The 144,179-nt window shown below is 43.0% G+C and overlaps 1 protein-coding gene across 1 annotated transcript; it reads right to left on the minus strand.

The window, feature by feature from the left end:
- Positions 1–15,398: 15,398 nt before the first annotated feature.
- On the minus strand, positions 15,399–113,634 carry Susd6 (sushi domain containing 6). The gene is made up of 6 exons (XM_041658123.1): positions 113,360–113,634; positions 69,231–69,454; positions 27,942–28,139; positions 26,786–26,924; positions 22,201–22,628; positions 15,399–19,498 (listed from the first exon to the last, which is right to left on the minus strand). The coding sequence occupies exons 2-6, from the start codon at positions 69,349–69,351 to the stop codon at positions 19,473–19,475; spliced, it is 912 nt and encodes a 303-aa protein (XP_041514057.1). The 5' UTR covers positions 69,352–69,454; positions 113,360–113,634; the 3' UTR covers positions 15,399–19,472.
- Positions 113,635–144,179: the final 30,545 nt, after the last annotated feature.

The raw sequence follows: 144,179 nt of genomic DNA on the forward strand, positions 1-144,179 counted from the left end.
TCATCTCTTTGAAAATAAAAGTAGAAAAGATAGTATCTTTTTGGCACCTGGTTTCTCTCAGACCACAGCATGTTCTGTACATGCTGTTTAAGCAATTTGCTTTTGTTTCTTTCTTTTTTTTTTAATTTTGCTTTGTTTTTCAAGATAAGGTTTCTCTATGTAGTTTTGGCTGGCCTGAAACTCGCTCTGTATAGATCAGGTTGCCTTGAACTCAGAGATCCACCTGCATCTGCCTCCAGAGGGCTGGGATTGGAGGCATGCGCCACCATCGCCCAGCATTTTTTTTTTTAATTTTAGGACTTTTACCTGATGTTGATTGTATATTTGGATGTGTCAGATGTATTTAACCAGCCAAGGTTGATAACTATTTGACTTAGATTCACATTTTTACTTTATTAAACAGTTGCAATAAATAACTTAGACACAAATTAGCAAGAATAGTTGCAAAAAAAAAAAAACCAACTCTACTAAGGGAAACCATTTAAGTACATTCCTCCAAAATTCATATGTTGGAACTTAACCCTTAAGGTGGCAATAAAAAGTGTGGTCTGTTGTGGGGTGTGTGTGTGTATAAATAGATCTTGGGATAGTGTAATGCCCTGTAAAAGGGTTGGAGAGAGTAGCCAGGGCCCTGTGGGCCCTTTCATCTCTTCATCTTCCATCTCTTTTGCTATTGAGGATGTATTCGTCTCTTTTACAATGTCCATCATTCTATGAGAAAGCAGCAAGTGGTGTCGAGACCAGGGCTCCAGCAGACACTGACAAGTCGGGGGCCTTGACCCTCCCGTTCTCTGGACACTGAGAAGTAACGTTCTGTACTTTATAAATTATACAGTCTAAAGGACTATGTTATAGCAACCAGAATGGGCTACAGCGTAGAATTTCAAGGTCAAACAGTATGGGATAATTGTTTCCTGTCCTTCTTTTTTTTTTTTTTTTAAAGATTTATTTATTTGTTATACACACAACTTTCTGCCTCCATTTACCCATACGCCAGAGGAGGGCACCAGATCTCATCACAGATGGTTTGGAGCCACCATGTGGTTGCTGGGAATTGAACTCAGGACCTCTGGAAGAGCAGACAGTGCTCTTAACCACTGAGCCATCTCTCCAGCCCTTCCTGTCCTTCTTAAAAATTAATCAATTAACATGTGTATGAGTGTTTTGCCTTATTATGTGTACCACACGTGTGCCTGATGCCTGGGAGCCAGAGAAGGGCACTGGAATCCCCTGGAACCAGAGTTATAAGATGGCTGTGAGCGAACATGTGGGTGCTGGGAATCTAACCTGGATCCTCTGTAAGAGCAGCCAGTGATCTTAACCACTGAACCATGTCTCCAGCCCCCATGGTAATTATTTTCAATTAAAGTAAATGCTTTTATTTAGAAACAATCACACACTTTCATAAAGCTTCCTGAACCATATGTGTTTCCTACAGGCTAGGACAAAAAAACAACACACACACACATACATCACACACACACATACACACAGACACACACAGCAGTGACAGCATCACCACCTAACCTTCACCCCATCCTATTTTTAACCAGATAACAAATGCTTTTTTTGCAAAAAACAAACAAACAAACAAACAAATAAAAAGACTCGGTTGAGAATCACAGGACGTACTCTATGGCTTCATGTCTCTTTGGGCTTCCTTAGTCTGAAGCTGTTCCTTGGTCTCACCTTGATCTTCATCATCTTACAGTTTGGAGACTACCAGCCAGTCCGTCTGTAAAATATGACCCAATTTTGGGTTTTGCCTCAATTTTTAAAGCAGTCTTAGCTATTTTACTTTCTCTGCTGTGTCCATATGTAGATGCTGATTGCATTTAGTCTGTCTTGATAATTATCCTCAGTTTTGCTTGACTTAGTTGCAGTGAGTAAGTTAGATGTCACAAGGAAAACCGTCTGTGGCTGGGTGGATCTGGGCATTTCCTGACGAAATCCAGAGACCGGTGCTATCATCTCTCCATGCATCCTGTCAGGTGGTGGATAATTTTGATTTATCTCCTTGGTCAAAGTCTGTCAGGCTTTTTCACCGTGAGGTTTTTCTATGTGTTTTTTTTTCCTTATCTTTTTCAGGGGGGGCAGAGGAAAAATGCCCATCTACCTCAGAGGCAGCACTGATAACAGAATAAAGGGACGATTGTGGCCAAGACCAGGTTGGGGAAAATGATGAATGGATTATAGTTACTTAGGGAGCGTGGGTGACTCAGAGGCAGCTCTGTCACCTGAAGTCCCACCCCAGCATGGGTGAGGACTCAAGGAAGTTGCGTTATAAGAACTATTTACTGCTTTCATAACCCCTGGGAAGGGCCAGTGAGCTTCGGGAGCTCCTTAGGTTCCTGTGAGTTCCAGGGCTTTCCTGTTCCCTGTAGAAGGGGATGTGTCGATCCAGAGGGATTGGCTACACAATGCATGGACACCTTAGATTTTACTTTTTAAAATTATCGTTAAGCATTATTTTGATGATCTAATCACCTCCGACTTTGAGGGACTGGAGAGGTGGCTCAGCGATTAAGAGCCTATGATGGGCTTACAGAGGACTTGGTTTGGTTCCCAGCACCCACATGGCAGTTCACAATCATCTGTAACTCCAGCTCCAGGTGATTGGACACCCTCTTCTGGCCTTAGCAGGCACCAGGGACACATGAGATGCACATACATGCACACAGGCAAACACACACAAAAGATAAATCTTTAAAGGAGTTACTTGTAGTGAGAGTCCTTTGGGTACATATCTACCATTCTTTGAAACTTTTGCTGTTTAACATAAACAGTCCAGGCTCCTTCTGTAGGCTTTCTTGGAGTCCGCCATTTTTCTCCAGGGAGCTCTGGCGTGAATCACATGTATCTATCTATCTATCTATCTATCTATCTATCTATCTATCTATCTATTATATTTATGTGTATGCATGTGCCTACACACATTTATGAGCCCCAAGTGCATGCAGGAGCCCAAGGAAACCAGAAAAGATGCCCTATCTCAGCTGGGCTATGGTGGCGCACGCCTTTAATCCCAGCACTCGGGAGGCAGAGGCAGGCGGATCTCTGTGAGTTCGAGACCAGCCTGGTCTACAGAGCTAGTTCCAGTACAGGCTCCAAAGCCACAGAGAAACCCTGTCTTGAAAAACAAAAATCAAACAAACAAAAAAAGATACCCTATCTCCTGGAACTGGAGTTAAAGGTAGTTGTGAGCCGCCACGTGAGTTCTGGGGACTGAGCCCAGGTCCTCTGCAAGGGCTGTAAGCATTCTTAACCACTTAGCTCCTCCCTAGCCCTGGAAATGGGTTTTAAAAACAATAAACAGGCTGGAGAGATGGTTCAGTGGCTAAGAGACTTGCCTGTCCTTCCAAGATGACCCCATTTCAGCCCTCTGCATTGGAGGCCCACAACCTTCTGTAATTTCAGTACAAAGGGATTTCATGCCCTCTTCTGGCCACTGATGGCATTGCACACACATAGTGCACAGACATGCAGACAAAACACCGTACACATACAATAAATTAAAAAAAATAAAGAAAAGCACGGGTGGTGGTGTTGCACACCTTTAATCTCAGTACCTGGGAGACAGAGGGAGGTGGGTCTCAGTGAGTCTGAGTACAGCCTGGTCTACAGAGTGAGTTCTAGGACAGTCAGAACTGTTACACAGAGAAACCTTGTATTGAAGAACCACACACACACACACACACACACACACACACACGCACGCACGCACTCACACACAAATAAATAGCAGCAGCAGCAGCAGTAGTAGTAATAAAATAACAACAACAACAATAATAAAAGCAATGATTTCTTTTTTTTTTTTAAAAGCAATGATTTCTAATGCCAGTGCATTTTCCTCACTGTCCTTGGGGTGTCAGTATATGCACACCCACATTATTTATGCACTACTTTGTCCATCAAGAGGGGCTATGTCAATTTTTGTATATTGAAAACCATGAGTTTAAATGGGTATAATGATACACATCTTTAGTCCCATCACTCAGGAGGCAAAGGCAGGCAGACCTATGTGAATTAGAGGCCAGCTTACAGGCAGCCAGAGATACCCTGTCTAAGAAAAAGGAAAGAAAGGAAAAGAAGAAAGAAAAGAAAAAGAAAACCATGAGATCATGCTCCCTCCCATTGTAATCTGACACAGCAAGGCTTGGGGATTTTTTTATTGTTGTTTTATTCTCTTTTTGTTTGTGTTTGGTCTTGGCTTTTCTGTTGTTTGTTTCCTGGAGGGGCCTGGTGTGGGAATCTTTCTTCCTAACTTTCAAGCTTTGTGATTCTCATCTCTGTGCTGTAGGATGCTTTGTTTTGTTTGGAGACTTACTTAGTAGACAAGCTAGCCTTAAATTTGCTATGTACCAGAGAATGGGCATGAATTCCTCTTTATTTTAATTTTTTAGACAGAGTCTTATTATGTAGCCTGGCTGGCCTGGAACTCACTATTTGGACCAGGCTGACCTGGAACTCATAGATTCACCTGTCTCTAGCTCCAGAGGGCTGGAATTAAAAGTGTGATTACCCAGCACAATTCAATATCGTGTTTTCTCGGATTTTTAAAACATGTGTATGAGTGTTTTGCCTACATGTATGTATGTGTACCACCTGTATGCTTGAAGCCCATAGATATCAGAAGAAGGCATTGGAACTGGAGTTATGGACAGTTATGGCCACCATGGGTGCTGGGAACTGAAACCAGGTCCTCTATAAGAACAACAAATACTTCTAACTGCTAGCCATGTCTCCAATCCCAGATTAACAAAAGCAAACAAACAAAAAAAGGAAGATTCTGATTTTCTGATTTTGTTGTTTTTGTTTTTCAAGACAGGGTTTCTCTGTGTAGCCCTAACTGTCTGGAACTTTCCTTGTAGACCAGGCTGGCCTTAAACTCATAGAAATCTACCTGCTTCTGTCTCCGAAGTGCTGGGATTGAAGGCGTGGGTCGCCATGTTTGGGGAATGTTCCAATTTTTACTACTATTGCTTTTGTTTCTTCTGTCAACCTGGCAGGCCAGATAAATTGTTTCTGATGCTTTAATGGCCACTATTATTAAATAAATCACTTAATCATTTCTGAATGCCTCTAGTGACAAATGGAAACTGATGGGGAAAGAATGTAGCTGGGTGGAAGTACTGTCCCTCCAGGTCCAGCACTATCCCTCCAGATTCAGTTCTGTTCCTCCATGTCCAGCACTGTCCCTCCAGGTTCAGCTCTGTCCCATACAGGTTCAGCACTGTCCCTCCAGGTCCAGCTCTGTCCCTCCGGGTTCAGCTCTGTCTCTCCAGGTCCATCACTGTCCCTCCAGGTCCAGCTCTGTCCCTCCAGGTTCAGCTCTGTCCCTCCAGGTTCAGCTCTGTCCCATACAGGTTCAGCTCTGTCCCTCCAGGTCCAACACTGTCCCCTCCAGGTCCAGCTCTGTCCCTCCAGGTCCAGCACTGTCCCTCCAGGTCCAGCACTGTCCCCCCAGGTTCAGCTCTGTCCCTCCTGATTCAGCTCTGTCCCTCCAGGTTCAGCATTGTCTCTTCAGGTTCAGCAGTGTCCCTCCTGATTCAGCTCTGTCCCTCCAGGTCCAGCTCTGCCCCTCCAGGTTCAGCTCTTTCTCTCCAGGTCCATCACTGTCCCTCCAGGTCCAGCTCTGTCCCTCTAGGTCAGTTCTGTCCCTCCAGGTTCAGCTCTCTCCCTCCAGGTCCAGCTCTGTCCCTCCAGGTTCAGCACTGTCTCTCCAGGTTCAGCAGTGTCCCTCCTGATTCAGCTCTGTCCCTCCAGGTTCAGCATTGTCTCTTCAGGTTCAGCACTGTCTCTCCAGGTTCAGCAGTGTCCCTCTGGGTTCAGTACTTGATTTTGAACCTGGGGCCTCATGCAGACCTCATGCACTTTAGGTAAGCACTCTACCACTGCTATATATCTCTAAATCTTTTTAAAAATATTTATTTATTTATTATGTATACAATATTTCTGTCTGTGTGTATGCCTGCAGGCCAGAAGAGGGCATCAGACCTCATTATAGATGGTTGTGAGCCACCATGTGGTTGCTGGGAATTGAACTCAGGACCTTTGGAAGAGCAGGCAATGCTCTTAACCTCTGAGCCATCTCTCCAGCCCCCTATATCTCTAAATCTTATTTTATTTATTTATTTTTTAATATTTATTTATTATGTATACAATATTCTGTCTGTGTGTATGCCCGAAGGCCAGAAGAGGGCACCAGACCCCATTACAGATGGTTGTGAGCCACCATGTGGTTGCTGGGAATTGAACTCAAAGGACCTTTGGAAGAGCAGGCAATGCTCTTAACCTCTGAGCCATCTCTCCAGCCCTTTTATTTATTTTTTATTTTGAGACAGGGTCTTGGTAAGTTACCCAGGTTGGACTTGAACCAAGTCAGTAGCTCAGTCAGGCCTTGAATTTCCAGTCCCTTTGCCTCAGCTTCCTGAGTAGATAGGGTTACTGACCTGAGCTGTGGGGCTTGGCTTTCCCCCTCGTTTCTGGAGGGCACTAAGGAAACCGTAAAAAGATTGATTTGTCACTTGGAGTAGCTAGCCCTCTGGCTGTTGCTGAAAAAAACTTCATTATAAACAGTGGGTACTCCTTGTGTTGTCCCAGCCAAAGAGAAAGCAGTATGGGCTGTACTTGTCACATCTGATGCCTCCATCTGCAGAGGCAGTGCTGGCTAGTCCCAGGAAGTTCCATTCAGCTGTTGGTGAACCATAGTCTTCAGGAAGAAAGTGTCTCCGTTCCTGCATCTTGGATTAAAAATTAGCGAAATCTAACCCTGAGAAGGCACTCAGTTTGATCAGGTTTTAAGATAATCATAGGTTTGGTTGAAACTGCCTCATATCTGACCTTATGTTTTTAAATCTCAAAAACATAAGTAAAATAAAGGAAGGGGCAATTCCTTGTGGTTCCTCACTCAGATGTTGATATATATATATATACATACATACATATATATATGTATATATATATATATTCTTGTGGATGTCTGTAGCCTAAAAGGCCCCCTTCTTCCTGTTTCATCCAACACCCCCTTGCTTACTTACTTCTCTGCAGAGTATTAAGACATAATTTATTCTTTAAGACACAAAGCAAGAGGCAGCTTCTTCCCTGGGGACTCCTTGCTCCTCCCCCAAAGCCCTGAGTGTCATCCTGTCCTCTTTACTCCCCAGACACTTTGCAGATCTATCCTTACAGCTTTTTCTGCTTTTTAAAAACTTGTAGGTTTCAGGTGGCTGTTAAACCCCTCTGCCCCACAGTACACACACTTTGAGGGTATAGACTGAGTCTCACTCACCACTGTGTTCTGAGAAGCTAGTACCAGGCTTTGCAAAAAGCCAGACACTAGTTTACTGAACACATTCGAAACCGAATGAACAATGCAATGACTGGAAGAGGTGGGGGAGCAGCCAACCTGTAGAGTGCTGGCAGCACAAAGTCCCACGGAGTCTCTGAGCCCAGCTGCTCAAGGGCTTCAGGAAACCAGTAGTTTCTAGAAAGGAGGCCGCGCATGTCTGCTGTGGTTGTGCTGGGCCAAAGTCTGATTCACAGGCCCTCAGTCTCTCCAGATGTTGAACTCAGCTGGCAAGCTTCATCATCGCCAGACTGCTGCTCCCCCAGGAAGTTCTCCTCAGGGGATGTCCACACTTGCTAAACCTTCTGCCCTGCCGGGCTAAGTTGAGAACATGAGAACAACCATTACAAAAGCTGCCCATGCAGACTGCAGGGGACCATGTCTATGTTGCGAAATTTCCTTTTCTGAGGTATCAGGGGAAGTCCAGAAAACCAGGCAGCTGTTCCCCTCCTGGGTGTGGGATGTCACTTTCTTGTGCTTTTATAATGTTCTTCTATCACCAGCAGCTTGCAAGAGAGCCAACCAAGGTCGGCTCAGTAATGTGTCCTGCCTCAAACAGGTTCACAGTCCAATGAGATCTCATTTAATAGTAAAAGGTAAAACCCTGACCAAGGCGGCAGCACTAGGTCCTGAAAGTCAGACATTCCTCTGGGCCAGGGCAGACAGGAGCTGCAGGGTGGCTCATGGCTTGACCTGACCATAGGACCAGGAACCATACTGACTGCTGGGGCAAAGCCTTGCCCCAGAGACTGAAGGTCTGGCTTTAAAGGGGCTGGTACCCTGGCTTTGGGAATTCTGGAGAGGAATTTGTGATCAGGATAATAGGTGAACTAGGACCAGGTGCTGGGGAAGATGCCCAGAGAGTAGTGATCAGGAAATGAGGGGGAGGGGGGAAACAATGTGGAGGTGACTAGTGATTCCTGAGGGGGTCCAGTTCAGGGCGGCATGCCTGGATTCAAATCTTAGCTCAGTTACTTATGTTACTTATGTCTGAGTTTTGCGTTTTTTTTTTTTTTTTCACTTGTGAAATGGGTAAACAGTGTCTGCCTTGTACAAGTGGCTTCTTCACAGGGGCACAACAGGGTCCCTGTTGGGGCACACGTGTTTTAGCAATAACATTTGTTGTGCTGAAGACAGACCTGTGGGTAGAAGGCTGGGCTTTGTGACTGCATGGGCAGACCGGACAGTATGTTTCTTATCCTGGGATACTGCTGAGAAGGCAGAACACCAACTCCTGCCATGGGGTGCACTGTTCAGATTTCCTTCTGGCTCCTGGCTCTGTGTTCAAGGCCTTTGGGAGCAAAGAGTCTGTCCTTCTAGCTGGGCCTTGGCATTTGGAATGGAGGTTCCCCAGTACCCTCTAACCAATCAGAGCAGAAGAGGCAAGTCTCAGCTCTCCGATTCTCTTAAAGCAGTAGAACCTGACACTTCCAGGGCAGGGGACAAGGGCTAGCTGTGCCTGGCAGGAGGTTTCTTCTGTCTCAGCACCTTTGTTCTAGTCCAGGTTGAAGATCAGCCTGAGGTCTAATCTAGAAGAGAGGTGGGGTTTGAAGTGAAGGCATTGCCTTGGTTTAGGACTCTGGCACGTGTTCCCAGTTCACGCTGGGCTCTTCTTTCTCTGTGCCTCATCTGAAGAGGCCAGGGAGGGAGTGAAGACAACTTGAGTCTTTGCTGAGGAACTTTCTTTGAACTTGCCTGAAGTAGCTCTGACTCCCTGAAGCAAGCAGCAGCAGTGGGCACTCTGCAGAGGGAAGCCGAGTTGGAGAGGAGGATGAAGGGCTGGCTCCAAAAGCCAAGCAGATCAAGGCTACTGGTTACTCTCCACAACATGAAGGTCCTATTGCTGAAGAGCAAACTTACACATATCATCAAACACAGAGAAGCTGAACTCGCATCTGACTAGAGGCATCACCCACTGACTAACATTCAAGGTATCGGAAGGTGCTCTGCATGCTACCGGAGGCCAAAGATAATCAGAATCTCCCAGCTACAATCCCGCAATGGACTACCATGGCCTGCCTGTAAGATATTCTGGTGTGAGTGGACAAACGTTACAGGACTAAATGACCACTTTCTGATTAGCTTTAAGGTCCACTCCATGAGATAGAACCCATATCTAACACTGATAAAGTGGCCAAGATCCCAAGACTAACTAGGCCATAGGTCTGGGGAAAACCCAAGACTGTTATTCTTAAAGGAACATAGCAGAAAAGTGGTTCCTAATAACAAACTGCAATACCCATAGATCAGTGCCTCTCATTGGTGAAGCTTCTCGCAGTAGATGGGAACTCACACAGATAGCCACAACTGAACAGTGTGCAAAGTGAGAACCTTAGGAGAACTTCCTCCTAAATGGGATGTCTTCATCAACCCCACCCAACCCTCCACGGGGCTCAAGGACCTATGTGGAAGAGGAGGCAGAAAGACCGATCGGAAGAGCCAGAGGTGGTGGATGACTCCAAGGAAACAGCATCTTCCAGACACAACAGGACTGAGGCAAATAAGAACTCAAAGAGTCCTAGACAGGCACAGGGTCAAGTCAGACAGGGTCCCAGCAATAAGGGGGAGAAGCAGACATGAGCTCCGACCCCTGATCAAGAAGCTATCTGCAATTAAAACTGCTGGCAAAGGAAAAATCCCGTTTTTTTCTTCACGTAGAGTATTTTTTTTTTATTTAGAACCACTGGAGTCTTTTGGAAAGACACAGCTTATTCCAGAACTGTGTAAGGTAATATATTTCATTTGAAAACTCCGTTTTCTACATTGAAGTCTCACTGGGTATATTAACCATGCACCCCAGTGCAGGCCCCATTCCCAGAACTTGGCCAACATAAAGTTAACTTCAGTGGTATTTTTTGTAGAATTTTTGGTCTAATCTTACTTTCCTTGGACTTTTTTTTATTTTTTTTTTTTGGTCTTATTGGCCTTTTGCTTATTTTGATTTTGATTTTGTGGTTTTATGAGTATGTGCTGGATTTTTTTTTTCTTTTTTGAGAGAGAGAGAACATAAAGTTGAATGGGTAGGGAAGTGAAAATGATCTGGGAGGAATTGGGGGAGGGAAAAACGATCAAAATATATCATCTAATTTTTTTTTCCTCAAAAAAAAAAAAAAAGCCAAGCAGAACATAGACTTGCCGAGGGTGGGGACAAAGACACACATTGGTGCTCAGCTCCATCCCTGCTCGGCTAACTGGCCAGTCAGCACACAGCTGGATATGTCAGAACCCTCATCTGCAAAGCTGGGAAGTGCATGACCACTGTGCGGGGTCAGTGGTTTGGCAGTCTTTCTCTGAACACTGAAGCAAGTTCCGGGTGCAAGGGATAACAACCTTCAAGCTGTGTTGGTAGAGCTAGTTTTGAGTGGTTTTCTGTTCTTGCATCATGAGGCAGTCTGGGATTATGAGCCAAGTTCTCTGAGGCTTATATCAAGAGTGTGGGCTGGAAGACAGTCATGTTTGAATCCATTACTTCATAGCAGTGTGACCTTATGATAAAGCATTCCTCAATTTTATTATTAATCATTATTGCAGTACGGGGACAGAACACAAAACTGTGCTTGCCAGGCCAATCACCATCCCTACTTTGGGTTTTGTTGTTTGAGATAGACTCTTGCTATATAGCTCAAGCAAGACTTAAATCAGGGGCAGATCTCCGTGAATCCAAGGCCAGCCTGGTCTACAGCGCGAGGTTAAGGACAGCCAAGCTTAGTCAGTGAAAGACTGAAAACTGGTGAGGATGGAATTAAACAAGGGGACCATATTTCAGCCCCACTGTCGGCCGGGTGGTTCTGGCTTTAGTATTAAGGGTACAAGAAAGGAGTTAAGATTCTGTGGTTCTGGTTAGCTGGGGATGAAAAATCAGCTGTGATTAATAAGACACCAGAACTATTAAAGCAAAATTTTGCTTTACTGGGATTCTTGATGCTGTTGGCTGGAGCTGAGAAATTAAGAAGAGACTAGCCTCCCTGAGATGAAATCTTCTGGGAAGAGTTTTCTGAGAGCACAGAGAAGTTGTCTTCCAGGGACAGCCAAGGTTGTACCTTGTGCTGGCAGCCGGACTTGGTAATGTGCAAACACCACCAGGTGGTACTGGTTTTGAAGGCATGAAGGGGTCATGGAAAACAGCTGAGGCTTGACACTGAGAAAGGCCAGGAGAGGCCATGGGTGAAGGTGCAGCCTCAATGGCAGTTGAAGGACCAGGACTGAAGCAATCATGCAAAGAAGTGAGGCTTGACACCGTGAGATCCTATGAGAGGCTATTGGTGGAAATGCAGCCCAGTTGCAGCAGAGGATCCCAGTGTTTTGGAGATGTCAGTACCATGGGAGGACCACCAGGGACAGAAGTAGTAGTGGAATGGAGTCAGCTGGAACCTAGAAGGTGAGCTTTATGTACTGCAGAGGACAGAGCCAGAAAATTACCCAAGCCCTTTGGAGGAGTTCAGAAGATTTCGAGAGGATTCCAGCCATTGGACAGTTGGAATTTCGTAATTAAAAACTACCCAAGATGTTAGAGATGCCAGAGTCAGGGGATACCTGTCGAGGAGAGTGCTAACAGGGAGTGGAACCAGCCACTCCCTGGTTAGAAAAATATATGTGTTCCAGTCAACAAAGCTGAATGGAATTGGAGATATGGATAACATTTCTACATCAGACGTGGAGATGCAGTTTGGAGTTTGCCCAGCTGGTTTTGGTCTTGCTTTGGTGGAGTATTTCCTCACTATGTTCTCTTCCCTATGTTTTGAAATGGTAATGTATATGTTGGAAGTATGTGATCTGATTTTTGATTTGACTTTACAGAGGATTATAGTTGAGAGATTACATGAATCTCAGAAGGTACTTTGAGCTTTTTTTTTGTTTGTCTTTTGTTTTTTCGAGACAGGGTTTCTCTGTACCTTTGGAGCCTGTCCTGGAACTCCCTCTGTAGATCAGGCTGACCTCAAACTCACAGAGATCTGCCTGCCTCTGCCTCCCGAGTGCTGGGATTAAAGGCGCCACCACCGCCCGGCGGTACTTTGAACTTTTAAACATTGTTGAGATATGTGCATTTTGCATTATGATATCATTAAAGGTTTGTGGAGGTCAGAAAGTGGAAAGATAGTTTGAATGTATTTGGCCCCCATAAACAGAGAGTAAGTAGCATTACTAGATGTGGCCTCGTTGAAGGAAGTATGGTCTTGATGGAGGCTGGATGACACATACTTTAATCCAGGCGTCGAGGTTGGAGGGCACACCTTTAATCTGGGCCATACCTTCTGTTGGAAGTGTGCCATTGGTGTGGTCTTTGAGGTCTTTTCCTCAAGCTTCACTCAGTGTGACAACCAGTTGACCTTCTGCTGCCTGCCTATGAAAATGTTAAGAACTCTCAGCTCCAGCACCATATCTGCCTGCATGCCACCATGCTCCCTGCCAGGATGGACTGAACCTCTGAACTGTAACAAACCCTCAGTTAAATGTTTTCTTTATAAGAGTTGCCATGTTCATGTTGTCTCCTCACAGCAATAGAAACCTAACTATGACAAAAAAGTTTCTTTGTCTAATAAGAGCAATAAATTACCAAGAATTGGTTTATAAAAAAAAAAAGACTTAAATCAGTACCTATCATTTACAATTTTGAGCCCATTTCATCACTGGAAAGCTTAGGGTGTCCATCATGCCACTATCCTCACTTCCCCATCTCTGCCTCAACCCTATACTAGAGGGGTGAGTGTAGACTGAGCCTCGACTAACTTCATAGATACTTTGTTACTATCTTTTGTTTGACTCTCCCAATGCTTCTCCACCACACCTAAGTTCCTGTTTTGTTCCTGTGTGTGCTCAGTGACCTGACCTCCATTAATTATTACTTCTATAGCTTCTTGGGCAACAGAAATGGACCTTTATCATCCATCCATCCATCCATCCATCCATCCATCCATCCGTGTTTCACTATGTATCCCTGGCTGCCCTGAATTCGCTACATAGGCCAGGATGGCCTCAAACTCCAAGAGCTGTGTGCACAACCACTCCCAGCTGTCTTCATTTTAATTCAGTTCTCACTGCTTCTTCTCTAAACCACAATTTTTTCTTGTGGTGCCAGGACTCAAACTCCTGGGGCTTTGATGGTACCAGGCAAGCAAACTGTTGTTCTACCGAATTACATAACCCTTGTTTTTTTTTTTTTTAAATAAAAATGGCAAGATCTCACTGCATAAGTCTGTCTGTCTGGCCTTCAACCTCCGATCTTGCCTCTGAAGGGCAGCATTTAAGGTGTACAACATATAATAGGAGACTGCACTTTTGTTTCCAGGCCGCCCAGACCCAAATAATCACACAGAAACTATATTAATTACAACACTGTTTGGCTGATGCCTCAGGTGTATTTCTAGCTAGCTCTTACACCTTAAATTAACCCATTTCTATTAGTCGTCTATGTATTACCACATAGCTGAGGTGTTACCTCATTTTCTACATCCTCGGCAGTTGGTTTGCATCTCTCTGACTCTGCCTATTCTATCTATGTTCTGATTTCCTGCCTGGCTTTACTCTGCTAGCCATTGGCCAAAACAGCTTTATTCATTAATCAATAAAAGCAATGCAAATATAGGACATCCCCATCACAATACACTCCTGATCTTCCTAGTTAATTCCTTCTAGCTTTCTTCGGCACCACCAGCAAGTCTGTGCACCCTTGAGATGTCTATTTTCCTCCACTTGTAGTCACCACTGTTTTGTGTTCTCTGTAACAAGCGCCTCACGAATTTGCCAATCTCTCTATCCCAATAATCATCATCCCAGAGGAACCACTGTCATCTCCCCAGCTCAGCAGCGTCTTAAACCTCTAAAATCCATTCTTTATATGCAGTTAGACTTGGCTCCCAACCCCTTCCACTCTAGATCTTGCTAAGAGCTACCAAAGGGGATTTCTATGCCTGAAGGGTACTCAAACATCCTTAGTGGGCCGCTGAGGCTCCATTCTCCATATTACATCCTTGAGCCCGAAAGGGACAACTTCTTGCATGGCTCCCTCTGTGCCCACACATAAGATGTATCACTCATCTGGCCTATCTAGGATCCTTCATACAGTTTAGCTGTATTTCAGGTTGAAGGCTTGGAGTACTCCATCCCACCTTCTTGTAGATTCTAGTTTATATCACATTTTTTTTTTAAAAAGAGATTTGTTTACTTATTATGTATACAGTGTTCTGTCAGCTTGTATGCCAGAATAGGGCACCAGATCTGATTATAGATGGCTGTGAGTCACCATATAGTTGCCAGGAACTGAACTCAGGACCTCTGAAAGAGTAGCCAGTGGTCTTAACCGCTGAGCCATCTCTCCAGCTCCTACAACACTTTTTCATTGTCTACTCTCCTGGCCCAAATGACATTCTATGCTGGCTCCAACCATATCAGGCTCAAATATTTAATCCCAGCTTAAGCACAGCGGTTGATATCGAGAGGAAAGATACTTTATCAAGAGACAATGGGTTTCTACTGAAGATAGCTGGTGCTTCTTCTCCCAGGGCCACCCTCCTCTGCACTGCCAGCAGTGGTCTGTGCACGCCCAAGAAGTCCCCTCATCCAGTCACCAAACCGTTGGTTCTCTGTCCTTAAGTTTCCTTAACCCAGCGCCAGGTAGTCTCTTCACAGTGCAACATCTCTTCATGAACTCTCGCCCACATCTACTGTGTGTGTGCAGTGTATGTGTGTGGGTACACATGCAGAGGTCAAAGGATGATATCAAGTGTTTTCCTCTACTGCTGTCCAACTTACTATTCCGGGACAGTCTCTCACTGAACCTGGACTGGCAGGCCAACAAGCTCGTGATTCCAGAAACACACCATCATGCACAGCTTTTATGTGAGTGCGGGGGATCTGAACTCAGGCCCCCATGCTTACACTTTAGAATTGATCTCTCTTCTCCTCCCTTTTGTGGTACTGGAGATTGAAAACTTCACACATGCCAGGCAAGAGCTCTAACACTAAGCTAGGGCTTTATCCCCTATACCTATTCTTTTCAATCATCTAGAATTCTGTAGATTTTTTTTTGTGGAAAAAACTACATCTTCCAAAATTGCCTTCATAAGAATTTTTATTATTATTTAGAAATGCAGTTATATACATAGAACAATTAAAATTAAATTAAACTTTGTACAAATATTAAAATACTATCTTCATACCCACTGCAATGTACAGGATACCAAAAAATATATATATAAAATAAAATAAAGCAAACCCAGACTGATTGACATCCTGCACAGTCAATTATGCACGTGTTGTTTTAAACCATTATATGAGTACCATTCTGCAAAGGATCCCAAAGTGGTGCACAACCTTAAGAAGCCAGGCCAGTGTGCATACAGCCATGCAGCCCATAGCCATTTCCTCTCCCTACTTGGCAATCTAAGTGGCACCCCCACATCCTCCCAGTAAGCTCTGCTACTAGAAGAGGGTATGGGGGGAGGGGGCTTTGTTCAAAACCTCTACTAGGTTTTCAGCTGGAAACTAAGTCACATCTCAGAAAAACTGGCCTTGCCACCTTCGGCTTTCCAGGGAACCAGCTACCACATCACTTAGTCTAAACATCTGCCAAGGAATTTAATTCTCTAAGGCTGCAGAAGACCCAGCAGGCCCCACAAGAGGCTCCAGCCACACTGTCAGGCATAAGCGCACCTGGAATTGAGCTGTGTAGTAGGCATGCTATGTGTCCCTTCTAGCCCCTTTGTTCTTGTTTGTTTTTTGAGACAGGGTTTCTCTGTAGCTTTGGAGCCTGTCCTGGAACTAGCTCTTGTAGACCAGACTGTCCTCAAACTCACAGAGATCCACCTGCTTCTGTCTCCTGAGTGCTGGGATTAAAGGCGTGCGCCACTACTGCCCCTTTGTTCTTTAAGGAGGTGGAAGGGAGCAAGGATCCAGAAATGTTTGCAGAATATTCCATTTTCTATTCTAGAATGTTCCCCAGGAACAGAGGAAACACTGCTATGTAGGAAGCCAAGTACTTCAAGAGCTCTGATGGGATTGGGAGGAAAAAGGCCAACTGCTCTCTGTCCCTATTCAGCCACTCACAAAGCAGGAAAAGTATACCTTTGTCTTTTAGTCTGGCTTCTCTGCAGAACTATAAAGCTGGAGCTGGGGGAGAAGGGCAAGATGAATGGGGAAGATGGTATTACTTTAAGTTCTCTTTGCTAATGGAGTGCTTATAGAATGTACATTGAAATGCCTTATAAAAGCAAACAAATCCAAAGTGGTCAGGACTCCGCCCATTTCACAGTTCTCACCCAGTGAAACACAGAATACAGAACTGGGCAGATAGAGCCTAACTATTAAACTAAGGCATGGAGGGACGGACTTTTCTATTTATGTATTTCACCATTCTGGCCCTTGAAAATTGATAGACTGTGACAGCAAGTCACCAGGATATAAAACCTGCATTGAGTCAGCACAAGTATGAAAAAAAGCAAAAACGTCTCCCAAAACAAAAACAAAACAAAAAAATCTCAGGCAAACAAAAACAAACAAAACCCCAAAACCAAACCAAACCAAACCAACAAACAAAACAAAACAGAAAAACGGTTTAAAAGTCCTTTGGTGCTGACTTTCTCTTGGACAAGTCTGCAGGATGCCCCTGGAGGTGAGCCCAGCAAAGTAGGCCGCCTCACTTCTTCCCACTTGCTCCAAGCTCCTTCCTGCCCAACAGCCTGACATCTGCCACTGACCCTGTTTCTAGCCAGGCTCTACCTCAAGGCAATTAAGTCCTCCAGTCCCTCTGCAAGGGACCAAGTCCAGATGCAAAAACCACAGCGCATGGCCGATGGCTAAGAAATTGCTTTAGAAGAAAGAGAAACAACATGGGGAGAAGTAGCAGGTGCCAGCAGCAGCAGGTGGGAAACTTCAAGAACAGACCTTCTCAAAACTAGTGACAGGAGGATGGGGAACATGGCCCTTTTACCCTCCAGTTAGAGAGCCTGGGCTTGTGAGCCCCAGAGAGCAGGTTAATGGATGGGGAGAAGGAAGGAGGCACCAGATTCTTTTACCCAAGGGTCAAGCCAGTCACCTATGTGGCTAAATAAATCCAAAACAAAAAGTGCAATCTGTTAAGGGGTAAAAACCCAGAGTAACGACAAAGAAAAGGGAAGGATCTTCCATTTTTCTTTAAAAAACCCTTAGAGCAGAATCCAGACTTTTAGAAGAGCAGTAAACAGAAGAGGAAGGCTCCTTCAGAAGACTCCTCCCCTCTGCACCACTTCTCTCTTGAGGAGGGTTGGCATCACTGAGGGTGAAGGAGCGCCATGGTGAGGTGGCTTATGACAGCCACTGCTAAGAGGTGTGCAATATCTCCATTGAGCTTTTGTCTTCTAGTTTTAGCACCTTCTCCAGTCCATTCCTAGCCACCACATTCGCCTGGATACCTGCACAAGAGACTGGCCTCCTGGGTGGGGGTGGGGGAGTAGCCAGCAGGCACTGCCTTTACCCTGAGAGGAAAGGAGATGAGGGTGGTAGGAAGCCTGGCATGACAGGGACTAAAGTGCATTGTAAGTGGAGGCAGTGGCAGTGGGCTAGGGGACGTCATTGCCACTGATGCCTGGAGCTAACCCTGTTAGGTCAGGAACTAGAAATACACTGGGCTTTTTATTATTTTTACCACCCCAGATAGGCTCGGGGAGAAACATCATAAGTACTGTCCAGGATTGGCTCTGACGTTTCCCAGCCTTGAGGCTTGAGGGGAGAGACAGAGAAACAAGAAGAGAGAGAGAGGAAGAGAGAGAAAAAGAGAGAAGAGAGCGAGCAAGCAAAAGAGAGAGAGAGCTCATTAACACCACATCTATCTTCTCAAGATGGCAGAAGCCTGGTGGGGCTCAGCTACCCAGGCATTCAGTGCTGTGGGAGGAGCCAGCACAGTGACTGGAGCACTCCTTCAGTGATAGCGCTTTCTCACTCCCAGGTCTGTATCTCAGGCTTCTGAGTACCCACCAACCCACACCAGCTTTGCAAAGCCGGGGGGTGCCAGGCATCATTTCTTAGCCCTGCAGGAAAGACAGTGACTTGTCAGCAATGACATGTGGACGAGCATGGAGAAGAGAGTAGAAGCAGTGACACAGCAGGCCACTTCCTGGGCAGAGTTACTAAGGCACATGACTGTGGTGAGGAGGATCCTCGGGACCTGGCCGGAGCTGCCAGCAGCCACGGGGGACTTGGTCTGTACCTCTCAACCTCCCCTCCATCACCACAAACCTAGAATTGGGCAACTTGCCCAGAATGCCAAAACCCAGATGAGCTTTTGTTGGCATCTCACAAATCTCAGGGTTCTGTGGACTGCAAGGAAGCCAGAGCTACCTAGGACAAAGTCCAGGAGACAGCATGCAACTTCCCCTTAACCAGGAACAGAATCCAAGGCCAAGGCAGCCAGTGCTGGAAGCAGGAAGTGAGAACTTGCATATTAGGAAGACAATCATTATCTGACAACCTCCTTCCCTCCCACAGGTCTTCTGGGTGCTTCTTGGAAACTCAAAGAGCCAGGGGGCTGCACCTGGGCTGGACAGCTGAGTGCTGAGTAGGTTTGGCATGGCTTCCCAAACCTATCCTCAGTCAAGGAAGATGCCGTCAGTGTCAACACACAGGGCAAACTCAAGGACCCATATTCTGGCCCTGAAAAGAGTCACTCCTGCTCTGAGGGCCTTACTGTTCAATCTGTTTCTGCAGCCCCAGGCCCAGCCCCTATGTACAGATGGTAATAGCCACTAAGGCCTGTGAACAGCAACCCACCTGCACAACAGGGAACCTGGACAGGGTGGGGGAAGGCACAAGTAAACAGCAGTGCTCAGGCCCTCATGGCTGTGGGGCGGCCACCAGAGAGCTGGCTGGAAGGGACCCAGTGGCTCGGGGAAAGGAAGGGTTCAATCCAGCACATTCAGACATGTCCCTGACAGATGGGAAGGCTGGGCCAGGCAAAGCGCCAGGTCCTCCAGCTGTGGGCAGATGGTGAAAATCTTCTTTGAGTATCCAGTAGGGTGGCCTGCAGGCCCTCAGATACACACAGATTCACAGGTGGCAGCTCAGGTATCCAGGTGGGGCAACTGGAGAGGACATGGTACTCAAACCCACGGGAGGAGAGAGGACGGGCAGAGAGGAGAGAGGCCAGTGGCAGTCCTCATGCTTCTTTCAACAGTGGGATATCTGCAGAAAGACGGGGAGGGAAGAACTGTAGTTACCTAAGGTGTCCTTCAGTATTACTCCACCTTAGGGACCCCACACAGCCCCATTTAAAGAAGTAAGTGTTCTGCTGCACACATCTAAGCAAGTAAGAATTTCCTGCTTTCTGTCTCATCTCTCCTGCTGCCTGTATGATAAAATCACAATGCTGAGCCTGGCATTCATACACTTTCTGGTCCCACCTACATGACTCTGCCTCCCTTCTCTGCTGGTCTAGTTACTCTCAATTCTCCAATCTTGCTCTAAGAAGCCACAAAGTCCCATCATTTCTTTAAAGCTATCTGCCATCTGTGTGAACCTGGACAAATCACTTTGTTTCTCTGGGATTTGATCTTCTCATAGGTCACCAGAGGGGAGAAGGTTAGACTCCTGTGTCAAGCTCCTGACTTCCTAGGATATCAGTTTTAGGTAGGTGTCTTATTTTCTGAATACTTCGTTATGACATCAGCTCTTCAATTTTATTTCATTATTGCATTTTTTTTTGCTTAAAAAAATTTTAATTTTATGTGCACTAGTGTGCATGTATGTCTGTGTGAGGGTGTCAGATTCTTGGAGTTACAGACAGTTGTGAGCTGCCATGTGGGTGCTGGGGAATTAAACTTGGGTCCTCTAGGAGAACAGCTAGTTCTCTTAACTGCTGAGTCAGCCCTCATTATTGTATATTAAACTTTATTTCTGTTTATTTTTATTATTATTATTTTTTTTTTTTTTTTGGTTTTTCGAGACAGGGTTTCTCTGTAGCTTTGGTGCCTGTCCTGGAACTAGCTCTTGTAGACCAGGCTGGCCTCGAACTCCCAGAGATCCGTCCTGTTTATTTTTAAATGTATGTGTGTGTATACATCTGCACACTATAGGAAGTATGTGATACTGTGCATGTCAGATAACAACTTTTCAGAGTTAGTTCTCATTCTACCATGTGGGGCCCGAGGATCAAATTCAGATCATCAGGTTTGGTATCAAGAGCCTTTACCTGCTGAGTCATCATGTTGACCCTATTTTAGAGAAAGGGTCTACGCAGTTCAAACTAACCTGGACTTGTGTGTGGTTCTTTTGCCCCAGTCTCTGAAATGCTAGGATTGTAGGCCTGAGACACCATATCTGGATAGCACTACAATTACTGGCTCCATAATTTCTCCAATGCAGACCCCACTATCTTCCAACTGATACTCCATGCAACAGAGAGCATGTTTCCTGCTTGAGTCAGATCTGAAACCTCATTTGGAACTAAACAGAAAATGGGGCTTCAAAAAGGTTCGCTCAAGCCAGATGTGATGATACATTACTGTTAATGCCAGCAGAATACTTTTAACTGGAGGCAGAGGCAGGCTAATCTCTGTGGGTTTGAGGCCAGCCTGGTCTACATAGTGAGTTTCAGGCCAGCCAAGGCTACATTGTGAGACCCTGTCTTTAATTAAAAGAAAAAAAAAGCTTGCTTAAGCTAGCACATGGGAGACAGCTGTGATTAGCCACTTGGGAGGTTGAGGCTGAAGGACAATGGTTTCTGAGGCAGCCTGGGCTTATGCAGAGAGACCTTGTCTCCGAAAACAACAACAAAATAACAAACAAAAGTGCCTGAACCAAAAACACAAACAAGGAACCTCCTTGGCTCCTGAGGAAAGATAAAGGATGCCATGCGTCCTTAGCCAAGGCTAGTAGTAGATGTACCCAAGGGTCCAGAGGTAACTGTCACATCCAAACTGGATCAGTTATTACAGGGCCCTTGCCATCTCTTTCCAACAAAGAGCAACTAAGGCAAGCTACTGATAGACACATTTCTAAATGTCTGACATGGCCTCTCTCTAGCACACAGGGTCTGTGAAGTTTCTTCTGGCTCTTTCAGAAAGGCACAAAATGTTACTATCTACAGGGAGCTTCTAAGCTTTGTCTGAATCCTGAATTATACTGAGATTCGTCTATAGATATTCTTTAAAGTGACAGATTCAAATGTTAGTTAAATTCCCCAGGCTCCAGCAAAGGTAGATTGTGAGTAGACAACCACTGCACTCTATGGCCAGTCTGACACAAAGGAGCTAGAGTTACCTGGGAGCCCTCACAGACTGAGGTTAAAAATCTTGGTTGGTAATAATAAATAAATAAGTATTAAAAAAAAATCTTGGTTGGTCACAGTCATTTAGCTTTAACTCTCAGCTGTCAGTTACCAGTGGATAAATGACAAGTGAAACTGGTTCCAATTTCTCCATCTCTAACGTGGGGACAGTCATAAATACCTACACTCAAGCCTAAATGATTTGGACAGCACAAGGAAACCAGCAATATACTCCTGTGTAAAGTGAAGCAGCAATCTTCTCTACAAGACAAGTAGACTACAATTTTCTCAGCAGTACAGCCCAAGGTCTCCTTGTTATTTTCTGCCTTCCATGAACACAAAACTTTTAACAGCTCTATATCCTGAACTCCATCTAGCTGGGTTAGCGAAGACTATGGCTGTGGACAGCATTAGACTCTAGAGCCATCGAAATTCAATGAAGTCTCCCTAGGAGAGCCCAAAGCTTTACCTGGCATTCTGAGGACCAAATTCTACTTTGTACTCTGGCTATTATCTTTTTTAGGGAGGTGTGTGTGTGTGAAAATATACCAATTATCATAGTGGCCCACAGGGCTTCCCCATTCCCAGCAATAATCCATGTTTAGCAAAGACCACTTACCATCTGTGTACTCCTCTGATGTGAGGGATAAAAGGCTTTGTATGTCACTGTTCTCTGAATCTGCAGTGTCTTTGTGTGTCAGCTGGCTGCTCCCTGAGCCGGCCACCCAGGATGATGTAGTTGCCTGGTGCACCATCACAGTCTCTGAGCCCTGGGAACCCCAGGCTTCACACAGCCCAGAATGGCCAGGGGCCTCATCCTCTCCACCTGCAGAGGAGCAGGCACCCTGGCCCTGCAGCTGCTGCTCCCTTGGCACATTCCTCCCACTAGGTGCAGACTCTTCCGACAGAACGATCTGTACTCTAGGGTCAGCCGGTGGCATGCAGTGACCAGAACTGCCATACACAGCTTCCTCATATGAAGGTAGTGCAACCTGGACCCCATCCACCATGATGGAGACTTGGTCACCAGAAACTCCCTGGTCACGCCTGCATTAGAAAAGAACAAGACAAAATAAGAATCTGAGTAACAAAGAGGTGACTCAATAACATTGTATCAATAAAATCCATCATTTTCCAGCACTTATTATATGCCATCAAGTAGGAAGTGCTTTAAACACTTTAGAACACTGACTGGAACTTCACCTGAGCCCTTTCATGTAGGGATTCACCAAGAATGTAGGCTTGGCTCAGGGAAGTTAAGTAACTGCTAGGCAGTCTGAGAGCTGGTAAGGGATGGACTTGAGATTGAATCCAGTTTTACATACTTTTAAAGAATGTTCTTAGGGTTGGAGAGGATGGTTCAATGGTTAAGAGCACTGGCTACTCTTCCAAAGGACCTGGGATTTGATTCCAGCATCCACATATCATACACAGACAAGTAAAATACTCAGACATCTTGCCGGGCATGGTAGTGCATGCCTTTAATCCCAATAATTGGGAGGCTGTTGCAGGAAGATCTCTATAAATTTGAGGCCAGATCGTCTACAGAATACAAACAAACAAACAAAAAACCAAAAAACAAAAACCATAGCCAGGCGGTAGTGGTGCACACCTTTAATTCCAGCACTTGGGAGGCAGAAGCAGGCATATCTCTGTGAGTTTTAAGGCCAGCCTGGTCTACAGAGCAAGTTCCAGGACAAGCACCTAAGCTACAGTGAAACCCTGTCTCAGGAAAAATAAATAAATAAATAAATATCACATATAAAATTGTGAATTTTAACCCAAATGCAGGTCCCTGCATGATCCAAAGGTGACACTGGTGTAGACTCCTACTGAGGTCAGAACTGAAGCCCAGATCCTCTGCACCCATCCCAGTACTCCCACTTCCTCACTACCACAAGGATCTTACCACCACTATCCTGACTTGCATGGAAACCACTTGTCTGATTTCTATTTTTTTGAACAGAGTATATACCACCATGTCTAGCTGATTTTGTTTTAAAAGAGACATGTCTTGCTACTATTTAAGTTCAGACTAACTTTGAGGGTCCTTTTACCTCAGGTTCCCAAGTGCTGAGATTACAGGGCCTAGCTTACTTTTTATTTACTTATTTATCTTTGGCTTTTCAAGACAGGATTTCTCTGTGTAAACATGGCTGTCCTGAAGTTTGCTCTGTAGGCCAGGTTGGCCTCAAACTCTCAGAGATCTGCCTGTCTCTGCCTCCTGAGTGCTGGGATGAAAGGCATTTGTAACCCATCGCCTGGCTCTTTTTATTTTAATATTTTGACTATAACATAAACTCTTTAACACTGATTTAGCTCTAAATTTCTGTGTTTAGGCATACAACCCCTTTGGCTTCTTTTCAGTGAACACTGTGAGAGATTTATACAGCCACCTTTTCTGGGGATCATGCTTGCTATACACACTTCTCTCCCTTCTGAATCGTTTGAAAGCATGCTGAAGACATAATCTGTATAAGCGGATAAGCCTCAGGACTTCTTTCCCCATAGAACTTACAGTGTTGTTACATTCCAGAAACTTAACAATGGTTTAGGTGCACTATAATACAAATTTCCCAAACTGTCCGCAAAATCATCCATTGCCGCTTTGTTCTTTGATTTTATTCAGAATCAAACATACTGTGCTGGCTAATTTTATGTCAAGTTGACATAGGCTAGAATAGTGGTTCTCAATCTTCTTAATGCTGTGACCCTTTAGTACAGTTCCTCATGTGGTAACCCCATCCTCCAACCATAAAATTATTTGTTGCTACTTCATAACTGTCATTTTGCTACTGTTATGAACTGTAATGTTGTGTCTAACATGTGATCCCTATGAAAGGGTCATTTGACCCCCAAGGGGGATGCAATCCACAGATTGAGTCACTAGAGGAGAGTCATCTGAGAGGAGGGAATTCCAATTGAGAAAAGGACTCCATAGACTGAGCTGTAAGCAAGCCTGCGGAGCATTTCCTTAATCAGTAATTGATGTGGGAAGGTCCAGGCCATTGTGGGTGGAGTCATCCCTGGGCTAGAGGTCCTGGGTTCCATAAGAAAACAGGCAAAGCAAGCCATGAGGAGCAAGCCAGTAAGCAGTATTTCTCCATGGCCGTAACATGAGTTCCTTCCTTCAGGTTCCTGCTCTGTTTAAATTTCTGTCCAGGCATCCTTCAGTGAAGGATTATGGATGTGAAAGTGTAAACCCTTTCTCTCTAACTTGTTTATGGTCTTGGTGTTTTGTCACAGCATCAGCAACCCTAAGACGCATACTCTCTGTGTTTAGTTGTCCTGTCCCTTTCATTTCCATCAGTCTAGAGTATCCACTAGAGTTTTAAGACATGATATTTTTAAAAACTTTAATTCTTTTATTTTATGTATATGACTGTTTTGTTTGCATGTGTCTGTGTACCATGTGGGGCACCATGTGGAGCAACACCCTGAGAGGCCAGAATAAGGTGTCAGATGCCCTGGAACTAAATTTACAGATAGTTGTAAGCCATCATGTGAATGCTAGGAATTGAACTCAGGTCCTCTAGAAGAGTAGCCAGTGCTCATAACTGCTGGGTCATCTCTCTAGCCTCAAGACCCTGACAATTTTTTAAGTGCCCAGGCCAGCTTTCTAGGAGGATGTATACCTAGATGTGTGTAATTATTTTTCATTATAATTGAACTTAAGTTAAATTTTACCGAGAACTCTACCTAGATGAGGGAGTTCTTTCGTTTTCCACACTGAGAGGCACAGAACAGATGTCAGCCTATACCGACATTACCATTGCTCACAAGTGATTAGCTCCTGATTTCCTTACTTGTACTTGGCAGACACAATCTACGCTGCCTAATTCAAACATGTATACACCGAGGACAATTAGCATCTCTAAAAGTACCCAGAGATTTCTGAATGAGAAACTGCAAAAGAATTATTTTTTTTCTGGGCATGGTTACACATGCCTTTAATCCCAATACTCAGGAGGCATCTGTGAGTTCTAGGTCAGTCTGCTCTATAGAATGAGTTCCAGGTCAGCCTGTTCTACAGAGTGAGTTCCAGGACACCAATGGCTACAAAGGAAAACTCTGCCTTAAAAAACAAAACAAAACAAAACCCAAAAAATTATATTCATTTATTTAGTGGATATTGTCCTCTGATCTCCACATGTATACCATGGTATGGCACATGCCCACTTACATAGTAAATATAATTAAATAGTTCCCTTCAAAATACCTCTTTAAAAATAATTGCTATTCCTCCTTCCTTCTAAACAAAACAAGAGGAAGAAAGAAGAATCACATTCCCATACCGAAATTCACTTCAGGGTAGTCTGTATTTGTAAGTTCCAAATCTGGAGCATTTTATAGAATGTGGTTTTGTCTAGACTGTTCTGCCTGAGAGCTAAAACATGACTAATGTAGGACCGTGAATGAATATAAATGGCCTATTCTTCAAAGCATGAGGTACCCTCAAGCACTGAGCAACTATAGACACCAAGGTAGTGCAGGAGAAAAGTCCCCCATTCCCACTGGGGCACTACTCCCACCTGTCACTCCCATCTCCTGAGTCTAGGATAATTAATTATAATACACTATAAGAGGGAAAGGAGAATCTGCAGAGAAGAAAACCCACTTCTTATGATTTCAGAATGGTACCATGGTCCTGGATTTTTGTTACATATTAAAATTATCTGAGAAGCTTTCTAGAAAATAATAAGGTCACAATCCCACTCCGAACTGAATAAATTAGAACTTGGGGGAAACCAAGGTGCACTAAGGATTAGAAGCCAGGAGCAGGAAGAGGTAGCTTGTAAATGCAATCATGTATCAACATCATACAGAGAACAATAAATCCTAGCACTGTGCTCCAAGTATTTCAGAAGTGATGCTAATGCTGCTAGAACCACACTCCAGAGACAAGTGGAAATGCCATGGCCTTGAGGTAGAACAGATTTAGATTCAAATCTCAGTTCTGCAATCAACCTGAGATATAATGTGAATGCCTCAGTTTCTTTGTCTGTAATGTTCCCATTAGGTTCAAAATTAGTAATGTATGTGAACGAAACTACAGTGCCAGGCATATCCAGGAGTTTAACATACAGCCAGACCCTCTTCTCCACTTCCCTAAGATACAGACTAGTAGAGGCTGTAGGCCAACAACTACCTGTAAGTAGTCCAAGGTCAGTCTCACGAAGATGGTTGACTAACACTGTGCTCACCTGCTATGATGGAAAGACTTCAGCTTTGGCTGCAGCAGTACAAACAGCACCACGAGGAGAAGAATGAGTGCCACAGAGCTGGCAGTGGAAGCCACTATGGACAGCGCAGGGACCCCAAGGGACGTGTGCGTTTCTTTGTCTAAGGAAACAAGTCATCACAAACATTTGGTACCCAGAAACATAACAGATGAGCTCTATGGATGATGTAGCCAAATATTCCCTACATGATAATATACAGAAACATTTATTTTACAGCTGGGTCCTTTCAGGAAAAAAATCTTATAAAGTGGCCTATGTATGTATGGTGTTTATGGAAACATTTCCTTTTCCTGTTTCCTGAGTAAGATCCGCCCCAACTCCCCCCACCCACCCACCCACTCAGTTCAACTGGTACCTAAACTCACTTAACTCTGGAGTTCTTAAAATACCAATAGCAAGCTGGTGAACACAAACCATTAAAAGGGCCACATTTTTCTACCACCTTGAATTCCACTATATTTTCCCCATACAGCAGGATAATTAAGAAGTGGGCAAATAATAAGGTCTTGTCCTAAGTCCCTCAGCCTTCATTGTAAACCCCATTTTGTTTTCCATCCTCTTCTGAGGTGTTATGGGTTAGGCATGTTCTGGTCTCGAAGCCCAAGTGTGAAGCAAGAGAAAAGACCATACAACATACAACACACATTTTCCTCTAAGAATCTGTATTTTTATGTCATCCAAGACAAGATAGGGCAGTAAATAAAAAGGAGTCTATACAGCAAGGCCAGAGCTCCATAACAAAACCATCACTTTCAAGGGAAAAATGAAATGGAAGAGATACTGGAAAATGTGTTAGCGCTGTGCTCGCTGCTTGCTGTTAGTGGACAGAATACAGCCCAAGGTCATCAACATCTGACTAGACAGACAGAGATCCTGACATCAAAAGAATTTTACATAGTCAGGCAGATGCCTCATTAAAGACACAGAACTCCTCAATGGTCCAGTGGAATGCGACGGTGACACGCACCAGCAACTCCAATGACATCCACAAAGACATGGAATACCAAAGAAAGAGGAGACATAGCCAAGGGAGGGCTCAAGAAAGCATGCACCATTCCCCCAGAAACTAGGAGAAAAGCAGGATCCAGGCACTACCCCATTTCACTTGTAGACTGACCTTCACTGAGGTGACAGCTAACCTCCATGGCCGGCTTCCACTCGCCATCCTTGCAGGTCAGATATTTGTAGTCGCCCTTCAACATGTAGCCTTCTGCACATAGGTACTCGATGACACTGCCTGCTGTCAAGGGGTCTTTACAGGGCCGGGGGTGGCAAATGTAGCCACCATTCTCTGGCTCTGGGGGCAGAGGACACACTGCAAAGAAAGAGGGAGATGGAATCACAATGAGGCTTTCAATGGGCATGTGCTTTCAGTAGCATGGTCCTGAAATACTAAGAGCATAGAACCATCCTTGGAAAAGCCTGTTGAACTAGTATGGAATTCAAGTTGTCACCGACAGAGAGGGAAGTGCATCTGGCAGTCTGGGTTCTTACAGCATTTCTCTACTCCCCACTGGCCAGCAGACTCCAGAAAAGTTCTGTACCTGCTGTAATTTGGACGTGATTCTAACAGTGCCTACTAACAGTGAGTCAGGCTGAGTGAGGATAAAGCATGGGCAAACTCATTATGGCAAGTGTTAGGTTGTTTACAACAATTCCAGGAAGGACTCCCTGATGTAATTGAAACATGAGTTTGGCTTCTGAGAAGATTCCAGAAAGCTTTCCTGGGAGGTTTCCCAAGCTTTGTACACCTTCTCTTGTCTGTCAGGCTCACTTCCCACAATAAACCCCACATTTCTCCTCTAGGTATGACAATCTAGTTTTAAAGTCATCATCATCTCTTAAAGTTCTGTGCAATAATTATCATTTCTTCCCTCTGACAATGAGACTATTAAATCCCACAAAGGGAAGCAACTTTTAGCCAAGATTAGGGCAGGGTGAATGTCAACTTGGGGACCAGAGTCAGGTCTTCTGATTCTAACCCTGAGCTCTTCTTCCCATGAGCTGACTGATTTATAAAGTTATGTGTACCAAGATCACATCCTTTCACTCCCTCAGTCTGGTCAACTAAGATGGCAAACAAGGTGTAGGTGTTGTGGGACTGTGGTTTAGAGAAGCTGTCACAGCGTCTTAGGATCTGGAAGGTCTCAGCAGCTCTTAGGAGAAGGGAATTATTTCTATTTCAGACAGATTACAGAACTGAATTCCAAGACACGTAATGCAAGGGGGGTGTTTCTAGCTATACTTGAGGAGTCCAGGCGTAACATGAAGGAATCCGTGAACGGCTAGCCTGGGAGAAGGCAGTATGACCAGGCACTCATGACCTCCAACTTTCTAAATGTTTTACAAACACAAGATACAACACAGATTTTTCCAAAGGAAATTCAGTTTTGCTGACTACATGCCAGCCTATCCCTTGTATCACAGAGACATCTGTGTGGGAATCAGAATGATCTTTCCTTTTCTCACTTCCTCCAAAAGGCCCAGAGTGACTGGGAATTGCACAAGAGTGTCTGACTATCAAGATAAAGCCCTGGCTCACTTCCATGTGAAAACCCCAGACTACATTCAGTAGACATAACCTTGTAGCCTCCCACTAACTCTGACCCAGAATGCTATTATGCAGATTGACTCAAGTCTGGCAGGAGGAAGATATTAGATGCAAAAAAGACCCTCACCCTCAGGCTGCACATCCTTAGAGGTAGGAATATGCCATTTTCTCTTGTTTTGTCATTTAAGTACATTTATAGTTTTCCTTGGGTTTTACTTGGAACTGAACCAGGGACTTGTACATGCTAGATAAGCATCTATCACTCAGACACTCCCATTCACTTTTCCATTTATTTGTTCCATTGGTAATACTTTGATTTCAGGGCCTTACACATACTAGTATATACTCTACCACTGAGCTAGTTTCAGCTCAACAATTTTTTAAAAGTTGCTAATTTGCCGGGCTGTGGTGGCGCATGCCTTTAATCCCAGCACTTGGGAGGCAGAGGCAGGCGGATTTCTGTGAGTTCGAGACCAGCCTGGTCTACAAGAGCTAGTTCCAGGACAGGCTCCAAAACCACAGAGAAACCCTGTCTCGAAAAACCAAAAAAAAAAAGAAAAAGAAAAAAAAAGTTGCTAATTTAAAAAGTTGCCAAAGGATCAATAAGTCTGACAGCAACTATGGAATTAGAAGATGAATCCAAATATGAGGCCCTATCCCCTTAAAGGACACACCTCTGATATCCCTACCACCTACACAGCTCAAAGTACTGAACAGGAAGGAAGTGAATGTATGTATTTCCGTAGTATTCAAAGTGGTGGCCAAGTCATTCAGAGAGCTGGCCAACAAACCAGCTGCTTTACTATTTCATTTTCTATCTTTTGTTCAGAGCAGTAAACCCCCCTCAGACCTTCTGACTGACTCTTGTTTCTCTATAGACTGTACATAATTGTTTCATTTCCTGGGCATAATTAATGTTGAACATTCAGGGCAGTTCCTGAAAGCAGGCAGAACCCACAGGCTTTTCCAGCGAGCTTGGAAAAGGCTCTCAGAGGAAAGGCTAGGATTCTAAGGCCATGCCTATTCTGCTACATATTTTTTCCTCTATAAATCCCATAAATAGACAGGATCTCAGCATATATGTGGCTTAAAGTTAAAAAAAATAAGGTGTACAGTAAAAGCCAGGCTTCCCCTTGTGCTCTGGCCAATCAGTTCCTTCCAAAGACACTCAGCATGTAGTTTCCCCTTATGCTTTTAAGAAAATCTCCGCATGCAGACTTATTCTAATATGTCCCAAAGAATGGGATTCTTACTTCAAGAGAGAGAGCATAGAGCAGCAAAAATAACAGCTTGTATGGGGGCTCAGAACAACTCTGGGAGAAGTGGCGCTTCTTTTCATCAGGAGAGGAGGGGTAATTTGAAACAAATGCAATGAGAATAGAGAATATAAGTTAAACCTAGAGAATTCAAAGTATCCCAATTTACCTAAACTGATTAACAAAAACCTTAGCAAGGACCTTGACTCACAATAAGAGAAGCTTGCTATATGTTTAAGGTTCTTAACAAAAACAGATCAGTCTAATTTAAGATGGATCAGATTATTTCAGCAATATAACAAAAATAAACTTGGTTTAAAAATTATTTTGTGTTTATCTATGAAAGTCATTCAAAGGTAGCAAGCTGGAATACAGCAACTTCAGCATCAAAACAGACCCGGGTTCAAGAAAATAAAGAAGCTTTAGACTAAAGGGTCAGAAAACAACAGGCAAAGCCACTTTGAGGTATCAATGGTACACATGCAAAATGTTCTTTAGTCCAAAGAGGGAATGTGGCCACAGGAAAGATAAAATATAGGCCTTCAGTGAAGCCTGAAGTTCACAGGAAAGGGAAGACCATCCAGGGAAACCAAAGCCCACAAAGCAGATGAAATACTCAGCAACTTTGGGAAGCCGTGGTCCTGGCCAGGAGGCTGACAAACTATCCTTCAGATTTTCTTGGGAAATTCCTCACACAAAGAGGGAATTTCAAGCTTTGTTCTTAACCCTGGGAATACAATGAACTCATCTGATTTGGCAATATTAGTTAATTTTTAAGAGGGCTAGAAAGCCAGACGACTTACAGGGGAAAAGATTCATTCTCCTAGCTGCTGTCTCTGAACTCTATCATCTCCCACACATACTTAGGGCCCTAGTGTTAAATGGCTTGTCTCCTCTGAAACTTTCTCAAAAGGAACACTCAGCTCCATAAATTTCAAGTAAAGCAATATCTGAAACTGTCTTGTCCTATGCTAAGTACATGACAGATATTGATAATTCTTTGTATACTTTCACATAGCAAAGTAAACCCTCAGGGGAAGGGGTTGACCTATCAGAAGGCAGTGTCTCCAGGGGAAGCTAACATAATACGCTGTGAGCATTCAGTGACCTTCTAGCCAGGCAGCACTGGGAACATAAGTTAGAGAGAACTGATCCAGCCAAGTTTCTGCTTCAGGTTCACCTTGGCCTCACACATGCCTCAAAAGCCAACAAGAACCCAAAAGCCCTTCTAAATGTCCTGCTTTTGTTGTTCTGGTGCCCAGTCTTTCAGGAAAGAGACAAATTACAGCAAATTTTTATAACAGCTCAACAAGCAAAATTAAAACTCCAGGAAGGGCCTCGGGGTAAACAGAACAAATACTTGAACCCTTTCAGACAAGTAGGAAGCTATAGAAAGTAGGGGTATGTAGCCAGCCCCCAGACTCTAAGGGATTAGAGGTGAGAAGGGCTGGCAAACATTTAAAGTAAAATATCCAGCGTGTTTTCAAAAGACTAAACAAAAGAGGTTTCTGGCTAACAGCCACCAAGAAAATATTACACTATCAAACACAGGAGCCTCAGGTTTAACAAACTGCGTTGTGTTTAAGTGTTCACTGGAGGTCTGCAGTAACACAGTTTCACACTAAAATGTGTTATCATTCGGGATACAAATGAGCACAAAGAAACAGGTGTTTAGAGGACTGGAGAAATGGCTCAGCAGTTAAGAGCAATGACTGATCTTCCAGAAAATCAGGGTTCCTTTCCTAGCAGCGCATGGGGTATCTCACAATCCTTTATAACTCCAATTCCAAGGGATTCAATGCCTTCTTCTGGCCTCTACAGATGTTTTATGCATGTGATGTACAGACTACAAGCAGGCAGAACACTCATACACATAAAATAAAAAATAAATCTTAAAAAAAAAAGTGTTTAATTTGAAGGAAGATTGCCAGAGAGAAGCTCTTCTGGGGATGACAGTCGGGGAGGGGAAGAGAAAGAGGTCCCAGGCCCAAGTCTCAGTAATCACTGGAGCAGGGCTGGGGTAGTACTGTAAATGCCCTATTGAGCTATAGTTACAGAAAACAATTAGAAGTAACAAGAAAGAACATAACAGTATGAATAGAACCTAGGGTCTAAATTCCTTGGCCTGTTAGCAGCATGACCTCCTTCCTCCCCTTCCACTTTACACCTGTCTCTCTTTTTCCTGGCTACCCCCAGGAGAAAAGAGCTGTTTCATCATGTTTTCCCTTCCTTGCTACAGGCTCAAATGACTGTGGGCTGGAATGGTGAGCCATTGTCTCCTTTTAAGTTGCTTTTCTCAAGGACTTTGTCACAATAACTGAAAGCTAACAACAGGGCTAGGAAAGGCTTAAGTTAATGGTCAGCAGAGTCTTAGTGAAAGGAGTTCTTGGCTAAATATTGGAAGATAGGTTTGTGGACCCCCCCCCCAAAATAAACCAGCAAAGATCTATATGATGAGTATGAGACATGATCATGTGTGGTGGCCACACTCCTATAATTCGACCATCAGGAGGCTGAAGCAGGAGGATTCTGAGTTCAAGAGGACACAGCCTAGACTATACAGTGAGATACAGTGAGTGCCTCCCCCACTCCTGAAAAAAAAAAGCAGTCATGCAAAAACTCAGCATTTCACACAGAGGACCCTTTAAGGTTATTTAGAAGAGGACTATCTATTCACTTGTAAAACTCTTTCTTCATGTGTAAAGGTTCAATTTCTACTTCCAGTTTACTAGCAGTAGAGCCAGAGAAAAGACAAGGGGATTATGGAAAGTAAAGCTGTTCAAATATGTTGTGTAGCACGAATAATAAAAACCCAGAGACAGATATTGTGGCTCAAGCTGAAGATCAGAAAAGCAAAGCAACCAGCCACTCTAACTCAGATAGAAATGAGCAATCCTGTCTCCACAAATCCTCAGACCGAGACCGAGACTTGTCTCCTTCCTCCCATCTTACACTCCTCTCTAGTGCTGGGATTAAAGGTGTGCACCACAACTGCCCACCCCCTAGGGCTAACTAGTATGACTGCTGGGTTGAAAGGTGTGTGCCAACAATGCCTGGTCTGTATAGTTGACTAGTGTGGCTGCTTTGCACTCTGATCTTCAGGCAACCTTTATTTATTAAAATACAAACATTATACCACTACAATGTTGTTTTGTGCAGGAAACAGTAGTTACAGTACACAGCTGTCTAGGAGCACTAAGCCACTTTCCTGAGTTCCTTTTCCATGATGCATTTTACATATGAGGACAAAGAGACTCTTCTGAGTTGAAATACTTTCCCCAAGGCTGACCTGCACATGCTTGTTCAAAGAGAAGGCAAAAAGCATCCCAGACAAGTTGAAATTAGAGCATTATAAATACAGAAAGAAGACCATCTAGTGATGGTCAAAAGTTTCTGTGATATCCTTCACAAGTTGAGTCTTAACAGCTCATGCTTACTGATACATGCCAGGCACTATTTTAAGCAGTTTACAAGTGGAATTCCTTTATCTTTCACAATACACACACACACGCACTCACGTGCGTGTGCATATACAAATTTATCTTAAATATACTCATAGCACAATACAGATGTGGAAAGTAAGGAAGAGAGGTTAGGATACTTGTTCAGTGCTAACGAGCAGGTAAGGCTGGTGCAACGTATCAGAGGGTCTCACTGACTAGCTTCTCCTCCAAACCTCAACCTGTCAAAGGTGCCTCAGGGAGAAGTTCAGCAACAAGGTCAATCTGGACGTTGTAAGCATACACTTAAGTCACTTCTAGGCCTGTTTCAGCACACAAAGGCACTAAACTAAAACACCTCTGATCAGGGTCACTGAAAATCTGTCTGAAGTTGACGATGTGGTTAACCTCACACCTCTGAGAGGTTCATTTATAAAACTTCTACAGTGGTTTTAAGCTGACCCGAGTATGAAGGGCTGGCAGCACCTTGTTTCTATACAGGAAAGAGCTCCTTCAATGGAGCAGATTTTTGCCACAGGCTTGATGTGGGAGCCAGAAAACAGAACCCTCATTACTTAGAAGACACCCAAGGACTGCTTCTGAATGGCTTTCCTGGCCTTCTGCATTGTGATCAACACTTGAGAAGTCAAAAACCTAAAACAGGCTGCAGAGAAAGGGAATCAGGATGATTTCTCAAGCCATTGCAACCTTTTCATATAAAACAAACCTTCCTAGCAGTCAGACAGGAAGGCCATTGTCCAGTCCGAATCTCTTTTCTTAGAGAACTCCACTGATGGAGGAAGGTCATTGGCCAATAAAGAAACTGCTTGGCCCTGTGGGTGGAGTAAACAGAACAAAATGCTGGGAGGAAGAGGAAGTGAGGTCAGAGTCTCCACATCTTTCCTCTCCAGAGCAGACTCCTGAGAGAGACGCCATGCCCCGCTCCGGGGATGAGCCATGCCCCGCTCCCGGGCAGACACACGGCATGAAGCTCCAACCCAGGATGGACTAGGCTAGAATCTTCCCGGTAAGACCGGTTCTCACAGACTATTAGAGATGGGTTGATCAGGATGTGAGAATTAGCCTGTAAGTGCTAGAGCTAAAGGGCCAAGCAGTGCTTAAAAGAATACAGTGTCTGTGTAATTATTTTGGGGCATAAGCTAGCCGAGCAGGTGGCCAGGGTGCTGGGAATGCAGCCCCGCCGCCCCAATTACTACACTCCACATACACTGTGGGTAGGGTCCGCCTGTCGTAGCCCAAGCCTTTCTGAGGGTGTGACACTTGCTGGGTTGAAGGACACAGGGAAGAACCACAGAAACCTAGGCTGTCTCACTATAGCCCATCTCAGGCCCCATCATCTTCCTAAGAAAGGCCTAGCTCAAGCCTTGCTCTGGGACATCGGCAACTGGCAGACAAGTCTAGCTGAGAGACTGTCCTTGTTTTAGGACCAGACTCCCCCCTCCTTCCTTCCCTCTCTTTTATAACCAGTAGCCTCAGAAGGAGAAGTATTTTCTTTTACTGTCTCAAACATGGAAACTCCTATTACTTGGAGAAAGTCACAAAAACTCCTTAGTCACTCAGAATAAAGTGTTGTTCTCCTTGGCCAAGGATCGTAACCTTAAAGCACACACAGCCAGCTGAAATTCCTACTTTTATGCTTTGGGGTTCCAAGGCTGTAGCTCTTTGAACACCTCTCTAGCCACTGCCAGAGAGCACAGGCTAGAATTTGTTAGTGTGGGTACAAAATTAGATGTCTAATTTGTTTGTTGCCTTCAAAAGTTACCCATTACAGTCTTGGAAAGATCTATTCCTTAGTTTCCTCATCTGAAACAGGGATACAAAGATGTCTACTTCATATGGTTGCTGTGAAGATTAATTCAAATATATAGGACAAGCACAGGGTCTGTTACATACTAAGTGTTCAGTAAGCAGAAACTTTTATTATTTTCCCTCTGTTTCTGTAACAACTCCATTCCTCTTAATAAACTACTACTATATCATTTTTTTAATTTATTTTTCCACAAATCACCCTTTCTCCATTTCTTCACTAAGAGCCACCACCCATCTGTCCACACTATAGGACAGGGATTTGGTTTGGTCCCGAGTGACAGATAGTAAATACTTAATAGAAAATGGTATAGAGCTTGCAAAAGCTTACTCACTGCAAACACTGTCTTGCTTCTAACTAGAATGGGCCACATAACCGAATCTCTCTGCAAGTAAATAAATCTCTTATTCTCTAAATCAGCCCCTAGCTAATCATGAAAACACACTGCCTGCCTAACAGGATCAGACCAGAAAGGGTCAGAGTATGGTCTTAGGTGTCAAACAAATAAATCTGAGTTTGACCCAAGGATCCACTCTGTGACCTATCAACCGCCCCGTCTTTCTCTGAGCCTTATTCGACAGCAATATCTAGTTCTACCAGTGTAATGAGCCAATTAATAAAAACAACATTCATGAAAATGATGCACATATAATAGGCACTAAAACATTTTTACATTTACTTTACAGAGTAAGTAAGCTAAACCCCATATTTTTGAGTTTTGAATGGGGCAGGACAAAGACTTACATAAAAAAGGGACTATTTCAGAGCCGGGTGGTGGTGCGCGCCTTTAATCCCAGCACTGGAGAGGAGGCAGAGGCAGGTGGAGCTCTGTGAGTTCAAGGCCAGCCTGGTCTACAGGAGCTAGTTCCAGAACAGGCTCTGAAGCTACATAGAGCGGACTGGCAGAAAACAGCAGGATGGAAACTCCTTTGCTCGTCCTTTGCACCATCTCAGCAGATGAGCCAGCCCCCTTTCCCCTTCCCCTTTCAGCTGCAGAGCTTAGATTGCACTTGGCTGACAAATGGCCTCCATATGTTCTGTTAGCCTTTCACCTCTTGTTTTCACAGCCCAGGAAGGATGGGAGAACAGATTGACAGCTGGGTTGGGTCCTTTTCCCTTCCCAGTGTTATGATTGCTAGAAGAAGGGTCAGGCATGAGGGTATTCTCCTTTATCCTGCTACTCCAGGCCAGGCCACCAATCTAGTCAGCCAACACTGCTAGCCACCCGTCTCTCCCCGCTCAGTTAGCTATGGAGCACAGCTCACAGCTGTTCTCTATGCCCAGGATGGAAAGATGATCACAAAGCTAAGGAGTCAGGATATTCTGGGCGTGCTAACATATTATTGTACTACCTTTGGGTGGTAGAGAAAGGTCAAGAGAAATCAAAGGAGTTTATTTTTTTCTCAGTAGCAATGGCTACCCGGTCTCATCTCCTCATCCTAGCTCCTACCTAAGCTGTCTGATGGAGGAGGATGCCATAGACAGCTGCTCACTGTCAGAGGGTAACTATGATAATAAACTGAGGGATTCCAGGAAAAATAGAGTTAGAGGCATCATATAAAGGTCAAAGTTGTAGCTTCATTTCCTCTACCATCTAAAAGTAATGTCTAGGTATATCCATTTAAGAAGCATACATTTAAATGTAAAACAAACTTAGTCTCTCTTGTGCAAATGAGGAAGAGAATAGCATTTATCAACATGAATCACCTTGTCTCACATATACATCACCATAAAATCATGGTCTGCATGTCCCACAAGAAGAATTTATGTCAGCTGATCGTGAACAGTGAGAGTATTTGTACTGTTATTGGGGGTTGTGGGGTCTTTTGTTTCTTTGTTGTTTTGTGCTGCTGAGGATTGACCAAGGGCCTCACAATACTATGGAAACACTACCACTGAGCAGTGCCAGTCGTGTCTGACGGTTTGTTTGCTCTTCCCTTCTGCCATCCAGTGATGACCATCAGGCTGCTCTGTACGGGCTCAGCAATGCCTTTACTCTTCTTATCTCTTTCCTGGTACTCCTCCTTCCATGTATTGTTCTCTGAGGAAGCCACACTTAGTTTTCATTTAAAATTGTATGTATACGTCTGTCTCTGTATGTGCAGGTGCCAGTAGAAGTGGTTGTGGGCAGCCACATGTGGGTCCTAAGAACCAAACACAGGTCCTTTGCAAAATCAGGAGGTACTCTTTAATTACTGAGCCATCTCTTCAGGACTAGTTTAAATTTCTCTCTTTTCTTTTTTTGAGACAGCAGTAGCTGCCTGGAACTCACTATGAAGATCAGACTGGGCTTGAATTATAGTCAATCTAGTCTAAACTCATGCAAAGTCCAAAGCAAGTGCCTGATCATTACTAAAGGTCTAGGATTTGCCTGTTCTATGAGCCTGTACTTAATCAGTCTGGCTCTGGCATGTGTCCCTTGACCATCACATAAAGCAACCTCAAAACAGCAATTTGTGAGCTTGGCATGGTGGCATAGATCTGTAATCTTAGTGTTTGAGGAAGTTGATACAAAGTTCAAAGTTGGCCTAGGCTACACAGTAAGATTTTTGTCTTAAAACAGAACAAAACAAATATATACATACATACATACTACAAAAATCAATCTGTAATTAATCTGTAAAACCTTGGGTCTAGACAAATTACACAGTCTGAATTCAATGTTTTATTTAGTATTATGGTTTTTTGAGATAGGGTCTATGTCTCCCTGGCTGACCTGGAACTCACAGAGATCTGCCCACCTCTGCCTCCTGAGTGCTGGGATTAAAGGTGTGTACCACAACACTTGGCTTATTTATTATTTTTAAGACAGGGTCTCACCATAGAGCCATTGCTGGCCTAGAACTCTCTATGCAACCAGGTAGGCTTTAAATCAGGCTGAAGTTCATGACCCTATTCCCTTTGGTGACTATTAAATTCTGGAAAGCAGAGGAAAGCCTTTGCTGTTGTTTTAAGATGAGGCCTTGTTATACAGTCAAAATTGAGATCCTCCTGCCTCAACCTTCCAAGTAGCTACATTATAGTATATCCCACTGTACCCAGCTTCTAGCAAGCCTTTTTTTGATTGGCCAGTCTAACAATCCTGGTCAGGAGATATTATCTGACAGAGCCTCACCTACTTGTGCCTACAGATAAGCCTTACCCTACTCTGTATGTCTACAGACAGCAACATACAAATGCAACATTTAGTAAATGGAAATATCCCTTAATCTTATCTAAAGAGTAGATTTAACAACCTTTACCTAGAAGACAATAAAAAAATGAAAACTCTTCATCCTATTGTTACTTCATTAACTTAGAAATCATCTATCGAATACTTACTATGTCCCTGGTGCTACAAATTCAAGAGCATCTGTCCTTGATGAGAATCCAGTCTCTCTAGTGTTATAGACAAAGAGCCCAAGTAGCCTATAATAAATAGTAACATCTCATCTACTCTCTGTTTAAGCTTCAGAGTTCACATAAGGATCATATTTATCCATCCATTCCCTTGAGAAAGTTTTCCTAAGTACCAAGCACTGTGCCAGGCAATGGAGGAAGGCAGGTAGAAATGATGAAAAAGAGAGAGGCCCTACTCTCTTTGGGACTCTTGGTTAGGAAGTGACCACAGCATAAATCAATAAGGGATACGAGAGGTTTTTGAAAAAGGATTAACCCAATGGAGAAATGAGGAGAGAAGGAGAAATTAGAGTTCCAATTAGACGGTAAATAGGACCTGTCACCACAGGATAAAAGACTGTGACAGAGATAAGCAGAACAGGAAGAACATACTGGGGATGGAAATACGGCAAAGACAGAAAAGCAAAAGGAGGTGGCTTGTGTATAAGAAATAACAAATAAAGTGGGGGTGGTGGCACATGCCTTTAATCCCAGCACTCAGGGAGGCAAAGGCAGGTGGATCTCCATGAGTTCGAGGCCAGTCTGTTCTACAGAGTGAGTTCCAGGAAGAAACCTTTTCTCAAACCAAATCAAACAAACCAATCAAACAAACAAAAAAGTAGCAAATATGTCCAGTATTAGCAGGAGACAGAGACAGACTGGTAAACTAGGTGTTGCAGCCAGTTCTAATCTCAGCACTGCAAGTTCAAGCCAGCCAGGCCGACATAGTCAGCTCCTATTTTAGGGGAATGCAGAGGGAGAGATGTCAGCCTGGTGTCTGGTTCAGATAATTAGAGAAGGCCCTAAATGCAAGACTAGGAATGTGAACTTTTGGGTTCTTCTCCAAAGAAATGAGCATTCTAAGGGTCCTTCCAGTCCTAAAATGTAGAAGTGCACAGCTCATAATAAAATGAAAGTCTGCTTTACGGTACTAACTCTTCTCCTGAAGAAGCCAGGCATATAAATCTGCTTACATACTTCTGAAATAAGTGTTTCCCAATGGAACTGGATGTGCAGTGAGGTAGAATCAGGAAAAGGGGAAGAAAATCATGGAAGTTTTCCAGGACAGTCATCTTGCTTCTCAGGTTTGCAAGAGGAGAGGGAAAAAAACTGGAGGGTAATGAAAAAAGGAATAAAAGATGACTTGGGGTCAATTTCTTTCCCAGGCTGCCACATGGCAGCAGATGGAAGTGCATCCCTAGAGGACTGGATCCAAGAAAGCAGCTGCTCCTAGGTTCTAGTTCTAACAGCTGGGGTCACAGGTCCTCGCTGCACAAACTCAATGCCAGAAATCAATGGGTCCCATTGTGCCTGCATGTCAGATTCTCCTATGCCAGGTTTATGCCCCTACATGTGCTTGGAACAAAGAGTTGGGAAAAATGACGTAACTTAAAGGCTCCATCTGTAAATTAATAGAAGATAAGTTTTATAAAAATCTAATTTTACATAAATTGCCTGGCATTTGCTAGGAAAATGAGATGTTAATTATTTCAGCCATTAAAGAACATGACCATAAAGTAGGGAGACAGAAGGATAGAGCATAACCAGATGAAAAAAAAAAATCACTAAACGTCTCTGGTCCTCCTTTTCTTGCTCAATGCATTGTCTGCCTCCAACTAAAAAGCAGACTAGACATTTCAGTATTAGAAGAGGAATTAAAGAATCCATAAAATGCGTGTATGTACACAGCGGAGTATAACTGTGTGATTACATAATTAAGCACATTAAAGTATTTATACTGCTGAGACTAAAAGCTCCTTCTCAAAGGCACACCACAAAAGTTGAAAGGGGAAAAAGAAGATAGAATATATAGCATCTAATTGCAATCCTCCACAACGCCAGACATCCCCAGCTGGTGCCACAGCTGAATTCTCTTAATTAAAATCTTGTAGCAGCAATTATGAAAGACACTGTAGCTTATCAACTCTACTCAGTGACAAGCCAGGCATTGAAGAGGCTCCCCATACTTCCACATCTAGAGATTTTTCTACGACAATGGTAACCCAGTGTAGGATATTAATTAGTTTTTCCTAAAAACCTTATTATTTAAAGCACATACTTAACAACTCAATACTCACAAAGTTGGGGACAAGGGCTAGAAAACAGAAAAGGCACAGCTTAGGAGTTGGTTTATTGTTTGATGGTTCTCTTTTAACTCCTCACACTTGAGGATTTGCAAGTTAGAGAAAGCTAACAATATTGGAACAGGGCAGCTTTTATTTTACAGACTTAAAACCATGGGTTAAAATATCTAGGTGGAATTAAGACAACAGAAATGAGTATATATGAGTGAGCACAATGTGTAGTTGTTACTACAGGAAGAGGCTAGGGACCCACACAATATATTCCAGAAAACACGCTCCCAGTTTTAGAAAAGCCTTTTAAAGAAATTTTATTTCTGTATGACTTAAAGTTATAGTAGAACCTGTCCCCCTACTTCCTGAATGGCCCCTCAATGTCACACAATGGGCTTACATACTAAAAGGAAGCCATGTTCTCAGCCAGAAAAGGACACTAACAATGCTTAATTATACCCTGCCTTTTAACTATAACTGGGGACAGTACAATCTGGGTATTTCAAACAACAGTCCATAGCTGTACATGTGTTCTCTTCTTCACTGCTGAGCAGGGCTGCTGACTCACACTCAAGTAAATATTACGTCATTGTTGTCGTGTCGTCCCCCCACCTCTGACACATTCACTGACTAAACTGCAAATTCTTCAAGTACATAAACTTCATAAGACCTACACTTCTTATAACTGGAATCAGCAATTTCATTTCCCATTTTTAGTTTAACCTTACAAAATGAAGATTAAATTCTAAAAGTTCTCCTGCAGAGTATAGGGAACAGGCAACACAGCTTAGAGTATGAGTCTGTTTTCACAGTATGATGTCGAGTTCTTTATCAGCTGCTGCACAACTGTCCAAATTTATTACTCTGAGGTATTAGGATGTTATTTACAACAGACCAGAAAGCAGGTTGCTCCTAAATGTCCAGAAGTAAACTGCTCCATTTTGCTTTGGAGGCTCCTACTTCCAAGGGCTCAGAGTCATTGTAATACAACTTGAGAAAATATATTTTTAGGCACCCTCACCTGCAAATGAGGAATGTGGCTACGACCACGGGTCTCTGGCACTCAACATATACACCTGCATTTTCCAGAAAGCATGCCTGCAATCCAGAGTCAGATGTTTGCTGTGCCTCATTAGGAAAGCCAAGTTAGTCAGCACCTATACAAGCCTGCAACTCACATGATAGCTCATCCTGGGCTTCTCCAGCTCCTACACTGTTGAAAAGACTTGTCAACTATGCAGACAGAGCCCTGAAGATGCTTCCAGCACGGCCTCCTGGTGGAACAGTATTGATAGCACAAGAGTTTCTTCAGCTGGGAGCAGCTCAGTTATGGCAAACATAATCAATGTGTTCACTTCTCCAACACAACTGGACAATGTCCTCTAAGGTCAGTCCTTTGCCTGCGAAACCAAACAAAACCACTCAGCCGAAAGGGCAGAAACTAAAATATGCTTTAGGGCTGATTCTGAACTCTAGCCCTGGTGCTTTCTCCTTCCTGGGTACCCTCAATCTTCTCAACAGTAGACAGAAAAAGACAAACTGCAAAGTTCTGTAACTCTGGCAGAAGAGGGCTATTTTAGAGGACTGTTACTCAACCATAGTGAGATACTTCACAACACAAACCCAAATACAAGCTTTCAAGAAAAGAGGAAGATTTTGCTGTTTAAGGGCAGAAAATGGGGCTTATGTTGAAAACTCAGGACTCCTCCTTAGCACTTTTTCTGCCTTATGAGCCCCAAATTCCTTGGTGGAGTCTCATCACGGCCTGGCAACAAATGAGGTTGATTCGAAAAGAAATGCTCACTTTCTAGGGTCTCTGCCAAGTACCTGAGCCAGGTCTGTGGGGAGTGGCAGCTCCACCAAGGACCAGCAGATAGAAGGGAAATGCATTCACTTTCTGTAGGAAATCATCTTACTTTCCCCATGTCTATGAGGAGTTAATAGAATTTTGAGATGAGTGTTGAGTGTGTTTATGCTTGTTCATTCCCACAGGATCTCTCAATAAATATTAATTTCCCCCAATTTCCATTTCTTAACGAGAGCAACAATTATATTCTCTCTATTAAAAAAACCTTTTTGCTAAGTCAAACAGTTTTATTAGCCAGGCAGAATGGAACACTCCTTTAATCCCAGCACATTTCTGAGTTCAAGGCCAGTCTGTTCCAGGACAGCCAGGGCTACAGAGAAATCCTGTCTTGAGTAAACAAACAAACAACAAAAAACACCTTTGACTTATTTTGACTTATCTCTTTTAATTTAGGAAAATCCCAAAGCTTCCCAAGGTTTTTTTGTTTTGTTTTGTTTTTTTGAAAAATTGTAAAGCGGACAGATACAAGTGAAGACTATTTCACTCAACGTTGGCTAGGGTTTTTAGAAACACTTTCACTGCCAAATACGTATGAGGTGACTGATGTCCCCAAGACTTGAGCAATAATCTTCAATCTCATTTTAAAATGATCACGTTATGCTAGACTCCACTGGGATCCCTGGTGTTGTTCTTTTTTAAAAAATGCTACAAGATCCCCCGCAGCAGTAGGCAGCAGAAATGCTGTAAGTCCCAAATGGTGGCGGCGGGCCATGTGGTGGCAGGCAGCGGGCCCTGGGAGCAGCCAGTCCCAGGCAGAAATGGCTGCTGGTCCCCGAGCAATGGCTGGTTCCAGCCAGGGAGACACATGGCGGGCGGGCAGAAGACAGAAACATGGATAGACACGACATGCAGGGTGAGGTTGAATGTTTATTCAGGGGGTTATGGAGGAGGAAGGGTGAAGGGGGGGACAGAGAGAGAGGGAGGGGGGGGAAGCAGAGAAGTGGGGAGAGAGGCAGAAGCGAAGCTGCCTCTCCGAGAGGAAGATGGAAAAGAGAACGAGCTCAGGCTGGAAGCTGAAGATCAGCCTGCCTCAGTGGATGGGGAGGGGAATGGGTGTGGCTTGTCTCTTAAAGGGACCAAAACCATGAAAGGAGACAGACAGAGACCCACATGGGAGCACCAGGCAGAAATCTCAAGGTCCAAATCAGGAGCAGAAGGAGACGGAGCACGAGCAAGGAACTCAGGACCACAAGGGGTGCACCCACACACTAAGACAATGGGGATGTTCTATCGGGAACTCACCAAGGCCAGCTGGCCTGGGTCTGAAAAAGCATGGGATAAATCCGGACTAGCTGAACATAGCGGACAATGAGGAATACTGAGAATTCAAGAACAATCGCAGTGGGTTTTTGATCCTACTGCACGTACTGGCTTTGTGGGAGCCTAGGCAGTTTGGATGCTCACCTTACGAGACCTGGATAGAGGTGGGCAGTCCTTGGGCTTCCCACAGGTCAGGGAACCCTGATTGCTCTTCGAGCAGATGAGGGAGGGGGACTTGATCGGGGGAGGGGGAGGGAAATGGGAAGCGGTTGCGGGGACGAGGCAGAAATCCTTAATAAATAAATAAATTTAAAATAAAAAAAAAAGGGACCAAAACCATAACACCTGGAAACTTCACCTCCACCTGGAACAGGATCTGGTTAAAGCTTTATTCAGGTTAAAGCTATTTATTCCAATAGCTGATCATAGAGCCAGCAACAGCTTAGGGCTTTAGCTGCTAGGTCCCATGAGAGAAACTGGTACCACCACTGCATGATCAAGCAAGACAAAGATAAAAATGGCAAACTTTCTGTCAGCCACCCCTCTTTCCCAATGCCTACCTTCATGGTTTCCTTCTCAACTATGGGCAGCTGGCTTCTTTCTACTGCCTATCTAGGGGCATACTCCATTTTGCTCTCATAGGTTAACCTTTTCTAAGCAGATTTTCCATCATGATGTTTCTTCAAGAATCTTTCAAATGGTGCCAACTTCTATCGGTATCAGGGTTTCTGCCAAATAAGTGCCTTTCCACAGCTGAACTCAAACTCAAATCAAAGACTAGCTGTATCTTAGCATCTCCTTCAGAAATTTCCTTTTCTGAACTCAAGTCTCTGATACCAACAATCAAGCACACAATTCTACAATAATATGTTCACTATTTTAGCCGTCCATTGCCTTAACCACTCGGCCACCTCATCAATGTTCACTATTTTAAAATGTGTGTGTCCTCCTTGTTCAGCAGCCACGAGTTACTCATGACAAAACTTTCTACTTTCACCACCTGGAGCACATTTAAGTTACTGGACAAACACGAGACAGAGCCTGTGTCCAGAAGGTTGATATCATAGACAAGCCAAATGCTCAAAAACACTCAAGGTTCTTGTTTTCCATGGAGTCCCTGTTTTTCACAGGCCACTCCTGACTCAGTCCTAGCCAATCTGAGACTTCTGCCTACAGACAGCCCACATTCCAACTTGCATCAAGCATCAAACAAAAGATTTCACAACCCCACCCTTGCTGCAGGCTCCAAAGCTCTTAAAAGGCACCCTGTTTAAACAAGAGGTGCTGTGTATTTTTGGGAAATGATGAAGCAACTTCCCATAAGAGAAAGGAAAAAAAGCCCCCAAGTGCAAAAATGGTTTCTTGGAAACCAGATCAGTTTCCCTGCCAAGGCAGAGAGAGAAAAGGATTTGACATCTAGGCCCTTTATCCTTGGCAAAGCTGCAACACAGAAACAGGAGAGATGGGGGCATGCAGGGGAAAAACAGGAACAGGAACTCAGTGTAATTTCCAGAATCCTAGCATTATCAGATGATGCACCTGATCCTGCATGGTCCCTGAAGTCTAGACTCTTCTTTTCCTCTTTACATATCCTCTCTCTCTCTCTCTCTCTCTCTCTCTCTCTCTCTCTCTCTCTTTTTCGGTTTTTCGAGACAAGGTTTCTCTGTAGCCTTGGAGCCTGTCCTGGAACTAGCTCTTGTAGACCAGGCTGGTCTCGAACTCAGAGATCCGCTTGCCTCTGCCTCCCGAGTGCTGGGATTAAAGGCATGTGCCATCACTACCCAGCTCTCTTTACAAATCTTAAACAATGGATGTGCCCCAAAAACTTGAGTGCAAATCCAATCACGTTGCAGTTACATTACAGCACTTGTTACATAAAAATAACTGCACAATGACTCTTTTGGATGGTGATAAAATCTTTTTGCTATAGTCACACTATTATTTAAAAAAAAAAAAAGAGGCAAAAAGCGGGGAGGGTACATTTTGCATCCGTACACCTGGCTAGATTATAAGGTGGTTTTCTCTTTTATTTTTTATGTGCATTGGTATTTTGCTTGCATGTTTGTCTATGTGAGGATGTCAGATCCTGGAATTGGAGTTACAGACAGTTGGGAACTGCCATGTGGTTGCTAGGAATTAAACCTAGATCCTTAAGAGCAGCCGGTGCTTTTAACCTCTGAGCCATCTCTCCAGCTCTGGTTTTCTACCTTATATTAGAGTGACTGGTTTCAGGACAGTGAAGTGGGAAGTCCTTCTGTATATGTGTTGCTTTTATTGGTTAATGAATAAAGCTACTTTGACCTACGGCAGGGGAGAATATAGCCAGGCTGGAAGAGAGAGTAGAAGGAGTCAGGGAGATACCGTGTAGGTACCGAAGAAGACAGACGCCCCAGAACCTAACCAGTAGGCCACAGCCTCATGGTGATACACAGATTAATAGAAAAGGATTAATTTAAGATGTAAGAGTTAGTTAATAAGAAGCCTGAGCTAATAAGCCAAACAGTGTTGTAATTAATATACTTTCTGTGTGATTATTTGGGTCTGAGTGGCCAGGAAACGAAAGAACCGTCTCTGTTTACAGAGCAGGAAACATGTAAAAACCTAGGAAAAACAGAAAATTCCTATCAATCTGCCTGGTATGCAAGGTTTATCAATCTCCCAGATTAAAACTACTATATTACTATGACACTGGAGGTACTCATCAGTCATGGAAGAAGAAAGAAAAACATCAGCCACAAAGGAAATTTCCCTCAGGTTTCTGTCTGCACCCACCCCCCCATGTCTTGATAACATCTTATATATTCATACAGCATTTGTGAGGGTTCCAATCCCATTTCTTTGGCATAAAACCCCTACCAAACCTGAGAATTCATTCCTATTTAGCCTGTTTGCCTGGGCTAGATGGCAGCTTGTAATACATCAACCCCCAGCATTTTCCTGATGACTAGAATATATAATATTTTCTCTCCCCCTTTTATTGTCCTACTTAGCCTCGTCTTTATAGTAGCTATTCTCAAGAATAATGAAAAGGCCATAAACAAGTTGCTAAAGAAAGCTCAACTCTATTGGATGTAGAAAATTCCCACAAAGTGTCTCTGTAGGGCCCTCCTCTTTTCCAGTCTATCCTCCGCTATTGTTGCTGTTTTGACCCTAGACCATAAATTAGGAGTTTCCTTTCTGGGTAACCACATGGATTCCTGCTACAAAACAATTTCGGAAAACAAAAATTAATCTGCCTTAATTTTATTATCCAAGTTTATTAAATTTTACTTTGAATCTGCTGTACTACCCAAAATTCTTTCTCTGATTAGAACCTTCCTTTAGGCAGCAGTAATAACTCACACATCACTTTCAAAATATACCAGGATAGCAATTTATTACTTTTTAAAATGAGCAGCATGAAAATCAAAGGTGGGGAAAGGGAGAACTTAAGTGTTTCTATGAGTCTGTTCAATGTGCCCCCTTACTGCAGGCAAGCTACGCTGAAAGACAATTTATTAGGATGTCTCCATCAGCTGCTTAAACCACAAGAAATCCTCTTTTCTTGAAGTTACTAAACAATTGGCTGCAAAATGACAGGGGCTAACCCTATAAATAGAATTTATGGGAAGGAACTTGAGGGAAGGACTAGAGATACATCATCTTTCTTCCTCCTACAAAGTTAAAACAAAGACAGAAAATAACTTAGAGAGTGAGGGATTTAGGTCAGTGATAGAGTGCTTGCTTAGCAAGCACAAGTGCCACCCTGTCCCCCACCCCTAGTAGGAGGGCTAACTTGAAAGCTTCATTTTAATTGAGTTAACAGAGAGGCTAAGGGAACCATCCTCTCACTATGACAGAGTTGAGGTCTGAGAGACAACTGGAGTGCAACATTTGAATTAGAAAAAAACAGCATAAGTAAGGCAAGGAGGCACATGCCATGATGTATGATAGGGATGTAAGTTTTGGACAAAAGCTAAAAGAAAAGATGAGGGTTAAAACTGTTTGTGTGTAATCACTCCAAGTCTGAGATTTTAAGAGTTATTTTGGCAGCACGATAGAAGGGAGATTTGTGGAGAGAGCAACAGAGATGATACTGGAGATAGGAAAACCAATAAGAGATATAAGACATTGGATGTCAGCTATTTTTTTCCATGGAGTGGGCTATCATTTCTGCCCTTGACTACTGTTAACCGACTGGCTATGTGCCCACCTATCCACCCCCACAGATACCACCAGAAATAAGAACACCAGTGCTTCCTGGGGATGCTTCTAGAATTTCTGTCACTGGCAGATTCTGGCCTCTGGACAGCAAGCTACAAAACTAGGGATTCAAAGAATATGCACCACATCAGGGAATCAATCACTGCTGTAGTCTGCAAAATGCCAGATGCCTCTCTTTAAAAGACAGTCTGGAGAAAGTGGTAGAACCTCTGCATCCCTGCTCCCATTCCCACCCACATCCCATCCCCAGACCAATTTTATGTCTTGAGGGAAGACATAAAGCTAAACATTATTTCTAGTAGTTGAAAGTCCTGGGAAATGGGAGGTGCCAGTCATAAAATACACCCTAAAACTTCTAGATGAAAATATTAGAATCTATCTTTATAAAATTAGGATAAGAGAATATATTTTCTAAATTAAAAAACTGGTTATTGTGTGTGTACACATGCTGTGTGGGGGCACATGCGCTACAGTGTGTCTGTGGAGGTTAGGGTCGGTTCTCTCCTCCCACCAGGCTTGCATGAAAGCACTTTTTACCTGCTAATCCATCTCATACATCCTGAAAGAATATCTGAAGCAGGACAAAGAAACCATATCCCAGAGAGAAAAAAAAAATACTAATAAAAATAACAGTTGAAACAGCGTTGGTTCTTAAACTACTCTCAGGTCCCTTTACTGTTATTACAGACATTAGCAGTAGGGGAGAAAGTACCATACACTTGGTATAGGCCATGTCAAGGCTGAAATTCTCTTTCAAGAATCTCAGTTATTAAAAAAAGCTAAAACAACCTACAAACTAAGAAATAACAAAGGAAATAAAAATGAAAGCCTTATGAAGATTTCACTTATTTATTAGATGGACAAACTCACAATATAAGCTGTAACAAACAAGTCAAGAAATTGTTAAGAAAAAATAATTCTCTTATACTTCAGCAGAAGCATAAACTGGCACAATTATTTTGGAGAGCTAACTGGCAAGATGTACAATGTAGGAATCATAAATGTCCCACAATCCAACAGCCCTGCTGCTAGGGGTATATGCCACAAGTCCTGTATACATATTTTTTTTTTTTGTCTTTGTTTGTTTCGAGACAGGATGTAGAAATTCAGAGCCTTGACCTTTCATGCTTTCTGAAATCATAGAAGGCACCAGAATGTTTTTGGATTGGTATCTTGGTGTGGTCTACCTTCACCAACTGCCACAGAATAAGGGGGGCATGGGGTGAAAGGAAAAAAAAAATCAGTTTCCTCTCTTCAGCGAGGAGAACTGATAATCTGAGAAACTGTTTCACATTTTTATTTATTTATTGTTTTTTAAAGAATGTGGGTTGCTGGTCTGCTCCTCAGGTCGGTACAGGGATGTGAATCTGATTTTAAAAGCACAGCAAACAAAGGGCGCTGGGGCAGATGAAAAAGACCCACCAATCCCTGGGGCACTGGGCAAGTGTTAAGCACTGCTAAAGTCACGGTTAATGGTTAAGTTTTTTGAGTTCTTGCTATTAAAATCTCTTTCTGCCTGTCTACCTTAAAAGAACGGTTGGTCAAACAGCCAGACCAGCTACCATCTACCAGCTCTGGCTATCTACAATGTTCCAGCCTTGAGAAAACTGCAGCTGGGATCCTAAAGGCAGGGCCTAGGCAAGGGCTGTTTAAAATAGTTTTCACCAGACTTTTTGTTATTACGGCCTCAGTGAACTCTGGATGGCCTTGCAACCCTAGGCCAGAAAGGAAGTACGGCTGGTGGCCCAGCAGAGGCTGACTACTGGTGCTAAGAAAGCAGGCTGCTTTAGGGTCACTTGGTGAGTCAGTTGGAATACCTCTCCTAGGCTGCTTCCTATTATTTTTGCAGCACCAGGGTTAGGTTTCTCTCAAGTAGTCTTTTCTTGCCTACTTTTACTAGCGCAGACTGAGAAGAACAATTGTATGGAGAGATAGCCAAACAGTTGGCGGGACTGGCTGTGAAAACAGCTGAAGCAGCAGCAGCTGAACAGTTCAAGGGAAACCAGGGCAGGAAGAAGGGACATAGAAGGACAGAGATGACAAGTGAGGGCAGACAGATGAGGCAGAAGGATAAAAGCAGGAAGGAGCCAAAGAGAAACTGCAGGCTCTACTTGCCAGGAGTTCAGAGAGCTGTCAATGGGCTAAAGGTCTAGACCTTGGAACAAGAACTGTAACACAGGCCAGTGTGAAGGGCTAAGGAATCCTGATGCCACAGCCTTCCTGGAAGCTGCAATTGCAGCCACAGCCAAAAACTGTGTGAGCATATTGTATGTATATCCACATGGTGAACATACATGCATGCAGACTAGATACCTGTATAGATGAGAGGATCTGGATTTAAATTCCAGTTTCCCAACTTCCCAGGACCACACAAGGTAACACTTGTAGAGCTGAGAGTCCTAACACCAGAGGCCCACAGGAAGACTGCAACAATACAAAGTGTCACTTGTTCCTGCCTGTCTATTGGTAGGGCCTGCTGCCAAGCAATGCTGCTCAGAGACTAACACTTGAACTTCTCATTGTCTACCACAATTTCTATTCAGGTAGAGTTAAAGGATTCCTACCATCACTACAGCCCAGCAGACTGGTAAAAGCATCACCTCAAATGACACAGTTTTTCATAAGTCTAATGAAGAAATCAAACAAACCTCAGCCTCTTTCCTACACCCCAGAGTGCCAAGAAGTCAACTAACAACCAAAACTCCCCTTCTCTGAAACCTGATTTGGATCCTGCCTTTCTACTAGCCCCAGTTAAGTTTCAGCTCTTCTCAAAGCTTTGCTAGAAGTCATTCAGTGTGTGAATTACTCAAGAGAAACTAAGATTCCCTCTCTTTTCCCGCCCCCACGTAGACTGTAGGACCCTCTATCCTGTGAGAGGAACTATTACATGAACACAAATGGCCCATAATACTCAAGAGGCTGAGCAGGGGTGCATGCCTTCAATCATAGCACTTAGGAGGCTGAGACAAGTTTTAGAAAATACTGTGTCTCAAAATAGCAAAACATTTTAAGTTATTAAAACAATACTAGACAGTGATATGAGAGGTCAGTGTTAAAACAAAACAGACAAAATTATGTAGCACAAAAATATTAGAGGGGCTGGAGAAATGGCTTGGTGGTTAAGAATACTTACTGCTCTTGTAGAGAACTAAGGTTGGGTCCTCAGCACTCACATGTCAGCTCACAACCACCTTTAATTCTAGTTCCACATCCTCTTGTGGCCTCTATAGGCACCAGGAATGTGTATGGTGTACATCCATACATGCAAGCAAAACATTCACATAAATAAAATAAAAACAAATCTCTTTTTTAAAAAAGTATTTGATTTACAATGAAAGGATCTGGGTTCTAATCCCAGCTTCATCCTTTATGAATTGCATCATGCTTACAAGGATAACAACATAATAAAATACGCACAAATCTGCTCTACATCTAGCTGTACAACTATCATCAGGCAGCTACAACTATCTGCTTTGACTCTGGCCTCCTGAGGTGGTTTGTATTATTTATTTTTCTTAGAGTCAAGAATGGAGAAGCACAAGAAATAGAATTACAACTGTGAAAATGTTTACAGGTGTTACTGCAGGCCGGGAGATCCCTGGGGAGCCAGCACCCTGCTGGAATCTGAACTGCTGAAGCTTCTGCATTCCCACATGGGATTCCCACTGTTGGGAACCTCAACAGTGCATGTCACATTCCAGGAAGTCTACAAATGCTGAGTACTAAAAATGAGCAATGAAAAACTTGCAGACATCCTTCCTGGGAGAAAAGAGCACTCTGTGGTAGGATTCTTCTCCTCTACCTGTCCCACCTAGGCTCTAGGTAGGTGTGAAGTTAATCACAGCAACAGCCTCAGCTTTTGGAAAATCCAGCCAAAGCCAGTCATTAAAACCATCTTCAAACCACACTTCCAGCAGATTAAAAAGCAGAATACGGTACCAAGCTGCCTAGATTAAAGCAGTGTGGTCAGGGAAATGAGAAACAGTCAGGATTTCCAATTACTGCTAACAAGAGGGAGTTCAGAAGGGAGGAAATTAATGAAATCATCAAAAGACTAATCATTTTACTTAAAAATGAATGAAATCAACCTCAGTCTTGGCCTGTTTCAAGAGAGATCTTGGGCTAGTCAGTGCTTGAGTTCCCTGGAAACTGCCCCAGCTGGATCAGAGAGGATAGAAACAATTAACAAGGCTGGGAAATCTTTAGCTCCCTTGTCACAGGGTAGAAAGACAGGACCAGACAATGGTTCTGAGGCAGTATGTTAATTCCTTTCAAGTCAGAAGGCCTTTAGCTTGCCAATACAAACATCACCAGGCTCCAGCAGGAAATAAAGGCAGAAAACAGGGTCAAACTCAGCTTGCAGAACAGCAAACTCCTTTCGGACAAAACCTTCTCTAACTCATAGCTACCCAGAATAACATGGACAGAAAAGAGAAGGGGACTGAGAGCCCTGAAGAGACGCTTCACACACTTATACAGGGTATGCAGCCCTAATGGAATGGAAGGAATTACACTGAGTACAGGTGTAAGGAGGGAAGGATGGAAGTGAGCAGAGAGGAAGACAACTGTACCAAGGGAGAAACTGGGCTGGAGAGATGGCTCAGAGGTTAAGAGCACTGACTACTCTTCCAGAGGTCCTGAGTTCAATTCCCAGCAACCACATGGTGGCTCACAACCATCTGTAATGAGATCTGGTGCCCTCTTCTGGTTTGCAACATATATGTAGGGAAAACGCTGTATACATAATAAATAAATCTTTAAAAAAAATAAAGGGAGAAACTACAGGGAAGAAAAGGGAGGACAGATACAATTTCCTGTTGCTACAACCCATAACACAGGCCACACTGTGCCAGATAGTAGAGAAAGTTGGCTAACAATCCCATGCACCCTGGAAATAAAGACAGATCAACAGCCTGTGAAGTCTTGTAATGAAGTGTGGAGGGTAACCCTGAGTATAGGGGTGGGGATATGACAAACACATTAAGTCATTCTTCTCTGGAAGCAGGCATTAGGAAAGCAACACAGACAACTTGTTTTCACTTTGGCCAGCCAGTCTTTGAACACCATTCTGACTCAGTGCTGCTTATCAAAAGTCTTCACAGGAAAATTCAAACCAAGTAACAATCATTCTTAGGTTTCTGATATAGGGAAAGATATTAAATATATCTTAGCATTACATGGCCCCTGGGCAAGTGCTGCTAGAAATGGGACTGATGGCAAGTACCCCAGCTCAGGTTCTTGTTCCTTCATACCACGGAGCCCAAGCTTAGGAAAGGCTCCCTGTAATGTAAGCAATGTAGCCTTTAGAGCCCAATTTGCCAGAAAGGGCAGAATAGTACTGGGAGGAAATGGCCAAAGTAACCCAGGTCAGGGATTTACCAAGTCCCACTCCTTTCTGTCGGATAGTTTGCAAAAGCAAGACCAATCTGGAGGAGACAAGACAAAGGCCTGCGGACCCTCCCTTAATATTTAGATTTTCCTAGTTTTAAAATTAAGTTAGTTGGTGGGTGAATTCAGAATCTTTATACCCGTCTCTCCCCACTTCACCAAAAGTTGCTCTGAAAAGGGTAAGATAGCTTTATTCATCCCATTTGTAATTGGTAGTTCTTAACATATGATTCTCAGACCAGCGGAACTCAGGAAAATGTAAAAATTTCAAACTTTACCCCAGATCTACTGAATCAGAAGCTCTGTGCAGGCCAGCAGCACACATTTAATAAACCCTGCAGAGGATATGAGCAATCAAATCTGAGAGTTACAGGTTATTTACTGGGATAGATAACCTGTAAGGTCAGTCCATCGGTGCCCTCACACGTAAACCTCTTTACACTAGTGACATCTAGAATTTCTAGCCCGGAGCCCATATAACTGTCACAAAAGTAAGACTAGCTTCTCAGCATATTCTTCTGCTCTGTAGGTACAAGACCACACAAAAGAGCACACAAATGGCTAAGTGTGGTAGCACACACCTTTAATCTCAGCACTCAGGAGACAGATCTCTTTCAGTTTGAAGTCAACTTGGCAGACAAACCGAGTTTTAGGCCATTGAGGGCTCAAAGTATGCAAGGTGATGATGGAGGGTAGAAGCATGGATTTAAGAAAGAAATCTGATGCCCGACCTCCAACCCCACTTAAGGGCTTCACCTAGTTATTGATGAAGCAGTATTTTCCACACCAACTTTTAGTTGGAGAGACCAGTTTCCAGATAGGTAACAGGCAGGCCAATGGATCTAAGCTTCTCTATGACTAGAGATCTGGTATGAGGCCATTCTGCCCAAATCCTATTCACAGTAGCTAAGTACTTGTACTTCAGTAAAACTGACATAGACATTCACTTAGGGAGAATCCTACTCCTATCCATGGAAAGTGTTATGGGTCCTCTGATACACCCTGACACACACCAGAGGAGAGAGTGGGTTTCCACTGGTGTGTCCCAGGAAGTCAGTATTGTAGTATACAATCCAGCATCTCAGATACTGTTAACCAGAGCCTTAGAGAATAGTTAAGAACTCTGCTGGCACCTTTACTCCATGCACACTTTTCTTGGCCTTTTGTTTCTCTAGTCCACAACAGGATTCATTCACAACAAGAAAACAAATACCAGACTCAATGTCCTAACTATAATACCCTTGTCTGATATGACCATTGTCTCTTGAAAAAAAATTATTTGGGGAGTTGAAAAGATGTCTCAATAGTAAAGGACATGCATTAATCTTCTAGAGTACCTGAATTTAGTTCCCAGCACCCAAACCAGACAGCTTACAACGGCTTTTCACTCCAGTTCCAGGAGGATCTGACTCTGGCTTCTGCAGGCACCTGTATTCATATCTACTTACCCATACATGGACTCATACTGAAAAATAATTTTAAAATGTTTAAAACTCCTTTTCAACAATCTTTCCTTTTCTTCTCTTACCTTCTTTACTCTCAGAAACAAATTATTTATTACATTCGGAAGTTCTAGATATACTCAACGGATTAAGTCTACAAACTAGTTCAAGATTAATTCTGAAAAGAGATGCTTACTGGAGGAAAAAAAACATAATAGTTCCCTGTAATTTTAATTCCATAATAATCCCATTGGATTATACTTTCATATATACTTTCATAGTTCAGCCACCACTTAAGACACATACACTATAAATCTCCTTATTCAGAATCTCACAATCTTTACTATTCCTACATTTACTTGCAACCAACTTTTTTGTTGTTGTTGTTGTTGTTGGTTTCTTGTGACAGGGTTTCTTTGGGTAGCCCTGGCTGTCCTGAACTCACTCTAGTTCAGGCTTGAACTCACTCTAGTTCAGGCTGGCCTCATACTCACAGAGAGCTGCTTGTCTCTGCCTCCCCAATGCTAGGATTAAAAGCTAGTGCCACTACTACCCAGCTCAACTTGCTTTTTAACATTAAAGATTATAAACTGTTGGAGCTGGAGAGATGGCTCAGGGGTTAAGAGCATTGCCTGCTCTTCTGAAGGTCCTGAGTTCAATTCCCAGGGACCACATGGTGGCTTACAACCATCTGTAATGAGGTCTTCTGCCTACAGGCATATACACAGACAAAATATTGTTTATATAATAAATATTTAAATAAAAAAGATTATAAACTGTTACAGACATTAATATCATCTAAATTTTAAAAAAGCAACTTTAAAAACAATTACCAGCATCTGGATGGAGGCAGAGGCAGAAGAGTTCAAGGTCTACAGAGTGAGGTCCAGGATAGCCAAGGCTAGACAGAAAAATCCTGTCTTGAAAACCAAACCAAAACACAGTCCCCCCCCTCCCCCCCAAATTACCAGCAAAGGCCATTCTTGTGACCTAGGGCATAAAAAGTCAACATTATATTTGTTAAAATAGATTAGTAATCAATTTTCTGAGTGCAAGAAGGGACAATTGAACCGCAAAGCCTCAAAACTTCCTAGCAGGGTACTAAGAATGAAAGCCATTCTAAAGAAACTGGTGCCACATCTCTGCAATCTAGAAAACATCAAATAGAGCAGTCCTCACCCTACTTCCCCAATTACCCCAGCAGAGCAGATCTCAAATGATGAATCCTGGAATACATCCACATGAGCCAGATGGCACCTTCAGTATTTTTCCTTCCCTAATCAAGTAAGAACCTCCCACATCCTTTGGTGTCCCCAAGGAATCCATGACGCTAGCCAAGACCCACAGGGGACCCTTCACAGTGCATCAGAGAAATAAGAAGCCCTTGTCAAGCATGTCTTTACAGGTTGTCTGAGCTGTGGTACGAAAGGGTCTGGATGGAGGGCCTATTTGGACTCTTCCCCCAGAAGCAAGCTGGGAAGGCAGCATAAAAGAGTCTGTTGATTCCTGTCCCAAAACTGGGAGTGGGGGTGGGGAGAAGAGGGGGGTGTTGAAGCCCAACTACCAATCTTATCATCCTCAATCTTCTCCCACAACTCACACTTAAACTTATCTTTCTCTAACCCTCCTACTTCCTCACTTAGAGTCAATCCCTTGGTGTTTGTTTTTCTCGCACATTTTAACCCCTTTGTTCCTCTTTGGCTCTGAAATGCACTGGGAAGCTGTCTACCTCAACCAGCAGCAACCTGACTCTGCCCAAGGACACTAAACTGTTTTCTTGGTGCTATGCAGTTTAAACTCTTTGAACTTTTAGGCTGTGGTCAGTACCAGCCTTCTTTTTGGAAATTTCAGTTTCTGAACATATTCCACCAAAGTGAAGGAGATCATACACTGACCACCCACAGCAATGGGAACACCAGTTTAGAGATCCAGTATCTTGATTCCAGTTGGGGTTTTGTTTTTGTTTTTCTGAGTTCCAGTTTTAAAAGAAGTGAAATGGGGTACTGAGGAGATGTCTCAATTGATAAAGTGCTTGGTAAGGGCCTGAGTTCAGATTCTAGCAACGAATTGAAAATCCAGATACAGTAGTGTGTGCCTGTAAACCCAGTGCTGAGGAAACGGAAACAGGTAGATCCCTGGATCCTCATAGCTGAATTAGGAAGTTACAGGTTCAGTGAGAGACCCGATTTTAAAAAAGAAAACCAAGAGCAATAAAGGAAGATACCCAAAGTTAATCAACTTCTGGCCTCCACAAACACATATGCACACAAACAAACACATACACCACCCTACACTCTATCATGTCCCAAAGCCTTAAACACAAAGTAACCTGAGAGGAGGACACACAGCAGGTGTTACACTACTTTCTTCCCTTCCAAGGTCCCCACCAGGTGACTACGGTCTGCCACCTTAAGGTGACATCCTGAAACAGAGATGATATTTGGAACATTTTATCTTTGCCACCACCGCACCTGGTGTGCTCAGCAGCATTTCAACATTACGGACTCAACCACTAAGGACAGACTTTAAGAATCTAGTTCAAAATCACAGACCAAGTTCATGGTTGATCTAGGCTTTATACCAGCCAGTCTGGAAGAAGAAACAGCATCATCAACCTCCTGCGCCATCTTGCCTCTTTTGTCTACTCCGTCCCGTTTGCCTTCAGGTCTCTGACTTCTCTCCCCCAGCAAAGTCTCACAATGACCATCCCAATCTTTGTCAGGTATCCCTTCTACGTGTATTGCAGCGCACTGCTCAATTCCCTCATGAGAGCAGATGTCACATGGAACTACCACAGCACACAGTAGTGCAATGGTCTCCCTCATGAGAGCAGATGTCACATGGAACCATCATAGCACACAGTAGTGCCATGGCCTAGCCATGTACTCACCATGGATCACAGCCTTCATTCCAGGTCAGAGTACTGCTCCTGGCTACCACTGATGATCTCACAGGCTAACAAGTGACAGCTTCCATTACAAACCAGTTCAGTATCTGGCTCCCAGGAAGCCTTCCATGCCATTACATATCTCTTGCTGTGTCCCTCCCTGTCCACCTTCTGCCAACGTGCACTTGCTAAATAAAGAGCTCAATGCTGATTATGAAAATACTAAACCTAACTATTTTCATAGCAAATCTGGGTCTCTACTAGTTACTTGTATTGTTGCTATGACAAAATACCTGTCAAAGCAACATAAAGAAGAAAGGATTTATTTTGGCTCACAGTTTTAGGGAATAGTTCATTCTGGCTGTTAGCAAGAATGTGATGTAGCTGTTTATAATGCAACCAGTCAGTTGCAGAAGCAGCCCTGTCAAGCAACCAGTCAGAGGAAGAACGCCAGGGGCACTGCTGCTCATTTCCATTTCTCCTTTTTATTCAGTTTGGGAACTCTGGGCTACAGAACAGTGTCACTCACATCTAGGGTGAGTCTTCCCACCTCCATCAGAAACTGATGTAGAAAATGTAACACAGAAACCTCACAAACATGCTCAGACATTTTCATGCTGATTCTAAATCCCATCAAGTTGATAATCAAAATTAATAATTACTTGGTCATTAGAGCTTGGAGCAAGTTTCTAAGAAACTTTAATTTTAATATAATATATTATAATACATCTTCCATATAAAGAGTTCAGGTTTTCCAGGGTCACAGTTTTCTAAGTCTTATCAAACTGGCTGATCCTTTCAAATCAAAGACAGCCAGGCATTATAATTCTATTCTTAAGAAAATGCTGGCATTCTCTGAAAATGGAGGACCAGAACTAAAGACTCTCGTTGATTCCACTTAAGCATAGACATACAGCACAGCCCATTTTCCTTCCTTAGATGCTATTAAGTCTCATTTCTGTTGCTGTGATAAAATACTAAGACCACAAACAAGAAAGAATTTACTCTAGCTTAAGGTTCCTTTGTAAGGATATAAAGCAGAGAGCTAAACGCCTAAGAAAGTCTCTAGCTAACTTCACAGAGCAGAAATTGGCAAGTATGAGTGACTGTGCATAGCTATCACTGGGCCTAAGTGAGCTATAGTGGCTCAAAACACCACAGGATCCTTTGCAACCCAGCCTCCATAAGTAGTGAGCAACTTGAAAGACAGAGGCTTTTCTCCCATTTGTCCCTAAACCTCTCTGCACTGACAGGCTGTCATCATGGCCATTCAGTACTTCCTGCAGGCAGTTATCTCAGCTACACTCTTCTGTCCCAGGCCTTTCCTAAGTCAACAAGGCTGAACTGTCAGAACTCAAGCCAGTGACAACACAAGTCCCATCCCCCTGGAGGAGACATGTGTCTACTACACATGTGGAGCTGACCTCACCTTCTACATTTCATAGTGTTCCTTGTTACTCAGAATAATAAAAGCTAGAGCAGATTTTGTAATCCTGCTGTATTCAGCCCTGACTTCCTGAAACCCATTTGTGCCACCCTCCATAGTTGCAATGTCAAAAATACTTTCTACATTCAAAAGAGTTTTGTGAAAAAGAAAAACTGAAGAAAATTTATCGTCCTTGTATGGCTGCCCAGAACTTTGAATCGTTAAACAACTGTACCTCAATATGTGGCTACTGGCAAAGCTAAAAAGTTAAGTCAAATGAAGGGAAATCTCCAATCCTGGAAATGTCAAAGAATCTAGATAGAAAAGGAAAGATTCTTAAAATTAGAAGTTCTGTATTGGAAAGATGGCTCAGTGGTTTTAGTGCTTGCTGTCTGTATGTGAAGACTGGCATTGGATATCTAGAACCCTTGTTAATGCCGGGTGGGCATGAAGGCCCACCTGTTAACTCCAGAGCTGGGAGGGTAGAGATGGAGCATCCCCAGCTCAAGCTGGGTAGCCAGACAGGCAAGACTGGTACACTATTGCTCAAGTGAGAAGAGACCCTGGCCCAATGAATAAAATGAACAGTAATCAAGGGCGACTCCAACATCAACTTCAGGCCTCCATGTGCATGTGCACACACGGGTAAAATTCTAAAAAGGAATGCCAATAAACACAGGAAATACAGGTATTACAGGTCTATTCTGTGACTGCAGCTTTCAAGCTCTACAGCAGGAAGACTGTGGATATGAGGCCAGCCAACAAAGACCCTGTATCAAAAAAGAAAGACAAAAACCCACCAAGCAGAGAACATAGAGATTATTTCTTTTAATTCCAATTCTTCTAAGTGTATGTTGGATTACATCTTTAAAAATGTAATTTTTAAAAAATTTTTATCACTGTGCTTAGAGACATAAACTGTCTTTAAATGAACATATCCTTGGCATTTTGAAACTCACATATAAGGTTTCAAAAATGACTCCCAAGCTCCTAACAAACCTAAAATGCCAATAAGGTACAATCTCATTGAAGGGCAGGCTTACTGCTCATGAAAAGGCACCAACATCTCAAAGAGGATGGCATCACCCGCTCTTTCACAGTCATGTTAATCTTACACAAGATGCCAGCCAGCATGCAGCATTTGATAATTTAGACAGCTGAGGAAACTATAAGGGGTATAACTCTACTCACAGTCGCATTTAATGGAATCAAACAGAATGTTAGAGATACAGAAGGAACAAGAAACATCTCACCTTATATATGATTAGTCTGAACTAATCAGCTAAGGCATCATAGAAGCTGAACTGAACAAAGGCATCAACTGGCGCTTGAATTTGAATTCCCGATAAGGAATTACTTCTCTGTGTGCCAGACAATGCCATTTTATTTAATCCTTACAATGAATGTGTGAAGTCTGGTACTATTATACACCATTCTGGGGGAATGCAAAGTAAGGTCAGGAAAACTAGCCCAAGTAACATGGACAGCAAGGAACAGAGGAAATACTCAAGCACAGATAACCTGGCTCTGGAGTTCATACTTTTAATGATTATAGTGCTTCTCTAAAACAGAAGGTGGGAGGTGAAGCCAAACAATAGCTAATCTCAGTGGCTCTATGAGAGTTGCTACTGAGGGTATATACAGTCACCAATTCACATTTCTAAACGAAGAAATTACAGGAATAATTCTCTTTTTAAAAAAAGTTTTAATCTGAACCTTATCTTCTTGTGAGTTCGGATTTCCTTGTATTTAATTTGCTCAAGAGCTGGATGATCAAATGCTAAGGAAAGCAACCAATGAAGCTCTCATTCACACGACACCACGGAATAGCCAGTCTTCTAAATACTGCTGTCCCTCTGAGTCCCAAAGATAAACAACATGCAGGCCAAAGTCATGCCTATCTGACCACAGGCCTGGCACTCAGTCACAGCAACATAAACCACCTGGAGTGGGAAGCTGCTCACACCCTTTAGAGGCTTATACTCCTGAGTGACAAAGAAGAATGGAATCTTCCAGTAGGTAGGAAGTTCATCTAGAAACCTACTCACAATCATTAGAGACTCTGATTAGCAACTGTTTTTTCCCCTTTGGCACCCTGTAACCTTCTTTTGATGAAAAACATGGACAGGTAAGAAAAATAACCTCCAAATTAACAAGTTAGACCAGAGAGAAAGGATACCATTGTTGAACAGATGGAAGTTTGTGTTTAATGAAGATTTTTTTTTTTTGGTTTTTCGAGACAGGGTTTCTCTGTAGCTTTGGTGCCTGTCCTGGAACTAGCTCTTGTAGACCAGGCTGGCCTCGAACTCACAGAGATCCGCCTGCCTCTGCCTCCCGAGTGCTGGGATTAAAGGCGTGCGCCACCACCGCCCGGCTTAATGAAGATTTTTAAACCGAGATTCAGTCAGGCATTCAATTTGGTGGGCTCAGGTTTCATTTGTTAGAAAGACAGTACAAAGGTAGTACCATGTACCTGAATGTTCTAATCATGACAAAATTAAATATGTGGAGTAATTTTTCAATGTCTTTTCATGACAACAGGGTTCAACAAACGCAGCAATGACCAATCCAGCCTCCTACCACAATCCCTAAGTCTTTTTATAGTCACAGGTAATTACCCCATAGAGAGATTACATCACTTTTGTCAGTAGGGTTTGCAGCTGACAGGAAGATGTTTTAAGGATGTTTTTGGAACTACATCCTCATTTAGAAACACTTTGATATGGCTTCCATTGTTCCTTTCCAAGAATAGAACTGCCTTGGCAAACCCTATGTCTAAACTGGAACCAAACAACCAAGAGCCATTGTGGATAAGAATACAACTTCAGAGGGAAACATGGTATCCCTGAGATGACTTCTGTATCCTTATCAGAATAAGTCTCTGAAGGCTGGTATAAACCTTTCAATTGGAAACCTAAGAAACGGGTCCAAGGACACCTACCATTCAGTACAGGTAGGCTGATGTCATGAGCAGAGTCAGACCAAACACAAATCCCAGCCAGGTCCACTGCTTGCAATTATGTGTCCAAGTAAGCTACCCAGAATCCAACTCAGTTCATCTCTCATTCAATGTGGCACAGAAATGGTGTTCCTTATGTACTCCTATCTGCTGTCCTACCATCCCAGATAAGTGTACATTATCTCCCTCCAGGTCCTTCTGAGATGGGGAGGAAAGGCAAGGAGGTCTGTCAACACCTCTCTGGTACAGTAATGCTCAGGGCCAAAGCCACATCCTATCACAGAGAACCTGGTTCTTAGCAATTTGCATCTTCAACAAAAATTAAGTACTTTCTTTCTCACTCTGCTGTGTAGACATGCAGAGAGAGAGAGAGAGAGAGAGAGAGAGAGAGAGAGAGAGCTGCTTTCCCCACTATCTTAAAACTGCACTGTGTGAACTGTGATGCTTAACATGGTCTTATGCATCATGGCGACATGGGGAATAGGTGATCAGAAACAAAAAATACTGAGTTTGTCAGTAAATATTGTCAGGACAGAGAATGCAAAGCAAAACTTTTGATATGTCTCAGCAGGCCAGCTCAATTGAGATCATCAAACTGCAAACATGAGCTTTTGGGAAGACAAAAGGGATTCCTCAAGTAATCAACCCTTTCTCACTGGTCAAATTTAACACCTGCTCCCAAATCTCTTCACTAGGACAAACACTGACTCTGAGTGTTCAGTTCCGTGTTTTCATGAGAGCAAAGGTGTCTTCACAAAGTCTCCTGTTCAGTGACTCAATGATAAGTCACATAACAACTCTGTTGTTATTTAGGAGTTACATCATGTTTAAATGTCATGTGCCCTCCAATCATTTTCATTAGTCTATACAACACACCAACCTGATATTCCTAAAGACTGTTGTTTCTCTTTAGTAGCAGAATGAAGAGGTCAAGCGATTTGCTCAAGGTTCTACTTCAGGTTTCTTCAGCTTGAGCAGACAGAAAAAGCTCAGAGAGACTGCTCCACAGCTGGGTCCTAGTTCCTCTCTAGTCCAAGAAAGTTAAAGTAGCATATACAAACATTTTGTTTTTAATTCTGGTCTTCCCACAGCACGGTGGGACTGCAGAACAAGATATGCTTCTTCTGTCATACCTAAAAAGGGTTCTCCAATAATTTTCTGTTTAAAGAAAAAAAAAACACAAAGGAAAATGTGGCCCTTGGTTAATGCTTCTCTAATACTTTTGCTAATATAATTCTAAATCCTGAGCTATAGATAAGAGTAACAACAGCTAGGTATGGTAACACACAGCTGCAATCCTAGCACTTGAGAAACAGACGGGAGATCACTAGTTCAAGGTCAGTCTGGCTACACAGTTGAGACTGTCTCAAAAAACATGGAGGAGGAGGAAGGGAAGAAAAAAAATAGACAAAAGGGCAGGCAGGCAGGATGGCTATGGAACTCAAGCCCCCAAATAATGTAATTTTACCCTAGAACTCTCAAGTGCCTCTCTACACATGATTCTTTTCTGTTTAACCTGAGATTAAAACCAAGACTGCACAGATGTTTATAATCAGGAGACTAGGCTTGCACGCCTCTGGGGACGGCATTACCTATGAGCCAATGGATTCTCAGAGCCATGAATGTGACATGTGAGCATGTCTGTTATCTAGTAGGGCGCACTGGTAACAAGGCCATATATTTTACTAACTCTCACTTTAAGCTATCTCTGAACTGGGTATTCAAGAGCAGCTATAAAAAACAGGTAAGAAATCAAGAAGGAGGGGTCTGGAGGAGATGAGTTAGTAAGTTAAGGTCACTTGCTATACAAGCTTAAGGACCTGAGGACCTGAACGAGAATCCCTAGCATCCACATAAAAAGCCTATAAAATGTGTGTCTATATTGTGGAGTGGAGCAAGGGGATCCTGAGAGCTCACTGACTGGCCAGCTAGTCAAAACAGCGCTCCTAGTTCAGTGAGAGGCTCTGTCTCAAGTCAGTTAGGAGGACGATGGAGGAAGACACCAGCTGTTTTGTTCTGGCCTCTTCATGCATATGTTCGGGTACAAGAATTTACAAATTCACATTCATTCTCACAAAACACGCGCACAAAGGGGAAGCAGAGGCTCCTCCTGAAAGGAACTGCCTTTCTTTAGCTTCACAGTATCCGAGTTTTGGTTTTCTCGTGAATATACTTGGCACACTGCTTATGGCACTCACAGCCATGCAGGTGTGCTCTAGGTTTTCCAGGCCGAAAGGGCGGTTATCACCCTCCCCTAGAAGTCACTTCACAGAGGGAAACACCGGCAGCAACTTGGCACACTGGATCTTAGGAATGGTGAAGCCCCATCTATCTGTCTGCACTTGGCTACCAGATAGTACACATTTTGAGGAATAAAAATGGCTTGAATGTTAGGATGGCAGGGGAGGAAGGAGTCTTTGTAATGGGGAGGGGGTAAAAAAAAAGTTTCAACTTTCCCACTCTAGTTCTAGTCTGGGCCCACATTATAAACAGATGGTTTCTCCACATTGAAGAATAATAATCCCTTTATCTAGCTACTCTGAAACCTTGAGTGGAAAGTACGGAAGGTGTTGAGTAGAGGGAAAGTGGGGTAGGGAAGGGAAGGAAGAAAGCATAGAGCCATTGGGAGAGATGGCGTTAATGAAACTAAAAGGGCTAAAGACTTCTGATACTCCGTTACCAATATTGCTGCTTAACAGGCTAGGGCAGCTTCCTGGGAGAAATTCTGGGAGAGGCAGGTTTCAGTAGTGTCCTAGGCACTGGTCCAGGTTCTGTCCCTGGCCCTACCATTAGCTGTTAAGACCTCAGGCAAATGTACCACCTCTGAAATCTAGCTGAGAAGTTAACCCTTCCTTCTAGCTCTGACAGCTGTCCCATTCAAGCACATACCTATTGAACACCATTTGTTATTGAGTATAAACTAACTGTGGGGGGTGGGGCAGGGAATACAGAACTTTGAATAAAGGGGCAAATCTTTTGTCTGTCTGATACAGGGTCTCACTCTGCAGCCCAGGCTGGCCTTAAACTCATGGACAATCCTCCTGTCCAGTCTCCTAAATGTTGAAATTATAGGCAAAGAGCCAAATAATTCAGATTTGGTCTTTATTGTATCTATTTAATTCTTAATTTTAAAATAAATTTTAATTTTTAATATAAACCATTATAACATAAAAGTAGTCACAGAAAATAATACTTAAAAATGAACATACCATGTTCCACTCAAATATTACTTATAGGCACTAAAATTTAAAGCTCATATACTTTCCACATGTCACAAAATATTACTTTTCTGCTTTTTTCAACAAGTTAAAAATATAGTTAGCATGCAGGTCATGCAAAGCAGGTAGCAAGCCAGGCATGGTGGGTGGTACATACCTGTAATCACAACACTAAGAAGTCAAAGAAAGAAGCTCAAGGCCAACCTGCATCACACCATTATATCAAGTTTTTCAGACCAACTTTGGCTATATAGCTGGAGGGGAGGGTTAGCATGGGGCCATAGTTTGCTAGCTTCTGCTCTAGAGTCAAGAGCAGCAAGCAAGACAACTTTCCCACTGTATTTCTATACCTATCACTTTTAATGTTCCTTCTCATACAAACATGATCCCATATTATGGAGTCCTAATCATCAATAGTACTGAATGATATACTGAGGTTCCTCATGGCTAGGAAGGAAAGGTATGACCCAGAATAGGGTGAAAGGAAGGGAAACAGAAAAGAAAGAATGTGAATGCTAGGGAAAGCTATAATGGAACATGGAATCAATAACTGTTTCTCTCAACAATTCAGAAGAATGTTACTTACTAAAATAAGTAGTGAGCCTGCTCCATTATCAGTGTATGTGGGTAAAAGGGTAATAGAAATGATAAGTAACGGAAGAGCAAGCACTGAGTTACAAGAAGACCACAGCCACAAATAAGGCACCTCATCACCACTGAAGTCCCCTGTTGTGGGATAGTTGTACACTGTGTGACTGGTTTAATAAAGAGCTGAATGGCCAATAGCTAGGCAGGAGATATAGGCGGGACTTCTGGGGACAGAAAGGACTCTGGGAGGAAGAAGAGTGAGTCAAGCCGTCAGCCAGAAACAGAGGAAGCAACATAAGCAGAGATAAATTTGAGACAGCTAGGTGGTTTTCAAACACTTCAGAGATCAACAGAATATGGCATTTAAGATGTTTTGGACTGGAGAGATGGCTCAGAGGTTGAGAGTACTGACTGCTCTTCCAGAGGACCCAGGTTTAATTCCCAGTACCCACATGGCAGTTCACTACTGTCTGTAACTCCAGTTCCAGGATCACACAAGTGGTGTACTGACACATACAAAATGATCATATAAATAAAATAAAATATATTTTAAAAAGATGTTTTAATAACCTAAGACTTTTCATGACAATAAGACACATCTGCTCCTGGTAGCACCAATTTATTTTAAAAAAGGAGGATAGGCATTGAAGAAGCTCTATATGGAGTTTGCTTTTATTGTAGCCAAGTTAGCCACTGGGCAAGAAACTACCACTGCCTCAACTTCTGACAGTATGCTGGACAAACTGAACACAAAAAAGGTGGCTGCTGAGCTTTGCAGTCCTTCAAAAAATCTCCTGCTTCACAAAAAAGTTTGTCAGATATTCTAGGCCTGTAGGACAAGGATGGATGCCCCTACGTTGCAGAGGAACCTTGGCTGACTGTCCAGGAAACCAGATATCTCTGTCATTTCTTAGTTTTGAAAATTGCTTGCTATGTATTTTCTGTTTAATCAGGTAACTGCCTCCTTCTCAGATCTTTATGGGGTTAAAGACTAAATTGTTATAATTATAGTTTTCAGGAAAGAAACTCACAAAAGAGGTATAAAGTATATAAGGTTGAAAGACACAAAAGTTTAACCTGTTTATTTAAGAAAATGTTTTAAGGCCTAAAAAGATAGTTTTGGGCTGGCAATGCAAGTTAGGATAGAAAGTCAACTAGGTACAAAACTTTTGACTCACCAAGACAGGATAGATAATAAATTTCTCTGAATTTACCAAATATAGATAGACTGGACATTACAATGTCCAGTATTCTTAATTCTTAAAAAATGTAATTCTTAATTAATAATTGTTCTTATTGTATATAGTTTTATTATGTTACAGTTAAAACCCTTCTTTTTTATTTAGACAAAAGGGGAAATGCTGTGGGATATTCGTACACTGTGTCACGATAAATTGTTGTGATTGGTTTAGTAAAGAGCTGAATGGACAATAGCTAGACAGGAGGTATAGGTAGGACTTCTGGAGATAGAGAGGACTCTGGGAGGAAGAAGAGTGGAGTCACAGAGGAAGCAGCATGAGCAGTATGGAGATGAGGTAATGAGCCACATGACAGTAAGAGCTAGTGAGACAAGCCTAAGCTAAGGACGAGCTTTCATAATTAATAAGTATCCATGTCATTATTGACAGCCCAAAGAAAAATCTGACTATAGTCTCCAGGGAATGTGTCCAAGAAAACTGCCATCTAGGTCTTTCTAAAGAACTCTGGCAGAGATTCTAATACTGATAAACATTAATGTTCTTATCAAGACTCACAGATACAGAGATGGTTTGGGCATATCATCCAATGGCCTGTGGAGTACATCCAAATATGTACTTTCTGGAAAAAATGCTTGGTCTAGATACTGCACAAAGTGAAGTGATAAGGGACTTTAGATTACTGTTAAAAACAAGGATCAACAAATTCAAAATGGCTCACTCCTGAATTTTTAGTCTCTCTTGGGAACATTCCAGCTTATTAGCATCAATTAGAAAACTCTCAGTCATCAAAGTATAGACTGAGGAGCTAGAAGTTAACATTCAAGGTCATAAGGTCAACTCCTTTGTTTAGCACACAAAGAAACTGAGCTATGGGACAGTTAAGTGGCTTTGCCCAAAACTCAACGTTAGTGGTCAGTTCACTAAGATACAGGATCTCAACTAAGTACTCGGTCTGAGAAAAGGCAAAGAAAAATAAGAAAAAAAAAACCAAACAAATAAAAAGGGAGCATCCTTAAGTGTTTACTATGCAACATTGATTCCTTTACAATTCTTAGTGAGGTAGGTACTGTTATTAACACACTCTACAGCCGAAGAAGCTAGACATTCACAGTAACCGAGTGATTTGCTCAGGATCATAGACAGTAGGAATGAACTCTGAACACAGGCAATCTAACCACAGTCTGTTTCCTTCCCTGTATGTCATATGCCCCAGATTCTAGACCTCTCTCTTGCCTGAAGACAGCAGCAGTTGGAAGGAAGGGAGATAATGTAATCACCAGCAGGTTCCCCCTCCTCTTTGTATTTGCTCACTAAGCTCCAAAGAAAGGTCTCCAGAATAAAAAAATAATATAAAAGTTCTTCCCAAACTGCCTGACAAAAGGCAAGTCCCCCACACCCCAGGCTCCTCCCACACACAAAAAGCAAGTCTGGACTTACTTACCAGAGGTTAATCCATCTCCAAGCAGGGTGCTAAGGATCACTAGCTGAAGAAACACTCCATGCCCCACGGAGGTCACAACAAATGCTGAGTTGCTCTTTGGTGCTATCCTGCCATGGCACATCTTTTATCCGTCCGATGTTTTTTATTTATTTGTTTGTTTTTTAAAAAGAAAGACTTTAAAATCCAGAAGTAAGAATCCTAAAGCCAGCCAGAAGTAGCTTCACCTATAACAAACAAACAGACAAAAGGACTTAAGTAAAGCGAAAATTTCAACCATAAGTTGGTTAGAAGCAAATACTCTGAAAGGAAGCCACAATCCCACACTGAGTTGGAAAAATTCTAGCAAATGAATTCTTACTGCCAAAAGAAGAGACAAGCACAGAAGTGGGTTTTCAGCTCCTCCTGGAGAGCTGCCAAAGCTTGCTGCCAGCTGTTGTCAAAATCTGGTCCAGGAGTCAGACCCTTGCAAAAAGTTCCAGCTCACCTGGACGTCACCTGCATGGCTAGCCAAATCAGTGCTGCTTTCAGAGACTTCTTCCTGCTCTGCTAGGACCACTGACTTATGAGCTCCAGCAGAAAGCAGCTGTTGACACAGAGCTGCTACGCCTGTGTCACTTGGCCTCAAAGCAACTTCAGCTAACCAAAAGGAAAAACAGAGAGAGCACATGTCTTAAAGGAATAACTACACCGCCTAGAGAAGGAATGCAACAGCAGGAGCCAAGGCCACAAAGGCCTAACCTGTTAGAGACTAAGGAGCCCCTGGGGACCTGACTCGACAGCCATGAATCTCAAAACTATTCAAGGCTCAACCCACACACCTGTGACCTGACACCTGTGACCTGATACCTGTGACCAGAGGGGTGACATTTTATTGACTATCCTTGACAGTATGGGGAGGTAGAAGACAGTCTGTAGTTGCTAACTGGCCCTATCACCCATTTTGGTTCAGGTTGGCTTCTGAAGAGTAAAAAGTATTATTTAAAAAAAAAGAGAAAGAAAGGAAGGAAGGAAGTTAGGAGGGAGGGAGGGAGGGAGAGAGAGGGAGGGAAGAAGGAAGAGAGGGAAGGAAGGAGGGAGGGAGGGAAGAAACCAAGCCGTGTGTGGTGGCATACACCTTTAATCCCAGCGTTGGGGAGGAATAGACACAGAAATCTTTGTGAATATGAGATCAACCTAGTCTACACAAGGAGTTCCAGACCAACCAGGACTACACAGTGAGGCAGACCCTGTCTCAAACAAACAAAATCAATCAGTAGTCAAGAATTTAAGGATTATTTTCTAAATGTCTTTAGAGAAGATGTTGGGTTAATGACACGTTTATAAAGTGAGCCTACTTCAGTTTTGTTTTGTTTTCCAAGACAGGGTTTCTCTTTGTGGCCTGAGTTGTCCTTGAATTCATTTTGTATATAAGACTGACCTTGAATTCAGAGGTTCTTCTGCCTCAGCCCCCTGAGGGCTGGGATTAAAGGTGAAGCATAACCACCACCTGGCTATTCAGGTTATTTTTTTTTAAGTTCTATATATTCAACATAAAGCTATATAGACACAGATTAGCGGGCCTGCCATCTACAACCCCAATAAAGGACTCCCTGAGCCTTGACCAAAGATGTTGTTAACTAGACTCAACTTCAATATGTCTGAAGCCTTGACTCAAACCCATGTCTCCTCCCAGAGAAGACAACTTTAAGCAGCAAGATGAGTTCTCTCAGTCTAAAAGACAACAGTTATAAAAATCTTTACTAAACATTAGCCAGGGATCAGGAACAGAGCTAGCTACTGGGTTTCAACTCTTTCCCCCGGTAATTGTGACAATAGCATCTTTGGTCCTTAGCTTTTACTCACACTAACTTGAGCCTTTGAAGCCTATAGACAGAGTGGTTCATGGAGAAGTCTGTATGTCTGTGCATGTGTGGATTCTGTTCACATTTGAATGGCTGTAATTAGAGTCAGAATGCCCAGCTATATTCAGATATTTGCTCTTCATGGGTCTTAGCCCCAGGTACCTCTGTGTGAAATAGCACAGATAAAAGGTTTAGATTCAGACAAAGTACCCAGTCCTATTTAAGTCCCCAACTGTCATTACTTTTATAGCCACTAATAAGTCTTGAGCAAGAATCTTTAAGCTGCTTTTCTTTCAGGTGCAAAAAAGGGGGGAAGGGTGTTCAAAGTCAAAGATGTTAAAGGATATGCTCAGGGTTAGTTGGCTAATAACAGTAGCCTTATGGTACTACTATTTCAGTACATCAACACTAGATAACCCTATGAGGCATTCTTTAGTCATCTCTTCAAAGCAACAACCGGAACCATCAAGAATGCCAACTGCTTGTGCCACATCACAGCACATGCACAGTCATATGGTAATGCCTTTGGTATTCTGTACATGAGTATCAAGAGTCAAACAATACTACCCAGAGGAGCTAATGCTCAGCTGAGTCCTAAATGATGTGTAAGATATGGAGGTGGGGGCAGAGTTACCATATACAGGTGAATTAGAGTACTCCTGGTAGAGGTTCAGAGGAAGGCTAAGCCAAGGAGTTAAGTCTGTATGTCTCTGTAGGTAATAATGACAAGAAATTAAGTAGGGAAGTTACAAGAGTAAAGTCCTTTCTGTGATTTTATTATTTTAAAATTATGTATACATGTATGTATACACACACATATATACACACACACGTACACGTTGAGTGTAGAGGTTCAAGGAGGTCATAAGATGGTCTTAAATCCTCTGAAACTGGAGTTACACATACTTGTTAGCTGCCTGATATGGCAGCTCCAGACCTCTGGAAGAAGTAAGGGTTCATCTCTCTAGCCTCAGGAAATCTTCTTTATTTTTAGATCACTCTGGAAGGTATTTTAAAGAATTGGTGGAGACAGAAGATAATTTTTGTTTGCTTTTTGTTGTTTTTTTCAAGATAGGGTTTCTCTGTGTAGCCTTGGTTGTCCTGGAACTCAATTTGTAGACAAGGCTGGCCTTGAACTCACAGAAACCCACCTGCCTTTGCCTCCCAAGTGCTGGGATTAAAGTTGTGTGCCACCATCACCCGGTTGACAGAAGATAGTCTTAACATTTTGTATTTTATATATAATGCCTTTGGAAGGCAACTGAATGATGTAGGTTCAAAACAGTATATATTCTCTGACCTAATTGATTTTAATTCTAGATCTGTCCTCAGAACCACACATGTCCAATAACATATACATATGTAGGATACTCAGAACACTGTTTAGAAAGGGAAAAGACTGGGGCAACCTGAAAGTTAAAAGGAGGTTGGTTAAATTAGTTATAGTGCACTCAATATTGTTCAGTTTCTTAAAACAGGGCATTACAATCCTTGTTAATATGAAATGAATTCTAAAATTAATGTGTGAAAAAGTTTGAATGCACACAAAGATGAAGTCTTTGTAGGCCAGATTGATGTTGACCTTGCTAGGTAGCCCAGGCTGGTTTCTAACTCTTCAGCCTGCGCCTCAGCCTCCAAAGTGCTAGGATTACACAGGTATACACCACTCTACCTAAGCCATACTTGGGTTTTTAAAAGGCGTATGTTAACACACGTAGCTATATGTACCAAAAGTCCCTTAGGAATAACGTATAAGAAACACTGCCTTGCTGGGTGGCGCACACCTTTAATCTCAGCACTTGGGAGGCAGAGACAGGTCTACAGAGCAAGTTCCAGGACAGCCAGAGCTATGCAGAGAATCCCTGTCTTGAACCCCCTGCCCCACTCAATAAAAAGGAAAAGAAAAGAAAGAAACACTGTCTTTAGGAAGGGGAACTGAGCAGTTAAAAATCAGGAAGCAAAAATTAAAATAAAAAATTCTTACTATACATTTACTAAATGTTTTTTCTCAATCTTCTTAAGCCCTGTACTTTGTACCCATATTAATTGTTCAAAAAGATAAATACAAATCAACTTAATATAGCAAGACTTTCCTGTCTAGGGAGCATCTCCAGTAAGAGTCCCTTTCCTGACACTTCCTAACATGCTCATCCCCAGAACTGGCTCCTTGGAACCCTTTACTACTAGCTTGAACAGGCTAGTACATACAGCTATTAATCTGCCTCACCTTGGTGGACTGAGTTCCTTGAAGGCAGAAACTGTAAATCACTCATTTTGGAATCTTTAAGAACTAGTAAAGGCCCTGACACTTGACAGCAGACTGCAAATGTTTGTGAAACTCTTGAATATTGTGGGAGGAAATAAAAAGTGGGGAGGTAGAAGAGTACACGCTCCTGATTTGTTTTGTTACACCAACTGCTGGCTGCTCTCTTACTCCTTAAGCAGCTACCTGAACCAAGGGCCACCTAATCCTTGATCAACTACAGAAAGAATAGTGGAAGGGTGAATTTTTACAATCAATCAATAAAAAAGTAGGGGGACATAAACAGAATGTCATCAATGAGTATCTATGTAAAGAATGGTCAAGTTTACTGCTTCAGAAGTAAAACAGGAATGTCAACTCCCAAGATCCCAGAGTACCAGAGCTATAAGAAAATCCAGTAACTATGGAGAAAGGGCAATACAGTAAACCAAATCTAAATTAGGAATTATCTGCTTTAAACAGAAGTTTAAAAAGTCTTCAGTTGAGTATGGTTCTATATACCTATGATCTCAGAATTTAAGAGATTGAGACAGAACTGCTATAACTTCAAGGCCAACCTGGGTTATAGAATGAGATTCTGTTTCAAACACCACCAAATTGGGAGAGAAGGAATCAGTTTTATTAGTAGTGTCACCACTGAAGTCATCCATACTCCCACAAATAACTTCCACCCATGCTTCTGCAGGCAAACTCAGTGGGTCAGGAGTGTGCATGTATGTATACACATGAGAGAGAGAGAGAGAGAGAGAGAGAGAAAGAGAGACAGAGAATATGAGAGAGAATTTTAGCACACACTTCCAAGTACAGTTATCACTAAGGAAAGCCAAGGCAGGAATTTACACAAGGAAGGAACCTGGAGACGAGAGCTAATGCAGAGGCCATGGAGGAACGCTGCTTATTGGCTTGCTCCTTACGGCTAGATCAACCTGTTTCTTATAGGACCCAGGGGTGGCACCACCCAAATGAGCAGGTCATCCCACATCAATTATCAATCAAGAAGATGTACCACATGCTTGCCCACAGACCAATCTGGAGGGGGCATTTCTTCTTCCCAAATGCCTCTAATTTGGGTTGGGTCAACATAAAACAAGCCAGCACAGTATCATTATCCCTAGAGAAAAATTAGGACTTAAAATGTTCAAAAAGGGGGAATGATTCATTTGCACATTAGTATTCTTTTGGTATGTTACTGACCATGGAATTAATTAATCTATTTATTTTTGAGACAGGGCTTCCTTCCCTGTGTAGCTCATGATATCTTTGAATTTACAACCATCTTCCTGCCTTTGCCCACCGAGAACTAGAATTTGGAATTACAAGTGTGCACCATAGTGTTACCTGATTACATCTCTACTTTTTAAAAGATCTATTTTTATTATTTTTAATTATGTATACTTGTGTGTCTATAGGAAGTACATGCAGGTGCATGCATGTGCCGTGAGGGTCAGAAACTTTGGGTCCCTTTTAGTTAAGAGTTAGCTGTAAGCTACCTAATGTGGATACTAGGAATTGAATTGGTTCCCCTTGGAAGAGTAATTTGGGCTCTTAACCACTGAATCATCTCCAGTCTTATATCCTCTATTTAAAAAACAAAACTAGGGCTGGAGAGATGGCTCAGAGGCTAAGAGCACTGACTACTCTTTCAGAGGCCCAGAGTTCATTTCCTACCAAGCACATGGTGGCTCACAACCATCTGTAATAAGATCTGGTGCCCTCTTCTGGCCTACAGGCATATATGCAGACAGAACACTGTATACATAATAAATAAATCTTTAAAAAATAAAATAAAAAACAAAACTAAAACATGCAATATGATTGAAAAGAAATAACTACAACTAAGCCTCAGTTTTCAAAGCCAGCACTCATCCATCCTCACAGGAATGTAACAACTGAAATTATAGGTGAGCAGAGGTGAAGAACCTGAGCCTACTTGTATGTCATACTTCTGTCACCAGAGAGCAAGGCTTTCTGGCTTCTATTTCCATTTCTAAGAATGATTCTCAGGTTTTATCTCACCCATAGAATTCTTTTCTATTGCTTCTACATTTCTCTTCATGAAACCCAAGTCTCCCTCAAGCAGTGCTTTCCCCTCCAAAACACAGGGCAGGAAAAGACATGGAAAACCTGTACTCATTCTTCTGGTTTCCGTTCTTGGAAACCCAGCTGCTGTCACCAAAAAGGGCAGTAGCAACAAGTTCAATGAGCTATAGATGGTTAGCCCCATAAGAACAAGGTGTTAACTCTTCACATCTGTGAACTAACAACAATAAAACCCAGCGGACTGTATCCTGCTGAATGTAATGAGCACTCATTTCTGCTGCTAAGCTTCCATACTGCCCCTAAGCTATGATTTTAACTTTGGGGTGTCACATCTCATCTCCTCTTGTTTCCTCCTTCATAAAGTGGGAGAGGAGTATTGCTTGCTTTGATTATCTCAGTACACTCTGATGAAGCTCAGTCAACCCCCCCCCCCCAAAAAAAAGAGGAAAAAAAATCTGTAAACTAGATCTGGGGCTTCTGTGCAATCTTAGCCAGAACCTGCAACACATCTTATGTCCATTTGCCCAGATGCCTTGAAGAATACCCCTGGGGAGAACGCCACAGTTTTGAAGGGGGGGAGGGGATTATGTTACATTGAGTTCTCCTCTCTGGAGTCAAAAGGGCCTGACTCAGTAGGCCTTGACTCCCATTACTAGAAGGCCAGTCAGCTTCAGTTCACATATAATTTTTAGGACAAATTTTTCAATAAACTATGACTCATTTGGCCATTAATCAGGAAAGGGAACGGGGAAGAGAACAAATTTGCAGCCTTTTCTTGTCTCAGACTAACATGAAAAGGAATGGAGGGAGTGTAAGAGAGTCTAGAACAACAACCACCTACACCAATCCTCTCCCTGCCACATGATGAGAAAGGACAAAGACCATTTCCTGAAGTACAAACAGAATGAAGCAGTTGATTACATTAAATAATGTAATGATAAGAAGTTCAGAGTTCCCAGAGAACAATCAAAGTGACTCCCCTTCCTTAGCTCTCACCTTCCAGAAGGGATTGCATTGTTCCCCCTTTCACTCCCATTCACCTTGAAATCATCAAAACCTGCTACCACACCTACAAACAATAGAGGTTTTTCTGACGCCTCCGGTCACTAACTTCTGCTTCCACTCAGCCACTCACACTTCAGTGCTTCAACTACCACAATGCCCTCTGCTGGGATCTGAGGAACATTTGGCATTTCAAGGCAGGTAGGGAAAGAAAGCAGTGGAGAGGGGAAGGTGAGGCAAGATAACCCAGGCTGGCCTTGATTTTGTAATCTTACTGCCTCAACCTCCCAACTGTTGGGATTATAGCTGTGGGCCACCATTCCTAGCTAAAAACAAACTTTTGTTTAAATTTAATTTTCTCCTAATTACAAAAATTACCCTCAGATTTCCTCTTAAGCCACCTAAAAGTTACTGGAACATGCCAGATTTCTTGAATTGCTTTCATATTTCTTATACCCCTGTGATGCTCCAGAAGAATTGCTGTTGATACAAGCAGGGCATCACACTTTCTCCCAAGATCAGACACACTAACTACCATATCCTCCTTCAATCCTCTCTTTGGTCTCCAACACCTCTCTTCTAGGACCTAGCAACAGTTTGACTACAGCAGGAACCTGACATAGGAGACAGCTAGGTCCAGCTTCAGCATTAGGCAGTGGCTTGACATCAAGCAAGCCATCCAGTCTTCCCAGAGCACAGGGATGGACCTGGATGGTTCCCAAGGCCCTTTTAGGTCTAAGGAATTCAAAGTCTTCTAGGAGGGACCCAAAAGTATTTCCTCTGAAAAAGTAAATCAACAAAAGTTCTAGCTAAAAGGAAGAAATGTTAAATCTATCCTAGTAGTCCAAACCCAAACTCCAGCATCTATCTCCCTCTGCATTGCAGTAAACTCAGGAGAGTTTGATCAATCCAGCACATTTGTACCCACCACCTAGTACACAGTGTTCCCAAAGTGCTTTCCAAAAATAACAAACACCTAACAATGAGAGAGAGAAAAAAAAAAACAAACCAAAACAAACCAAACCACCCCAAGCCTCTACACACAAGGAACCCTGGAGCACTGCAGGAGCCTGGAGAGGTTAGAGGAAAGCACACGAGAAAAGAGCAGAAGAGAACAAAGCAAAACTGATTCCAACAGGAAAATAAGGAGCGCAAGGAACTCAGCCATATAGATTTCTAATCTGTAGTCAGGAAGTCACTTTTTTTAGGGAAGAGCTTTACCACGGTCTGACAGGCTAACCTATGACAAAAACTTCACTTCCTGTGCTTCTATTTCCTTATCAATGACAGGAAAACTGTTCAGCTAAGTGTCTCTCATGAATAGTATAGACCAGGCCAGAATCTTTGGTCTATTTAGTCTGAATTAATTGAGTGGTCTAGGGAACTTCATTTTTGGTTCCCATCTGCAATCTGGATAACACTGATACTATTGGACTAGGTGAGGTGGGAAAAAAAAAATACACGCTATAGGATGGATATGAAACTGCAGACTTCAGATTATGATGGTGAGGACCCTTTCTTTTATCATGCTATGGCTGATACCCACTCGACTCCCAAAGGGCAGCCTTTGTATGTGGTTTAGAAACATCCTGAAATCAGGCTCAATCAATACACAAGGTCAATTCAGATTTTAAAAAAATAAACAAACAAAATGAAAAACAGCCAATGAGTTAAAAAGAACCTTCCTCAACTTTAAATAAGGCTCTGTCCAAATTTCAAAATATTTTTAAAGGTTTTTCTCTAAGCACTACTGCTTCATGAAAAATTAAATACCCATTTGCCTGAAGAATGCCCTGCTCTTTTGTTTTCCAAATAAAATGCCATGTTCAATTTTATCTTTGAACTCGTATTCTCCTGTCTCTGCCTCCTGAGTCAATTCTATCTTGAGACAACCATGTATATCCTTCTCCTTGAAGCCATACAGAAACAGGTTTCTCTCACAAGCTGCATTTACCACAGGTAATCATTGCATAAAATGGGGAGAAGAGGCATATCAACAAGTTTTGACTAGGTAGCAAAACATGCTTGACAGAAACAGCAGCGATTGGTTTCTAGGCCCCAGAGATAGATCTTTCATGTCATCACACTCTCTTCATGATTCACAGCAGAGCTGAGAGGAACAGGCTCCAATACTCACTTTGCGCAAAAAAAAAAAAAAAAAGGTCAAGAAGGTGACTTGTTCAATCTGAACCCTTAGGGCTCTGTGTTTCCAGGGACTGACTATATTGCAATTCAGCAAATCTTTACTAGCTGTGTTCTATGCAAGGTTTGGTTAATTATAGAGACCATATACGGTATCTTATTCTCAAGGAATTCACAATATTCTCAAGAAGTACATATTTATCTATGACACCCAAATTGTTACTAGGACCCAAAAGAAAAAAGTATTTTACAGTGTTAAAAGAAAACAAAGGAGTTTAAGAACAAAGACTTTTGATGTGTGTATTGTGGGGTAAGATGTACCCTACTCTCAAGTACATACTGGTGATCACACTTCTGGGACAATCTTTGCATACAGAAACTACTTATTTGCATCAATCAAAAAAAAACCAAACAAACAAAATACCAAACAACAACAACAACAACAAAAATTAGGACAAAACAGAAGACTAAGTCACTCAAAAGGATGAAGAGAGGTGCAATCCATTTTGTCTGCCTAGAATCACAAAATGCTTCTGTCTGTAAGAAGAAATAAATACCTATCTATATATGTCACTGGAGAGGAAATTTAGGAGCCAGACTTTAGTGTTCAAAGTAGTTATAGCTTTGCAGGAAACACCTCCTCCATGTCAAAAATAGCAACCCCAAAGGAAAAGGCTGTTGCAGTTGTGTTTACTTTTTACCATCTACGAGGATGGCTTTCCAAAGGCCCTCAAGTGGGATGATATAAACAGGTCTGTGTCACTTCCTGGTTCTCAGGCCTTCTGCTACATTCCCAGTCTGTCTGGAAGGCTGCCTATTTAAAAATAAAACTTTAAAAGCTCACCAAAAACTCCAAACTTAAACCATCCTTCCCTCTATTTCAGTCAATTTCACTGAAATTAAATGGATAGAGAGCAAGAAAGGAGACAAAATAATCACAGAGAAGGAATTTTTAGTTCAAAACAAAACAAAAAATGTGCTCAATGGAAATCAAGAGACTTCGGTTCTACTTATGTGTCACCTCTAACTGAAAAAACTCACCTTAAGCAAGCACAAGAGGTGCTTCAGCCGTCATAACGCCAAGGTCTGAATAATCCAACTTGACTGAGCCTCAGTTTTTATATGCATACCTATTTCACGGGGCTTTTCTATGTACTATACAGAGGTAGCAACACTCAAGTCAAATAAGACTCTGAGTCTGAATGAATACTCTCTCCATCTTACATGAATCCAGCAAGCCTCCTAAGAAAACCACGGTTCTTCCCGTCCTCTCCCTCACAAACTACCCAGACTTCTTGTGAACTACCAAGGGTAGACGGTCAGGTCCAAGTGAAAACAAGAAACAGAAACTTGCCAACTGTTCCTTCCTGTTGATTAGTCGCATGCCACTGTCCCAATGACTGCATGACATCTAACTGTATAAAATCTTTCACCAAAAATGATCCAATATGTTCTAGTTCCAACCAAAATCTTATTTCAAGTTCTCTCTAGGTAGGGTCTTCATTCAGGAACAGAGATAGAATCTCATTAATCTACATTAAGGGACAGTCCCTAAAATATTTAGATGGAGACTTCAAAAGTAACCTTGAATTTGTAAAACTTCAAGTAAAGACACCAAAAAAAGTTGGCCCCAGTATATGAAAAGTAAAGAGGATCACAAGCTCAATGCTAATCTGGGCTACAAGATACATAACAAGTTCCTGTCAAAAACAAAACGAAACAAAAAAACAACTTTGAAAAGATCAGTAGTGTCCTGGAAGACAGTAAGTTGGTAAATGGCTCTGTGGGTAAAGGTGCTTTTGTTGCACAAGGCTGAGTTTGATCCTCAGGAAAGAAGGAAAATGGCATCCTCTGATGTTGGTTCACTCACATGACATAAGAATGCATGCACACATGCCATATACATATGCACAAAAAAATTTTTAAATCTAGCGGTAAAAATAAGGGGGTGGATAAGATCAAAATATATTGTATGAAATTCTCAAAGATTAAAAATATATTTAAAATGTATAACAAAAAGAGAGGCTAGGATAAACACACAGTCCAACGAAAGAGCATCTTAAATTACTGGAGATAATGTTTAATTCTCCTCCAGACATGGTTTCTGAATTCATTCCTAACATACTTTCCTAAAGAACTTACGGAGTTTATTGAAGACATACTGAGCACCTTCAAGTACTGGATTCCATGAGGGTGCAAAGGGTAAAAGCATGTCTTTTTTTTTTTTTAACTTTCTTTTCATTTATTCTTTGTGTTGTTCACATCATGCATCCCAATCCTACTCATCTCCTGGTCCCTCGCATCCCCCCTCTGACCCAATAAAATTAAGAGAAAAAGGGCTAGGTGGTGGTGGTGCATTACTTTAATCCCAGCACTTGGGAGGCAGAGGCAGGTAGATCTCTGTGAGTATGAGGCTAGCCTGGTCTACAAATTGAATTACAGGACAGGCTCCAAAGCCACACAGAGAAACCCTATCTTGAAAAACCAATGAACCAAACAAACAAATAAATAAAAAATTTTTTAAAAAAAAGGAAAAGAAGGAAGGGGAAATCGTGTCAAGGAAGCTATAGTGTGACTCTGTGAGTCACACAGTAAACTCCTTTATCCATACATCTTTACATGCAGGTATTCATCACAAAGAATCACTGGTCTGGTTCGAGGCCCCTGGTCTCTGCCACACCATTGACGCTGGGCCCTCCAGTAGGACTCTTCCTCCTGGACATCCCGCTACTCCTCTGTGTCATGGAGATCCTGAAGCCCTGGGTCCGTAGGACACACCTCGCTCCCCCCACTTCAGCAGATCACAGATAGGGTGGGTGTTGGGGTGGACCAACACATAACCTTGGTTCTGGGCCAGGGTAGTTGCAGGTTGGTCAGTCCACCAGCTCTCCTGTCTTCACCACCAGGGTGAGCTCGTCAGCACTGCCCTGGCTACTTCATCCCTTGTAGTTATGAGCAAGGGGCAGTGCCAGTTCTCCTGCTTTCACATCCTCAGGGTTGGTTCTCCCACACCTACTCCTTCAGGGCCAGCTAGCTTTACTGTGTAGTCCAGGCAAGGTGCAGGGGCCACTCTCCCAAGTGCTGCAGCTGGTGAGGGGCAGTGATAATTCTCCCAATCTTACATTTTATGACCTCAGGGTCAGCTCTCCCATCTGCCTCAGGTATTGATGGTGGGTGGGAGAAAACGACTTTTCCCCTACTCAGTCACAGGACAGATGATTAAATGGGAACAGTGCTCCCAAAGCATGTGTTCTTAAAGAGTTAACTGATTTCTGTATATTTGTATGTGTAAGAAACACATACAAAAAATTACAATATGAAACAGAAAGTGAAAAGACATGAGAGATATGCAACCAACATGTCAAAGACAAAACAGGAAGGTAGTTGCATCCCAGAAGAGAGAAGTGAAACAGATATAGAGTCAAACAACATAGTCTAATAAATCTTATGTGGCTTTTATGATCGTATAAACAGAAGTCAAATCCTGGTTCTTGTTTCTTTTTTCTTTTTCTTTTTTTTTTTTTTTTTTTTTTGGTTTTTCGAGACAGGGTTTCTCTGTAGCTTTGGTGCCTGTCCCGGAACTAGCTCTTGTAGACCAGGCTGGCCTTGAACTCACAGAGGTCCGCCTGCCTCTGCCTCCCGAGTGCTGGGATTAAAGGCGTGCGCCCGGCTTCTGGTTCTTGTTTCTTATAGAATTTATGAATGCTTACTGCTTAACAGATATGAGTTTTTTTTAAATATTTATTTATTTATTATGTATACAATATTCTGTCTGTGTGTATCTCTGCAGGCCAGAAGAGGGCACCAGACCTCATTCCAGATGGTTGTGAGCCACCATGTGGTTGCCAGGAATTGACCTTTGGAAGAGCAGGCAATGCTCTTAACCACTGAGCCATCTCTCCAGTCTCCAACAGATATGAGTTTTGTCACACATAGATTTGGAGTTACTCTGGGCATAGTGGTGCACACCTTTAATTCCAGCACTTGGAGGGCAGAGGCAGGCACACCTCTGTGAATTGAGACCAGCCTGGTCTACATAGTGAATACCAAGACAGCCAGAGCTACAGAGTAAGACCTTCCTTGTCTTGGAGAAGGAAAAAAAAAAAAGCAAAGAAAAAAGTAGGGTACCAGCACTTGCTTAGTAGAATTGCAGAGTCCAATGAACATTTTTTTTTAAAAAAAAAAATCAATATATTACTAGATGGCATAGAGAAGGCAAGGTAAGACTTAATACCTACTGAGCTGTCTGGACCTAACTAGTAAATAGGCAGACAGCCAAACATTTGTTGTCTGTTTATCAGTTGTGACTTGTTAGTTCAATTAACTGTCTAGGTTTAATGGTACCATCTTCAGGAAGTACTGAAAGACTCCAAATACATATTTGTTACATTCATGCCAGGGTAATACCTGGAAGCACATACTTGGTTTTCTACTAAGAACGTGCAGCATCAGAATACACGTAAAATTACAGATTATACCATGCACAACGTAATACTGAGACATGATCATTCTTTTGGACATAATGGGTATTCAAGAAGAAATTAACATAATCTAACCTTGATTGAGTTATCAGGAAAATAATAGCTAAGTTAAAAATTCATCTGGGATAACAGCCTGAGGGTCTTCTACTTTATTTATGATAGAATAAGAGAGACTGGTTTACTCTTCTGTATATGTGGGTGCAGGTGGAGAATATGAATGAATATGCAAGTGTGCATTGCCATAGTACACGTGTGGAGGTCAGAAGACCTCAGGTCATTGGCCTTCACTTTCTACCTTATTTGAGACGAGGTCTCTGTTGTTTTATTTCTACAGAGACTATGCTAACTGGTCCATGAAGTCAGGGATTTTCCTGTTTCTACCTCCTATCTCCCCATTGCATACTGGACATCTGGCCTTTACCTGGGCTCTGAGGATTAGAACTCAGGTGCTTAAATCTATGGCTAACTCCCTTGCCCAATGAACCAACCGCCTTACTAGCACTGTCTTTAAACAGCATGTGAAACAGACTGAACAATGGTTTCCAGAGATAAATGCAGCAAAACCCTGTGCTCCAGCCCTAGAAGTCCTAAACTATAGAGTAGGGCAGGAAGAAACCAGAGTTCAGCAATTTTAGTGGGTTGAGCTGGAAATTTGGAGGAGGTCAAGGGGGTGGGGTTTGCAAGGCAAAATAACTGAGAAGGATTTCAAAAACAAAATAAAAGTCTCAAGAAGTGGTGGTCAAATGCCTTTATTTCCAGCATTAGCCTTTAACTTGAGCATTTGGGTGTCAGAGGCAGGCTGATCTCTGAGTTCGAGATCAGCATGATCTATAATGGGAGTTCCAGGATAGCCAAGACTAGACTATAGAAAAAGCTTGTCTTGAAAAACAAAAAACAAAGTAACAAGAGAAACTATCCAAAATAAAAAGAAAAAAGGAGTTAAAAAAGAAAGTATTATAGGACAGTATGAAATAGCCTATGGCAAAACTGGAGTAAGGAATGGAGAGGAGTCAGTGAGGCAAAAAAAAAATCATATTTTGAGGACAAAATAGTCAAAGATTTTTTTTTAATCGATGGAAACTTTAAAGTCATAGATTCAAGATTTTCACCAAATCTTAAAAAGAAGCACAAAACAAAAAAATAGAAGGCATATCATCATCAAAATACTGAAAAATAAAGAGAAAAGAAAACTTTAAAAGCAGCTTAGGTTGGGGCAAGGATAGATCCACTACATATAGAGGAACAAAGATTTATAGCAGACCCACTGCCAGAAACCAAGCAAGCCAAGAGGCAATGAAAGTTCCACCCTATCAATAATAACTGTATGTTCAAATATTTTCCATGGTGCTTACTATTGAGCACAAGGATTCAATAGTCTGAAAAACATTTACAACTATAGCATCCTCCAAGAACTGAAACGAGATGAAACCCTCTTTTAGGATTATACTAAAGGAAATTACCTATGCCCACTAACATCCCAACCTGTAACCCTGTGCCATCCTACAACAACAATGGAATATTAGCACACTAGATGTGAGTCAGAAGGTCTTCAATCCATCACAAAATAAATCAAGTTAAAAATAAACATTTAGGAATGAGGTCTATTAGCATGTCATGACAATATCTTCTTTATTTACTGATTTATTTTTGGTTTTTTTGGAGACAGGGTTTCTCTGTAGCTTTGGAGCCTGTCCTGGAACTAGCTCTTGTAGACCAGGCTGGCCTCGAACTCACAAAGATCCACCTGCCTCAGCCTCCTGAGTGCTGGGATTAAAAGCATGTGCCACTACCACCCAGGAATAAATTAATTTTTGAAAACAAGGCAGAGGAAGAGCAAAGTAGACCTTAGGAATGAAAACAGCTAGTTTTCTTTCAGCTCAACCACTGAGTGTAATTCTAGGCATAACATGATATTTTTCTGGACTCAATATTCTGTTAGAGTTGCTGTACCTTTAAAATTCTTTTAAAATCTAGATTTAGTCTTATCTGTTTACAATAAATCAACCAAAAGGGGGAAAGATTCGTATAACCTGTGGAGGTAAGAGCCAGACTCAAGCAAAATAAGCATTAAGAAGTCAAGAGCTCATATAAGAGAGAACGAAGGCTTTTAGATACTAGCTAGTCCTGAATTTAAAACATGAAAGTCTGTACCAACCTGCCTTCCTTAGATCAATCCTTCCGATGGAAAAAAACAAAATACAAAACAAAACAAAACAACAAAAGTAGGACCAGGCTTTGCTATTCCAACTAAGGTTCATCCGAGCACAGTACTGGATCACCTGACAGCTTTTCAGAAACAGTGTCCTCTCAGCCTTCATCCCAAATTTACTCAATCAGAATCAGCATTTCCTAACATTCTCCAGATAACCATCTGAGCATTAACATTTGGGAAATCTTGCTTTATACTATGCTAACTTTGAGTCATTATTCTGTTGTTATTTCACTTAGTAAAAAATAACTTTTAATATTTTGCCCAAGTTCCCTTGATAATCCCACCTCCTAGTAGTTTACACACACAATTTTATGCCAGCTCAGAACCTCTAAACTCAAGATTACCAAGTCTGATGACAGCACATTACTTTCCCCTTGCATTTTTCCTTCTCTGCACAAAGCTAAAGAAAAGCAGGCTTGACCCATGACCTAAATTATAATTCTTCCAAGTACTAATTCAGCCCATACGTATTGTTTGAAGATATCCCAGGAGGAAATGTGGAAAACAATGTAATGAACTCAAAGATACAAATTGATAGGTAAAGGCTCATTATTACACCTAAAAGATCCAAGTTTCATTTCTGGAGGTTTTTATTTCCCTGGTTTTTCTTCCTGCTGTGCTACTTTATATAACAAAGATTCTCAAGGGCCAGGGCAAAAGGGTAAAGCGCTCCCTGAGTAAACAAAAACTAGCAAGTGTTTTCTAGCACAGTGGTTAGGGGGCAGCAGCTGGAACAAAATCAAGACCTGGAGATAAGATGAGGCGTAACATGCCCTGCAACAGAAGTCAGAGTTGGGGAGCGAGTCCTGGACCCATCAATACAGTCAGTCCCTGAAAAAACAGGTTGTTGCTCACCCTCCACCTCTTCCCCTGCTCAGGTGACACACAAGCAACAGATGGCCCCAACCCTAGGCAGATGACTGAATATGGCGGATAGCAGGACAAAACTCAGGGCCGTCAATGCTTACAAGAGTGCCTGGAGGTTGGCATAGCTCAAAATCAATAGCATTATCTAAAGTTCTCCAGCACGCACAGAACTCAGAAAGAGTTTGGCTAAGGAGTTTGGAGTTAGGGAAAGACCAGTACACCCTAGGACCCAAAACACCATGTGGAAAGAATCTACTCCAAGTCGTCCTCTGACTCCATGTACCATGCACACAAAATAAACATTTTTTTAAAAGTACACAAAGAGGCTAATAAAGGGTTAGATCTATTTACTATCCCATTTATTGCCTGGTGATCATCTACTACAAGACCTTGAAGCAAAGGTATGATAAAAACAGCCTAATGACCAGATACCTTTGCTGCCTCCACAGTCCTCGGATTCTTCCTCTGACCACATACTCCAGTGTAATTGCCAAGTGATGGCTTTGAGGTCTGGGGGTGTAGTCCAGTAGTACAGCACTTATACAGCAAATAAGATGAAACCTTGGGTTTCATCCTCAGGACCAAAGAGTCATCATAAAAGCTTTCTGACACTGGCCTTCAGGGCCAAAACCAGGGCACATAAGTGGCCTGAAAAAAGAACTGACTTAGGCAAGGACTGAAAAGCCATGTTCAGGTCTTGTATCCTGAACTCCTTCACATCTACCATAAGAAAGCTACGGGTGGAGGTGAGGGTGTTTATGTCTGTGTGAGAGGACCCTATCCAGACTTCTCAAAAAAAAAAAAAAAATCACTCTTTGAACCTTGAATTCCTAAAAGGGAAAAGCAGTTCTGATTTCCAGAAGTTTTTTTCTCTGCTTCTTAAAACAGATGAAGGCTCCCATTAAGGGAATGACAGCTAAGGGTAAAAAGGGATGACTACAGTGAGTTCTAGAGCCATTACACCTTTGTAAAGACTTCCTCAAAAAAGGCAAAATATCCGTTCCAACAAAACGGGCAGTGGTGGCGCACGTCTTTAATCCCAGAACTTAGCAGGCAGAGGCAGAGGGATCTATTGAGTTCGAGGCCAGCCTGGTCTACAAGAGCTAGTTCCAGGACAGGCTCCAAAAGTACAGAGAAAACCTTGTCTCGAAAAACCAAAAAAACATAACAACAACAAAACAAAACAGGAAAGGAATGAAGATAGCTCTCCAAACTGATTTCTCAAAAAATTATAAATAAAACTATTATATGACTTTGCTATTTTGCTCCTAGGCATATATCCAGAGAACTCTATACCCTACAATAGATATTTACATCCCCCTGTTTATTACTTCTTGATTTACTATAGCAAAGAATTGGAAACAACTGAGTTGACCATCAACAGACTAATGGACAATAAAAATCTGATATCTCTCCTCACACACACAAGGAATACTACTCAGCTCTTAAGAAAATAGAGCTCAAAAATTTGCAGGAAATACATAAACTTAGAATGTGTAATATTAAGTGAGGTCACATATCTCAGAAATAAAAAAGTGCATGTTTTCTCTTATATAGATTCTAGCCAATAATATAGCTAAACAAATGTACATGTAGGTGGTACAGTAAGTATAACATAAGAGAATAAGAAGGCTAAATGTAAGGAGGCGAGGAAGGAGAGGATGCAGGTAGTAAGCACAAATTATTAGAGAGGATAATCTAATTCTGTCGTTAATTTTTTGTTTTGGGTGGTAACTTAAGTACAAAATGTAAAATGTAAAACTCCACAGTTTCCACTCTGAATGCCTACTCTTACTGTATAGAAATTCATTAGGTTAAACAGACTTCAGGTATGCTTAATTTTGGAATGTGGTGTTTCTATTTATTTGCAATTTTTAATAATAAAGTTTATTTAAAATTTTTAAATTACTAAGAAAACCATTTTACAAAGTAGTAATACTAGTTCACAACTCAATCAGTGTACCTGGTACCATATGTCACCAATACCATCACCACAAAACTAAACTTTATCACAAAATGCTGTTACACATAGGTAAATAAATGCAAGTCATCTTTTTAGGTAGAAAAGAACAGGAAGAGGCAGCAGCATTTTTCAAAGACACAGGATTCTGAGAATCAATGACTAGCTTATCCACCTTAACAGTAGAAGCTCTGCCATCCAAAAGTCCACTTTTAAAAATAAAGGATCTATAAAGGCAGAGAAAGGTTTGGCGGTCTTATTATGAGAAGAAAATTGACACTAGTTTCATTTCCACAAAAATGACAACTTCCTGAGTTTTCTATGTAACCACACTTTCTACCTAGTTTCAGCAAATGTGGATATAGCCAAGGAATTTATCTTGCTGAAGCTTGTCCCTGCCCACAGTTGCTACCAAGTATTCCACAGTCCTAGATTGTTCAGAGGAGAAATGGGGGGGGAGTCAACATGATGCTTAAAATTCTACCCCCAAGTCAAAAGTAGAAGACACTATTTTTAATTTTATCCAAGATTCTATTACTCAGATTAAAAACCTATCATAGGCCTATAAACCCAGCCAGTGACAAAGCAAAGAAAAAATGATGTTCATACTTGAACAACAAGTTCAAATTTCCAAGCTGCCCAGATAAAACCAATACAAATGTCAATAATACATATAAATATATCCTTAGTCTGACAGATGTGCTTACTGGTGCTCCTATCAAGTCCCTTAAGCTGTAAGTTTAATGTGACTAGGCATCCTGTACATCTACCACTGGAGGATTTGCCTTAAAAAGAAACTAGATCAGAGGCACCTGCTCCTACCACCATTCCAACAACCCTAGCAATCTTGTAGAATAAACATATTTCCTACCCAAACCTTTCAGCTCATAGGAGAATCTCAAAGTTGGACAAACTCTTGAGACACAAGTCTGACCATGCCTGAACTTGCCAGTTTCTCCCAATATCCTAAAAACTCCCGAATGGCACCCAGTCTCCAGATCCTTGCCCTACCCTCGGGCCACCTGAAATTTTTAAGAACCACATTCCTTGTTTTATCGTGTTCTAACAACTTTCTCTACACAGTTTGTAAAATGTACAGAATGCACAGACTTCAAGCCCACCAATACTTTCAACAGAGCTAAGGAGACTGTAGATTCAGAGAGCAAATAACCAAGACAGGAGTACCTAGTTCAATAGTCTATGTGGGTAAAATAAATGTTGAACTGTGAAGTATAAGTAATGAGAAAATGAGGAAGAATAAACAACAGCTACTCATGAGTTATGAACAAAATAATGAAAACAATAGAAAACAAAGAAATTAATTTGAACCACGATAAAGAAGGCCTTCTAGAAGAAAGTCAGAGGTTGGACATAAAAGCTTTGAAGGCTAAGAAAGTATAGAAAGGCAGTCTGTCACAATGGTATAAAGCTATAATACAGCTCTCTGAGGCTGACACAGGAGGGTCACACATTTGAGGCCAGCCTAGGCTAGACAATAATGCCACATCTTAAAAACAACAAAAAAAATTATCAAAAAGCAAAGAGAGGGGACACATAATTCTTTTTGGAGTAGAATACTGAAGTTAAGCATCCTAGATGGGGAAAGTCCAAGGATCAGGGAAGAACAGAAAATAAATTCCATCTAAAATCCTCAGGACAATTCTTACTGGTTTCCCTAGTTTCTGCCACCTTGCAGGCTCCACAAAGTATTAAGCATTCAATTGACTCTGCAGGTAAGGCCAGCTTGGAAACTCACCCTTGGGTCAGTAGGCAGTGGGAAAGAACTGTTCTTCAGCAGGAAACCTGACCTAATCCAGTTCCACAGTATTACCTAGCGGCCCCCAGGAGCACAGGAAGGAAAGCACAGGGGTGCCACACTCTGGTACAGTTTTTATTCCCTTACCTAATCCCCTGACACTATAAGCACTGTGCTAGCTGACCCTGGCAAGAGCAACTACAGCAACCTGGAAGGCTAGTCAGAACACAAAAGAAGCCTCGTTGGGATACTGGTGAGAGGAACCTGCAGAAGGTGGCACAAGACTGGCACAGAAGGAGGGGCACTGCGCACAACTGGAAGATTCAGGTTTCCATCCCCAGATGGTGTCATTATCTTTAGACCTCGATGCTTTGGCTCAGATGCCAAATGCTAAGGTCAATCAGCTCAGTGCTCTGCTTGCTTCTGGGAATGGGGGTTATACGCTCCATTCTTCCCATCTGTCTGTGGTTTTATATGCTAGCTGTGATTTCCCGTAATTCCTGTTTATAAGGGGATCGATGAAAAGATAAGAACAAGCACAGGCAACTCCTCTGTCCATCACACTGTGACAAACACATCTCAAGAGTTCTGCACTATAGCTTTACTGGTAACTCCAATTATGGCAAGAAGAGAAAAAAGGAAGGAAGCATCTTGCTTTGAAAGCTATAAGGGAAGTTACCCTTCTTACACAATCAATTTCCCCTTTTGGCAGAGCCTTCCCAGAATACATTTAGTGAGAAGAGAGGAGAACCAACAGTTTCCAACCCTGATCCCTAAGTCCTGATTGGTTTCTGCAAAGATGAGGAACCCAAAATTCCTTACTCCCTTGCTGTGCAAAAAATGAGTACAAAACCAGGAACCAAGTGTCAACATATGAGGCCAAAAATGCTTCCAAGTACACAACACCCTTGAAAACTGGGTGACAGCCTTTCCCAGTGATGATTCTGAGCGGGACAGTACACATAAGGCACAGACACTGCAAAAGGCTTGTCTCAAACTAGGGCAAAAAGATAGAAAGTTAAAGGCCAGATTGGGCTATAGCAAGACCTGTCTCAAGCAAGCCTTATTTATAATTTTTTGTTTGTTCTTTTAGGCTTCATATATTTCAGGCTAGTCTGAAACCTACTATTTAACTGATTATATATATATATTTGCAACTGTCTCTTCTATGTAGTACTGGCTGTCCTGAACTATCTCTGTAGACCAGGCTGGCCTCAAACTCAAAGAGATCCACCTGCCTCTGCCTCCCAAGGGCTGCAAGATTAAAGTCATTCACAACCAAGCCAGGCTTTATGTCTTACTGGGAATGGAACCCAATGCTTCAAGCATGCTAAGCAAGCACTTTACCAAAAGAGCTAAATCCCTAGCCCTCAATCTGGAATTTCTAAAAGATTTTCAAGACCCAGGAAGAACAAATTTCAGATGTGTGTCTTCACACAGGAAAAGTGCATTCCAGTACTTTTCTATTAAATAAGCATAAGGGGGAAAGAGAGCAGATTGAAGGAAGAACAAAGTGTTGTTAGTTATAACTTGGTGAGTTCTCTGACATTTTCTAAACAAGTACTTCCCTCCCACCAGTGACAGATTCAAACACCCCAGAACAGTCACACTGTATTCTTTCACACAGGGCCTCAGAAAACTAAATCTAGGAGATGACCTGAAAATACCTGTTACTGCATGATTTTTTTTCCCCCAGGATCAGGCCTCCTAGAGATGCCAAACAGTCCTGGCTATGTTAGTGGGAAGAGGGACATTTTGTCATTCTGTAGAACAGAGGTGGTCAAAACTCCATCCTAGGATACTCAAGATAATGACACCATTATTATTAATATAACTAGCATTTGACTGCTTATTTGCTGGGCATGAATTTAAGCACTTTACACTTACTATATGATCTAGCCCTCACGACCACCTTAAAAGGTAGGTACTATTATTATCTCAAGTTTTAGTCAGGGAAACTTAGCAGCAGAGGTTAAATAACCAGTCTAAGGTCATAAAGAAAGATATTGTGTGAGATTTCAAACTAAGCACTCTGGTCCCAAAGCATACAATCTTGGTAGAGGTATAAATGTGTTTCAGTCAGGTACTTTAAGTCTTAAACATTAACATCATTTTGGACTGAACAGATAGTTCAGGGGTTAAGAGCACTTGCTGCTCTTCTAGAGGATCTAAGTTCAGTTCACAGCAATGATGTCAGATAACCCACAACAGTGTAACTCCAGTTCCAAGGGTTCCCAACACCTTCTTCTGGCTTCCTCAGATACACACATACATGTGGCATATACATATACATTTAAAAAGTAACTCTAAAAAACATTACAGATGAACTGTAGATAAAGACACACCTTCATAAAAGACAAACAGGAAGCTTTAAAGACTGTTCAGACTGCTGCATACAGCTGTACAACCTCCTGAGGTGCTGGGAACTTCAGAAGATGAGCAGAGGAAATCTTGAACACTGGATGCCAGGGCCCCAACCATGAGAGCACTGACTTTTGAAGGACTAGGGTGCTACAGTTTTACCTTCCTGTTCTGTTTTGTTTTATACTAGAGTTCAATACAATGGGTTTCATTATGACATTTTCATATATATTGTTGTATATTGTTCATATTTACCTCATTACCACCCTCCCTACCCCTCATTTCCTCCTATGACTTGGCATATTTCAATCCCCAAAATAGTCCCCCTTCTAGTGACCTGTGTGGCCTCAGCCCTGTCCTCTATCCACTGCCAAGTACAATGACCCATTTCTCTGAAACATCAGTGTTAACCACATCCCTTTCTCACCCAACATGTGACTCATCACTTGGAGAGAATCAACCCACAACTCAGCCCCACAGTGTCCCTAGGTTGAGAGGACAGCTCAAGGACCACCAATCCCAGCCCAAATCCCACTCCTCCACGCCCTACTAAGGTCTGTGCTTTTGAATGGTCTTAAATTATGGAAGATCCCAGGACATTCCTTGTTCTCTTGAACCTCTTATTTATACTAAAGCTTCTTGTTTGCACAGACAAAAAAAAAAAATTCCCTTTCTGTGTTCATGTCATCATGACCAGGTGATTATAAAACACACTTCAGGTGATATTTTCGGGTATTCTATGGGGGTTCTGAAGCTGCTGCAAGACTGGATGAGCAATTTCCTGAACCGCAAACGAGATGGACAATCACTTTCAGTCATAGGTACCATACGTTACGAAAGCCATAGCACTGACACATGGAGTCGAATGTGACGTAAATTCAAAGATACTAATTCTGTCTGTTCTTTAGATATGTACCTATCAGCATTTGCCTTTTCCAATGAGCCTCATTTCTCTAGAAATTAACTGCCAAAGATGGATACCCTGCATAACAATGATCCAATTCAGACATTCTTAATAAAAATATATACAGAAATGGTTAAGAGGGAGGGGTTTGTTGTTTTAGTGTGGTGAGATGTGCTCTTTAAGAATCTAAACATAAAGTATATAGCTGGGGTCTCTGCACTTATCTGTAAACTGAGTAAAGATGCACTCACTTGAAAGTTGTGCCTCTGTGCTTTAGCCAGAAATAGCAAATGTTTACCCATGAATTGTGAGCTCAGAAGATCATTACAGTATGTGGTCAAGAGTTCAGACAGCCTGGTTCTGCTACTTATAAGGTGTGCCAGTGCAGGCAAGATTTTTAAATCCTTTTAAAGTCAGGCCTGGGGCACAGGCCTGTCATAGTAGCTACCTGGGAGCCCAAAGAAGGGAAATGGCAATTTCAAAGCCCTGTGTGGGCTATAAGAACCAAGGCCAACCTAGGCTACTTAGTGAGACCCTTTCTTAAAATAAAACATCAAAAAAGGACTGGAGCCGGGCGGTGGTGGCGCACGCCTTTAATCCCAGCACTCGGGAGGCAGAGGCAGGCGGATCTCTGTGAGTTCGAGACCAGCCTGGTCTACAAGAGCTAGTTCCAGGACAGGCTCCAAAACCACAGAGAAACCCTGTCTCGAAAAACCAAAAAAAAAAAAAAGGACTGGAGAGCTAGGGATGTAGTTATTGGTAAAGCATGCTAGCATGCACAAAACTCTGGTTGCAATCTCCAACATTATATAAATGGCATGATAATGTATACCTGCAATCCCAAAAATTGGGGGATAGAGGCAGGAGTATAGAAAGTTTCTCAGAATCACGAGACACATGATTCTGACTCAAAACAACAAAATCCAGGAGGTGGTGGAGCACACCTTTAATTCCAGCACTTGGGCAGCTGAGGCAGGCAGATTTCTGTGAGTTTAAGGCCAGCCTGGTCCACAGAATGAGTTCTAGGGCAGTCAGGGTTTTCCAAAGAAACCCTATCTCGAAAAGCCAAAAACAATCAAACAAAAGCAGAGCTAGGATGTAACACAGCATACAGCATTTGCCTTGCATATAGAAAGTCTTTTAAGAAAAAAGTCTTTTAACTATAAAATAAATACAAAATGGTTACAAACAATTTCAAAGTTCCGGAGAAAATCAATTAGTACATACAGAACAGTAAGAACAGTGTCGAATACAAAAAAAAAGCTTGCACTAATATGATGGCACATGCCTGTAATCTCAGAATTCAAGAGAGGGAGACAAAAGAATAGTGAAAAAGCAGCCTTGGCTATGTTGTAAGTTTGAAGCCACTTTGGGTACATTTCAAAATGCTGACTCAAAACAAAACAAAAAACATTATTCCACACATGTTAGCATTTAGTATCATCCTACCTTATTATATTAATTTAGTTTATACAGATTTGGCTTTTATGTATTTTAATCCATTGTGACTATATTAAAGCCTCACAATAGCCATTAAGTTAGATCAAACTCAAAGTTTATGGACAGTTCCTGCAATAAGGAAAAACAACTAACTAAAGGGTAGGAACTGAATACACAGCAGTCTTCCTCCTAAGGTCAGAGACCTGCCTCCATCATCTCTGAATACCCTCTCACACCCACCCATACTAGGACATAGTCAATAAACCTATGTTAAATTAGACTGACTACACAGTTGTCAGGCTATGAACAGAACAACCCTAGCCCTGTAGCCAGAGGATGGGGAACAAACAGAATTCATCATTCCTGGGCATTCTTACCCAGCCTAACAGACAAGAGGGCTACTATTCTCAGGCCAGACTCCAATTCATTCCTGAGAGGGAAGGGAGCAGTCAGAGGTCACTTAGAGGGAAATTTCAGTATGGCCCCATGCACAAATGACCTCTGAAACAACAGGGAATCAGGCTAATGTAATGGGACATTGTTCAGGCCCTCCCACCAGGCCAAATGGGGATCCATATATGCTTCAGAGGCACATAATGCTGGCTTGCTAATTGAAGTGGGAGTTGCCCTTTACAGAGCTTAGGCCAGTCTATAAATACCAGGGACTAAAAGGTTTCCTGTGGGGGCTCAACTGCACCTCCCTAAACAGAGAGACTCTCTGGTCCTCTGTGCCCCAAGCAAACCCCAGGGAGCACCCCTCACAAAAGAATTATCCTCAAACAGTGCACACGCCCCCATCCCCCAAGTATACTGCTTCTCTTTTTCCACTTTTTTTTTCATCCTGTTTTTGTTGGCTTTCCTTCCCACACCCTTCATCTAAACAATCCGCTCCTAACACCTTTGCATGGTCCTACCCTCTTTTCTTAAGCTGTTTTGTCTCACTCTCCAGCTCATCCCACACTTCAATATTCCTATCCCCACTGACTTTGTCTACCATTAAAGAAACACTGACTCTGAAATCACTACAACTTTGGTTCTAGCTTCAACACAGCAAATTATAATACTTCATGTTGCTGAGGTTGGTGTCCTGATCTATACAGTGAAACCAGGTTGCTTAGGTCAAACACCCATCACAGTTCTACCCAATAATTCCTGCCTTGTCATAATTCCAAGAGGATGTTCCTTCTTCCTTTACACTACTACTTAGATAAAAATCACTCAAGGTATCATACCTGAACATCCAAAAGTCTTATTCTACAAGAGTGACTTCACTCTGTAGTGGACACATGGTCCTATCAGCAACCTTCTGGTCACTTTGCACCTGCCTTCTTAATCAGAAGGGATGGAAATTAAGAGTCATTAAGCCTCTATATGGTAAGAACAGACCTGCCATGTGTGACCAAAACTCCTAAAGCAAGAGCACCCACAATCCCACATTTATAGGTTAATTTTATCCTGGTAGCAAGAACATCAGTCAGTTTTATTAGAAATACCATCTGGTTCATTTCTTTTTTAAGAAAAAAGTTTCAACATTTCCATTTATTTATTTATTTGTAAGAGGGGGCATGAATGTGGAGATCAGAATAACCTATGGAAATCAGTTCTCTTCCTCCACCTTTAAGTGGGTTCAGGATCAAACTCAGACAATGAGAACCTTTGCTCACTAAACCATTTACAGGTCCCTATTTGATTAGATTGGTAAGATCCAAGCACGAGTTTTCAGAGGCCAAGGACTGCCTATAATTTGATTCCCAAAACGTAGTATCCTTGATGACAGCTCCAAAACATTGTGCCAGGTCTCTCTTCCTGGTGTCCTAAGCTACTTTTGAAAACTCATGGCTAGCCTTGAAATAAACCCACAACCTGGTTCTTTCCTAAGAACCTTGTCCAAAACTTTTAGTCACCAGCATTACTTTAAACAGACTACCTTCAAAAACCAGATCAATACTAGAGAAAAAAGATAAAAGTCCTGAGCACTCTGTGCTTAAAATGGACTCTCAACACAGAGGTAAGAGGGTGCTTCTCCACTAATGACCCTTATTTTGAAGTTAATTACCAGTAAGAGGTTCTCTTCCTTTAAGATCCTCCTAAGACTCCTGCCAAAAGGATTGAGAATAGACCTGCCTAAAGATGTACAGGCACCTGGATGGTCTTAATATGAAAAAGTTGGTACCTCAGGGGTAACTCCTTAAACTTTTCAGCCATCAACAATAAGCAGATAATCATAGGAGCACAAAAGTGGATTGAGAGGGAGATCTTCCCCCAAGGCAGCTCAACCAGTCTTGTGCAGGCTGTTGTGACAAGGGAAAAAGGAGAATGTAAACACAGCTCCAGTACGGTGATCGTCAGCGTGGTCAGCAGCAAGAAAGGACTGTTCCATAGTGAATAGACTAGAATGTTCTGGACCTAAAAATTCAGAAGCTTGAACCACAGTCTGCCATGTACCAAAACAAGATAGATGTGGAAAGGGGAAAAGGGAAACAAGTTCCACCCTTTAGTAACTCAGGATGTGGCCCATCTCTGACACAGAAAGTGGGGGGAAGATGTGGTCCAAAACTGGCCTCAGCCCCACCAAACTAGAGCCTTATTAACCCTGGGGGGCAGACCAGTGTGCTCCACCATGCCACTGTCCACAGTCCTGGCAGGACAAGCAGGGACACCTCCAAGACCTCCAGTATGCTACAATCTTATGCTAATAGAACAGGTACTTCCAGACCTGTTCGACATAGGCATCAGTGCTATTTCTGCTGTAACCCAACATTCGGCTTTAAGAAAGACCTCTTAATCATGAAAGCAGGTGTGGTGGTTTTAGAGCAAGAATCTATCTAAAAAGAAAAGAAGAAGGGAAAGAAATAGGGAAGCAGAGAGGATGTGAAGGAGGGAGGCAAAGTCACTTAATCACCCTGTGCTTTACCTTCAGTAACTTTAAAACATAATTCCCACCTCACTTCAAATCATAGTCATGAAAATAAGAGCTGACCCCAACGTTAGCTGAATACTTCCCATGTGCCAGGCACTTCAGTTCTTACTTCATATAATCCTCAAAACCCACAGCAATTATTAACCCCCATTTTCAGTTGAAGAAGCTGAGACTCAGCAAAAAGATTTATTCACAGTCATGTACTCAGATAAAAAAAAAATAGTATGAAAGCAAGGGTCATCTGTTTTATTATTTCTTCCTCAAACTGCTATTTGAAGGACTGTGCCTTCTGTTTTAAATATGTCCATTTGATTTTCATATGAATTGTATTAAATACAGTTTTAATAAGTTATTCAGGTTAAACATACCACTACTATAAAAACCAAGTAATACAGAAAAGTAGTTTAAGAAGTTATAGTTTAGTCAAACTCTGTGAGTTTGAGAGCAGCCTCATTGCCATGGCAAGTTCTAGGACGTCCGGAGTTACTCACAGGGAGACCTACCTCCAAAAAAGAAAGAAAAGAAAAAGAGAAAATGAAGGAAGATGAAGTTATGACCTAAATTCCCTCCCTAAGTAATCATTAATATGTTAATAAGCTACCTTCCTAGAGATGGTGTGACCATCAGTTTCATTTTACAAACTACGAAACTGAAAGATCAGTAGGGCACAGTGATAAACGCCTATAATCTCAGCATTAAGAAGGCTAAGGCAGGAAGATTGTCAAGAGTTTGAGACTAGCCTGGACTACATAGTGAGACCTCATCTAAAACAAATTTTAAAGACTGAAGGTTAAAGTTCAGTTTGCTCAAGGTCATACAACTGGGAAGAAGAGCGGAGACTGAACAAGGTTACTCTAAGCCCACTACCTTCTCTGCTGCCTCCTACTAAGTACTCCCTTTTGAAAACAACTGTCATTTACAAAGGACACAGGAACAGGGAAACTGCACTAGGCCCATAGCCAATTTTACGCCTCCACTTTCCCAAGTAAATGAAAAAGCAGGCAGGCTGCCCAAGTACATCTCTGGTATAAGAATGTTGGCACTCCTTCATATTATTTCTATTCTAGGCAGCCACAGCTATAATGTCCTTGCAGCTCACAATCTCATCTCCAACCTCTGCAAACAACACAAGGACAATGGTTTGGAGTCAGAGACCATCCTCTTGGCAATATCAAAAGGAAGAAAGTGTCTTCAGAAGCCCTCGTAAGCCTAGAAACACCACCAGCCTAAGAGTCCATCAGAAGACTACAAAGGGAGTGTTAGAACCAAGATTCCAACAATACCTATTTGGGGTGAGCTTGTGGAGCCTCTCAAAATCCCCAGGGCACAGTGTTTGGAACCTAATGAACTCAGAATTTTTGCTTTGTTTTACTTCTATCTGACCCTCAACCACATAGATTGTGAGATAGTATTTCTATCCCTGGGGACTTTCCTCTTTTGTATTATATGGGAACATTCTTCCTTAGGATATTAAGGCAGCCTTTCCAGATTATAAACATTCACATTTTTCAGATTTATTTTTATCATTTTTCATGCATGTGTCTGAACATGTCTGAGTGCCAGTGCCTGCACAGGCCATTGGCACTGGACCCCCATACAGCTGGAGTTACAGGCCATTGTGAGTATTCCAGCATGGATGCTGGGTCCTCTTCAAGAGCAGTACTGGCTCTTCACTACTGTGCCATCTCCCCAAGTCCCACATTTGAATTTTTACCCCATCAATACACAAAAACAGTATACTGGCTTTGGGACTCCTGTGCTGAGCTAAGGGAGCAGAAAACGAGCTACCGCCACAACATACTCAGCAAGTCAGTTTTATGGGTCTGAAATCCCTGGAAGTTTCCATTTCCCAGCATGAGCTACAATGTTGGATCTAAGGCTGAGTCAGCATCTCAATTATATAAGCATAGTAGTAGCTCCTTCAGGGGAGGGAAGATGGAGATGGTCAGTGGTTATGTGCACTTGCTGCTCTTACAGAGGACCTGGGTTCCATTCCCAGGAACCACACGGCAGCTCACAACCATTTGTAATGTCCTCCAGTTCTAGGGGACCTGTTGTCCTCTTCAGGACTCTGAGGACCCAAAGCACACAAGTGATGCATATACACACATACAGGCAAAACACTCACATGCGTTAAAAGAAGTATTTTTTTTTTTTAAATCCCAACTCACTGTCAAAGGTTTTGCTTTTCCCATTTGTATAACAGGACTAAAATTCAAGAACAGTTGTCCCTTGGCACAAGGTTTACTGGTTCAAAACCCCTGTGGATACCAAAATCTGATACAAGTACCTTATTTAAAAATAGCATAGCAGTTGCTTACAAATATCCTCCCATATACATTAAATCCTCTCTAGATTACTTGTAAGACCTATGCTGTATAAATAATTGTCATGCTATATGGTTTAGAGAATAACAAGAAAAAAAAGTCTACATGTTGCCCAATACAGACACATTTTTCTCCCCCAAACTGTCAATGTAAGGTTAGCTGAATCCACAGATGAAGAACTCCCAAAGTTGTGTAGGGAGTTCTATATGTTTTATATGAAATGCCTTGTGTAAGAATAGCTTAAAATGCAGAAAATTTTTGCATTTTGGCTGCTATTAATACAGACGTCTAGCCCATAGAGTAAACAGAGAAAATTTAAAACACACTTAAAGGGTTTTAAATTTGTAAGAAAAGACTAACTAAAACAATGGAGAACGACTCAGATAAAGTATCAAGTGTTAAACCGCGCTGCAAAGAATATGAGAGAGGGCACTCAATAAATTCTTGTACAATTAACACATGAGTTTAGATGTGTTACTTGAAAATTCTTTACTTTAGCACTACCATATCCACACCTTCCCTATTAAAGGTGTCACCAATGGCTCTGACATCTGTTCATGTTACCACTCTCTACCTATATTCCTAAAAGTAAGGATGTACTTTTGGTGAAGCATACACAGAACAAATGACAAGCACCAACAAAATTATTTATTTCTAAAGAAAAAAGAACCAAATCATCCTGTCCTATTTCCTTATCTATAACTGAATTTACACTCAGTGCTAAATATATTTATTTCTCTAAGTTGCAAAACAAATGTGTAAATTGGTTTTAGGGCATGACTGATACCTACCAAGGTTTTGTTTTGTTTTGTTACAAAAGCAAACAGGACTATAGAAACAAACCCTGCACTTTCAAATTAGCAGACACATCTTTTTTGCTTTCAGTCCTAACACTTAAAGAATCCTGAAGTGTTTTTTAAAAAAAATTTGATTATTTTTATGTGTATAGGTGTTTTGCTTGTATGTATGTCTGTGTGCCATGTATGTGCCTGATGCCGACAGGTCAGAAGAGGGTTTTATCTTTTTGTTGTTGTTGTTGTTTTTGAGACATTGCTTCACAGTAGCTATGGAGTCAGTCCTGGAACTCGCTTGCTCTGTAGACCAAGCTGGCCTCAAGCTCACAGAAATCCACCTGCCTCTGCCTCCTAAGTGTTGGGATTAAAGATATGTGCCACCACCACTCAGCCAGAACCCTGTGAGTCACCATGCAAGTGTTGGGAATTTATAACCCAGGTTCTCTAAAGCAGCCAGTACTCTTAACTGATAAGCCATCTCTCCAGACCCTTATCTTATAGTGATACCCTGTTCCCGAAATCAAATAAATTAAGTAAAATATAAAGACTTGGGGGGGGGATTAAAGAGGGGAAAAAAGTACCTATGGAATACAGACCACTATCCTATCTATTCCCTTCTCCCACATTCTTACTGTTTTTTTTTTTTCAATAGAAAATAAGGGGCAGTACAAGGCTTGGGATGTAGCTGCATTGGTAGAGGACACGCATAGCATGCACAAAGGCCTGGGTTCAATTCCCAGTACCACATAAACCAAGCATGAAAGTACCTACTTATAACCCCTAGCACTTGGAAGGCAGAGACAAGAAGTTCAAGAGTTCAAGGCCAGGGACTGGAGAGATTACTCAATGGTTAAGAGCATAGACTTCACTTCCAAGGGACCCAGGTTTGATTCCCAGCAGTCATAACAGTCTGAAAACCCCAGTACCAAGGGATCCTGGCCTCCTCAGGCAACAGGCACACACATGGTACACAATTCTTATTTTTTTTTTTTTTTGAAATGGAGTTTTACCATATGGCTGCTGACCTGAAACTTGAGACACCCCCCCTCCCCCGCCACAGTCTGAGTAGACTGAGTTATAGATATGGTGGGCCATGTCGTGATAGAATTATTAATTTGGTAAGATCTTTTCCTAACATTATTTAACTGTGGCTTTATAAACAGTTAAATTACATAGGTTTCCAATAGTTCTAAATATCTGTATATTTTTATCTGTGTGGTCAGTCATTTCTTCTTGGAGGTCAGACAGTTCAGGCTACTATTTGACCCCAAACACACACATACACAACACACACATAAAGACACAGACTCCAGAGTTCCAAAACACCCTCAGATTAAAATCTGATTAAGTAAAGCTAAGCAGCAAAAAAGCCTTACACCAACTAGATCAAGTTCCTAGATCTAGCAAGTAGTTCACTGCTAGTGAGATTAAGGAACTCCTCAAAGATTCTTCCCCAGGCCCATCCTCCCTTCCAGGGTCACTGAAAGCCCAATAAACAGAAAACACTAACAAAACCAGAACAGTAAGGCTACGGTATACAACAGAGTTCTCCAAGTTAACTCCTGGGTATTTTCTAGACTGGTAACTCCATGCAGGCAAGTACTGTGACTATTTTACTCTCTTTTAGAACTATATATATGGGCTGGGCATGGTGGTATGCACGTCTTTAATCTGGGGGCAGAGGCAGAAGGATCTCTATGAGTTTGAGACCAGCCTGATCTACATAGCAAACCGCAGGACTGTTTAGAGTGACCCTGTCTCAAAAAACAAAATGTGCAAAAAAAATAAAAAATAAAAAAAATGTGCATATGGCACCTAGCCGATATGAATGCTGAATAAATAAATTTGCTTCCTTTTGGTTTTTGCAGCAACTACCTACCTGCCTCTCACCAGTCCAAAACCCAAACTGGTTATCTGCTCATAAATTATTATAACTTGAGAATACACATAAACAGGAGAAAAAAAAGTGGCCCAATCAACTCTTAAGAAACCCAGTGTCTGTTTTCTTGCTACCCTGTTATGCAACAAGTAAAATCCCCATAGGATTAAACAAGGAAGAAGATGGCCTGCCTAGAGCAGAGCTTCTACCTGCAGGTGGATGAGAAATAATCAAAGACTAATAATAGCGGTGTGCACAGTCAGCATACCTAATTCACTAATGGTCTAGAAATGCTCTAAGAACACCAACCAAAACAAAACAATAGCAGCAAATATAAAACTCTGTTCACTAGCTTTCGGGAATGGGATAAAGAGAATATATGAACTGTTTCTTTCCTAGTTGACTAGAGACATACTGTTACAGACATGTGTTCACAGTGTCTTTTAAGTAGGTGGCTGATTCCACACATAATAAACGCCAGGAAGTCAAACCCACAGCTATGAAGGGGTTCTGTCGCTAATGGAAGGAAGAAAACAGAGTGGGGAGGGAGAAAGGTAATAAGTAAGGAGGTGGGGTGTAGGATTCTTCCAGGTGACTGCTGTCTTCCAACCTCAAGCAATCCTACCATGTCTAGGATGCTAACAGCACCTGTCACTGTCTCACCTGGAAGACTTAAGGAGAACAAAACCAACAGAGGACACAACCCACTGGCCTGAGGTAGAGTACCATTTCTGAATCACAAAAAAAGCACAACACAGAGGAGAAAAAAATATTAGTTAAGAAGCCTAGCTATCATGCAACTGTATCCATATTAAGAAAGCATTCCCTTGGGCTGGAAAGATGGCTCAGCAGTTAAGAACATGTACTGCCTCCGGAGCACCAGAGATTGATTCCCAGCAACCACGTTGGGTGATTCACAACCACTTGTATCCCAGGGCCAGAGAATCCAACATCCCTTCCTGGTTTCTGAGTACACACACTCAAGTATACCTATACAAACTATCACTATCTCTCTCTCTCTCTCTCTCTCTCTCTCTCTCTCCTCTCTCAAAAGTAAAAATGGTTCTTTTTTTTTAAAGTACACCTTCAAACATCATAAAGACACAGTGCTGCTCACTAGTAGACTCAAAACTAGCCCTCAGAGACTAGGGTAGCTCAGACGATAGAATGTTTGCCAGCATTCTTGAAGCCCTGGATTTTATCCCTAGTACTAAATAAATCAGGATAGAAGCCTAGATTCCATCACTCGAGCTGCACAGGCAAGAGGATCACAGTTCAAGGTCATCTTCAGCTACTTGCCAGTTCCAGACCAGACTTGGTGACTTATCCTGTCTCAAAAAACAACACACCATACAAGAACATGAGTTTATTCAGAACAAAACAAAACAATATGAATCACAAACTTGGCTGGGGACCCAATACACTTTCTAAAGATAGGCCCAGAGAACAAGAAGAAACAATATGACAAAGGTGATCATACTGAGGTAGGAGCCTGGCTTCGTTCTCCACTGATCCTTTCAAAGTAAGCACTGAGCCTCCATTTCTCCGTTTTCTTCTAAGAAGGAAAGAGGATCTTAGACTTCAAAGTCCACTTCTCCCAATTTTAACGAGCCTACAGTTTCTCCTCATATACTTGGTTTGTTGCACAAGAACCTAATAGAACCCAGAAACCTACCTATAGTCAAAAATTTTATGACAGTATGGTGTCACACACCTTTAATCCTAGCATTGTGAAGGCAGAGACAGGTGGATCTCTGTGAACTGGAGGCCAGTTCGACTCACATAGTGAGTTCCAGATAGTTAGGGCTAAATAGAACTTTTCTCAAGAAATAAAAATAAGTAAATAAAATTAAACATAATTTGACTCCTCACTGGGTCTCTTGAAACTCTAAGACTTGGGAATAGAATTTGTATTAATAGCAGGGACTACGCCAAATCCCAACATTTTAGACAATGAACTCTGCCAGTTAAGTTATATATTCATGAATATTTATATACACACACCTGAAGAACTTTCCAGAAGAATTAATCTTTGGCTTGGTTCCAGATATGAGAAGGCTAACTAAAGTTCCCCATTTTTGTCTGTCTTGGAGAGCCTATGCCCTGCCCTATGCTTCTCTAGAAAGAAACTGTCTTGACACTCTGATAAAGAACAACTAGGTGAAACTGCGTAAGTTTCAAGGGCTTTTAGTTATGATCTAGAGGCCAGAAAAGCAAAACCTGCTGCTGATTATGAGGGCTAGTTCCAATTAGGACAAGGGCAAAAGGAGACAAGCCTTTTTCCCAGTAAAATGGCTGGCTTGATGTAAATGCTCAGCGCTAGCTCCCACGGGGGAAATGACACTCTCAGCAGCACCATCTGCTCTTTCTGGTGTCTAGCCTGATCTTTTTTTTAAACTCAGCTGTGGCCAAAGTCCACCTGTATGAGGGCTGTGAAAGCTGCTCTAAAGAGCGCTGTTTCTCAGATCTACATATGCACTGCACCTAGATCTTCCCTGTCTCACTGGTTGACTCCCCAGAAGATATATGGAACCCCAGCACAAGTTTTACCAAAAAAGGAAAAACTTCTGAGAATTACAGATCACATTTAATAATGAAAGCACTATGGCTTACTGGATAAAGGTCTCTCTGAAATGGCACTTTAGAACTGAGGCTTCGTACTGAAAATATTCTATTTTTTTTTTAAAAAAATGAAGCAGTATATGCTCACTAAATTTAGATACTACTCTGTCAACTCTCATCATTAGGTTCTGTACCATAGGGCAATCTCAACAGAACAAGACGAAGAGATTTTGTTCTAACATTGTTTTTCCTCAAACTGCACCATCAAGTAGGTTAACCTAAAACCAGATATATGGATGCAGCTTTAAAATATAGCCCCAAGATATAAAAACACATGTCTACATAAAAATCTATATAAGGATATTCTTAGCTGTCTGTGGTGGCACATGCCTGTAATTCCAGCACTTGGGAGGCTGAAGCAGAAAGATCTCAAATTCAAAGGCAGTTTAGAATGGATGACTACATTATTGATATATACACAGACAACAGACGGCAACATTATTCAAAAACAAAAGTGGAAAAAATGCAAATATCCATCAGCTGATACAAAAGTAAGGTGTGGTATATCTTCTCTACAAAGAAATATTACCTGGCAATAAACTGGGACTGAACTGCAGATAAATGCTACACCACCAATAAACCTTAAGAATAGTGAGTGGGAGCCGGGCGGTGGTGGCGCACGCCTTTAATCCCAGAACTTGGGAGGCAGAGGCAGGTGGATCTCTGTGAGTTCGAGACCAGCCTGGTCTACAAGAGCTAGTTCCAGGACAGGCTCCAAAACCACAGAGAAACCCTGTCTCGAAAAACCAAAAAAAAAAAAAAAAAAAAAAAAAGAATAGTGAGTGGGGCTGCAGAAATGGCTCAGCAGTTAAGAACACCTCTGCTCTTCCAGAAGACTCAGGTTCAATTCCCAGTACCCACATAGTGGCCCACAACTGTCTGTAACTCCAGTCCCAGGAGATCTAACACCATCTTCTGGCATCCAAGGGTATTGCATGAACATGGTATAAAGGCAAAATATATGCATTTTTAAAAAAGTAACTGGAATGGAAGAAATCAGTTGCTAAAGACTACATATCAAAATTACAATAATATGAAATGTCCAAGTAGGTGAACATACATAGAAAGTAGACCAGTGGTGCTGGGCGGTGGTGGCGCACGTCTTTAATCCTAGCACTCAGGAGGCAGAGGCAGGCAGATCTCTGTGAATCTGACCACAGCCTGCTCTACAAGAGCTAGTTCCAGGACAGGCTCCAAAGCTACAGAGAAACCCTGTCTCGAAAAACAGAAAACAAAAACAAAAACAAAAATAAAAAGAAAGAAAGAAAGAAAAGAAAAAAGAAAAAGAAAGTAAACTACTGGAAACCTTTGCAGAAAGATAACTGGTAAAGGATTTCACTTAGAGTTAATGAGAATAGTCCAAAATTAGATTGGTGTCATCTTATACAACTCTGAAAATATACTAAAAACAGTTGTGTTTTTATATGCAAATGTCTATGAACTGATGCATAAAGAAGTGGTATAGACTGGGTGGTGGTGGTACACACCTTTAACCCCAGCAGTCAGGAAAAAGAGGCAGGTAGACCTCTATGAATTCGAGGCCAGCTTGGCCTACATACTGATTTCCAGGACAGCCAGAGCTACATACTGAGACCTTTTCTCAAAAAACAACAACAAAAAAAATCTTAGCTGGGCAGTGGTGGCTCACACCTTTAATCCCAGCACTCAGGAGGCAAAGGTAGGTGAATCTCTGAGTTCAAGGCCAGCCTGGTCTAAAAAGTGAGTTCCAGGATAGCCAGAGCTGTTGCACAGAGAAATCCTTTCTCAAAAAACTCAAAATAAATAAATTAATTAAATAATCTTAAAAAGCTGTACATCTATACAAAGATATATTACTCAGTAATAAACAGAATAACACACTATAACACAAACCTCAAAAATATGTTATGTGAAGGAAGCCACACGTTAAATGGGTGAATTTTTATGATATATAAGTCATTAGCCAATAAAGTCAATTCTTTAAAAAGGCACATGAGCCAGGGGGTGGTGGAGCACACCTCTAATGCCAGCACTCAGGAGTCAGAGGCAGGTGGATCTGTAAATTCAAGGCCAGTCTGTTCTACAAAGTAAGTTCCAGGATAGCCAGGGCTGTTAAATGCAGAGAAACCCTGTCTCGACAAACAAAAAACAAAAAAGGCACATGACAAATAATATGCTAAATGCCAAAAAATCTCCTTTAGCAAACTTAGAAACTAAACATACATATATATGTATATATACATACATACATACATACATATATACATATATATAAAACCACAAAGCCATTTGAACTATTAAGGGTGAGTCAAAGAAAAGTGGTTATAGAATAACACTGAGAAAAACACAATTCAAACCTGGATGTTTAGGGATATTACCACAAGAGATGTTAGAAAAAGAATACACAGAAATGACGCATTAGGTTGCACAATAATGACCTTTTTTTTTTTGCCCTGTATATTTCAACCTTTCTGAAATCTCTTCCCATTTTAATGGAAATTAAAGGAAAAATTTCCCGTCAACCTCCCCTCAAACAGTGTGGAAAGAAAATTATAATTTAAGATGCAAAATAGTCAACCCAGCTTCTCGGTTCCCCTTTTCAGACTTCCACCTACTTCATTTACAGAGATCTACTGAGAGCGGCCCAAAGGGGGAAGAACTGGACTAACATGCATGCATTCACAGCCTAGTCAAAGACCAAAGTCTAGTCCAGCCAAAGAGAACTTCAGCAAGGACAGTCTACATAAAGTCAACTCCACTCTGACCCTAAACTCCTGTGGGAGCAGAGGAGTCACTGCTGGTGGTAAACTGGGTCTGGACAGATTAGATACATGTCCTCCTTGTGAAAGGTTAGTAAGAAAGGGGAGTCTGGAAGAGTCCTTATTCAAATCTCTTCTCTTGAGGTTCTGCTCCTTCCTAATCTCAAACTACAGGAGAAAAGAATCCCGAGCCATTTAACTTTTCAACATAAAAGATCCTGCTCTGGGTAATAAAGAACTGCTAGTCACCGCCTCTGCAGTCTGAAAAGGCACCAAGTCTGCTGCTGTCATGAGGAATCCCAGGCTAGCTTCATAAGCCAAGTAATGGAGCACTGTAGAAAAACAAAACCAGAACACTTAAACTGGTACTCTTGAGGGGGTGTATCAGGGCACACAGCTACCAGGTAATTTTAGAGCTCTCTCAGCACTGACCACAGTAACAGGCAACTACATCTGTTTCTGCTTGAGAGAATGCTTAGTTAATATCCTGTTTCGGGAGTTCTGCATGAATGCTTGGCATGCAGCCTTCAGATGTCTCCAGGAGGGAGACACATCACAGACAGCCCCAGAGCCTGAAGCCCTGCTCAGTTCTCACTACAGCTGCTGTACGAAACCTTGTACTCTTATACCTAGTACCTTCAGAGACTCAACTGTCCCTCTGCCTCAGGATCGAAGCAGCAGTGACCCAGCTCGTAACCACTTCAAGATCTACTAGGTACATGGTTATCTCTACATACAACCGAGAACCAGAATATAAAAGAGCAAATGAAGAAACTTTGCTGGTTTCCAGCCCAAAAAAAGATGGGGGGGGGGTGCACAACAGACAGGCACAGATATGAGGATAAAGACAGAAAACAGTAGGTGCCTATAAACAACAGGTGCCTGACGAACTCACCTAAAAGATTTTTACTCATGATCAGACATCAACCAAAGGAAAACATCTACTTACTTGAATCTCAGTCATGATATATATAGTAAATAGATCTTCATGCCCAAAGCCAGTCACCCCAAGGTTTGCCTGACTGCTTCCTGGGTCTCAAGATCAACGACTTCAATACACATTACAAAGCTTGCAGCCCTAACTCTCAGGTGCATTCCTCCTCCCAGCGAGCCAACAGTCCTCCCACATCAGTCCTTTTCACTGTTTAAGTGTCCTACAGTGTGGCCATATACTTTATGAACATGAATTTTCTAAAAACCATCTGACTAGGTGAAGGCTCATTATTATATATGTGGGTGTTGTGTTTTGGTTTGTTTGTTTGGAAACAGGGTTTCACTAAACAACTCAAGCTAACCTTGAATTCAAGATCCTCCCTCCTCTTCATCTCTAAAAGTTTAGGTACTAGAAACTCTCAAAGTTATATATTAATTCTGTTTGGGACGAAAAGGGGAATGGATATATTAGCATATAACTAGGATTAGTGAGGTCTGGAGTGTGGCACACCCATGCTGACTTTACAAGAGGAAGAGACTCAAGTTACCAAGTTTGCTTATTTTGCCATGTGATTCCCTGTGGTGTGTTATGATGCAGGACGCTGGTGCCAAGCTCTCCAACTTCCTGGTTTCCAGAACTGTGAGTCAAATAAGCTTCTCTTCTTTACAAATTACCACATGTCAGGTACTTTGTTACAATAACAGGAAATGAATTGAGATAGAGAGTGATACGATCCCTGCATAGAAACAATTTTCAGAGAAACCAAAGATTCTCTTGTTACATATTGTTTCAATGTTTGCCCTTAACCCAAATGTCATAATCTTCACTTTCAAGCCTGCAACACAGCAATTCTTTTTTGTTGTTGTTGTTGTGGTTTGTTGTTGTTTTGTTTGTTTGTTTGTTTTGAGACAGGGCTTCTCTGTGTAGCTCTGACTGTCCTAGAACTCACTCTGTAGACCAGGCTGGCCTCGAACTGACAAAGATCTATTTGCCTCTGCCTCCCAAGTGCTGGGATTAAAGTCATTTCCACTGGTGCCCAGCAAGAAATAATTTTTTTTTTTTTTTTGGCAGGGGAGATTTCGAGACAGGGTTTCTTTATGTAACAGATCGGTAAAATCTTTAATGAATGGAAGATGGGTGACCAAACAAAGAGGGCTATAAGGACCTGTCACTACCTCTCATGAATTGTCACTTGGTAAACAGGGAAACAAAGGGAAAACACAAGCACCATTTGTCCTCTGGCTTTCCTTCAAATGCCCAGCAAATGGTTCTGCTTTATTCTCCCAGATCACCTGTTTGGTACTGGAATGAGGAAAATCATACTCCTCACTGGATTTTTAACTTTCTTCTTCTTCTTTTTTTTTTTTTTTTAAGACAAGGTCTCACATTGTAACATTGGCTGTCCTAGAACTCACTATATAGATCAGACTGGCCTCCAACTCTGCCTTTGCCTCCCCAGTGTTGGATTAAAGGCATTCACCACCATGACTAGTTTTAACAAAAGTTTTAAGATTTTATTGTTTATGTGTAGATGTCTGTGTGCTTTCAGGGGCCAGAAAAGGGCACCAACCCCCCTATGCTGGAGTTATGAATGACTGTGAGCTGGTTGGGTGCTAGAAATTAAACTCCAGCCCTCTGCAAGACCAGCATGCACTCTTAATCACTAAGCACTCTCTACAGCCCCATAATTGAATCTTTAAGACACTATTATTTCTCTAAGCCTACAGAGGATATGAGCAGTGAAGAATATCAAAAGAGCTAAAGATACAGAAAAAGCACAAGAAGAACGAAATGAGAGCAAGGATATTGGTTTGGGGGGGAGGGGGCTTTTGTCTTTTTCTGTCATCTGATTTTGATACAAGATATCACTATGTGTGTATCCAGGCTAGCTGGAACTCATGACCCTACTACCTCAGGCCATCCCAGTGCTGAGATTACAGATAAGCACAACCAAAGGCAAGTTTTTTTTTTTTTTTGGTTTTTCGAGACAGGGTTTCTCTGTGGTTTTGGAGCCTGTCCTGGAACTAGCTCTTGTAGACCAGGCTGGTCTCGAACTCACAGAGATCCGCCTGCCTCTGCCTCCCAAGTGCTGGGATTAAAGGCGTGCGCCACCACCGCCCGGCCCCAAAGGCAAGTTTTAAACAGAGAAATGGACAAGCATAATGTGAGCAAAATAATAATAAACTTATTAAAAAGTCTTACTTTTAGAAGCCAAGTGAATTACTACATTACATGTATGTATGTGTGTGGAGGAAGTAGAAGAGCAGAAACTGCTGCCCCAGCAACAGCAGAGGAGGAAATCCCCTGTCAGAAAGATGCATCATTACATAAGAGCTCCAGATCAATCACCGCACCATGGAGACAAGCCAGGAAACCACAGTGCTGAGGTCTTGCCACCTGCCAGGCTGCAGCACCTCTTTTTACCTGTCTTCCTTTTCTCCCCATGAGCCTGAGTGCTACATTTGGGGAAGCTGGGCACGGCAAGTCAAACTGCCATCTGGTGGGTTTGCTCTCAGGACTGCACACCCTGAGACTTCTCTACAGCAATAGGTGAGGATTTGACTCATATATCATTCCTACCACAATATCCAAAGTCCCTCTGTAGACAGGAATCCCACCTACAGGTTTCAAACTAATAACTGTACTCTCTTTAACTTAATGGGTACAAGTTTCTAAAAAGCAGCAAACAGTAATGAAAATTACCACAATAAACCAAAATAAACTGAATTTAAAAAACTGACAACCAACCAAGGCATGGCGGTGCACATCTTTAATCCCAGCGCTTGGGAGGCAGAGGCCTACGGATCTCTGAGTTCAGGACCAGCCTTGTCTACAGAGTGAATGCCAGGACTGTTACACAAAGAAAACTTGTCTCAAAGAAACAAAACAAAAGGCAGGGCCTAAGGAGGACAAAAATCAGAGCTCCATGAAGACCTGTCTGGTTTCGGTTTTACTCATCACGGTATCTCTAATATCAGGCAACTGGCATATGCTGTGTATCACACAAAATAGAATGAAAACATTTTTAAAAGGTGAACAAGCAGCATTGTGCAAACTGACCATAAATGTGCATCCAGGAGAGTTAGAGGCACTTATAATTAGAGGAACAGCCTCAACTAATGGTGCTTTGAGAAATATCTAGAGACTCCAGAACTTACATTTGTGGCTTTATTTAACTTGTGTGGCTTTTATCTCAATTGGAAAAACAAGAATAATATCCACCCTGCCTCAAATGTTATTAAGTGAGATCAAAAGTGAAACTTGGGCCAGAGATAGCTCAGTGGTTAAAAGCACTTGCCACCAGACCTGATCACCTAAGTTCAATCTCCAGGAGGCAGAAAACTGGCTCATGCCAAGCTGTTCTTTGACCTCCACACCAGCACCATGGTGTGTTTGTACACAAGCTCCCACATTCAAACTCAAGCACACTAAATAAATGTAATTTTTTAAGAGAAACTTTTAACTCAAGCCTGGTACACAGTAAACCCTTAAGAAGCTTTGCACATCATCCCCGCCTTATGAAACTGTTCCTTTACTGAAGTATAAGAACACCCTCCAGTTCAGACAATGCTCGTTTCTATTTGAATAGGCACCTAAAGAAAAAAGTACAAAGCTCAAAACTAAGAAGTCAATGCCAAGGGCATGTCTCTACTAGTCTCCGCTAGATGGTGACAATCTGGGTGTATAATTCCCAGAGCGAGAGCAAGAGCGAGAGCAAGAGCGAGAGAGCGAGAGAGCGAGAGAGAGAGAGAGAGAGAGAGAAAATATCATTTTTTTTTAACTCAAGGGATTCTAACAGCAAAACACGAATTGATCACTGTGAAGAGCAGTACTGCAGGTCTAGAGAGGAGTCAACAACCGTGGCTTCACCGAACTGGAGAATGTCCCCGCACCTCTCTCTGTACAGAGCACTTCAACCCCCAGTCAGCAAAAGCAACAAAGGGCAGCATACTGCCTTGTCACCATAGAAGTGTGTGGCGACAACATTAGGCCTCCGCCGAGCCGTGAAGTTCCCAATGAACTTGACGCCTCTTTGCCCGGGCCTCGCTGATCTCCCAGTTCCGTTACAGGTTAAGTTTTTCCACCGCGGTGGCTGCACGACCACAACCGAGGGGGAGCGTCGGACTCACAAATATTTGTTATTTTACTAAGGATTCAAAAAGAAAGTCTAGATGCAGTCGCATTAGAAACAACAACAAAACAGGAAGTGGCTTGGGCGAGTTTCAGTGCACATAATAAGAAAGTTTCAGCGACTAAAGAGGCGACCAGGCGCTGCGGCTCCGGAGAGCTCACGCGCGCACACGCGAGCGGCTGCACCATTTCCTCAGGAAACCCGGCCTCGGCCAAGCCTGTCCCGTCGCCCCGGGCCGCGGCTTCGCTGGGCGGGAAGGGCCAGCGCGGCCACACCGAGGGCCTCCGCCCGCGCGGATCCCCGGGTCCCCCGGCACCGCACGACCACGCCGCCGCCCTCAGAGCGGCCGGGCCCAGCAACCTGAGCGGAGCGGCCAGAGCGGGAGCAGGCGGCCGCGCTGAGGCCCGTGTCCCGGCGGGGGATGCGTGCCCGCCCGTGCCCTGACAACCAGCCCCGCGCGCGCGCCGCTGACACAAAGCCGGCCCTCCGACCCCGCGCGCCAGTGACAACTCACCGGGGAGTCTCGCCGAGACCTCCGGGAAGGGGGCGCTCGCAGCTCCCGCGCCGCCGAACCCGCTCCGCCGCCGCCACTGCCGCCGCGCGCGCACGCCCGCCCGCCTGCTTGCACTCCCTTTCGGGTCCCCGCGACGCCTCGCGTGCCCCGGACTGGCGCTTTGCTGGCGGACGCTACGGGAGGAGCAGGACGCGAGCGGGGGTCGGCTTCGGAGGATGGAACGCGGCGGCCGCGGCGCCAGCGTCACTGACCCAGCTGCACAGCGCGGGCGGGGGAGGCCCCGCGGAGGGGGCGGGGGGAGGGACGGGCCGGGAGCCTGGGCGGGGCCAGGCGCGCACGCAATAAGCGCCGGCGTCGCGTCGCGGCTGCGACCTCCCCCGCGGAGTCGCGCGCACGCGCCCTCGACCTCGTCTGACACGCCCCTAAGGGGTGGGGTGGGGGAGCCCTTAAAGAGACGGTCGCTCTGGCTGCACAGGCTGTAATGACGACTCTGATTTGCCACCTTTTCAGAGCGCTCTCCAGTTCTTTGACTGTATTGTTTGGTTGTTATTTGGATGTTTTAATTACTGTCATTTGCAGAGAAGTATATTACTGTTTAAGAGGCTCGGTTGCACACGTTGCCTGACCTATCTCTGAAGCAGGTCATTATCTCCCTATTAAGCAGTACTCTAGGTTGTGGTGTGTAACTTAACGACCTCAAAAGTGCCCCGAGGGTTTAGGTAGGTATGGAACTGTAGAATCAGCTGGGGTGGACTTCGGGAATCTTTTTAATGGGTGTCCCGAAGTGCTATATCTGCACACTCCAAAGCGCCTGCTGGATCTCAAACTGAGGAAAACTGACAAGAGCTGGGGACCCCAGAGCTGCAGGCATGGCCTCTGGTTTTGCCCTGCTCTGGAACGCATCTCAGCGAGCAACTCTATACTGGCCCTCTACATCCATTTAACAGTGACCTCTCACTGCAGAGGGGTGGCCACACGATAGTGGAAACTGTGGCTCTTAGTACCCGTGTCCTTGTACTTGACCTGTCCCAGAGGTGCTCGGTAATGTTGCGACAGTCCTTCCTGAAAATCCGTGGCTCGTAAATCAGGCAGGCCTTTTAGCTGAGTTGCCCTTTATTTTTCTAGGCAAGTGCCCTACCTAGCTCTACTGGGAGGGAGGTTTTTTTTTTGTTTTTTTTTTTTTTCTTTAGCCAGATGTCCTTTGAACAAAGCTACACCTCAGGGCCTTTTACCTAGAGAGCTTTCAATAAAGGTGCTGTGAATTATCACCACCACAACACAGCTACCCCCTAGAGAGCTCTTCCCATTGGGCCACAGAGAAACCCCTGGTATGTTTCTACCTTTTCCTCCTTTCCTCTCGGAAAAATGGACACCTGGTATCCTACTCTTTCCCACTCGCATGGAGCTGCACTGCCCGGACCATTAAGGGGTTGGAAAACATCAGCCTGGCAGGATCTGAACAGCCTGTAAATCTGGCACTTAGAAAGAGGCTGAGGCTGGAGAATTCCAACAACAAGGCCCACCTCCACTACAAAGCAAGACCCAATCTCTGTGAGTTCGAGACCAGCCTGGTCTACAGAGCTAGTTCCAGGACAGGCTCCAAAGCCACAGAGAAACCCTGTCTCGAAAAACCAAAAAAAAAAAAAACAAAAAAAAAAAAAGAAAAAAAAAGAAAAAAGAAACGCCATAGGACTGGAGCCTGCTTGCTGAAACTTGGGGTCCTAGCAGGAACACCCAAGGGACAAAAAGGGGTGAATCGGGGGACAGAATAAGGGAGAGACTGGAGTAAACAAACGGACGGGGGAGAAACTGGGTATGAAGGCATAGGTCATCTCTCCCGGGAGGGCCAGTGAGTCTCCAGTCATGTGTGGCAGTTTGACCATTAATAAGGGACCTCAGAAAGGACTTGCCACGTCTCACAGAGGGAAACAGTATGGTTACTCACTGCCTACCAGAGTCCACAGACTGAGAACAAAGTCCGCAGCACAGATCGTGCCCAGGGCGCTCAACAGGCTGGCAGAAATCCAGCCACATCACCCCTCTGAAGAACCAACACTCCAGCCTCCCAACATGGCTAAAAGCTCTCTAACAAGCCACCACCTGTCCCACCCGAGTCCTCAGCAACTGCTCCCTTACCTGGAGTGTCCTTTTCCATCGGCCCTTCCTTACTGTGCAGCCCAGCTCCTGTCCCTTGGTGGTGCTTTGGTTTAGCTTTTCACTTTGCTTCTGCCTTGTATTGCCAGGACCAGGACCAGGGTGAATCCCTTTTCCCTCTCGTCAACCCTGGCTCACCAACCTCTCCCCTCCTTCCTACCCCTCATAACTTATGTTCCAGTGCTCCTTATAGATCTAGGTCAAAGATCTTACATCCTGCTTATAATAAACCTCGCTCTACTCTCTTGCAAAATGAGGACAGTACTCCCGGCTTAGGGGAAAGTTTTGGTTGTGGTGTGGTTTGGTTTGTCTGTTTGGTTGGTTTTTTTGTTTGTTTGTTTGTTTGTTTGTTTTGGTTTGTTTGTTTTGCCAATGATGAGATATCCTAAGATGGAGGTTAAGAATGCTTTGTGCCCCAACCCATGTTTCCACAAGTAGGGCACACACACCAAAAAAAAAGTCATCAAAGTAGGAGAGAAGTGACTTGGGGTTTGGTGGCTGGAGACAAGAGGATAATGGGGCTATGGGATATGATCAAAGTATATCATATATGTAATTATGTGAAACTGAAAGAATAACTAAAAATAATTTGAACTTGCGTGATTCTCAAGTGCACAAGAGGAACACTGGTTTAAGGAGAAAGGTTTTTTAAATTATTATTTTTATGGTGCTAGGGAATCAAACCTAGGTCTTCCCTCCTCCCACTCCCCAAGACAGGGTTTCTCTGTGTAGCCCTGGCAGTCCTGCAACTCACTCTGTAGATCAGGCTGGCCTTGAACACACAGACCTGCCTCTGCCCCTCCACCCCTGGAAGCTGGGATTAAAGGGATGCACCATTACCACAGATTCCAAACTCAGGTCCTTGTGCACGCTAGGCAGGCATTTACCACTGAGCCTCCTGCCATTGTTGTTTTGATTTTGGTTTGAAGCAGAGCCTTTGAAGCCCAGGCTAGCCTTGAACTGAAGATCTTCTCAACTACCTCCTAAGAGACAGGAATATGACATCCTATCCTCCAATTTTATTTAAAATTTGTTTTGAAACTTTAGGGCTGGCAAGATAGATCATCCAGGAAAGGCATAAACTTAATGACCTGAGTTTGGTCTTCTAAACACATTTGGAGGAAGGAAGAAACTGACTTCCTCATACTGTCCTCTGACCTTCATGTGTGTGGTGGTAGAGATAAATAAATAAGCAGATACATAGACACATGTTTTAATTTATTTATTTTTTATTTTATGTACATTGGTGTTTTTTACTGCATGTGTGTCTGTGTGAGGGTGTCGTGGCACTCCAGCCCTAAAGTTAGGACAGTCCTGGGCACAGCAGCTAAGGTGGTCAGTGCCTTAGGAAAAAGTCCAGAGGCAAAGTATTCTGTCTTTTCCCAGGAACCCAGCCAGGAGTATGTGGGCCCAGGAACAGAGAAGAGAAACTTATCTCTGTGGGAGATAGGGAGTGGGGGTGTACAGCATCATTGTTGCTGTGGCTATGACATATAACGGCTGTAATGATAACCCCTATGTATAAAGAACCTACTGTGTGCCAGGTACTTACTTGGCAGGATCTTTATCCCTGTAACTTCTAATTCCGGTAACCACCTTCCAAGTCAGGCATCAGCATCATTTTACCGGGGAGGCTCACAGAGAGGTTTCAACCAATCAAAACCCACGCAGCAGGTATGTTGCCAAACCAGAATTTGTTGTTTGTCTGTTCCAAAGGTCATTCTTTTCTAAAAATAATAATAAAAAATAATCATGCAGCTTCTTTTACTCCTGGCAGGGGAGACGGGGGACAGACGCCACACAATGGTCCTTCTGTATGTATCTGTTCCTCTTTCTCAAAGGGTGTCTATAACTACCAACTCACCGCATCCTCACGGCATTCCCACAAAGTGAGCCATGACCAGCCTCTATTTTACCCAAGGCAGCTAAGGTAAGGGGATGTCCCAGGGTTTCTATTGCTGTGAAGAGACACCATGACCACGGCAACTCTACAAAGGAAAAACATTTAATTGAGGTGGTAGCTTACAGTTTCAGAGGTGCAGTCCATTATCATCATGGCATGCAGGCAGACACGGTACTGGCTACATCTTGATAAGAAGGCAACAGGAAGTGGACTGTCTCACTGGGCATGGCTTGAGCATATATGAACCCTCAAAGCCCGCCTCCACAGTGGCATACTTCCTCCAACAAGAATATACCTACAAACATAACCTTCCAACAAAACCACACTTCCCAATAGTGCCACTCCCTTTGGGGGCCATTTTCTTTCAAACCACCACAGGAGATAACTGGCTTATTTCATCTCACACACACAGGCATTAGTTCCAGTTTCATGTTTTAATGCAAGATTCCTTGGGTAAGCCAGGTGGTGGTAGCGCATGCCTTTAATCTCAGCACTCAGGAGACAGGGGCAGGTGGATCTCTGTGTGTCTGGTCTACGAGAGCTAGTTCCAGGACAGGCTCCAAAGCTACAGAGAAACCCTGTCTCGAAAAAAAAAAAAAAACCAAAAAAAAAAAAAAATCCTTGGGTAGCCTTCACAGACCAAGAAGGGAAACCTACTTGTCTCCAAGGGAAATAGAAGTATTCAGTTGCTAAAGAAAGCAGAAGTCTAGTATGAATGGACCACTGGGGCTCCACCAGCCCAAGCTGAGCGGAAGATTCTATCCAAGGAGGAAGCTCTGGGTTTGTCAGCTGATACTGTTGTAAGAATACCCCTTCCCACAGCTTAATGGGAACCTGTGAGAGCCAGACTTCATACCCAGATCTCCAGAGACAACCAGTCAGATAGGGCTTTGCAGAGCTCAGGGTTAGAATCCCAACAGCCAGAGCAATGCTCTGCACACCCCAGCCCTACCCCCAGACTTAGAATCAGCCCTGACTAGGCTTGGTGGCCCACACCTTTAATCCCAGCACCCAGGAAGCAGAGGTAGGTAAATCTTTCTGAGTCTGAGGCCAGCCTGGTCTACAGAGGGAGTTCCAGGACAGACAGGGATAGACAGAAAAACCCTTTCTCAGAGAAGTAAATTTTAAACAAATAAAGAAAGAAAATGTGTCCTGGAGTCTGCCTGGCCAGCCAGTGTGGACTCTGCCCCATTCTCGATTTTCTAAAGCACCAAACTCTAAGCACATTTTTATTCCCAACACAGATCCGGTAGTCTGGGTAAAAGTGTTGGACCCATTTCTCACACCAAAGAGAACCATGATAAAAGCATCCACTCGCCTGGAGGACACAATGAGACCATGTAAGAAAGAAAGGAGAGAGAGAGAGAAAGAGGTGAGGAAGGGAGAGAATAATTCAAAGATGAAAGTCCATCTGCTGTGTCCTCAGGTGGCCCAGGTGGTAACCCAGCGGGAGAAAAATGCCAGATCCTGTCACAGGCACACACCCGAGGCTAGTCAACCAGATCACCTTTGCCCAAGAGCTGGGCAGGGACTCTGGGAGACGGCCAGCCTGAAGGAGGAAGAGACAGGGGACAGCTGATGGCCTTTGTGGCTACAGCCAACCCACAAACCTCACCCACACAGCTCTCAGTCTTATGACACCACTGTCCCTTGGTGACTCTTCCTCCTCCAGGGTTCTTGGTGGTTCATTTCCCAGTGACCTAATGGAGTGAAGGGGGAACTTAATGGAGTGAAGGGTTCAGCAAGTCTCCTTCAGATCGTCAGGGTTGGGAGGCCCTGACAGCTGCGCTACAGAGGGTTTACATGCTCACATGCGCAATGTCCTGGGTCCGATCCCCGGGACCAAATAAACAAATAAGTAAATCAATCAATCAAATGTCCAAGTTTATTGTTAAACAAAATTAAATCACATAGCAATAATTTAATGAAGTGTGATGTTAATATGACACTCAAAATATCACTTCTTAATTACTTCACCACATTCTCCTTTTCTGTCTGCTTTCAAGTCTACCTACATTTGCCCTCTCTGTATGTTGGGAATAGTAGTAATGTCGTTCTATTATGGCGTCTCTTTTCAACTCCATAGGCAACAACAACGGACTGACAGCCTCAAATCAGGTTGGAAGTATTTACACAAGGGAAACTGGAAAATCCTATATCGGCTCCCACCCCAACACACACCGTCAAACACTTGCATCTGAAATATCAAATCTATATACCTAAGAAGAAAAAATATGCAACAGTTGTCAACACTTGTATCTACAGATGTGAATGAACGGGAATAGTGGAGGAGGTGGACCTGGCACAGGTGGCCTAGGATGAGCCAAACTCACCAGCAAAGCCACTAGAGTGAAGGTGGGTACATTACCCAAGGAGGCAGCCAGACCCTCGACACCTTACGCATAACTGGGAAGATGGGAGGTGGGCCCACAGAATAGGTCAGAGGTGTTTGGTGTTAGCCCCACAGGTCTCTATTTCTTTCTCTCGATAAAGTTGGAACCCAAGTTACCATGGACGATGAGAATACCAGGTCTGAGAGGAAGCAGGTGACCTCTAGTGGTAATGAAAATACTGACCACAGCCTTCCAGCCTCCTGACATAATTCTCAAACCCTCTCCCTAAACAGAGCATGTTCAGCACCTAGAACAGGACAGCAGGAGCAACAGTTGTGGCACAAACAGACCATGAGCAGAAACAATTATTCAAACCAGGGGACTTCAAGCATTGCCTCAGAATCTATGCCCTTTAGCAGAGCAAGACTCTGATGATGCCCTTACTACCGTGGGATGAAAACCCTTAGCAGAACTGCCTGTAGTGTTACTGCAGGAAATAAAGGAAGGCATGCACGTGTTCTCTAAAAGACATGTTCAAGAATGATTATAGTGAGCCAGGCAGTGGTGGCGCAGGCCTTTAATCTCAGCACTTGGGAAGCAGAGACAGGAGGATTTCTGTGAGTTCGAGGTCAGCCTGGTCTACAAGAGCTAGTTCCAGGACAGCTAGGGCTGTTACACAAAGAAACCCTGTCTTGAAAAGCAAAACAAAACAAAAAATGATTATAGCACTATAATCCATAACAGAAAACCAAACCAAACAAACAAACAAAAATGGTGGACAATGTCCAACGCGGTGGTTATAATATGGCTCTATGGTGGCTGACCATGCAGTGGATAAAAATTAACAAAACCTCCAAATCGTGAATGAATCTCATAAACAGAACCAAAACTAAAGAGAGCCAGACATTAAAATGGATGCACCGTGGTTTTTATTGCAAATCACGAAATCATAAATGAGACTAAAATAACAGACTGTTTTATTTGGGTGCAGAAAAGATTTGCAAATCTGGGATGTAGGCTCAGCTCAGAAGCTAGGTGAGGTTCCACATAAGATAAGCAGGGCTGAGGTTCGCACAACATCAAAAGCATTCTTTGGGGATGATAAGGAGAACTGAGATAAGTTCTGTGTTGGGAACCAGATAAGTCCTTCGGAATGTCCAGGTCAAGAGGCAAACTGGCTAATCTAGTGTCTACAAAATACCGTCAGATTCCAGAAAATCACTCTGGCAGATTCACTTCCCGGCAGGAGTCTTTATGGCCGTTTATTTCTGTTACAAAAATCTCAAAGGCTTAGGGTGGGGGTTTTGCTATGTTTTTTACTGTTCTGTAGTCATTTTGACTAATCACTATTTCTATCAAGTTCAAAGGTAGGCAAAATTCATTTAATGTGTTAGAAGTCACATAGCACGATTACTAAAAACCCAGAGGCAGAAATTGAAGTTCAACCTGAAGGTCAAAAAAGCAAAACAGCCAGCCACTGGCTCTTACCTCTGCCTCAGTCTGAAATGGCAACCCTGCCTCCAGGAATCTCAGAATGAGACTGTGTGTGTGAGCTGTCCCGTCTTATATTCCTCTCTAGGACTGGGATTAAAAGCATCCACCACTACTGCCCGATTTCTATGGCAAACTAGTGTGGCTACTGGGATTAAAGGTGTGTGTCATCACTGCCTGGTCTGTAAGACTGATCAGTGCAGCTGTTTTACTTGCTGAACTTCAGGCAAGTTTTATTTATTAAAATACAAATGAAATATCACAACAAAAATTGGGATGGCAGTGACCTTTAGGGGAAGTTTTGGTCAGGATTGGAATACCAGGATGATGAAAATATTGTTACATGATCTCACTATTGTAGCAGGCTTTCTTTTGGGCCACCAGCCCACTCCCAAATCATGACACGGAGACTTATTATCAGTTATGAACGCTCGGTCTTACCTTATGCTCATTTCTTGCTAGCTCATATTGTTTTGTTTTGTTTTGTTTGAGACAGGATTTTTCTGTGTAGTTTTGGAGCCTGTACTGGAAGTCGCTCTGTAGACTAGGCTGGTCTCGAACTCACACAGTTGCCTGCCTCTGCCTCCCAAGTGCTGGGGTTAAAGACACACACCATCACCATCCAGCTCTTGCTAGCTCTTATAATTTATATTAACCTGTTTCTCTTTATCCATCTTTTGCCTTGGAGCCTTTTACCTTTCTTTCATTCTGTATGTCCTACTCTGTGTCTGACTGGCTGACAGCTGCTTGTCTGACTGGCTCTGGACATCTCCCTCCCTTTCCCCCTCATTCTCTCCTTTTCTCTTGTTCTCTCTGGAACCTAGATTCCTTCTCCTATTTATTCTCTCTGCCTATCAGCCCCGCCTATGCCTCTGCTGTCTACCTATTTATTAGGCCAATCAGGTGCCTTAGGCAGTCAAGGTAATATAGCAACACATCTTTACATAATTAAATAAACGCAGCATAAACAAACATAACACATCTTTACATCACTGAACAAATAGATCATAAACAAGTACAACACACCTTTACATAAAATAATATTCAACAACATGCTTTTGTAGCTCTGGCTGGCTTAGAACGTGTGATCCTCCTGCCTCAGCTTCCCAAACACTGGGATTATAATTTTGTGCCACCACTTCCAAGACTCTTCTGTTTTCTCAGTGCTGGGAACCAAATTAAAGGCCTTTAACATACTCAAGAAACATGCAAAGCTCCATCACTGAGCTCATCCCAGACCTGCTTTGCCTCTTGATCTGGGTGTTAATGACACAGGCAGGTTCATGTTGGGGAGATTCATAAAGATGCACATTTAAGATCCATACACTTCTGTGTGTGCTGGTGTACACTTGTAACTTCAGTAACTCAGGAGGTTGAGGCAAGAGGATATTGGCAAGAGTTGGAGGTCAGCCCAGGCTACATATGGAGCCCCTTCCTCAATCTCTCTGCACCCACAGAAAAAAGTATATAGTTTACAAAAACAGTTCAGTGCTCTAACTATAGGTGAGAAGAGAAAGATAAAGTTGATTGAATCATGGCCACAGCAACCACTAGTACAACGTGGCTGTGGTTTCTGTGACATAAAAGCTTTGGGCATTGTCACCACTGGCTTCCTTGACTTTTGAAAGTCAAGCTTCTTTAGTAAAGAGCTTAAAAATGCAGCGTGCTCTCTGGGCAGTTCACACGTGTGAAATAGAAGTGTCAGAAGGTCAGTCTTTGGACTAAAAGTCTACACTGGTAAAAATCAAAGTGGAACCACTTGGGCCAGAGTTCCAAGTTGTTAACCTGAGACTACACTACTTGTCTAACTTTCTAAGAAACCAAGATTAGAGAGTTAGCCAAATTTTGCAAGCAGGCCAGTTTCAATCAACTTGATGACAATGGTTCCTCTGACTTGGTCTGCGCACATAGGTATCCTTAGCGAACTCAAAGTTAAGCTGTTCTGTTTCTACTCCTCCATCCCCGACTGACCCAAAAGGATATTGAAATGGGGGCTCTGCTTTTTGTTGTTGTTCATGCCTTCTTTACCTCTTTCCTACCTCTAAAACCAGCCTGTTCTGAGAGATCCACAGAGCACTTACTCTGTTTTATGGAGTGGGGTATGCCCCCATTGCAAAACTGAAAACACAGGCCATTCAGATCTATAGGTGAAAACTTCATGATTTTCTTCTTCAATGCATGATGGCTATATTTCTAATCCTAACAGTTTTTTTTCTTACATTAAACACCCAAAGGCTAGCTGCATATCTGTAATCTCAGCATTTGGGTGGAGGCAGGTGGACCATGAAGTGGGTCAACCTGGGCTACAAAACAAAACCCTGATCTCAATAAAATAAAATAAAAACAAAATGAGGGCATGCCTGCGGGGATCTATGCAACACAGGATGCTTCTGTACAGTCTAGGGATAGCATGTCTGTTGCATACTAACCAATGCTCTCTCACATGTGAAATGGGGTTGGTGGTAGAATGTACTGGGTAAGATTGTGTGGAGATTAAATGATCTCATATCATTAAAAATCTAAAATCAGAGCCTGGGACACAATAAGCAAAAAATAAGCATTTGATATTATTTGTCTTGCTCTAGACCCCACCTGCTAAACACCAAAGATGTCCTCATCTTCAACAGCCTAAAACACTCCCCAGGGTGTCCAAACAGCCTACAGTGTTAGGCTTTAAATATACTGCATGGCCAGAACCATCGAGCAAGGAACAGAACCCCTCATGCATTTGTTCACAAGAACATGGGGGACTCCTGGTGCTCGGCCTGGCACTCAAGCTGCTGAGTAGGGAGACAAGACGACAGTTAAACCACAGGACAAGTGTCAACATAGCCCAGAATAACAGATTGGTATCTCAGGCCCAGCTTCCCACAGAGGGGTTTGGTATGCGTTGTGGTTTGTTGTTTGTTTAAGCTTGCATTTAGTTGCAGTAAGATAAAATGAGAAGGTTTCATATTTTTAGAATCTAATTTTTCTAACTCTCTTTAAAAAGTCTAAAGTTTGAATTCATATGGTCAGGAAATCATATGCCCCTTGTCACAACCCGCAACTGACTTTTGTCTACTTTCCTACCAGGTCTTTGCAGACCCTGAAGCTTGGAGTCAATGTCACAGGTCTGTCTGGCGACAACTATGGGACCCTGAGGAACACCAAATGCTCTGGACAGGGCTGATAAGTGAGCCTTGAGTGCTGAGCAGAAGGTAGATAAAGTGAGAGAGGGCCACGTGTTCAGAGTCTCAGGCTATGAAATCAGATGAATGCCCAGGGTCCAGTCCCTACCCTCCAGCCTGCTGCAGCATAGGCAGACTGACACCAACTGCAGATGGCATTAGCCCTTTTCCCTGTAGGCTTGCTTGACAGCAAAGTACGTTTAAAATCTGAATACTGGGACTGAGATACTGGTGGGACGTGGCTCACAGGGTCTTTGCGCCTGGGCTTGCCTATACCATACCTATAAGGACTTTAGGAAATGGGCAAGAAATGAATGTGGAATAGCCCGGCACAGTCCTTAGAGTCTGGTGCTTAATAGTGATTGTGAACTTGGCAGGATCTAGCATCACCAGGAAAATAAACCTTCCACGTGTCTGTGAGGGAGTTTCTAGATTAGGTCAATTGAGGCAGGCAGACCCACACTAAATGTGGGAGGCACTGGCCCATTGGCTGGGGTTTTATACTAAATAAGAAGGAGAAAGCGAGCTGAGAATTCCTGACTGCAGATGCAATGTGACCAGCTGCTTCACACCCTCAAAACTTCCCTGCCACAATGGACTGTACCCTCCAATTGTTAGCCAGAACAAACCATTCCTATCTAAAGTTGCTTTTGCCAGATATGAGAAAAATAACTGATATGAGTTCCAAGTGTGGGACAATCTTTTTGTTTGTTTGTTTGTTTTTTGTTTTTCGAGACAGGGTTTCTCTGTGGCTTTGGAGCCTGTCCTGGAACTAGCTCTGCAGACCAGGCTGGTCTCGAACTCACAGAGATTAGAGGCATGCTCCACCATCGCCCGGCTTTTTGGACAATGTTCTGTATTCTGTCAATTATATTTTAAATAAATGCTGATTGACCAGTAGCCAGGCAGGAAGTAGAGGCAGGGTGACAAGAACAGGAGAATTCTGGGAAGAGGAAAGCTTGGTCCGCAGTCCTGGCCCAGCCACAGAAGAAGCAAGATGTGACTACCCCGCTGAATAAGGTACCAGCCATGTGACCAACATAGACAAGAATAATGGGCAGATATAAGTTATAAGAGTTAATAAGAAGCCTGAGTTAATGGACCAATCAGTTTATAACTAATGTAGACCTCTGTGTGATTTCTTTGGAACTTAACGATTGTGGGAACCGGGCAGGACAGAAAACCTCAGTTAACAAGTCCCCACAGGGAAAACCTGCCATAGCCTCAGTTAGGGAACTGAAAGGGACCCCTGTAACATGTCTACAGAGTGACATCCTCTAGCTTGCTCCTGGAGCTTTGGTATGCACACAGATCACCCAGGTCTCTTGTTAAAATGAGGATTCTGAGTTCAGGGATGACACCGGCGGGTCAATATCTCAACTCCCCATAGGGGCTGCCCTGTTTGTTTCTAAAATCTGTACTTAGTAAACACCCTAGAGCAGGGTTCTCAGCTGTAGCATTGTTGGCATTTTGGATGTGATGCACCCTGATGGTGGGAATCAATTTGATTCTTCATGCAAGCAGCTTTCATGCCCACCCACTTGTGGCATGCTTAGTCTCATCTTTGCCTATTACCTGAACTGGCTTGGACCATACTCCGTAGCCCAAGCTGGTCTTGATCCTCCTGAGCACTAGAATGATAAGACTGCCTCACCATACCCAGCCTGGAATTCTTCAACTATAAATATCCATGGGTTCCCTGGAAGAGAGAGGGAGAGGTTTCAAAGCCTAAGGCGGTGGTGGCATACACCTTTAATTCCAACACTTGGGAGGCAGAAGCAAGGCCAGCCTGGTCTACAAGAGCTAGTTCCTGGAAAGGCTACAGAGAAACCCTGTCTTGAAAAACCAAAACAAACAAACAAACAAACGAAAACCATGGTATCTTTGTTCAAAGGGCAAGAAATAGGTGTTACTGCCTATACTGAGTCACAAAATTTTGCCTTTAAAATATTTACTCATTATGAATATAAAATAGTACTGGGCTACAGGTCTTTACCACTGTGCTTGCTGAGTTCAGCTATAGATGTAGGCTTACACGATGGTCTTTGGATGTTCCTTCTGACATTTTCTGTAGCTTGTAAAAGTCACACAAGAAACCAAAAGTAGTTTCAGCTTTGATATATAATTTAAAACATCCATTTATGCATTTTCACTGTGGCTTCAATTATAAGAAAATTAATTTTTAAATTGCCTTGTTAATAATGGGTTTAATAAGCGTTTCTCATGAAGTTCCATCCATGGAGTGCAATGATATTTAAATTTCTCCTGTTCTTGAACCTGATGTATTATTTATACAGCCATGGTCAGAGAAGCAGACTTTCCACTGAGGGTACCAGCACTTGGGTAGCTTCTTCTTTCTCCTGTGGTCGTTGCTGCTGTCCCTATATGTGCCACCAATCTAGGCCTAGTAGTTCTAAAAACTGTTTTGGACAGAGAGGGCGTGGTGGCACATACCTGTAACCCCAGCCCTGAGGAAACAGAGGCAGAGAGGATTGCTGCAAATTCAAGGCACACAGCGAGTTCCAGGACGGTCAGGGATGTACGGTGAGACTTTTGTTTCAAACAAGCAGAAACTGTCACAAGCAAGCATAGGTGTGCCTATAGGACCATCAGGCTCCTGCCTGCTCCTGCAGCCACCTGGTGTCTTATCTCTGCTGCTCACATTCCTGCTTCAGGGCTGTACTGAACTTCACGATACAACTGGAGTTGAGACGTGCTGGGTGGGGTGGCACGTGCCTTTAATTCTAGCACTCTTGGTGCAGAAGTGGGCAGACGTCTGTGACTTCAAGGCCAACCTGGTCTACACAGGTAGGTAAGTTCCAGGCTAACCAGGGCTACACAGGTGAGACCCTATTTCAAAATAAAGAAATAAAAAGAGTCACTTCAGACTGAAGAGAGATGGCTCAGGGGTTAAGAACATTGCTGGGATTGGTTACCAGCACCCATATCAGGCCGTTCATAAACACCTGTAACTCCAGCACTAGGGGATCCAATGTCTTCTTTTGGCCTCCAGGACTATCTACACACATGTAACACACACATATGTAACACACATGCACGATCACATGCGTGCGCGCACGCACACACACACACGCAACACATTCCTTAAAAAAAAAAGAAAAGAAAAAAATGTGTCATACATAGCAGGGTAGAATCCCAGCGCTCAGGAGACGGGGGGGTGGGAGGAACGGAGGCTGAAGGCCAGCCTGGGCTCTCTAGTGAGACCACGTCTCTAAAAAAAGAAAAACATTGAGAATTTCAAGGTGGTGAGAATTAAAGCTAGGCAGGGCTCTTCCAAGCACGTAATCTACTATCACGTAGGGTGCACGCCCAGGTACTAGCCATTCCTGGTAATGACAGCAGTATAGGAGAGGATTCCGTGAGAGAAATCTGCAAGAGAATCTTGCAAGAATCTGCAAGAGGTGACAGGAAGTTTAGAGAAAGGGGTGGAGGCGGAAAGACTGTAAGGGCCCATCATTGTGGGTTTCCAGATTGACACAGGTGTCCCCCATGCCTGGATCCTGACAAGGACAGGAAGCTCTGTCATCACCAAAAGTTTGTCCACAGGAATTGCTGTTTACCGTGGTTACGTGTGAGGTGACCCACTAAGTCAGGATTCTAGTCTGTCACCGGGAGCCCTGCACACCCTCTCTGACTGCTGTGGGAGGAATCCTTTCCCGACTTCACTCCCAGCTCCTGGCTCCCGGCTCCCGGCTCCTGGCTCCTGGTCTTGCCAGCCCTCCATGCAGGGAGCATATGCTTCCTCTCCTGCCCTGCCCCGTGGAGCACATTTGTGGGGTAGGGCCCGACTGTCTTTGGTAGTAAGAAATATTTTAAGAGGAAAATTAATTTTAGGATGACTAGCAATATATGAAAGCCCTTCTTCCAAAGGCTGAGAATGGCGGGGGTAGGGGGAGAGGGGAGAAAACACGACAAAGAGAAACTGGTTTCAAATGTAAATGTCATTTTCATGTGAACCCTTCAAAGGCTCCAGCCTCTTAGGGACTCCAGGGAAACACACTTTTGAAGTCACCAGCCAAGGATACGCTGAGTTCTTAAGCGCAGCCAAACAATGACAGCAAAGCAAATTCAGCTGATAGGACATCCTAGCTCCAGACACTTCGCTAGTGATGGCGTTTAACGAATCACGCATGCGCACAACGTCCATTGAAAAAGCACATTCGCATCCACTGCAACTCCATGAGGTGAGCCTGACTTTTAGCAATGGCTGTCGGGATTGAGAAAAGAACCCAACATCACCATTACCTGCCTACAGACTGTTTTTCTACCCTGAGCTGTGTCTTTCCCCTAAAGCTGCCTTGAGCAGAATGGAAGAGTTGGCCAAGCTGACCTTTCACTAAGTATCCTCAGATCTCCCGCTGTCCGCTAGGAAGTGGGGTGAAGTGTGGCTGTGCTGGGTCCGCATTCACGCTAGGCCAGTGCTCCAGCGCTGAACTCCATCCTGCCCTCAGCCCCTGGCCTTTCCTTTTCATTGGCCTCTCTCTCTCTCTCTCTCTCTCTCTCTCTCTCTCTCTCTCTTTCCCTCTCTCTCTCTCTCTCTTTTTCCCTGACTAGTCAGTCTACCTAGTACTTCAGTGGCAGTGGTGGGATTTCGGGCGTGCCTTGGAGACAGATGTCTTCCGGTAGGTAAACCTCTCTGGTCCCTCAAGTAACTTCTTCTCAAGAGGGATGTAGGTCGGTCAGCTGTGCCCGAGTGACTCAGCTTTGGGTGCAGACATATTCACAGGTGTGGTGCCCACATTAGTTCTAACATTCCAGTCTCCCACGTGCTGGGATTAAAGATGTGCACCACCACCACCTGGCAGTTCTACCAATTCTTAAATTTTAACTCCTTGGCAAACTTCAGGCATTAAATTGTTCCTGTTTTAAAAACAGGGAGGCTGAGTCCAAAGCTGGAAGAAGACAGACTCTGTGTCAAGCACTCCAGATGAAGATCTAGGAAGGACTATGTCTTGTGCATTTTGTGAAGGAGATGTAGGGAGGGCTATGTTTGGACACTCTGTAACTTAGAAGCCAGGGAGCTATTAACATGCTCCTTTGCTTTGTCTTCTTTCTGTGAAGTTTGAAAAGACTTCCTGGGCTCCTCATCTCCGGGGGGACTGCCTGACACCCCACCTTTCCTCTCTGCCTCTGTACAGTGTCTTTGGGTCTTTGTCCTATAATCTTTGGAGCCATTTGCTGGCCGCCCACCCAGCAACATCTGCTCCAGAGGTTTAATCTAGAACTTGAAAAGCTCCCTCACAAACTCTCCCGCCTGGCACCACTCCCGGCCCGGCAGCAAAGGGCAGCAATGTTTCTGTGGCTTTTCCAGCAGTGACTTTGTATGGCCTACCAAGCAGCTTTGATCTCCATGGTGTCGGGGAGGGATAAGAATGAAGAAAGAGGCACAGAGTTAAAAGGGAGGCTTGCACGCACTTGCTCGGCCTTTCTACCCAGCACCTGCTGGCTCTCCACAGCCCAAGGAGGCAACAGGTGTGATGGACACATTTAACCTTCAACTTTGATACTGACCCCCAGGCGGAATTCCTCATCAGTTCTAAGCAATATACTGTGGAATGCGGAGTTCAAGAGGGTGTCTCTAGAATGTACTTGATGTCTTTTGGGGTTAGGGAATGTCTAGGAATTTATCTTTCCATCTAGTTTATGGAGCATTTAAATATTTTGGGATCAGATTAACAAACATGCAATTTCTGCTCATGTTGTTGGTGGGTTATTCTAGTGTATGACTCCATGATATACCTATGGCACAAGGCGTTTGTGGCAAACCAAGTGATTTGACAAGGGATGTGGCTCCATGGTAGACCACTTGCCTAGTGTACGCAAGATTATAGGTTAATCCTAAGTACCAAAACAAAACCACAAAAGTAAACTGAGGGCCACCAACGTAGATAAAGATACTTGCCACCAAAACCAGGGACCTGCGTTCAATCCCCAGAACCTACATGGAACTGAATTTTACAAGTTGTCCTCTGACTTCTATAGAGCATGCATGTGCATTTATGCACACACGTGTGCACATGCACACACACACACACAGAGCTATATATCTGGTCCTAAACCCATGCTGTGTCTAACTCCACAGCTTTGGTGGAGGAGGGCATCATGGGAGTCTCTCCTTTGTCCTCGGTGTTGGGGAGAATGCCCATGGCTGCTTCCCTGCTTGCCTCTCAAATGCTGAGGCACAGGTGGGGAGAAGCTCTAAGGAAAGAAGGGAAGAGAAGTGGGGCCGAGTTATTAGCAAGTATTTGCTTCACAAACCTTTACTGAGTATGTCAAGCATAGGAGCTGGGGACAAAAGACATAAAACACAGGTCCTCCCCTCAGAAAGGTCTCTTTCCAGGGCTTGAACTGGGTAAGAAAAATAGCTACTGTTAAACTAACATGGCGTGTAGTGTGTGTGTGCGTGTGTGTGTGTCATACACGCATGCAATACACACTTTAATTTCTCTATAATAAAGTATTAAGTTTATAATCTCAGTAATTCAGGTGACTGCAGCAGGAGGATTATGTTTCCAGACCAGCCTGGGTTACATAGAAAGTTCCAGGACAAATTGGGTTAGATAGTAAGACTCTCAAAAAAAAAAAAAAAGGAAGAAAGAAAGAAAAGAAAGGAAAGAAAGAAATAGTGGCGCACGTCTTTAATTCCAGCACTCGGGAGGCAGAGGCAGGCAGATCTCTGTGAGTTCGAGACCAGCCTGGTCTACAAGAGCTAGTTCCAGGACAGGCTCCAAAACCACAGAGAAACCCTGTCTCGAAAAAAACAAAAACAAAAAAAAAAAAAAAAAAAAAAAAAAAGAGCTAGTTCCAGGACAGGCTCCGAAGTCACGAGAAATTCTGTCTCGAAACACTGAAAAAAAAAAATCAAGGCAGGCGTAGTGGTGCATGCCTTTAATCCCAGCAGAGGCAGGAGGATCTCTGTGAGTTTGAGGCCAGCCTGGTCTACAGAGCAAGTTCCAGGACAACCAGAGCTGTTACACAGAGAAGCCCTGTCTCAAAAAATAAAATAAAAAAGTAAACCAAAAAACGAAGGAAAGGAAGGAAGAAGGAAGGGAGTGAGGGAGGAAAAGAAGGAAGGCTAAGACATTAAATTTTATATACTGCCACTCACCCAAATACTATGCATTGTGCAGAGGTGCCTAACCCAAATTGAAGACTCGGTCATCGAGGACCTCCCTGGGATGACATTTGAGGTGAATTGTAAATCAATTCCATGGTAAGGATGGGTATTGTCATCCAGCCCCCTTATCAAACTTTGACCTTTGGGTAAGAGCCACACTCCTGGATTGCAGGAGCTGGTCTGGTGTCAGGGCCTCACTATGCGCTGATGAGAAGAGGAGTGGCGCCACCTGGAGGTAGGAGCTCACATTGAGTTCCCAGTCACTAACCCAGGGGCCATTCAACTCTTGTCCAGGAGCCCAGCAGCAGAGAAAACCTCTCATTTCCAGCAGCAACTGGAAAAATAAAAGGCAACGTCCCCCAAAAGGAGCAGAGGAATTGAGATACCAATTAGAGCATGGTTTATAAGTCTAAAGAAAACCCACCAAAAGAAAGTTTGGGAAGTTTGAATTTGCTCATCTTTTCATTCCAGTTTAGTTAACAGTAATAACCGCCTTTATTATTCTGCCAGACACACGGATATGCTGTGTTATGTGCTGAACATATTTAATCCCATTTAATTCTCAGTAACAGCCTTGTGAGATGTATTATAGCCCCTCCCCCTTTTGGAAAGACAGCCAATCAAGTGCGGGGGAGATGGCTCAGTGGTTGCTCTTCAGAAGGACCAGGGTTCAATCCCCAGCATCCACACAGCAATTCACAGTCATGTGTAATTCCAGCCCCAGCGGTCCCCAGCCACTATTTTCTGACCTACTTGAGTACCAGGCATAGAAGTGGCGCACAGGCATACATGCAGGCAAAACGCCCATACACACAACAGAACAAAGCTATAAACTCAAAGGGCAAGCAGAGTTTATTGACAAAATAAAGAAAATGGTTCCTTATTATAGCCATTCTATAGTGGTCAAATGGCTGTTCAGAGAGGCTAAGTAATTTCTTCAAGGCCACAGGGTCAAGATACAGACAAACCGGGATTTGAACTCTGGTTATAGACTCTGAAGCACGTGAGCTTATCCTTAAGCAACTTGATGGATACGGCCAACCAACACATTCAAAGTGGTACTCATCGACCTTGCCTTTCCTCCTCCTCCTTTTCTAATCTGAGTAAATAACACTATCTCCCCTCCACTCTCACTTGGTGGCCCACCCCGGAAACCTAGGGGTTTTTACTCCACACAGGATCACTCACCAATTGTGTGTATCGTCTCTCATATATACTTTTTTTGTAGTGCTGGAGATTGGACCCAGAGCCTCATACACAGAGGCAAGTTCTCTACCACGGAGAGCTACATTCTCAACCCTCTCACGTAGACTCTAGATATCTTCCTCTGCTCTCTGTCCCCACTGTTGCAGCCTCAGCTCAGGCTTGTCCAATGCTTACCCGATTAGATGCCCACCCAGGCGTCCCTGTCCTTCTCAGCACAGTGTGGTGGATTTATAATAGATTCTCCCATTGTAGTCTCCATGATGAGAGGCTATGCCACTGCTGTCCCAGTGGCTGGCACCCAGGAGACACTCAGTATCTGAGTGGCTGAAGGTAGCAGAAGTCATTGTTTCCATTTCACCAATGTCCTGTTGAGTTGTAGCCCCTCAACATTCACATCTATTGGATCCCTAGATGCTGGCGCCTTCCCTTGTGACTAAAATCAGAGTCCTTAAACAAACAAACAAACAAAAAAAAAAAAAACCGAAAAAACCTCAATGAGTTAAAAGGAATCATCTGGGTAGCTCGAACTCCTACATGGCTGGTGCTCTGATAAGTGAGGTAAGTGAGGAGATTAGGGACTGGAGAGACAATAGTTAAGTCTGTAAATACCTTGGCAAGCATTAAGGACCCTAGTTTGATCCCAGAAACCATATTTAGCATGGTGATGCCCACCTTTTTAGCACAGAGCTAAGGAAGTGGAAACAAGGAGTCCTGGGGCTTGCTATCCAATCAGCATGGCCTTCTTGACAAGTTCTGAGCCAGAAAGAGAATGAATGGCAGACAGCACTTGAGGAAAGACACACTGCATGTCCTTGAACTAAACACACACACACACACACACACACACACACACACACACACATCTATGTAAGTATATCCATTCCACACTTACACAAAAAAAAGAGGTCAGAACTCAGAAACACAGACAGGGCCCCCGTGTGGACACAGTGAGAATTCAGGGGGCAGGGGAAGCAAAAACACTGACATTCTTAGGTAGCTCTAGCAAACGAACACTATCAAGAAAGTCTCAGGCTGTCGAGGCACTGATCGGGTACAACTAATTAGCAATGCGTCGATCACATTCTGCTTTATAGCCACATTTATTTGCAGCTCTTGTAAATGACTTATCAGCTTATTCAAAGTCTGGGACTTGCTACTCTTCCTGACACGCAGGGCAAGAGCCCTGTCTTCTCCTTCTCTACGCTCCCAGACTTCCAGGCTAAGCTTGGTGAGCTGTTTTGTGGTGCAGAGATGAAACCTGAGGCCTGTGCGTGTTAGGCAAGCACTCTACACTAGCTCCCACGGTCCGATGGCTTGCAGTGGAAACCTTTCAGGGCATTTTTTATTGCTGTTGTGTGACTGATTGACACATTTGGATGTGTGAAAGGGATCCTGAAGGCAAATGCCTGATCTCTTAAAGACGCATACAGAGGGGACAACTGTCTCCAGAAGCTTAGTATGACTTATCTCGGAGCGCGGTTCAAGATAACTGGTCTAAGGTATTATACTGGGCAATGGTGTACAATGTTTGAAGTTAGGACTCTGAAGGCGTAAGTCACAAACAATCCCACACCAGTTTGGAATTGTGATTAATAGAATGGTTATTTATTTAAGGGGGAAAACTTACAGATCACCGTCCTAGACAACAGCCCTCTGCGCAATCAGGAAGGGAGCCTAGTTGCCGGAAGCAGAGCCAGAAGCGGAGCTGGAAGCCAGAGGGCAGTTGCTGCTTTTTTAAAGAGAGAGAGAGATTGAGAGAGAGAGAGAGAGAGAGAGAGAGAGAGAGAGAGAGAGAGAGACAGAGACAGAGAGAGACAGACCACGCCCCAATGGGCTGGTATCTCAGCAGCTATTGGCTGAAGGAGCTCCTGCAACAGGACTCCCCATTAAAAAGAGAAAAAACTGGGACCTGGAAAGATGGCTCGCAGTTAAGAATGCTTTCTGCTCTTGTGGAGTTTGGTTCCCAGGACCCAGGTTCTGTGACTCACAACTGTCTAGAATTTCAGTCTCAGGGTATCTGACTTCTTCTTGCCTCCACAGGCATCCACACACATGTGCACATACATTCACACATAGATGAAAAGTAAATCTTTTTTAAAAAGAGAGAGAGATGGAGATAAGGAGGTGGAGTTAGGGAAGAGGCCTGTGAAAAACAATGGCTCTGACTCCAACATAGCCTGTATGTAATGGGGCCTGTAGCACCCAGCAGGCCAATGACCCTCTGACAGAGAGAGAGAGAGAGAGAGAGAGAGAGAGAGAGAGAGAAGCTAGAAACAAGCACCGCTTCTGAGCAACACTCACTCCTATGTGGACTCATGTGCCACCAATAAAATGTCCAAAGGGGATCACCCCAACTCATGATCACCCTCAGGAAGGAGGTTCTATCCTCAGTATCCTTTAAGATGGCTCTGGTTAGAATCGCAGTAGAGAAAAACACCACTGGGTTGATCATAATGGTCCCTCTAGGCCTCCTTGATGACAGCTCCATTATGTGGGTATTTTTTTTAAAAAAAACTGTATGTGTGTTTGATTTGTGTGTGGATTATGTAAGCAGGTGTGTGCATGCCATGCACACATATGGTGCTGGTCTTGTTTAAGACAGAGCTTCTTGCTGTTCGCTGTTGTGTTCCCATGCTAGCTGACTCAAAAAACGTCTAGGGATTGTCTTGTCCATGTGTCCCATCTCACCATAGGGATGCTGTAATGACAGACACATGCTACTGTGCCCAGCTTTATGTGGGCTCGGAAGATAGGAACTCAGGTTCTTATGCTTACAGACAGATTCAGACAACAAAAAAAACCTCTCTAAATGGGTCACAGTGTGTTTAAAAAATGTACGTAAGCCTGAGAGAGAGAAGAGTATAGACAGTTATAAAAAGAAATAAAGAATTTTAAAAAGGAAAACAAAATATTTAAAGAGATAGTAGAAGTAATATAAAAGAAAAAAGCCACGTAAGGATGGAAAATACACAGGGAGTCTGGATCCTGTGTTGTATTAGGAGCAGCGGGGCTGCGTCCCCAGCACCCGGCCGCCCGCATAGCTCTAGCTTATGCCCCGAAATAATTACACGGAAACTGTATTCTTTTAAACACCGCTTGGCCCATTATATCTAGCCTTTTCTCGGCTAACTCTCACACCTGGACTAGCCCATTTCTAATAATCTGTGTAGCCCACGAGCTGGCTTACCAGGAATGATCTTAACCTGCATCTGCCTGGAGTGGGAGAATCATGGCGACTCCCTGACTCAGCTTCTTTCTCCCAGCATTCTGTTCTGTTTACTCCTCCCACCTATGTTTTAACCTATGCGGGCCAAGCAGTTTCTTTATTGCTTAACCAATGAAATCAACAGATTGATATATGACACTCCCCCATCAATCCTGTATAGTATTGTGTCGATTTTGAACTTTTTTTGGTTGCTGAAAAGCAAAGGACAGCTGCTCAGAGACCTGGGACTGAAAGAGAGACTGATAAAATGTGACAGCATAAATATTTTTAAAATACCTTAGCTTTAAAACAGAAGTCAAAAAACATATCTGTAAAATGGGACTTAAAAGATGCATTGCTTTGGAGAAGCAGTTTTGCTTTCGTTTCCACAGGAAACAAGAGGCTATGGATGCATTCCACGTTAACATGGACCAGCTTTGATCAAGGGAGAGCTCCTGAACCTTGACAGGTGATAGCTATCAACAAACATTACCACTGGTCTTCCTAGGACTTGGTCAGTATCTCAAACTTTTACCAGGGACCCTAACTTCGTCCACAGACAGTAGGAAGCAGTTTGGAGAAAATGACATCCATATTTCTAAGAGTTTTGGGGGATATGGATGGTCTTTGGTGATTTGGTAGGTTATGGATGCTTGTTAAATTTAGGGGAATATAGGAATATAGGATAAAAAGACAACTATCAATCTCAGATATTTTGCATTGACATGGATTTTGCTATAGTGATACAAATTTAAAGTTAATTTTGTTACACTGTATATATGTTTCTATTCTTGTTTAAAGGATTTTTGTAAATTGATACAAATTTAAGGTCAGTTTTGTTATACTGTATGTATATTTCTACTATTATTTAGGGTATTATGTCTAGATAGCTCATTTAAAAATGTAATGTACAGTTAAGAAATATAAATTAATGGTCATCTGTAATAGCCAAACTTATAGTCATGTTAGTTAGGTTTTCTAAATATGCAGAGATATATTTCAGATGTATAAGTAATCTTCAAACACTTCAAAAACTGACAGAATATGGCATTTAAAATGTTTTAAGAACTTAGACTTTTGCTGGGCGATGGTGGCACACGCCTTTAATCCCAGCACTTGGGAGGCAGAGGCAGGCGGATCTCTGTGAGTTCGAGACCAGTCTGGTCTACAGAGCTAGTTCCAAGACAGGCTCCAAAGCCGCAGAGAAACCCTGTCTCGAAAAAACAAAACAAAACAAAACAAAAAAAAGAACTTAGACTTTTATCAACAGTGAGACACATTTGTTCCTAGCTGTAGCAGGGAGCGGGGCCCCTTGTTCCAGCTGCCTGGCTAGCTTACACCCGAAATAATCACACAGAAACTATATTCATTTAAACACTGCCTGGGCCATTAGTTCTAACCTCTTATTGGCTAATTCTTACATCTTAATTTAACCCATTTCTCTTAATCTGTATATCACCACGAGGTTGTGGCTTACTGGAAAAGATTCAGCATGTCTGATTCTGGCACTTCCATGGCAGTTCTCTCTCTCTGTTTTCTTTCTCCCAGAATTCAGTTCTGTCTCCCCGCCTACCTAAGTTCTGCCCTATCACCAGGCCCAAAGCAATTTCTTTATTAACCAATGAAAGCAACACAAAAACAGAAGGACCTCCTACACCACCTGGCAGCAGCAATTACTTCAAGAGGAAGATGGGCATTGAAGAAGCTCTTTATGGAGTTTGTTTTCAATGTGGCAAGGCTAGCCATTTGGGCAAGAAACTGCTCTTGCCTGGACTGCTTGACTGTATGCTATATGAACTGGACATGCAGGACCCACAGGAAAATGACTGCTGAACTTGTCAAAGCAAGGTGAGATGGCCCTTCAGGGTTCCTGCTTCATGAAAGAGTCTCCTAGACATTCTGCAGGACACAGAAGAAAGCGACAAATTTTTCTGAAATAGGCAAGACAGTCCTTCAAATTTCCTGCTTCACTGAGAAATCTGACAGACACTCTAGGCCTACAAGCTGAAGATGAAGGCTCCAATGATACAGAAGAAGTTTGGGTGGCTGTCCAGGCAGCCAGATATCTCTGTCATTTCATTCATTCATTCATCCATCTATCTATCTATCTATCTATCTATCTATCTATCTATCTATCTATGATTTCTGCCTCCTCCCCGCCACTGCCTCCCATTTCCCTCCCCCATCAAGTCCCCCTCCCTCATCAGCCCGAAGAGCAATCAGGGTTCCCTGCCCTGTGGGAAGTCCAAGGACCACCCGCCTCCATCCAGGTCTAGTAAGGTGAGCATCCAAACTGCCTAGGCTCCCACAAAGTAGTATGTGCAGTAGGATCAAAACCCAGTGCCATTGTTCTTGAGTTCTCAGTAGTCCTCATTATCCGCTATGTTCAGCGAGTCTGGTTTTATCCCATGCTTTTTCAGACCTAGGCCAGCTGGCCTTGGTGAGTTCCCGAAAGAACATCCCCATTGTCTCAGTGTGTGGGTGCACCCCTCGCGGTCCTGAGTTCCTTGCTCGTGCTCTCTCTCCTTCTGCTCCTGATTTGGACCTTGAGATTTCAGTCTGGTGCTCCAATGTGGATCTCTGTCTCTGTCTCCTTTCATCGCCTGATGAAGGTTAATTATTCAGGAAGATGCCTATATGTTTTTCTTTGGGTTCACCTTCTTATTTAGCTTCTCTAGGATCACGAATTATAAGGCTCAATGTCCTTTATTTATGGCTAGAAACCAAATATGAGTGAGTACATCCCATGTTCCTCATTTTGGGTCTTCCTTAGCGATCAGGGAAATGCAAATCAAGACAACTTTAAGATACCATCTTACACCTGTCAGAATGGCTAAAATAAAGAACACCAATGATAGCCTTTGCTGGAGAGGATGTGGAGAAAGGGGTACACTCATCCATTGCTGGTGGGAATGCAAACTTGTGCAACCACTTTGGAAAGCCGTGTGGCAGTTTCTCAGGAAATTCGGGATTAACCTACCCCTGGACCCAGCAATATCTCTGTCATTTCTAGAGTTTTGGACGTTTCTTACAATGCACTCCCTGTTTACTTAGGTAATATTATATCCTTCTTGGGGCTTCAATGGAGTTGAAGACTACATAGCTATAGCTTTCTTAGTTATGACAAAAGACAAGTTAGATATGAGATTTTAGACTCACAAAAATAGAATAGATACCACAGAGAAACCCTGTCTTGAAAAAAACCAAAAAAAAAAAAAAAAATAGAATAGATAGAATATTTTCTTTAATTTTTACCAAATACACATAGATTAAATGTTGTAACTGTAGTTTTTGCTTGATGCCTGTTTTGTTATATGTAATTTTACAATGTTAAAGTTTAAACCTTTCTTTTTAATTATGCAGAAAAGAGGAGATGATATGAGATGCCTCTCTGTATGCTGTGAATATGTTTTATTACCATTTGGTTAATAAAGAAGCTGCTTTGGCCAATAGCCAGGTAGAATATAGCTAGGCAGGAAATTCAAGCAAAGAGACAGGGAAAAAGAAGGTGGAGTCAATGATTCCAGCAGCCATGGGAGAAGCAAGACATGGGGTAACAAGCCATGAGCCTCGTGGTAAAATATAGAATAACAGAAATGGGTTAATTCACGTTGTAAGAGCTAGTTAATAATAAGTCTGAGTTAAGAAGCCAAACAGTTTGTAATTTCTATTAAACCTCAGAGTCATTTCTGTGTGATTACTTGGGACTGGGAGGCCAGGAAACAAAGTGCAGTCATCAATTTATGGGTTCCTGCTCCCCTACAGGACAAGAGCTTTACCTGCTCCAGACGTTTAATGCCGCAGATTGACTGAAGCAGCTTAGTAGCTCAAAATATTTTGATGCAGCCGGTTTCACAACACATAACAAGCAGTGTAGCCTCACTCAGACCCCATTCCTTCTCAATGATGCACCCGGCAGGAAGGATACATTCCCAAACAGCCGTGACCCAAACAGACAAGGCTCTGCCTGCTGCAGGGCTGCTGAAATCTTTGCGTTGCCATACCAAGCTGAAACAGTGATGGTCTTTGAGGGGCCTTTTCCTACTGGTGACCCTTTCCCTTCCTAATTTCTGTATCGTCTAATTTCCTATTTTGATTAGCACATATTACTTTTTAAAATTTACTTATTTTTATTTTATGTGCATTGATGTTGTTCCTGTACATCTGTCTGTGTGAGGATGTTAGATCCTGCTGTTACAGACAGTTGTAAGCTGCCATGTGTGTCCCGGGAATTGAACCCAGATCCTCTGGAAGAGCAGTCAATGCTCTTAACTGCTGAGCCATCTCTCCAGCCACAGAACATATTACTTATTAAAGCAGAAAATAAAACCTATACTTTTGTCAAATATTACATTTACCCACTGGTTTACATTTGAGATTTCTTCTTAATTCTTTAATCTCAAAAATTAAGAATGGTGATATTTTAATTATATTGGTCTGGATCCACTTGGGAAACAAAAAGCCACAGTAATTTAAACAGAGGGAACTTAAAGAGGAATTAAACTAAGAAAAGAGAATGACTGTACACACACATAGAGGTCGAAAATCCTCAGCCTTGGGTGCTCAGGGAAGGAGAGTGGAAGGAAGACCCTTCCTCAAGACCATGGTTCAGGCCTTCTTGGAGAAGGTGATGTTGCAGTCTTTAAGGCAGCAAATATGTCTGCCTGATGCACGTTGTTCCACAGTTGTTGCACAAGGAGGAAACGGTCTTCAAAACTGCAGGTGAATTGAGGCTGGAGAGTCAGGATACTAGAACAAGAATCAAGGCCTTGGGCGGGCAACGTCTACCTCAGGAGGGCAAAGGAAGGTGGTCCCTAAACCCAGGCATCACGAAGCGACTGTTTTGGGGGTTCAGTTGGAGGACAGTGCCACAGGAAGTTCCCACGCGTCTGTATCACTAGTCAGGTAGCAAGAATAGGAAAACGCCAGTGGCCAGGAAGAATCAGGAGCCCCATGCCTGCCCCGGTTCTTCTCTCCCCTGGTGAGCCTGCACGTGAAGCTCACTGACAAGTGGGAAGGACTAAGTCTGTTTTTCCAGGACAGGTACAGCAGGGTAGATGTGGAGCTGTAAGTTGATGATTGACATAAGCAGCTGTCAGTCATTAGGACAGAGGTTGAGAAACAGTTCCACCAGGAACCTGATAATAAGCAGTTAGAGCTTTGTGAGTCATGAGGTCTCTGTCAAAACTACTGAGGTTGGCCTCTGCCATACAAAAGCTGTATAGACAATATGTAAACAAATACGTGTGGCTGGGCTCCAGTAAAACCTGATTTACAAAAACTGGCAACCAACTGAGCTAACTCCTGGCGTGGAACTTCAAAGGGAAGAAAAACCAAACCAAACCAAACCTCTTCTCCGGAAAGAGGAGTATATTGACGGGGTGTGTGTGTGTTTGTGTGTGTGTGTGTGTGTGTGTGTGTGTGTGTGAGAGAGAGAGAGAGAGAGAGAGAGAGAGAGAGAGAGAGAGAGAAGGGTAGGGTGCATGAAGCCAAGACAGAAGAGGGAGGCCCAACAGGAGGAATTTAGGGGTTTTGTTCATTGGTTGCTTCTAAGATAGGGTCTTGCAGCCTCAAATCCTCAAGCCTCCTGCCTCCAACTCCTGATTGCCAGGACAACGAACACACTTGACAGCGAAGGAAATTAAAATAAAGATAATATGTGTACATGGCATGGAGGATTTGTTTTTGCTTTAGTCTAAATTAATGAGCTACTGCATTGAAAAGCCTAAGCAAGAACCCAATGAGTTATCTTTAAAGGCTGGTGCAAGGCAAAATCATCCGTACTTAAGAAGATGAGAGTCAAAAAAAAAAAAAAAAGGTGAGAGTCAGAGGGGTTTAAAAACCTTGTCAGGGGACTAGAGAGATGACTCAGAGGTCAGAAGTTCTTACTGCTCTTCCAGAGAACTTGAGTTCAGTTCTGCTCCCCCCCCCCCCCCACCCCGCAGCATGGTGTGCGGCAGTTGGGGCACAACTGCCTGTAACTCCAGTTTCAGGGGATCTGATGACCTCTTCTGGCCTCTGCAAACATACACACACACACACACACACACACACACCATAAATAAAAAGGATTTTAAAAATTGCCTGAAATAACACAGGCTGGTAGAATTGCCCCTGACCTATCCACCTCTTAAGCCCACCTTCCCTCACCATTACGGTGTTACCACCATGGACATGTGGGTATTGCTTTCTCTACTGTGTGCCACAATGAAACTGGGTGTAACATCCTTGATCTTTGGCATGCAGGGAATCTCCCTGTGATGGCACCAGCCCTTCACCTCTGTGTAATCCCAGCACTTGGAAGGTAGAGTCGGGAGGATCAGTTGTTCTAGGGCATTTTCAGCAAATTTAAGGCTAATATATATATATATATATATATATATATATATATATATATATAAAATGAATGTATATAATTATACATATTCATATACACACATCTCCCTATTGGTTTTACCATATCTACATGGTTTACCAAAATAATCAAAATAAATGGTGTTTACCACTGCTCATTCAAAATGTTTGTTTGTATAGTGTTTCTAGCTCTGCAAGATAATTTAACGGGATTCTCTGCAGAGGAACACCCAGACATGGATATGCTGACTTGTCCACCCCACTTATTACCACCTGAATCGACATCTCTCCAGATCCACAGTTTAGTGTGGAAGTACAAAGCATGGCATCCACTTCAGGATTAGACAGATCCTGATCCAAACCCCAGCCCCACCTCTTACTAACCTTGTGACCAATGACTCCTTTTCTATCTCATGCGTCATGCTTTATAAAGACTTCCGCAGACTTTACTGCACAGATGCTTGTTCACCAAGCATCCTTGAACAACAGAGATAGCGGCTTCCCCCAGCTCAGAGGGTATAACGAAGACAATGTCTCCCTTGGGACAAAGCAAGACCATGTTTGCTATTAGCCACTGTTTTAGTTACTCGTCACATTGCTATGGCCAAATATCTGAAACAAGCAACTTAAGGGGGAAAAATACTTATTTTGATTCATGGTTTGAAAAGGGGAACAGTAGTCTATTATGATGGGAAGGCATAGTGACAGGTCACATCGTGTCCACAGTCAGGAAACAGAGATGTACGAATATAAGACTATGGGTGCTGAGCTCACATTCCCTTCTCTGTCCCTTTCTGAGACAGCAGGGTCTTTACAATGCAGCACAGGTTAGCCTCTGAGGCAATGACTGCCCCCACTTCCTGAGTGCTGGGATTACAGTGTGCAGTCATGCAGGGTTTCATACGGTGTTGGAGCTCAAACCCAGCTCTTTGTGCATGTCAGACAAGCTCTCCACCAATAGAGCCACGCCCCCACCTCTCATTCCAGTCTTATATTCAGTCCAGGCCCCCCGATCATGGTGGTGCTCCCACGTTCACACGGGGTCTTCTCTCTCTGAAAATGCCCTTACAGACACACCTAGAGGTGTTTCTAAGTCCAATCAAGATGATAAAGATTAAACATTACAGCCCCCTTTAAAGGATTAGAGCGCCCCAAATGTAACATATGCCCATTTTGTGTTCAGTGTCTACTTGATCCCACTCTCCAATCAAGAAAAAGTGAACTTCGTGTTCATGCTGTATCCGACTAACAAAGTGCTTTGTTTCTGGCCCAGGAGTACCACGTCGTCTGCCAGCATCTGTGCACCCTGGAGGCTAACTTGCTAGCTTGTAAGTCGGATAAAGGTCATCACCTAAGAGTCAAAAGGATCAATACCTCCCGCTTCCTCGGCCACCATTGCGCCTTGTCATCTGCTCCCAGTACAACACACTGGTTTATTTTTTTCTTTTTGTTTGTTTTTGTTTTGTTTTTGCCAATGTTACCCTAGGCTGGTATCTGTTAGTTTCTTTGGCTATTCCAGAATAAACCCATGTGGACCTCTGTAGCCCTTGGCATTCTTCTGAGTGCTCTGCCTACACAGTACACTCCCCTTCTCCTTACTGGTCTTATTGAAACATCTTTTTCCTCTGAAGTCCCATCAATGACGTCCTCTTATCAATGCATCTTTCCTCCCTGGGTGATCTCACTCATATTATTTTTTTTAGGCTTTCTATTGCTGTGATAGAATACCATGACCAGCTCTTTTGCATCTTCCTCTTGGAGAGGCAGCTTCGCTTCTGCCTCTCTCCCCACTTCTCTGCTTCCCCCCCTTCTCTGTCTCTTTCTCCTCTTCTCTCTCTCTCTCTCTTCCTCTCTCCCTCTCTCCCT

The sequence above is a fragment of the Microtus oregoni genome, unplaced genomic scaffold (genome assembly GCF_018167655.1).
Source record: "Microtus oregoni isolate MIOR12 unplaced genomic scaffold, Mior012 000009F_ref0000495, whole genome shotgun sequence".
Lineage (NCBI taxonomy): Eukaryota > Metazoa > Chordata > Mammalia > Rodentia > Cricetidae > Microtus > Microtus oregoni.

What these genes read in the sequence shown, in the direction of transcription:
- Susd6 (XM_041658123.1), bottom strand. Translation starts at nt 69,351, where the DNA reads ATGTGCCATGGCAGGATAGCACCAAAGAGCAACTCAGCATTTGTTGTG. An exon ending in TAGCTGTCACCTCAGTGAAG is followed by an intron (nt 26,925 to 27,941) that starts GTCAGTCTACAA and finishes TTGTTTCCTTAG; the next exon opens with ACAAAGAAACGCACACGTCC. An exon ending in ATCAGAGGAGTACACAGATG is followed by an intron (nt 19,499 to 22,200) that starts GTAAGTGGTCTT and finishes GTCTTTCTGCAG; the next exon opens with ATATCCCACTGTTGAAAGAA.